At 39.6% G+C, this 144,179-nt stretch overlaps 6 protein-coding genes, 1 long non-coding RNA gene and 2 pseudogenes across 10 annotated transcripts in view; 5 read left to right on the top strand and 4 right to left on the bottom strand.

Annotated features, from left to right (window-relative positions):
• Positions 1-10,157, top strand: part of LOC145497731 (uncharacterized) — a 63,247-nt gene extending 53,090 nt beyond the window's left edge. For 2 of the 3 annotated variants that reach the window (XM_081477573.1, XM_081477572.1), the window contains exon 3: positions 5,659-10,157. In XM_081477573.1, the coding sequence (XP_081333699.1) occupies positions 5,659-10,028 (4,370 nt within the window). In that variant the 3' untranslated portion in view covers positions 10,029-10,157. Of the gene's footprint in view, positions 1-1,284; positions 2,050-5,658 lie in introns of those variants that run through there. The other variant, XM_081477571.1, reaches the window with a different exon arrangement.
• An 8,117-nt stretch (positions 10,158-18,274) lies between these two features.
• LOC145497728 (uncharacterized) lies at positions 18,275-40,780 on the top strand. 2 transcript variants are annotated; one of them, XM_081477565.1, is made up of 22 exons: positions 18,275-20,034; positions 25,620-25,720; positions 25,992-26,078; positions 26,855-26,931; positions 29,742-29,904; positions 29,992-30,101; positions 30,613-30,703; positions 31,168-31,419; positions 31,820-31,896; positions 32,284-32,394; positions 32,681-32,795; positions 32,971-34,078; positions 34,528-34,593; positions 34,780-34,852; positions 34,975-35,014; positions 35,128-35,286; positions 36,489-36,581; positions 37,059-37,150; positions 37,476-37,632; positions 37,758-38,691; positions 38,858-38,971; positions 39,473-40,780. In XM_081477565.1, exons 1-22 carry the CDS (start codon positions 19,728-19,730, stop codon positions 39,556-39,558), a joined length of 4,413 nt encoding a protein of 1,470 aa, XP_081333691.1. In that variant the 5' UTR covers positions 18,275-19,727; the 3' UTR covers positions 39,559-40,780. The 2 variants fall into 2 exon arrangements, with proteins under 2 accessions (XP_081333691.1, XP_081333690.1); XM_081477564.1 differs by having other exon boundaries at positions 29,742-30,101.
• A 3,273-nt stretch (positions 40,781-44,053) lies between these two features.
• Positions 44,054-46,501, bottom strand: LOC145497392 (uncharacterized). Its single transcript, XM_081477205.1, has one exon. It carries the CDS (start codon positions 45,602-45,604, stop codon positions 44,054-44,056), a length of 1,551 nt encoding a protein of 516 aa, XP_081333331.1. The 5' UTR covers positions 45,605-46,501.
• Positions 46,502-48,707: 2,206 nt separating this feature from the next.
• LOC145497394 (uncharacterized) lies at positions 48,708-54,771 on the bottom strand. Its single transcript, XM_081477206.1, has 2 exons — positions 54,760-54,771; positions 48,708-54,336 (listed from the first exon to the last, which is right to left on the bottom strand). Exons 1-2 carry the CDS (start codon positions 54,769-54,771, stop codon positions 50,002-50,004), a joined length of 4,347 nt encoding a protein of 1,448 aa, XP_081333332.1. The 3' UTR covers positions 48,708-50,001.
• A 12,139-nt stretch (positions 54,772-66,910) lies between these two features.
• LOC145497238 (uncharacterized) lies at positions 66,911-68,061 on the bottom strand. Its single transcript, XR_014050667.1, has 2 exons — positions 67,361-68,061; positions 66,911-67,223 (listed from the first exon to the last, which is right to left on the bottom strand). It is a non-coding gene; the product is annotated as an uncharacterized LOC145497238 (long non-coding RNA).
• Positions 68,062-75,835: 7,774 nt separating this feature from the next.
• LOC145497395 (histamine H2 receptor-like) lies at positions 75,836-77,024 on the top strand (annotated as a pseudogene).
• A 17,031-nt stretch (positions 77,025-94,055) lies between these two features.
• On the top strand, positions 94,056-95,683 carry LOC145498088 (uncharacterized; annotated as a pseudogene).
• A 40,084-nt stretch (positions 95,684-135,767) lies between these two features.
• On the top strand, positions 135,768-140,177 carry LOC145497434 (cysteine repeat modular protein A-like). The gene is made up of 5 exons (XM_081477237.1): positions 135,768-135,943; positions 136,430-136,555; positions 136,886-138,445; positions 139,222-139,613; positions 140,152-140,177. Exons 1-4 carry the CDS (start codon positions 135,775-135,777, stop codon positions 139,605-139,607), a joined length of 2,241 nt encoding a protein of 746 aa, XP_081333363.1. The 5' UTR covers positions 135,768-135,774; the 3' UTR covers positions 139,608-139,613; positions 140,152-140,177.
• A 3,934-nt stretch (positions 140,178-144,111) lies between these two features.
• Positions 144,112-144,179, bottom strand: part of LOC145497396 (beta-2 adrenergic receptor-like) — a 5,236-nt gene continuing 5,168 nt past the window's right edge. The window contains exon 3 of the mRNA XM_081477207.1: positions 144,112-144,179. This exon is cut by the window's right edge and continues 1,169 nt beyond it. The gene's annotated coding sequence lies outside the window, so the exon portion shown is untranslated.

The raw sequence follows: 144,179 nt of genomic DNA on the forward strand, positions 1-144,179 counted from the left end.
TCCCTATATTCGGTACAATTCTACTTTCACGTAGAACCAGTACTTTTACATCATGCGGTAGTTTCACAATTTTTCAGTGACGAGTAATCGGCTTAATAGCATAACGATGTTGCTATGGTAATCAATACACTACACATGTACATCAATGGAAACCTATAAACATGACCTAGTTTTGTTGAAGTTTACTGCGCTAGTGCTCTAAAGCTACTGAGGAGTGTTACCGCGATGCACACGAGCCCAGAGTTTTAATCTCAGATTTATGCAAGATTGTGGCCCGGTTTGGTCAAGCCCGACTAAGCTAACCCAAGAATAGAGAAAATTTTTATTTGAGTTTTGTAACTTTAATTTTCGGTGAGGGTTTCTGTTTCTATTGTTTCTCCTTTATTTCTGAGTCTGAATTATCTAAAACTTTACAAGACATAAGCTAGTAGCAAAAAATATTTTTGTACAAAAAAAATTAATACTTCGATGAACTTTTAATCCTGGGTTAGCGCTAACCGGCTTTCGAACAACCCCGTGGCCCTTAAGAAGATTAACACCGCCGGAGGGCGAGTGTCATTGCAGATCGGACGACATCATATTCAAGAGACTTGGCAAACAGGGGCTCAAGCAACACTCATGCACAATATATAATTGTTAAAGAACAGTTTCCTTTTCAACGAATTATCATATTTTCCTTAGCCGAAGGTGTAACGTTCGAAACTTCATTTTTCTGTTTCGAATTTGTCACATGCCATTTTATCTATATTATTAAGTCTCAAAGCGTTTCATTCGACCCTTCGACATGGTACTAATATTTCTTTCATTTCGAATTAAGCTGCCTACCAAACAGTGAAGAAGCTTGAATCTAGAAAAATCAAGGAATATTCTAATGACTAGATGACACGTGCTTGCGTGTCAATGTGCATTTTAATACATACAGTCGAAGCTGTCGTAAGCGACCACCTCGGAAATTCGAATGAGCTCTCGCAAGTAACCGCGGTGTAAAACAATGGAGGGTGGTCGCTTACGGGAGCTTAAGAAACCCATTAATAATTCGCAGAAGAAACTAATGTTTAATGAGTGTCTTTATATCTGATATAGACACGGGTAAACGTTACATTTATTTTTTTAGACCAAAATAACCATTACCGCAGTGTGCAGTTTCATTAACGTTTTGATTTACATGTAAGCTTAAAAGACTCTGAGCGGTCGCTTACAAGAGTTAAAAAAAAAAAAAGAAAAGTCCAGTTAGTAATCGCAAAATGGTCGTGGTCGCTTACGGCAGCGGTCGGTTACGAGAGCTTTTCACTGCAAAGTCACAGTTCAAACGGGTTTCACAAAGGTGGTTGTAACTAGAACTGGTCGCTTAAGAGAATGGTCGCAAGGAGAGCTTTCCCATTTCCGAATTATATTAGCGATATCTTTACTGAGTAAACGCTTCGTCATGGTTATTAACCTGATGTTGATCCCTTATTTTACTTTCAGTAGCATGTGATGATTCACGAAAATGGAAACTTTACTATACTGCAAAGACCTAACTGTGCAAGTGACTATTGCTATAAAATTGATTACTAGACAAAAAGCAAATGTTTTCTTTAGAACCCTGTCATGCCCTATACCTGTAACCAACACTTTTGTCATCGGTGAAGGTTTCATGTAAAGCAACCTGACTGCCAAGCTGCCCGGCGCAAAACCAAAATTTTGCATTGAAACTGAAAGATTCGGCAAAACCAAACATTCAGTGATGTCCCGTCAGCCTTTTATAGAATAGAGTATGACAATAATTATTGAACAGGGATTGGTGAAGAAATTTCTTCCGAGCTTATGAATATCATTATTTCAATTATTTAGACTGACTGCTCATCCCCTTGAAACATTTCGGTAGCTCTTTCATCTCCACAAGGTTTCTTAACTCTAACCACAGAAGAAGACAAGTTTAATGTAACGACGTAAACGGGAAAACATTCGAGCTGATTGCTCCGCGTTCCTTGAAGCATTTGACGATGGCTTGTTGGTGGACCTGCACTGTACTTCTTCTGGGTTTGATGCTGTCAATCCGCAAATCAGGTAATTAAAATATTTGTTGTATAGCAGCGTACAGTGTACGTATCCTACAACTATTTTCGCTGAAAAGTTTCTTTAAGGCGGCAACGTAAGAACGTTGTTGTCTGGTGGTTATGACCAAATACTAGTAAGAGACGTATTTACGATTTTTAACGTGATCAGCTCCTCTCAAGGCGTGGTTTATAAAACAATAATCTGGAGTGGTGCTTCAAGTTCTAATTCTGTCGGTACAATAATGTTTTATCCAAATTTTGAAGTTTTCGTGATATTTCAATTTGCGTGTCTCTGATATACTGGGTCTTGCAGGTATAATTTTGTTTGTAACAAAAAACCGAAACAACGCTAGCTTCCTTAGTCATGGGGAACGGTGTGAGCAGATAGCATTTGAGCGCAAAATTAATATACCAGTGATCGATTGGCTATTTCTTGTTTTTGATTTTTTAAATATTTAAAATAGACCGCACTGATCTTGTAATATTTCTCTTAAAAACAAAGAAATAACAAAACCTCCTATGGAGCGGTCAGTTTTCAATTGATTCGCGAAAGCATACTATGATCAGGCAATTACTCTGGGTTTGGTTTAGGTTTTATTGCCGTTAGAGACTGGTTGAGTAGTCTAACTGGTAAGTAATTGGTTTGATTTTGGTTTTACGATAGTCAATTAAAAACCTCTATATAATGTAAAAATTCAAGAGAGTACTACATCAAAGCATATATTATAATACGACTATGCTTTCCAAGGGTGTGGCAATTGAACATGTACCGTGTCTATATGTTAACCCACAGTATTCTTAGACCAAATCAATCTTAGTTATTTCACACGCTTTCGTGCTGTCACTATAAAATTAAAGCAAAGACAAGATGGAACTTTTAAAATGACACTTCTTTAGGTTTTCATGTTATTAATGTTGAAAGCGAAATTTTCAACAAATCGGCAGAAGCCCCGAGCTTCCCTCTTTTTCCATGTTTCCTCCAGGCGAAGTTTTGCCCAGTTTACTCAGCGAAACCAATCACTGCGATTTAACGAATAAAGTTCACTCTATTGAATTTCCGATAAAAGTGAAAGTTACCGGTTGGCGGAGACAAGAGTTTTGGTTCAGTACATAGAGGATATTACACGGTGGGGAGAAGATATGAATTTTACATTCGAGTGGCGAGAAAAATATCTCACGGGTGAACGCTTTCGTGCTGTCACCACAAAATTAAAGCAAAGAAAAGGTGGAACTTTGAAAATGATACTTCTTTAGGTTTTAGGTTAGGGTTTTTTAGGTTTAGGTTTTAGGTTACGTTAGGTTTAGGTTTTTTCTTAGGAGGCAGTGTAGCCAGGTGGTTTAGGGCGCTGGTGTTGTAATCCGGAGGTCCCGGGTTCAAGGCCTCCGCCCTGCCACTTGCGGAAATTGTTTCGCGGTAGTCCCGAGTTCAAATCCACGGTCACGCTTTGTGAATAGCCAGCTGATCTGCCTCCTACCAGTTGGGATTTTTAACTATGTTACGTTTATTTGAAATATCTGTTTCCTTTGTTTCAGTGGCATGCCTGTAAACTAGCTAAGCTTAGTGCTTGTACAGCTAGGTGCATGACCACTATAAATAAGATTTACATTACATTCCATGTCATGTTATTAATGTTAAAAGCGAAATCTTCAACGAATCAGCAGAAGCCCCGAGCTTCCCTCCTTTTCCCTGTTTCCTCCAGGCGAAGTTTTGCCCAGTTTACTCAGCGAACCAATCACTGCGATTTAACGAATAAAGTTCACTTTATTCAACTTCCGCTAAAAGCGAAAATTACCGGTCGGCGGAGACGAGTTTTGGGTCAATACATAGAGGATATTACACGGTGGGGAGAAGATATGAATTTTATATTCGAGTGGCAAGAAAAATATCTCACAGGTGAAAGCTTTCGTGCTGTCACATCAAAATTAAAGCAAAGACAAGATGGAACTTTTAAAATGATACTTCTTTAGGTTTTCATGTTTTTAATGTTGAAACCGAAATTTTCAATAAATCGGCAGAAGGCCCGAGCTTTCCTCCTTTTCCATGTTTCTTCTAGGCGAAGTTTTGCCCAGGTTATTCAGCGAAACCAATCACTGCGATTTAAAGAATAAAGTTCACTCTATTCAACTTCCGCTAAAAGCGAAAGTTACCAGTTGGCGGAGACAAGAGTTTTGGGTCAGTACATAAAGGATATTACACGGTGGCGAGAAGATATGAATTTTATATTCGAGTGGCAAGAAAAATATCTCACGGGTGAGCGCAGCGAACGAGTGAGATATTGTTCTTGCCACGAAAACATAAAATTCATATCTTCCTCTTCCGAAAATTTTCAAAGATAACCGAACGTTGCCGAAGGTCACCGAAGATTGCCGAAGACTTTCGAGGAAGACTCGAAGATGTTTCGACGCTACACTAACAAATTTAAGTACAATTTAAGAGGCAAGCTTGATATCAGTGAAATCATCGATATCTTCACTAGTGAGGATATAGAAAATATGCCACTCGAGTCCCGGATGTGGTTTCGCATGAATTTTACGAGTGGTGTATTTTCCAGTAAAACACTCCTGTCTATATAATAAATCCAGGTAGTCGCATACACCCGGTAGTCGGTGGAGTTTCTTTTTCTCGCTAACAAGAAATAGTATTACCCCAAATGCTCCCAAAACATGTCGCAAAAAGCTAAATCATAAATTTGCACTAAGGCCTTAAATCAATCTCATTCTATATCGTGGAGAAGTAAGTGGAAAACTCAATAAACACATCAAGCCCGTTCTCTGAAGTCAACTAGATGTTAGCGAGACTGAGGCAAGTAGAAGTTCGGCCGGCAACAAATCGGAATCAATATCCATGCCAGATAAAATGAAACACTCGAAAAATAGCTGATCGTTTTGAAAATCCTTGTGAAAGTGCATAACCCTATGACTGACGAAGTCGCTGCGGCGATCTTGAGACTGGGGCAAACAGCAATAAAGACAGGGTTTGCCACATCAATGCACCAACTAGAAGTTACCGTAACACAGTAACTGTTGCAAGTTTGGTTATAAATTGGCGTAATATCAGAGTTCTGACATATTCAAAACACCTGTTTAAGAATTTTCCGTGTTCAGTAGACAGATATAAATGTGTTAGAAAGCTTATATTCGCGCCTCCTTTCTGTAGGTTTCCATTAAGATTCTGCTTCACCTGTTGACCTTCCATTAACTTCATGTTTGGCGTGTCTGCCCCCCTCTCAAAACAACCGCCGCGACCATGAAACATCCTACGTGTAACAATTCATGATCAACATGCACGAACTTCATTTTGTTAGCTTTTACGCCATCCGATTAATTAAGCACTGTTTCCTCCAAAACTGCAGTGGTGTGTGATCTGTCCTCTGACATAATAATACTAACGTGAAAATATAATGGATGATAAATTAATGACAAGTTCTTTGAAAGATTACCAAGGTGCCTTTGTTGTGCTTTTTTATTTATTAAAACAGATAGAAAGGTAAGAAATTATAACCTGTGAGAGCACGTATCGATTAGTTTTAACCCAACCACGTGCACTAGCTGAGATACTGACCAGTCAGCGGTGACTAATTTTGTTTCCTTATTTTCTTTAAACATTGCCAAATCTCAGACTCAAATGATGCCAAACTCAAGAGCGTTTATGTATCACTTTATGGAAACGACTCCAAAAGTTGCGGCTCTCAGAGTCAACCATGTCAGTCGATTGCACAAGCCGTTTGTCAGGTCCAAGCAGGCGGACAAATCTACCTTGACGGAAAAGGAACCGTTCAGCGTCCATACAACTGTTCAAGCAGTCTTCCGGATAGTTCTGGTATCATCATTAGCAAGAATCTGACTATGAAAGCCTTCTACTCGACCCCTAATGTCTTCTGTGTGGAAGGATTTCATTTCCAGAAGACAAATGGTGAACAGCAGGCATTAAGGCTTGAGTTGTCAGGGATCGCTTTTTGGACAACACCTCTTACCTTTGAAGACTGGCATCAGGTTAAAATTATCAACTGTTCTTTTTATAACACCCCTAGAGCTTTGAGCATTCAAATACACAACACCATGGCTTTCCGGCTGGATATTGAAGGATTTTCATCCTTTCACAATAATTCGCAATGTATCAAACTCCTTTTACTGGAATATATCGGAAACAAAAGCCGCTTGATTTCCATTAATATCAGTAACACACATTTCGAACAAAATGGACTTTATGGCGTACAGAGATCTGAAAGAGGAATTATGAAGATAGCATCCAGCGATCACAAAACTTTAAAACAAGTAGATGTTCACGTTTTCTGTGAGAAGGTCAAGTGCGCTAAAAACCAAGGTCCTTTCGTACACCTCAACGTTTCAACAGCTATTACAAATGAGACATACAAAGATCTTGAGCTAAGCTTTAACAAGTTACCTTCCCGGAAAAACTCATTGGATAAGAAACCAAAACTTGCTGTGAACAGTCTGTGTTTCTCAAATGCAAGAAAAACTCGAGCAAAGTTTGTTAAGCTGAAGTGCCGTAACTATCGGTCCGTCCAGTGCATTAAAACTCAGTCTGACGAAGCAGATGTAGATGTTCAGGACGCCTTTTTCCACAAGCAGTCTACAATGAAAACAGCTGGCTCATGCATATCTATCGAGGCTAATATCCGTGCTTCGTTAAGAATTTTAAACTCTATGTTTAAAGAAAATGAAGCTGACGCCGGCGGATCCCTCTTTGTCGATAGCCCTGATGGTTTCTTATACGTCAACCTTACAAACGTTACATTCACCAGATGTAGAGCAAAGAAGTACGGATGTGCAGTAACAATTGGAAAACCCTCCTGGCGTGGACATCATAATCAATCAAGTCCGCAGAAACTACATTTGACCTTCCGAAATGTAACCATTGAGCGATGGAAAGGTAAATATTTCAAATGCACAGCTGTCCATGTTTTGCTAAAAAGTGGAAACGTTACAGTAGAAGAGTCCAAGTTTCATAAGAAAACGCGAACGACAGTCGAAGGCGCTTTACGTGTGGTTACCACTGGAGGTGAAAGTAATATATCCGTTTCCAAATGCACTTTTAAAGACGAAGCTGTAAAAGCGAGGAAAGGGTTCATTGTCGAGGTAGTTGCTGGGAACGGTAATGCAGGCATCGTAACGATAGCAGACAGTTTCATAATAAACAATGCAAGTGCAAAGAAAAAGGTGGCTCTGTTTATAAGTCCCAAATACCGCATTAGACTGGTTAACATCACATTGATCGCGTTTCGTTGCGGATTTCGTGGAGTATCATCATCTCCTGCAAATACCTCATTTCTAGTCGATATCTCCATTGATAACTGCAATTTTATTAATAATGTGTATGATGTAAAATTGGCAATCTATGATCCAACATTTGCCAAAGTGCTTGTCAAAAACACTCTTTTCACCAGCAGTAGCAGTGAAACAGTGAAAAACAGTAGTGAAACATATGCCTTTGGTCTCCTTATTCCACCACTTAAACACAACATTTCTTCAAGGGCCGTCATCGAGCTTGATAACAATACATTCCACTCCAGACCCTCGAGTTATTTGGTTCTTTTCTTCGAAGGAGATAAAAACGTGACAATCAAACGTACGATATTTCGTAACTGCATCAATGCCCACCGATATAAGTGGTCTCACAGCAACCGGAGTGGGATTTTTTACAAGACTGCTACTGGAGCTATTTCAATTTTAACAAACCCAGACAAACCTCGGATTTTGGGTTGTATTCTCTCAGATTCCTCCAAGGAGATTTACCCATCATGGACATACGACAGTCGTGTGGTATTTGAAGATAGCATCTTTGTGGAAAATGTGGGGTTGGATTCTGGAGCAGTTTACGTCAGTAACGGTTTCACGACATTTCGAAGATGCACCTTTCGCAACAACTTTGGCATTCGAACTGGACATATCTATTCCGCCTATGGAACTGGACAAGTAGATTTTGAAGATTGCTCATTCGCCACAACAAATAACGGAATGACAATTTCTAAACTCTCTACATTCAATAAACCCACCTTCCTATATTCCGATAGCGGAGGTCCTATAAAGCTTAGAAATACATCTATGATCTCGATGGATTCAGAGAGAAATTCCTTTCCCATGCTTGATATATCCAGTGGAGGATACGTCGGCATAGACGAAACATCGAAGTTGCAGTGTAGCGAAGGACAACAGCTTCTATTAGAAAATGCAACACACATCGTATACACGGAGAAAAACGGCAGCTTATGTCCATTGAATGTCACAGTTCTAAAGTATTCTTGCACATCCTGCCCCGCTGGTTATTACAGCCTCCAAAAAGGCACATCACGAGGTTTAGATGTAGCTGCTGCTGTTGAGTGTCTGCCATGTCCGTTTGGAGCCAAATGTATTCAAAGTAACATAGCTGCGAAACCAAACTTCTGGGGCTACCAAGATTCAAACTTTCCACCAGCGCTGCAATTTATTGCTTGTCCAGAACATTACTGCCCTTCTAAAGATTCACAACATTACAACAGTTGTCAAGGTAACAGAAATGGCACCCTCTGTGGACAATGTGCGGAAGGGTTCAGCGAAACTCTGTTCTCAGCTGAGTGCCGAAAATCTGCAAAATGCAACAAATATACTGTATGGATCCTGACAATATTACTAACAGTTACATTGGTACTTTATCTTTTAATAAAGCCTCCAATCCTAAGTTTCCTTGGAACCCAGATCTTATGGTTTAACAGAAGGGTAGTGAATCAGTCAAGAGATGACTTGGGCGTCGTTGAGGATCCGCCAGAGCATTTAGACAGTGGATATATAAAAATTACCTTTTATTTCTACCAAGTTGCTGAGCTCCTGATGGTCGGATCTATAGAAGAATGCTTTCAGAAGATACCGTTTATGTACTTCTTGATTGCTGCTTTTAATTTCCAGGTTCGAACCCTCAACAAAGGAATCGGATGCCCTTTTGTAGGGTTAACTGCGGTCACAAAGCAATTGTTACTCTCTGGTACTGTGTTCTTGGCAATGTCTGAAGTTGTCATCATTTATGGCGTCCATTCTGTGATAAACATAATAAGAAGAAAAGAGAAACCAGCCCTCATCCATTACATGGCGGTTATCATGGAAGTATTGCTGCTGGGATATGAACGACTGGCAGAAACGTCTCTTACGCTAATGCACTGTGTTTCGATTGGACCTGGAAAGCGGCTTTTCATTGATGCAAATGTCCCATGCATGCAGTGGTGGCAGTATCTCCTTCTGGCCTATATCATAGTTTTTGTGATTCCTTTCATCGTTGTTCTTTACTGGGGATCGTCCAAGCTCTACAGGGTTTCTGTTACTGCAACTGAGTTTCTTGCTGCGTGCATGATTCCATTGCCATTTCTTATCTACTGGTTTGTTATAGCAATTTTGAAAAGGAGAAACGAAAATTCCACGAATGCACAAGTTGTCAACAAAGATGTTTTGGAAATACTTCATGGTCCTTTCCGTGAACCACAGGTTGATGATAAAGGAACACTCTACTGGGAGAGTGTGCTGATTGGTCGAAGATTTGTTCTCCTTGCTTGCCAAGCGTTCATAACAAACTTGATGTTGCGTATGGTTTCCATGGTCAGCGCATGCTTCCTGATGACCATTCATCATGTTATAAAGAATCCATATCGTGATCCACTGGCCAACAAAGCTGAAACACTGTCCCTCGCTGCTTTGTCTATCATTGCCGTAATCAATTTGGTAAAAGCAACCTTCATCTCATATGGTGTCGCTCTTGATGGCCCAGACATACCTTATTTGGAAACCCTGGAGTGGTTTGAGGTGTGCACCTTAACATTTGCCCCAGCATTGGTGTCTCTGTTGGTCACTTTCGCCATTTTGTCGCAGCTCGCAAGGCTCGTGGTATTTCTAGTCAAGAAATGTTATTGCACCTGGCGGCAGTTTCGTTCTCATCGATGGATCATACACCAACTGAGGGAACCTCTTTTGGATAATGCTGAGCAGAACAGTGAGGACAATTAAGACATATATATGTAAATTTTTGCCTGTTGATTTATGCTGGGTAACTGAACATGTTTGTTTTGATCCCACAAGAACTCTTACTGAAGACTGTCCAGAAATTAGGGCATACAAAATAAAGCGCAATGTAGAAAACTGTCTTAGTAAATAACTTCGATTGAAACTCAAAGTATATTAAATCTTAATCAGTCTCTTTTCTTGCCACTGAGCATGTAACGGACAGAGGAATATAGCCTTATTCCTGGCTAGAGCCCACCTTCCCACTATAGTCGTAAAGGGATGGATGATAAAACAGTGTGAGCTGATAATTGATTTGCTTAATATTAGAATAATAAAATATAATATGAGACAAGAGTAATTTGATTCTAAATTCAATTTGCGACAAACGTTTATTTGCTATCGTGAAGAAAATTGTTCTTATTGTGATTAAAATTCTGGAAATTGTTGAAAATGTCTAGTAGTATTCTTATGTTTCTTCACTTGTAGTTCGAGATTTTATTGGAGTTTTTCGAGAGTGTAAACTTATTGACTAAAGCATTTGACTCAAAGTCTCCTTTGCAACCTTTACCTGGCTCGTGTTCTCATGAGAGCTTCGCATGGCAAACCAAATAAGACAAGTAAAGGCTGCAGTTGAGACCATAAGGTAGTCTATTCTGTACTATCTCTTCTAGGACCATATGCCGACAAGATATAGTGTTAACAACCCACAGGGTCAAGCACTCGTCTTACACGTGTAGTTCAAATTAAAGTAAATAGGTTCTTACAAATTAATATCAGAGGTCAGAGATCTTTGAAGGCCGGGTACCGAGGGGCCGGGAACGACCACATGAAAAGGTCTGGGACTAGATGCGCTCGTTGTCTCGGTTAGGGGTATAACTGAAGGATTCTGGTCTCACTTGGGTGTCCATGACGAAACGCAACTATTTTTAGCTGTCAAAGTATATTTTAGGATGCCCTCCTAGAAATAATATTAGAAGAAGACTAAAAGAAACTGTCTTATTTCCGTTATAGTCTCTGCCGGTCTCTCGAGTCCGTTCTACTAGCGCGGGCTCCTTCCTTGAAGAGCGGGTGGTAATCGAGGCCGCGCACAATTGAAGTCACGACATTTTAACCGCCCGGTGCGATTCAGACAAACAAACCATTGCATGGGCTACTTCTTTGAGAGCGATGTATGGAACAACGGCGTTCGTGAGCTCTTCAAAGCGATACTCAGCGATTAATTTCGCAATTTCGATGGCCTCTCTAGCTCAAAATGTTAGAGAAAACCCACAACATGCACCTTGGAATAATAATAATAATAATAATAATAATAATAATAATAATAATACAGAGTCTGAAGGGGAGAGGCAAAGTATGATGGGCTGTTTATGAATACACTCCTTACGTCCATGGCAGAAAAAAATACTATCATTGTATCCGACCTTCAGGTGTATCACTCACAAGAACGCCAGCAAGCCAGCAGAGAAATACCATAAAGAAATACCGTAGATCCGATCCAATTCGTTGCCTTCTCGTGATGAAACTGGCCCGCTTGCCTTCGCATAGAAGACATGAAACAGTTATCCCTCGCTTTTTATGTTACACTGACGTGTCGCGCAAACATATCTCGTATGAAATATATGCAGTTGAGGTCTGCTCACAGTCACAGATTTGTTTATGTGGTTGGATAAATGTCTCTATTAAAATCTGGTTGTTCAAATTGCACAGTACACCTAATTCGGCTCTGCATTTTGAATTTTTGTATGTCGTCCTGTTCTGTGGTATTCGTTTGAGTGGACAGTTCGGGTTGTCAAATTTGGGAATTTCTGGCAATAAGTCAGCTAATAAGTCTTTTCTTCAAGATCAGGATAAACAGGTGATACGTTTCTTCGTATTACGTTTCCCTGTGAAGTATTCTGATCGCGTAGTAGCAACCGGCCGCCGCGCTAAAAGTTCTCGACTTCCAATTCCTGAGGGTTTTGGGATCTGTCGGACTTTGTAACTGACCCTCGTGTAGTAGGCTCTTTTCTGAACACCATTACCCACGGCAGCAGTGTTTGCTTCCTAACATTATTTATGTATGAGGTATATGTATGTGTGAAGTTTTAACGATCATTTTAATTTTACGTAGTTTTATTTCTACACGGTTTTCGCCCAGTCTGTTCTGCCAAGAGAACATGCTTGATTTCTTTTTTGCGTTCTGCTTCAGGAAAGACCATTTCACCTACGTAGGCTAATGGACCCCTTTATGCCACATATGGAAGAGGGTATAATGCACGCTTGAGGCGTAGAAAATTTGTTTAACGATGCTCGAGCAGAACGCCGCTTAGGTGGTGTTTAGCAGTTTTCCTAAGCTTCAAAATGCCTCTGTCACAGTGATTTCGGTATCCCTGAGTTTTGGGTACCCCCGTACCCAAATCCCTAGTGTTTTGGGTATCCCCAGTGGGGATACCCAAAACACTGAAAGCTTAAGACTGGGACAAGTGAAATCATCCACAAGTGTGCTCAAAACCCAATTATCTTCTTACTAAACTTTGTCTCAATAAATTAAAGTGTTATTTTACTTGATATAAAGACGACACGTCGCTGAAAATAGTCGCAATTTAGAACAGACTGTCTGATCCGAGTCCGCAGTATAACGACATGCAAAACCGAATTCGCGCGCCAAAGTGCCTTGTATGAACATGCGCTTGGTGCCTATCGATAACCCTTGAAATGCCGTTATTTTAAACACGAAAGGCACATTCTAAACCTCGTATAGTTCGGCAATTAAATTTAATCAATATGCGAACGAACACACTGAGATACGGCCGTCACGCAATATGCACACTAGTCTCAAGCTGTGACTGACCTCAGTGTATGCTGCCTGTCTGAAATAAATTTTGTCTTAGACTTGTTTATTTATCGCTCTTTCCTTGACCATCCCTCCCATTAGATTTTGCCGGCGAACAGTTCTCTATGCCATTTAACGAGGTTTTTTTTCCTTTGTTTTGGGAAGAAATCCAAAATAAGTATAAATAAAGTGGACAAGGCTTAAATCTTTGGACAGGGGAAACAAGTAAAAGTAGGATACCCAAATTCCTAGTGATTTGGGTATCCCCTTCTGAAGTGTTGGCTTGCAATCATTTCTTTATTCAGGGTAGCCAAATCGACCGAAGATAGAAAGGCAAAGCAAACTTGCAAAGTCGAACGTCAATCAAGAGAGAAAAGGACTCGAAATGCTAAATTGTAAGGGATACCCAAATCCCTAGTGATATGGGTATCCCCTTCTGGAGTGTTTGTTTGTCCTCGTTTCTTTAATTCAGGGTAGCCAAATGAACCGAAGATCAAAAGGAAAAGAAACCTTACAAAGACGAAATTCATTTAAGGGAGAAAAAGACTAGAAATGCTAAATTGTAAGGGATACCCAAATCCCTAGTGATATGGGTATCCCTTCCTAGAGTGTTTGTTTGTTATCGTTTCTTTAATTTAGGTAGCCAAATCCACCGAAGATTAAAAAGGCAGAGCAAACTTCCAAAGACAAACGGCGTAGAAGGGGGGAAAAGAAAATAGAAATGCGAAAAATTAAGGGATACCCAAATCCCTAGTGATATGGGTATCCCCTCCTAGAGCGTTTATTTGTTATTGTTTCTTTAATTCAGGGTAGCCAAATCGACCGGAGATAAAAAAAAAAACAAAGCAAACTTGCAAAGACGAAAGTCATCCCGATGAGGAAAGGACTAGAAATGCTGAAATGTAAGGGATACCCAAATCCCTAGTGATATGGGTATCCCCTCCCAGTGTGTTTATTTGTCATTGTTTCTTTAATTCAGGGTAGCCAAATGAACCGAGGACGAAGAGGAAAACAAAACTTACAAAGACGAAATTCATTCAAGGGAGGAAAGAACTATAAATGCCTAAATGTAGGGGATACCCAAATCTCTAGTGATATGGGTATCCCCGTCCAATATGACTAGATGTTATCCTTTCTTTAGTTCGAATTGAGGGTAGCCAAATCGACCGAATATACCATTCACCATTCAACTCGGAAAGGACTGAGATGGGCTCCTTTTGAAATAAAAGTGACAAAAAGAAATTCATGCCTTAAAGTAGACCGAGAGTGTCCCCGGAGGTCTTTAGTAAAATTGTTGATTTTTGACTGAAGAAAAATTTACGGGATACAAAATATTTAGTCCAAACATTAACGCGATATTTGCATGGTAAAGTATCCAGTTCATCTTGAATGCTGAATGCATAAACGAGCCAGTAAAACATTACAATCAACGATTATGTCAAGATGATCCCTCTAAACAAAATTTGTTACACCTTTTTTCGAAAGTTTTCCTGAATGTTCCCTACGAAGCACTGTGTCGAAAATTACAATAATGTAGGATAGGTTACCGTGTTTGCAAAAGAGATAAGCTGGACCAATATTACTCTATTTATCCTAAATCACGTGCGATATGTCATCGGTTCACGTTACACTTCGCGGTAGCTGTACGCAAAGCTTTGTAATAAAGAAGTTGAAAAAAAATTGACAGTTAGAACGTCTATTTTTCTGGTCTCGAGCATATGTAATAATGTAATATATATCCGATGGAAAAAACTACACAATTTTAAACTGCATCCACTCAAAACGTTCCTCGAGTCTTTATTCTCATTAGTTAGTCGTTAGTTCGTCGAGGCGTTATTGCATTTTTTGTGCACTTCTAGCTATGCCTTTTTTTCCCTTCCAAACAATCTTTTCTACAATTTTTCAAGTTAAAAGGAATAATTTTTACACCAAATTATATAATAGGAAAATGGTCACCATAATCATTTAAGAGAAAACCTGTGCTTATTTTGTTGTCCAGCTAAGGAAATCTCTTGATTTTGTGTATGTTCACGCGCTCGTGTTCGCGCGCTAGTGACGAAAAAATCGTGCGCAGTAGGGATGCGCAATATAAGGAATCCCCTTAACGAACTCTTCGCGGTGTTTTGTTGTCATGTGTATGGGAAAGTGGCTGTTGTTTATGGTAAATTGTTTTTACCATCCTTGTTTTTTGGGACAGATGGCCCAGAGCGTATGTGGAAATTGTGAATCTCCATTCAGCAAGGTAAGTAAACCTAAAATGCAATGAAAATGAGGAAAGTATCCTTACTCTCCTTTATCTGTAATAGAAGCCGACCATCTCGACTTGGCCTCGAGAAGGACGACATACATTATTACGACGAAGAAACGATATTTCGTGCTTCTCTTAAATCAAATCTGTATGTATGTTAGCGGCCACAAAGGGAAACGCGTAATCTGATTGGCTTATGACAGCGGCCGTCTAACAATCGATAGAAAAATGAAAGGGAAAATGGGGTTTGAACTTCGTATTTTCTTGCAGTTTGCACATCAAAATATTGATTTGCTTTATAGATTGGTCAATGAGTTATGCTAAAAGAACTAAACAGTTCTCCCTGGTATCCTACCGACTTTGATTAGACAGATGCCATGGAATATGGTGTGACTGACGAATCACGAAACTTTTGCATTCCTTTCAGATAAGCCAGTCAAAGCTGGGGAGCCTAATAATATGTAACGTTCTAAAATGTGATGAGATCATTGATCGTTGCCGGTAGGGAAAAAAAATTACCCCTTACACAAAATAATAGGAAATTTCTCATTTCGCACACTTTACGCGTTCTGATCAGTTTAGATTTATTTTAAAGATAACAATATTGTTTTTTCATTGTATTACTTCAATAACCGAAACACTCAAATTGAAGAAAAGGTGGGTCCTGACTCACGTAATACGGTGGAAAAAAATCAGACGGTGCTGAAGGAATCTGTCAGTCCGTTGGTAAAGAACGAAGAAGAAAAAGAAAAAGAAGAAGAAGGAATGAAATTGCGACGCAGATCCAAGATTAAGGTCAGTGTTCTTTTCTTTCCACCTGTCAGTTTTTTGTACTTCGTCTTTTCAGTAGTTTAATTTACTGTCAATTTTTGTTATATTGGTTTTAAGAGAGAAAATACAAGTCGTCGGAATGGTTAATGGCACACCATCTAAAACCGAAGCATGCGCAGTAAAAACTAGGGTAAGCTAGTATCATGGTGAACTGTGCACTAGCACTAGCAGTAGCACAAGCGATCTATCTATTTATCCATCCATCCACCCTTCCGTCCGTCCGTCCGTCTGTCTGTCTGTCTGTCTGGCTGGCTGGCTGGCTTTCTGTGTGTCTAACCCAGTAAACTGTATTTCGACGTGCAAGGGCCTTACTATACTTTTCTTAACTTTTTCTTCGAAAACAGTGAATCGGAAAATGAAGCAGCAGCGCAGAAGGAAGCCAAGGAAATGATCGACGAGGTAGAAAAACAGGGCGTGCTTAAAACGATCATCAAGAAAGCTTGTGAAATAAGCGAAGAAGCGCTCGCAGACCTTGGTCGAGGCGGTAAAAGAGGCTATTTAGCTTTCCGTGAGCTTACCACAGAAAAAGAAGGCGACAATCAAGGCGTTGCAAGCTTTCGACAAAGCTTAAATGCACGATTGCAAGCCTCAGAAACCTTGTCAAGTGCCTTGGAAGAACAATTAGCTCGTCGCTTCCCGAAGCACTTGAGATCGGACAGAGAGACAGTTGCTGGCCCAGCGGTGAAAATGATCGCCCACCGTATGACATACGTAACCGGTGAAATACTGCGTCGGTTTAAAAAGTGATTTTTTTTTCTCCTTCTTGTGAACTCAATTTTGACTATGGGTTTGCCGAGACTCCAATCTGGTAGTACGTACCCAACTGTCTCTATACTGCAGAGGACACAAAGATTCCATAATATCATTAGTAAAAACGGTTGAAGAAATTACCGTATTCAGGCAATATTATGAGGTAAAACTAGAAATTTCCTATCCTTACCCATAACATGTCACTGGAAATATGGGTATGATCGGTCGACTAAGGATACCTTAATAATAATAATAATAATAATAATAATAATAATAATTATACATTTATATAGCGCTAATACTATGAAATATTCAAAAGCTCTTTACATATAAAAAGAAGCTCACAAACTAAAACAAAGATCTATAAAAAGGATAAAATGTGCTGGAAATACAACAATATAAAACGGCTCATGCAACAAAAATTATAAACAGTCATAGGCGATTTTAAAAAGATATGTTTTCAATCTTTTTTAAAAATGTCCAAAGACGAGCTTGATCGTATGGCCAAGGGCATACGACCATTTCATTTTTCATCAGGGCATACGACATGTCATTTCTCCTACTTTCCCTAACATTATAAAGCCTAGTTTCAACATTGCCTACTAGATTATATTTTCTTTGTTTTATTATTATAGTCAACCTAACAGTTGGTTATTTCCCTTTACCCCTATTATATTCTCATAGGCCGCGTCTAAAAAACAAGATAATTATATTAGATGGAGTGTGTAACAAACTGCTGATTTGTAAAGCTGTATTCTCGTTTGGAATGTTCTCGGTAGAGAGCCATGTATTGGACGGGGATACCAGTATCACTAAAGATTTACATATACCAAATATTCAGCTTTCCCTTACATTTTAACATTTCCAATCATTTCCTCGTTGAATGGTGAAGTCTTTGTAAATTTCCTTTGCCTTTTTATCTTCGGTCGATTTGGCTACCCTGAATTCAAAAAACGATAACAAACAAACATATTGTAAGGGGATACCCAAATCGCTAGGGATTTGGGTATCCCTTACTTTTTAGCATTTCTAGTCTTTTCCCTACTGGAATGACCTTTGTCTTTGTAAGTTTACTTTGCCTTTTAATGTTCGGTTCATTTGGCTATACCATGGATTAAAGAAACGATAACAAACAAACACTCTGGAAGGGAATGCACATATCACTAGGGATTTGGGTATCCCTTACAGTTTAGTATTTCGATCTAGTCCTTTCCTCGTTGGAATGACTTTGGTCTTTGTAAGTTTTCTTTTCCTTTTAATCTTCGGTGGATTTCCATACCCTGAATTAAAAGAAAAAAAAAAAAAGAACAAACAAACACTCCAGAAGGGGATACCCATATCACTAGGGATTTGGGTATCCCTTACGTTTTAGCATTTCTAGTCCTTTCCACATTGGAATGACTTTCGTCTTTGCAGGTTTGCTTTTCCTTTTTAACTTTGGTCGATTTGGCTACCCTGAATTAAAGAAACAATAACAAATAAACATATTGGAAGGGGATACCCATATCACTAGGGATTTGGGTATCCCTTACGTTTTAGCATTTCTAGTCCTTTCCACGTTGGAATGACTTTCGTCTTCGCAAGTTTGCTTTGCTTTTTTATCTTCGGTCGATTTGGCTACCCTGAATTAAAGAAACGATAAGAAATAAACATATTGCAAGGGGATACCCATATCACTAGGGATTTGGGTATCCCTTACGTTTTAGCATTTCTAGACCTTTCCTCATTGGAATGACTTTCGTATTCGCAAGTTTTCTTTGCTTTTTTATCTTCTGTTGATTTGGCTACCCTGAATTAAAGAAATGATAAGAAATAAACATATTGCAAGGGGATACCCATATCACTAGGGATTTGGGTATCCCTTAATTTTTCGCATTTCTTGTCCTTTCTCCCCTTCAAGGCCTTTCGCCTTTGAAAATTTGCTTTGCCTTTTTAATCTTCGGTCGATTTGGCTGCCTGAAGTAAAGAAACGATAACAAACAAACACCCTAGAAAGGGATACCCATATCACTAGGGATTTGGGTATCCCTTACAGTTCAGCATTTTGATCTAGTCCTTTCCTCATTAGAATTAATTTCGTCTTTGTAAGTTTGCTTTGCCTTTTAGATTTGGCTACCCTAAATTAAAGAAACAATAAGAAGCAGGCACATTGCAAAGGAAAGTAATAGGAGAGATAATCAAGGAAAGAGCGATAAATAAACAAGTCTGAGACAAAGTTTATTTCAGACAGGCAACATACACAGAGGTCAGTCACAGCTTGAGAACGGCATGTTGCGTGACGGCCGTATCTCAGTGTGCCCGCTCGCATATTGATTTTATTCAATGGCCGAACTATCCGAGGTTTAGAATGCGCCTTTCTTGTTTAAAATGACGTGCATTTCAAGGATTATCGATAGGCACTAAGGGCATACTCATACAAGGAGCTTTGGCGCGTGAATACGGTTTTGTATGTCGTTATAAATGCGGACTAGGATCGGACAGTCTGTTATAAATTGCGACTATTTTCAGCGACGTTATGTGTTTATATCAAGATTAAGAAAGCTTTTATTTATTGAGACAAAGCTTCGTAAGAATATAAATGGTTTTTGAGCAGAATTATGCATGATTTCACTTGCCCCAGTCTGTGGTATTTAACACTTTCAGTGTTTTGGGTATCTCTACTGGGGATACCCAAAACACCAGGGATTTGGCTACGGGGGTACCCAAAACACGGGGATAGCCAAATCACTGTGACACCTTATTCTGCGTGCCCGGCATAACATTTGCTCTTCCAGGAGCCTGGGAACGATGTCTTTATTTTGCCGCGCCTTTTCGGTCGGTTGGTAGAAATCTGGAGCTAGCCAAGATGTTGTCGTTCCCAGTTCTTATCGTTCCATCGAATGACGGTTACAAAATGGCGGACGAAGTGTATTTTGAATAGAGTTCAAATTCTCCTGGCGATTGCAAGGGAAAAATACGTTGGAGCAACTTCAGTGCTTAACTTTACCTATGGCACGAGTGACATTGTACATAAGCTTCACACCTTAGACCAGTTTACCGCTTTTTTATCGGTTGGAATGCAATGGCTGCTTCGAATACAACAGATAAGCTTATAACGAAACCGTCCCTAACTGCTTCTGTCACTTTACCGGTGGAAACGACATCAACCGGAACCAGCAACGAGGGAGGTGGAGACGTCCGAGGAGGACGCAATAACTCCTCAGCTTATCCATATCGTTTGGGCTCCGATATTCCCAACATCCCTAACATACCTTCGCCTTTGTTACGACCGCCAAAAATCGGACAGAAGCCGACTGATGTTACTGTGACTGCGGAATCGAACGCTCATTTTCCGTTTTCTTCTGCTTCTGTTACAACTGACGGTGTTGGTAAGTATAATGCAGTCTGTTTAATCGTTTGCGCGATATATCGATGAGTTCTTGTCGGACAAGTACATGTATGTCGCAAACTTTAACGTATATACACTTTGACAAGCGCGTACATGCCTGAGGTTGCAGGTTGAGACTATTTTTAGAGCTATTACACATGGCTTACCTGGTATGGCGTCTCGTTCAGGCAGCGTAGTAAAGAGTCTGTTGCTAGAATTGTTAGGCCAGTTCCAAACGCCGCTCCATTCATGCGCCAAACCTAACTGATGAGTTAAATACGGCAGAAGAGCGGCATTTGAATCAGTTTGAATCAGGCAGGCTGGGTTTGGTGCGGCAAACAACATTAAATTCGGCAGGGTATGTCACATGCGACGTTGGAGCGGCAGCTGATTCATACGGCGTTCTCCTCATGTGTCGAACCTAATGCATACAGCTATAAATTACTGTAAGGTATTTTTCATAGAACAGGACTTGTGATTGGCTCAAAATTGAGTGGCAAGACCAGTCATGCATGAAGCTCAAAGTCGTCGCTAAAAATAAAGACAACAAAATACCAGTATGTCTTCGATTTATGAGAAACGGGACTGTATAAGCGAGTTCCTTTAACGCAAATTCAGTTTTTGCTTTTCCTGCATGATAATAGCCCAGCTTATGAGATTTCCCTTTAACAAGTCGAATTACCCAAGAGAAAACCTGTCTAATTGCAAACCCTGAACCTTGAGTTTGAATTTGCTTCCCTAAATATTGCTATAACAGCGAAATTTTAGTCAGCTTTTCTGTTTGGACAGAGTTCTTGAATTCAGAACACATATTTTCTCGTCGAAAATTGTTACCACTGGCTTCCCGAATTAAGTTCAATGCAAGTACGCTGTCTGAACCAGCAGTTGCTCCGAAGTCACTCTAAAGTCGTACTTTATCAAGTTTGGTTCGGCACATGAGTAGAGTGGCGTTTGGACCGGGCCTTAGTCTAGTTTTGGTCAGGTTTTTACTTTAATTGCATTAATAATTATTTCCTCTGTTTGGGTGATGGTATAATTTGCCACTTCTTGGCATTGATTTGGTCATAACAATATGAGCTTAATCAATAGCTGTTATTACAGTTGAGCCCACGTTTCAGCGGTATTACTTTCAGTGCGCGCGAAAGCAAGGCTTTCGGGTCAAATGAAAACACCTCAACAAAGAATCATCCGTTCTTTTGACCTGTGGACTGTTCTCTTCGTTTGTGTTTGTGGATCTGGTCGTTCATCTAGCCTGATTCTGTCGTGAAAAGCATGGTAAGGCACTGCATTGCTTATGGATGTGTTAACAGAAGTAACAAGCCCGAATGTTCAAAACTGTCGTGGCATTCTTTACCTGTAAACAATGCTAAGCTTCTTCGAACTTGGTTGCTTAAAATGAAGAGAAAAGACCCTCCTGTGTCGAAAAATTCTTACCTCTGCAGTGAGCACTTTTCTGAAGATTGTTTTATGTGGTGTGTGGGAGGAAAAAGGTATCTGAAAAGTGGATCTGTTCCTAAAAGATTCAGTTTTTCACCGGAGGAAAAGTCAAGGCGGAAAGCTCCTGTTTATCACTCCGCTGCACGTGAGACAACAAAGCACCAAGTCAAAGATGAAGTTATACTGAACTCTCAGTCTAACCCTGTCAATAATTTAGTTGAATTAGAATCTGTTAATATGCCATGTCAAGAATGTGTATTTCCTAGTATCACTGCTGATAAAGCTGAGGTGGTTAAAAGCAAAGAAGAGCTTTCAATGGAGCAGCTTAAAGAAAAGGAAGAAGAAGTGAAGCGCTTAAATGAATGTTTAGAGGTTCAGAGGAAGGAACTCCAAGAAGAACTTATTGAAAAATGAAACAACTTGAACTAGGACGAGAGCTTAGGAAAGAGTTGGAAAGCATGTTCCAACAAAGTCTCTTTAACATTGATAACATTAAGAGTAATTCAAAGTTGTTGAAATTCTATACTGGGTTTCAAAACTATGGAGTTTTCAGCATAGCTCTTAGCTTTTTAGGTAGGGATGCAGCCTCTAAACTTGTGTACAGCAACACTGAACAAAATGATGCTCAAAAAAGAGAGAAGGCAGGCCCAAGAAGGACCTTGTCAGTGGAGGAGGAATTTTTCCTTGTATTATATCGTTACAAAGTTGGTCTACTTGAGGAGGATTTAGCTCCAAGTAACTAATATTGTCACTTGGACAAAGCTTATGTACTACAGATTCAAAGAATTAGATATTTTCCCTGACAGACAAATAATTGAGTTACACAAGCCTGCATGCTTCAAAAACAAGTACAAGGGAACAACAGTAATCATTGATGCAGCTGAAATGTACATAGAAAAACCTAGTAACCCAGAAGCACAACAGCTCACATTTTCAACTTACAAGAACACTAATACCCTCAAGGCATTGGTCGGTATTACTCCAAGTGGCAGTGTTTGTTTTTATTTCAGATCTCTATGGTGGCTGTATTTCTGATAAGGAAATAACCAGTAAATCTGGTTTTATTGACAAATTACAGCGAGGAGATGAGGTCATGGCAGATCGGGGGTTCAATATTCAAGAAGTGTTAGCCTCGAAAGGTGTCAAGGTGAATGTTCCTCCCTTCATGAATCAGTCAGGACAGTTTACAGAACAGGAAATGCTGGCAACCCGAAGGATTGCAACCCTCAGAATTCCTGTCAAATGTGCAATTTAATGTATAAAGAACTACCATATTTTAGACTTCATTCCAACAACTCTATGCAAGAGTGGCCTTATTGACATGATTTTCTTTGTGTGTGCAATGTTCACTAATTTTTTGCCACCTCTTGTAAAGTAAAAGTCTGCCTTTAGATAGTTTTTCCTCTATTATATCTAGTGCCCTAGGGTTTGGTTCAGGCCTCTAGGCCCTTGGTGAGGTATCTTATTAGAAGAGGACTTTGTAGAGTTAAGAAGCTTACAAGCACAGTTGCATTGCATGTTTCATAAATAGATTGTTGCAATTAACATATTTACTTAAAAAAGTACCTTCCTTGATTAAGATGTGACAAATGAGCTCTGCCTTCAAATATGTAATAGTAAAATACAGAATAACTGCGTTGAACACATGGGACAAGGCTACATGCTACATGTCATTGTTTTCAGTCACACGAGATCCTCTTTTTGTTAGCATTAACCTAAGCTACCAGTTCCAGTAGGGAAGGGGTGGGGTGAAAGGGGTGTGCCCTCAAGTCTTGTGTTGGCAGATTTTCAGCTTATTTACACATCACCATGATCAGTGGACAACTACATGTATTTTTCTCTTCTTCACTTCAGTTATATCAAATAATAACAAAACACGTCTTTACTCTTTTCCTAACATAACAGGTTTACATTGCATTTTTGCATTTTTTTTCAGTTTAAGTATTACTGTATTACTGTATACAATAACAACTCTCAGTGGAGTACAATCTTGAAAAAGCTGCATCTCTGGGATGTTACAAAACTAGATCCTGACTGGAGCCTGCATAGGTGATCTCACCAGCTTGCTCTCTGGAATTGATCATGGTAACATTGAGCTTGTACTTTATATGGATCACATCTCCATTTTCAGTAGTGGCAACTTCGATATTTTGTACATGACCATGTCTGAATAATCCAAATGCCTTACTATTTAAATTTAAATTCTTATAGTCTTTATTGCCTTCATTATCTCCTGATTTTCTCTTAATAAAGTGATTCATCATGTTCTCAATTGTGAACGGTGGAAATTCAGCCCTCTGGATGGAACATCAGTTTGCAGCCTGTGGGAACTCGTGTAGAGTGTTCGGAGAACTCGTGCTCGATGAGGAAACAACTTTATTTTTCGCATCAGATGCAAAGTGTTTCCAACTTTCAGTCACAACTCTACAAAAAAGAAAACGTTATATACGTTTGAGAGGGCAAAAAACTGTTATTCTTGCACAAAAGTAGGGCAGGAAGAACGATCTTACATCCCACTGCTCACCTGTGCATTAGTTCACGTTTGTAGGCGTCACTCGAAGCACTGCCATCTTTTGCTGTTTCTACATGGTATGAAAGCCACGATCTCAGCCTAAGCTTTGTCAAATGACGAGGACAGTTTCCGCTGAGTAATTGTAGCCTCTCTTCTTGTGAGAAAAATGCAAAATCCAGAGAGGAACCAATAATTATTATTATTTTTCTCGAAGTTTTCTCATAAGGCGGTTGTATTCTCTTGGAATGTTGACCCGAAAGCCTTGCTTTCGCGCACTCTGCAACTAATACCACTATACCGTGGGCTCAAGTGTAATAGCTATTACCTTTAACGTTTGGAGACCAGAAAAGAATTCTTTACTCTGTTATGATCCTAAAATTTTAATTCTACCTTTTTAAAAAGATTTTGTAAATACCACTTAGTTTAATAATAGTGTTAGTTTAATTGTCCACTGTTCAGTACATGATTATTAGGACAGTGTTTCTGCACTGTAACTGCTTACTTTCTTATCCTCTTCACCTCTCTCCTTGATATTGTATTAACACAAATTTCTTTCACAAAGGGCCGGGTCGCACTAGAGCGAATTCAAATATTTTACAATTTTTGGGGAGGAAAAAAAATTGGGAAAAAGTTCCAAATTTTGGCAGTGCTCACATTAGACCAACATGTTGGAACCAAAATGTTCCTGATTGAAATATACGTCATAAGATCTATATTTCTCAATTAACTCTTCCCAGATTTTTCTTTACGCTGCATGTTCTTGACTCTCCCCTCTTCAGCAACTCGTGATTTTCGGCCCATTAATGGGACGTGCAGTTTTGCTGGGCTTGCGCATTTGTGTTGTTGCTTGCGCCACTTGCAATCGAAGAAGATTGTCTAGCTGAAGCCATCTCTTCAAATTGCTGCCAGTAACCGTATCCAGGGTGCAAGTCACAAGAATTTGAATAAACACACCGCTCATATTCCTCGTTTGCATTGAAATAACTGTAAAAAGCGTCAGATGGACCAGGTAAAAAGAGATATTGCCCTGCCATCGCACACACCAAACTGGACTACATGAAGCTGTCAAAGTTATTTTCTCGCCATAATTTTATCCGGACATGTTTTAAAAAATATGATAGTTTAATGGTTAAAAAACAAAACTGTTTGCTTTGCCAAAACTTGGAAACCTCCGAGGCAGCACTTCGGCTTCTTTGAAGATTGGCGAAATTTTGGCAGTCCGCAAAAATTTGGCAAGTTTTTGAAACTGAGGGTCGCACTCATTTTATGCTACTTGTTTACAGATTTAGTACTTGTACAAACAAAATTGGCTCTGGTGCAACGCGGGCCTAAGTAGACACACCATAATGTATCCGCAAGCCATTTCCTGACTATTCCTTCTCTCAATCATGGCTTGAAAAAAATTGATTCCCAGCTTGCCCTTTGGACAATTAGGTCTCAAATTTTGCTTCCCCTGGGCAAAGTCTTAGTTTATTATTTTTTTAATTTAGTTGGCAGGTGACTTGCCCTTTTCCATCAGGCAAGTGAGAATGAAAAGTTACTTGTCCAACAGGAAAATCTACTTGTCCCAGACGACCAGACAGTCCTTTTTTCAAGCCATGTCAATTTTTTTGTTTTTCTCCCTTTGTTTTAACCAGCTACTCAAAGGCTGGCCAATCCTGCTGGAATTGAAAGAGCACCAGAAGACCTTGACAGCGTGATAAGAAATCAAGTCGGCCGACAAGTGGATAAAGTGTTTGTATGTCATGAAGGAATGTCAACATCCAATTACCTTAAACTTACAGATATTTTTGTAGTTTCAATCATTTTATTTCAGAAATAGAAAACATGTTCTGTGTTTCTATCAAGTTTTAGGTTAAATCTACTAGTGTTCTATCATGAATGCCATTCTCTGATTGGCTGCGCTATTCACTATCTAATCTGTTTTTTATTATTGTAATTTAAACTCCATGAAGTTTATTTGTATCACACAAATGATTTTCTCTATCCATTCATCTCATACATTGTAGTCTGGTGCTATCAAAGACCTTCGAGGACACCTGATATCAAAGGCCAGTGAGGTTGACCAACTCAGAGTCGATCTTGAAAACATGGAAGTAAGTTAATTTTGACTAAAGGGTTGACAATGACCAGGCCAAGCAGTACACATGGTCTGGAAAAATGTAATACAATAGTCAACACAATACAATACAAGACCTTCTATCAGTGGGAACTGTTGGACTTCCTTGCATTAAATGTATATTCATCAACAATTTTAGCTATTTGTAGGTGCTTCTGAAATTGGATAATTACTACATACATGTATATATACATGCACAACATGGTTGCAATGGAAGTCATGAAAGACTGTCATTGGGCCATATTTTGAGTCACCTGTTACCTTGATCTTAAGCTTCACAGGGCTCAAAAAAACCTTGAATTCCAGCTTGCCCTTGGGACAAGTAGCACTCAAAATTTACTAACCCTGGGCAAATCTTAGTTTGCGCTTTTAATGATTTTGTTTGCAGACGACTTGCCTGGGCCCTTACCCATGGCGCAAGTGAGAATGAAAAGTTACTTGCCCAGGAAAATCTACTTGTCTTGGACAACGGGAGGGCACTTTTTTTCGAGCCCTACCTCATCAGTAACAAACTTGTTGTTCTGTTGGTGAATTTTACCAACAACAGGCAACAAGTTCACCTGTAATGACAAGGACCCATCTACATTTTGTAGCATACTCAGCTATAACAGTGTAATGGGTGACAGCCCTTAATGACAGCCCAGCAGCTCATGTGAGAAAACCCTGGACTTCAAGAGTATGCAAGTTAGTTCTCAGTATGTTCTGTGATATATAACACTACTGAAAACACTGATGTTATTCTCATGTTAACAGCACAAGGAAAAAGATCTCTTTTCTGGCATTTCACAACAAACCGATTTCCATGCCAGGACTAAACCCTCTGGTAACTAGTAAGTTCATACAGTCATTAGATACTGTACAGCGTGTGCTGTTAATAATTAGCAGAATGTATATTGAGTACAAATTATTAGCAGCTATGTTGAGAAATGTTTTCGCACAAAAGTATGAAACCATAAAAGCATGCATGGCCATGTAGATCTAGGAACCTCTGCTATGGGTAGTAGTGGTTTTTATTTCATCATTGAAGCTCGCAGTTTCTGTGTTTCAGCTTGATAGGTGAAAATAGCATTAGTACATGCTTTCATCTTTCCTTTCCTTTCAGCTGAAGCACTGTGAACTCAACTCTGATCTAACAACAGTGAACTAACACTACCCATAATGCATTGTACCTTTCAGCATTATTTCATACCTCGTAAACATGTATGTCTTGTTGTTTCCTTTTTTCAGGACAGCTTTGGTCAGCAAAGCTGTACATGTATATGGGCAATTCCACATGAGTGGTGTCAGAATCCAGACTTTGAAAAGCCGTTGCACATGAAATTATACCCTGTTCTACATTATGGACAGGTTAAAGTACACAGAAAAGTAAATTTCAGTTCCCTTGTGACATGTTATCAGGGGGGGGGGGGGGGTCCCCAAAGCAAGTATTTGTTTTTTACAGCAAACAACAGGCAAGAATTAAATTTTTTCACTTGCTGTATCAAACTTGGAAAATATAAGGGACACTTGTATCAGAAAAAGTCCCTCACTGGAGTTAATACATGAGTGATATAAAATTCACCCTGAACTTTTTTAAAAAGTAGATGTACATAAAAAAAATAAGTTTTGTCACCGACATAATGTCCGCAATGCTTTAACAATCTTTTTTCTTTTCCAAAATAACAACCAGAAAGATTTTAAAACCATTCTTGTTGCACAGCTAGATATCCAATAGAAACACTTTGGTAAAAAGAAATCTCTGATAAACAACAACATTTTCAAAATAATGGCAGCAAAACATTGTTCTGGATGTTACATCGTGGACGTTACACTACTTGAAGTTAAGTAAAAACATTTTGAAATGGTTCTTAAAAGCTATTCCATTACACCACAAGACCATATGTCCTTCTAGATTTGCTCTAGTTTGCCTAACAAACATTTTGACAAAGACAGCAGCTTTCAAGTGGGTTGTTAACTATTCTGAAATTTCAACAATAGAGGAGGTTCTGCCATTCTGATGAACATAGTCATTTTTAACAATTCTTATACCCTTTTATGTATCCTATTACTTTCAAGAGTTTTTTTCCACAGAAATGTTTGAAAAGAGGACCCTTTTGTTTCCTTTGTCTAGGCCAATAATAAATAGTTGTGCCAACTCTGTAAAGAAACCTTGAATTGAACAAAACTGCCATTTTTTTCTATTCTCTGACAAAATAAGTTATTATTCTGGTGACCAACGTAAGTTTCCAGGCCCAGAATGCCAAAAGCAGGCTCAAATGCAGGTTATACTTGATGTAAAAAGCATGTTGTGTCCCCCAAACTGTGCTGTGATATTTCAGGTTACCCTTGCAAAATTGTGAATGTCAGTTCAAATGAAATCAGCCTTGTTGGGTCACACAACCACTAAACTGCATATATTTTGAACAGTTCATTCAAAACCCCCTGATACTTCACAGGAAAATTGTGGTTGTTTTTTATGTAACGTCCGCAACAGTGTTTTTTCGCTCTATATCTCTCATTAACAATTAGAACCGTAGCCCTTGCAGGCTACGGGTCAATAGCCCATGAGGCGAAGCCGAATGGGCTATTGACCTGTGGCCCTTGAGGGCGAAGGGTCTAATTGTTTTAGTATCACCCAACTACTTGGACAGAAAAGGCAACAATAATGTTAGCAAATGCAAGTTGAAGAAATATTTATTTGGGAATGAAACGAAAGAAAGTGTCATGCTCAATCGCGCCAGTTTCGCTACTCGAGGACTATTACTAATAGTCCTCTAGTAGCGTAGCCAATTAAAATGCAGGATTTGCATTAGTCCACTCGTTGGGTGATACTAATAGAAATTAGTCAACTGGAAAAATTGTGCAGCCCAATTGACATGTCAGTAGGCACAAACATGTTCATAAATGGAAAACTGGACAACTCCTTTTTATACTCTGTCTGTGCTAAATTAAAGTTTCAAAATTGAGTCTGAATGTAATCTCCGTGATAGTGGAATTGCCCATGTGTACATGTACAGTCCACTCTCATTAGTAGGGACACCTGCTAGGCTGTCAATTGGTGTCCATAGTAGTGAGAGTCCGCAAGAGCAGGGTGCAATAAAAATGACAATATTCATTTATAAAGTGTCACTGATACATGTACTGCTATACTCTTAATTCCAGTTGCGTATAATGTGTAGTAAATATTTACTCCAGTTCATAATATGGGTCAAAATAGTGTACAAACTAGTAATAATTATTACTACAAGACTGCAGAATAATTATGTCATTCAAGTTGTTCATTGTAACAAGAGAAAAACAAAAAACAAGTGTCCAAAATTCTGCAATAGTGGGAGACTGTATTAGGGGGAGTCATTTCTGTACATTTTACTGTAGCGTCAACTGGGGATGTAGCTTCTGTTCATAATAGTGGGTGTCCATATTAGCAGGGTGATCACAAGGTGAGAGTTGAGCTGTAAGTACAAAAAAAGTGAATGAACCCCTTGAACTGAACTGTGCCATACTTGAGAACACTCTTTGATACTTGTCTGGCACCCTCAGGAGCTCTTAACCTCCCTGCTCCTCAAAAGGGCTACGTTGTACACACAGTATACTGTCTGCTGTCTAATCCACTAAAGGAAATTAAGTGACACAGTGATGACTCTGTAATTTCTCACCTCAGTCCCAGTATTAGCTCCACTTATGGTGGTGGACCTCTTCGAACTGGAGGTTTGGGTACCAGGACTGTTGGGTACCCGGTTTCAGGATTTGGAAACATTGGAACAGAGTTTGGTCTTCGAGAATCCAATGCTCAGATGGAGGATTTGAAAAGAAAGTTAAAAATGGTAATTATGTCAGTGGGATTCTTATTTTTGAAAGGCATGATATCTCAAACTCTAAATTTAGCAATTTCCACATGTATCTCCTTACAGACCACAGAGCTTTGCGCAAAGCAAGATGCATATTACAGAGAGGTGGTCAGTGAGTTAGAAAATCGCTTGAAAGAAACTGTGGCAGGAAGGGATCACGTTCTTGCCCTCAGGTAAAAAAATGTTCATTGTAAAAAGAAAATATTACATTATATTACATTACATGTGAGTTTGTCTTCAAACCTTTGTGGCCAAAACTGAAAAAGATGCGAGGAATTTGAAGCTCAATGAAGTGATGATTTCACCAAATGTGAAATTCCTTTATTGTGCTATTATTTTTGAAATGTAATTGATTTTAAAAAAATGATTTAATCAGATCACATTATGTTTGTAAATGAGAAGTCATTGCCATCTGAGATACATAACAGACATGCAATTTTCGTGACTTAGCCGGCATGACAGCCATTCTTCCTCTGGAATAAATTGTATAATGTACGCAAAAACCAACGCAGCTGCGAAAATGTCTGCTGAGGCATGACACGACTTTCAAGCCCGGCCTTTATGATAAAGGCCGGGCTTGAAAGATCGAAAGGAATCTACATATAATTCAGTAAATTGGTCTTTTGTTAAAAGTAATACATTTAACCTCCTTTGTTGCTTTTATGAAATGTATCTATTGTTCAGAGAAAACGAAGCCGCGGGTCAATTACAGTTAATTCATCAACTGGAAGCTGGACTGAGAAAACAACAACAGATCATAGATGCAAAGGACAAGGTGTGTTCAGCAGTGGTACACTTTATTGCTCAATGAAAATTGACAGTCTCGTTTCTTCTGAGACCTGCATTTTGTTATGAGGCGGGTTTTTGCAAGTCCTGTTAAGAAACATCAGTCATGTACGTGTAGGTGCGTTTTTAATGACTGTTTCGTTGTTGGGGACTTGATTCATAGAGTACGAGTGTGCCACTCATTCTTCGCAAGATCAGTTAAAAGTGATTTTCACGTGCGTTCACATGCTGGCTCACTCGAATAGCCTGGGAGGAGGCTCACGTTGGAGCACAAGCGCGCGCGGCGTAGCCCTTAGCGCGAAGCCGCGCGACGCCTCTTCACCAGACTCCTTCCCGCCGGATCGCTTTGCTCTTCGCCGCTCACGTGCGTGACTCAAAGGTGAGCCGAACGCTGAAATGCTATACACTGTACATAACCTTCAATAAAATGAACTTTTTCTTGCTTTATTTCAGGACTTAAATTCCATGGAATCCAGTGTGAGCGAACTCGAAAAAGACTTAGCTGGTCACAAGTCTTTCTTTGACAAAATAAAGCGCATATCACTCGAGGAGGAAAAGAGAAGATTTCGTTCAGGCTTAGTAACTAGTGCACTGGAGAGCAATGTTTCTGTGACTCAGATCGGTGACGCGCTTATTGAAATCCTCCAAAAGTGTCTTTTTGAGGATGATAACGAGAAGAAGACACTACAGTCAAAGCTGGATGGGGTAAAGAGCTGGTTGCGTAATGTTTTGTAACTTACAGTGATTGTATACACCTAGATATTACATGGTATGTATGTGTTCATCAAGGAAGCTAACATGAACAAAGAACCTGAACAATAGGCATTTCCGAGTTCGCTTGTGCCTCTGTTTTAAAACTAGTGCTCGTGCAAAACCTGTCACATGGAAATGAGTTTGATTTGCCTGGAAATGAACCTTTAGGGGTAAGAATAGTTTCGCACGAAGACTCGTTTTGACACGGAGACAAAAGGCTGCTCGCTTTCAAATAATAAGGACCTCCTTTCATAGTTTAGATTTGCCCATGACAGCTTAAAAGACTTCCATATCAGTCTGAAACAATCTTTCAATTTGGCATTTTACCTTCAATATTTTGTGCTTGTGGCAGGTTGAGGCAGGGCTCAAGAGCAGTAGAGAACAAACGGATAAGAAACAAGACGAAATGCAGAGAGAATTCAAGGCGAAGTAAGAGAATGTTCCATTCATTTGATCTGAAACGGATAAGACAAGTGAAAATAATTGAGGGGTGGACCTAGAGGGTGCTAAAAAAGACAAAAAGAAAACAGGAGGAAGGAGTTAAAAAACGAAAGAAAATTGTCGGGTAGGCTATATAGTATTCAGATACCAAATTTATTGGTTTATGATCTGAACCCAGGAGTAACAATAGGGTAAGGTACATTTATATTTAGTTCTGAATAGAATTAACAGTTCCTTTCAGAACTTTTATCACCGGGGCAATCACTCTTTACGGACATTTTTTTCATAAAGGTGATCCGAGTGTAATTTAATGTGGAATTGAATTTTAAGTTAAGACATATACCTTCTCATTGATTTTTCTACTACTAACTTTAGGATCTCAAAGTTGGAGGAGGAGCATGGCCAAGCGTTAGAATCTTCAGCTAACAAGATAACGCTTGTTAAAAAAGAGCTGGAGACTTTACAACAAGAAACAGACAAACTCAGGTCCGTGGCGTTTCTGTCGACTCACACATTGTTATTCGCTCAGTGCTTATAACTAAATTAATATATATTTTTTTTTACATTAAAATTCACCTTGCCTAGGTGTAGACTATATTGTACATACAGACACGATTATTCACTGCAGAAATTAAAGTGCTTTCGTTATCGTGTCCCACAATGTTAACCAACCGCTATTTTCCGCGACTACGCGCCGGTGGGAAATACTTCATGCCCTGTCGACCTTTCCTTCTTTCATTTTTGCTATCATTTCTAATGTGTTATTACTCAGAGAACAACACCAAACAGAAGTGTCCGCTATGGAAGACAAAGTGAAATGGCTTGAGCTAGAGCTTGAAAAGTCCAAAAAATCAAGCGACGAAAGCACGGAGCAATTTCAAACTAAGGTGGGTACCCTTTTATCTTGTTTCTCAGCGGTTTCAGTCACATGAAAACAGATAACTGGCATATTTGTATTCTTGTCTGTTGCTGGATCATTCAGACGCTTTCAATCCAGCATGATACTATATTTTAACTTTAATCCTTGCCAGAATTATAGTGGTTCTTTTATTTTTCGTTTAGTCCAAAGAACTGGAACTTTCTGTTCGTGAATTGACAGCCGAACTTCAAGTCGTAAAAGACGAGAAACAAAACTTACTCGCTCGAGTTTCACAGGAACAAGCAAACGTTATTGCGCTGAACGACAAACTCATTGCAGTGGAAAAACTTCGACAAGTAGCAGAGAAAAAGAACGAAGAACTAAGCAAAGAGTTGACTATTCTTCAGGAAAAGTGCAGCGAAGAAGCGAACAATTTAAGAGCCAGTGTCGCAGAGAAGGAAATGTTAGTGAAAGACATACGCGAAGAGAGTGCGCGACTGAGGGAAATTGAAGTGGAAAAGGCGCTTAATCAGGAAAGAGAGAGAGCAAACGCTCGGCTCGATGGCATTTTAAACGAGCTTACTAAGTCAAATCAAAATATTTCAACCTTGACAGCGGATTTAGAAAATAAAAGACTCGAATTAGCCAAAGAACAAGAGGAAAACGTCAAACTGAAGAACGATTTAGAACTGAGAACTAAAGAAATGAATGTTGTAAGAGAAGAGAAAATTCGTTTAGCTGAGGAACTTGAGAAAACACACAGCGGTGTTTCCAATTTGCACAGGCAAGTCGAAGAATTAACAAAATCCTTAGAATTAAAATCAAAAGGCTTGCTAGAGGCTGAAAATTGTGTTGAAAAACTTCAGACTCAACTCAATGAAAGGGAGAGGACAATAGCGAACTTTCAAGCGCAGGAGACTAATCTGGCAGAAATTCTGGAGAGGAATAGCCAAACGGGTGATTCGCTTCAACGGGAGAGAGAACAGTTAATACGAACGTTGGAAGAAAGAATCGGCGAGGTGGAGGAAATGAAAAGTCATCGCGAAATATTGGCCAAGAAATTGAGAGCCAAGGATAAGCGAGTCAAGGCGTTGGAAGAAGAGAAAAACTCCGTGTCAAACAGTTTGCAAATCAAACAAGAAGAATTAGACGCCATGATGGAGGAACGAAGTAACATCATGGCGGAGCTAAAGCTGCGGCAAATTGAGGTGACGAAGTTGAAGGACGAGAATGGCTCGTTGAGTTCTCTGGTTGAAGGAAAACACGGAGAACGCGAGAAAGAGATCAGTAAATTGCTCTCTCGACTAAAAGGTATATAATCAGTAATACTTTCTCAAATACCCTTGCCGTCACCAGCATTATGGTACCTACAGGCAGCCAGAGATAAAATACATCATTCTTAAACAAACTCAATATTCTCGAGTCATAATCCTAGTCTCTTTACATTTGACTGGTAGGAGCTTTAGATATTTTATTTCGTATACTTGTCATTGAGTAAAAATCAAAAGAGAGTAACAAGCGGAAGTTGTCCTTTTCTCTGCTTGCTCTATCGCTTCCTTCCCGAGGATCTTTAAGAGAAAAGTAAGAACTATTCGCGGTCTTCCGTTTTTGCTTCCTGGTTTATCTCCTGTGATATCTTTTTTCGATGTTGTTGTTGTTTGCATATTTACTTTCATTGGCATTTCCTGGATTTGGAGAAAATTCTGTATGTCAACATTTCACTGCCTTTCTGCAAATGTATTTCTCCTTTGGTTTACAAGGTTCGGAACAAGATTTAGCTTTGACGCGAAAATTACTGAAGACAAAGGGCGACATGAGTGGCAAAGGTATGTCATCTGCATAAGTCGCAGCTTAATATTACTGGGCGCTCTCTCTTTGGGCTTCATGTAGAACAACTCATTATCATTATAGTATTGTTTGCTATAGCCAACTTTGCAGCAATATCGGCACTTTTTAGACTATGACATTTGCCTAAAGCTAAAGACTCTTATAATATTGTACTTACATTGCAGCTGTTCGAGTGGCTGGAGCCATGCAACAGGAAGTGACCGCGAAGCGTGGAGAATTGGACGCCTTACAAAACAAGTAAGTTGCCATTGATATAATCATATTATCAGCCAGACTTACGAGTGTTATTTTACATGTACGTTATTCTGTCACACGCTTGATTGCTTGCAAAAAATGTCGTGTTATTATCTTTTTTAAAGAATCCATTGGTTGACAGAAAGCCTAAATACAGCTTCCAAGGTAGGAAACAATTTTATTGAAGACTGGTAGCGGTGGATGCCATAAATGATATGCTCTCCCGTTGGGCGATAACTCAACTTTTAGTTCTCTCACTGGTTTCTCTGTTGCTTTAGGACGCACGCTATTACGAGAGGAGAAGCAGCGAATTGTCGGGAACGGTTAAACAACTGACGGTTGAGCGAGACCAGCTGGAGTTCGAGCTGCGAACGATCCGAGAACAGAATGATGAATACAAAAAGCAGATTAACCACATGGAGCAAGCGCTTGAAAAGGTGCGATAATAAACGAATGAATGGCTATGGACACCCATGTTCGTAATTTATAATTACTTCTGAATTCCAGTAGATGGACGCCTTCCATAAATAGACAATTAGTGATGTTCCCTGCCAAAAAGTCTGCAGACGAGCCAAGCGGCCCATCAGGCCGGCACTTAACTGCGGCTTCAGTAGCATGAAGCAACTGGGAGTATTTTTTCTCTCCCCCCCCCCCCCCACCCCTGGATGGGACGCTAGTCCATCTCAGGGCTATCCCCAGCATTTAATTCGCCAGGACCGATTTGTGCACGTCAGAATAGAGTGTCTTCCTAAAGAACACAACACAACAAAATATCCCCTGCCAGAGCTCGAACCCAGAGCGCTCAATCCGGAGTGGAGCGTGCTACCCATGAGGCCAACGCCCCTCCCACGGTCCCAGCTACATAGTAGAATAGTTACAGCGAAACTTGTATTAAGCGGACCCCACATTAAGCGAACACCCTCTATTAAGTGGACACCAGCTCGAGTCCCAAACTTTTCTTCCTACATTCACCGTGAAATAAACCTGCATTTAGCGGACACCAATATCAAGCCATTTCGTTGCACAAAACCTGCAATAAGCGGACACTTCAAGAGCTTTCTACTTCTGAAAGCTCACCTCAGACTCCTTTAACATGGTTCAGCGATATTTTTTAAGCTAGATAGATTATTCCAGATTGATTCATTGACTGACTGGACATTGTGCTATGAGAAGTCTTCGATCTTACACTGTGTTACACTGAGTTACAAAAGGATTAATAATTAATTATTATTGCACAATATATTAGAACCTGCTCAGAGCGGACAGCCTGTATTAAGCGGAGCCTAGTGAGGGTCCCAAGGGGGTCCGTTGAATACATGTTTGATTGTATATTTAACCTGCCATAAGCGAACACATTCTAGAACTAAGGGAGTTCGGTTCCGACAAGTTCCACTGTCTTCTACCTTTCAAACAGATGGATAATGAGTAATGGATAGCAACATCGCACATTCAATTGCACATCATAGGGTTGTGAAATGGTCAGGGGAAGAAAATTTCTTCAAGGACAGGGAAAAGTCAGGGAATTTCATTTTGAGTTGGGGAAAATTGACATTTTGAAGAAGTCAAGTAAAACTTTATATTTCCAAAGTCGTTTGGAAATATAGACTTCTTTATATAATATACGTCTTTCTTTTCGAAGGCTGCTCTCAAACACGCCGACTCGCAAGGTGTGATCGAGAAGATGGAACAAGAGATGGCCAGGCTAAAACTGAAGCACTCGCTCGAAGTTAAGGTACGCCACGAAGTGCGAATTGGACCGAAGCAATTTCTTCAGTATTCTAGTAGAATTCTACAGTACCTGTAATTTTAGCCAGTGTAAGCTGGATTCAGATTTCACGTTACCTAGCGTTGCATGCGGGATAAATGGCAATCTCGTTCCCAGAGCTCGCGCGTTTTCGGTCAACGGAGACCGAACGCACGACGCTCTGTGCTAATAAAAAGCCAAAACCAGAAAATCCTGGTTCCGGTTGATTTTCAACCGATTTTCGTTCAAGTCAAATAACGGCTTCTAAAGACGCGTACTGAGAGTAACCGCTGTGTCTAATGATGGCTCATCTTCCGATTTCTCCCAGGGGTCTCAATTTGTTGGTCCTAATTAAAAAGAACGCGGCCTTGGGAACGAGATTGGTAAAATGGGATCTGGGAGCTTTTATATCGAAACACACTTTACAGCATGTAATTGAAATCATTGATTGGTTTGTTATTCAAGGAACTTGAGCGGACTTCAAAGGCTCCTCTTTCACTCAGGCCAGAAGCTGCATCGCTGGTTGAGCTTTTGACAAAACTGAACACTGGATTTCGGTATGGATCTTGCACGTATTTGTTCTGTGACCAGGAAGTGAAGTCTAGTTTTAATTCATTGCCGACTGCAATAGCCAAACGTTGTTTGGATCATTGCACAACAGTTCTCGTCACGCAATACTCTGAAAGATGCAAACTGCTGGAGGGTGCCAAAAAATAATTAAAACAATATTATTAATAATACTTATTATTATTCAGGGTGTGATCGTCACGTGGATTTCGCGTGGGCAACGTTTCCACCGTTAGAACAATCTGGGGAAAAAATGCGATTTCCCAATAACTTCTGTTCTTGATTTATCTTGTGTTATTTATTTGTTACCTCTAGATGGCCTCCGATGGCGACTCAAGCGAATTTCAGCAATGTTATGTTCCCTCAAAAGAGCGCTTTGCCACAGTCGGTTCTACCTCTTTCCCAAGGCTCACAGCCCGAAGTGGCGGAGTTGGAGACTGGGCAGGTAACGCAAGGTGGACAGTCCAGGGAGGTAAGGATTCTGTTGCTGGGTTAGTTTCTGTCGTGACTATTGGCGGGACTATGCGTTTAGTGAATAAAGATTTGTAGTAAATCGTTTTGTGCCCGTAAATTCTTATCTGCGTTTTAAATCTACAGGCAAGTGAAGCTTCTTCAAGAAAGAACGACGAAGTTACAGAGGACCTGAAGACGTTACTACATGAAGTACGAAGCCTGATCACAAGTTTTCAAGCTCATGTCTCTCAAAATGGGACCCCTGGCAAGACTCCGACTACTGCGTTTGCGTCCCACGGGCCTCCTACTGAGCGAGCACTGTTGGATGATGGTCCTGTACACCCTGAAGAACCGGAATCTAGGACAAAGGGTCGGAGAAACATCGCTTCTGAGGTCGACCCTGGAAAGGAAAATTGTGATCCAATGACTAAAGGCAAAAGACAAGGCGATGAACGGTCTGAGAGAAAGCATCGAAATACAGCCCAAAACGAGCGAATCCTGCGCCCTAAACCTGTTGTTTCTAGTGACTACAAACGTGAATTTGACAGAGAAGAAGCCGCTTCGTCAACAGATTTAAATTCGAGATTAAGCACCAGTTACGAACTCGACGACGTCAGCGAGGATGTTAATGACTTTGCCCTTCCGCTGCACAGTTCATCTCCGAAGAAAGACAGTGCTGCCAGCAGCGACGTACTTAGTGAACATTCACAAATATTTCACAGGCCACCTTCACCACTGTCTTTATCGATTCAAAGCGATAACTCTGATGTCACGTCGCTTTTAATCGACCAGTCAACGTCTACTGCAGACACTGTAATTTTACGGGAAGTCTTGAACACGGCTCGTTCTTGGAATCCGACGTCAAATGCTTCCTCGGTAACCAGTAGTCAACCGAGTTCAAGTCAAATGTCTGACACTGTGTCTTCATCAAAGAAACACTCGCGCCCAGTTCCCCAGAACGTGAAAGTCACAAAACGAGGTAGCGATACGAATTCTGCGCGGGATTCATACGGTCACAGAAAACAAGAAGACCTGACTTCAAGGAAACTAGATCTAGATGAGAGAGCTTTTGGAGCCGGTAATAGTCTGTTTGCCTACATCACTCCACCCTTCCTTACCCGTCTATTTTTTTTTTTTTTTTTTTTTTTTTGATCTTTTTTCGTTTCTTTTATTCGTAATTCTTTTCTCCTGTTTTGTAGTTTTTGCTGACGTTTACATTCTTGACAATGTACCTTTCGTTCCAGTATCAGCGCCCATAAAGACAAATCCATCAGCAAACGAACCAGCTTACAGACGCGCAGAGATGATCTTGCATTCTCTTGCACAAACTGGACAGCAACTCACCAAGAAAAACAGAGGTATGCATGCCTTGTACATAGCCACATTTTCATGTTCAACTCTTAATATACACCATGAGGTTGAGAATGGTTCTGTCCCATGCAATAATCAGATAGGGATATTGTTCTCTGTTCATAGGGTTACATCACCATGCATTTATGGGAAAATTCGAAGATAAGCTAGGAGAAGGCATTCATTTATGGGAAAATTAGGCCGTGGCGAAGAACAAGTTTTATAACAAATTGATGGAATATGCAAGACGCATAAGGGCGAGCACGAGATGTTCCTTGGTTTAGACTTGATGAATTATAAATGAGTTTCAAAAAAACCTCTTCCATAATCTAAATTTATTGAAAAAAAAAAAAACAATGTGCTCTTTTTGTTAGTATTCCACCAGTTAAATTTTTAATTTTTTGTGCTTGTCTTATTTTGGTTGTTGTTATTATTTGGCTTTCTTTTTTGTATCTGCTTCCATGCACCCTATGTATGATGGCATTGACATTTCATGTTTTTTTCCCTAGAAATCGAAAACTTGTTGAAAGAACAAGACAGAAGGATCAAAAAGTGCCGCAAAAATGAGGACAACATACATGCATTGCTGTCATGAATACTACAACATGAACGTTGGGACTTTGGTGATGCCATAAGCGTGCGAGGAAGGTCTATTGGAGTAACGGTGGAGTGAGGGAGCTCCTACCCCCCAGCCCCTACTCGAGCTCCTACCCCTCCACTCCACCCCTCCTTCAACAGAGCTTGCTCGAATGCTATGATCCCCTCTGTTTTCAAATTTTACAATTGTTCTTCCCCATACGAGAGGACGACATAAATTGCATGTTTTGCTGTTTTTAAAACTGCGACGTAGGTAAAAGACATGGAACTTGTCACTCGGTTTTGACTGTTCGTTGCATATTTATTTAACAATTATAAAATTTCCAGAGAGAAGAGTGAATAAAACCCTGAATGCCGTTATTATAAAAAAAAAGATGTATGCGGATATATTGCCATTTATACTTCCCTCCTTGTTATCCTTGATGCCTCTATCAAGGTCTTTCTTTTGCCCTGTTTTCCATCAATAATTGTCTCAATCCTATGTGTCACCTGGTGGTCATATAAGGTCACTAAAATCATTTGTAGTTGAGATAATAGGACTGTCAAAAGCACACAAACGACTGCCTGACACCTTTAAAATATTCCCTTAGATTTAATCGGCTGGTTCACACTCTTCACAATTTTAAACTTTCTATTTCCACTGCGACGTAGGAATAGCTTAATATTCTCTTGATATCTAATTTTTCTTGAAAACACCCTTCCGTAAAAGTCTCCAGTAACTGACATATACGGTGGCCTACAACTGTCACGGCAAAAAGAATAACCTCACGACAAAAGAAATAACTTCACGGCAAAAAGAATAACCTCACGGCAAAACAAGAAGACTCGCGGCAAAAGTAAAAGTCTCACGGCAAAACAAAAAGACTCACGGTAAAGGAAATAACCTCACGGCAACCTCACCGTGAGTTTTTTTGTCCTGTATCTATTTGCCGTGAGTCTTTTACTTTTGCCGTGAAGTTATTTTTTTTGCCGTGAGGTTATTCTTTTTGCCGTGAGGTTATACTTTTTGCCGTGAGGTTATTTCTTTTTGCCGTGAGGTTATTCTTTTTGCCGTGAAGTTATTTCTTTTGCCGTGAATCTTCTACTTTCGCCGTGAGGTTATTGCTTTTGCCGTGACAGTTGTGGGCCACTGTAGACATATGACACTGTTAATCTGCACACTAAGCTAATGTTCTTTCTAGTGAGGCTTTAAACTACTGTATTTAGGGAAGTCTGTTCTCCGTTTTCGCTCATCTATAAGCCATCGGGCCTTGCGAGACTATTTGATCCTTGTAGTGGAACCATGTGAGTCAGCCATCTTGTACTCTCTCAGATTAAAGCTTAATAAACGTTGCTGGCCTTGAGGACTATAACATGGTGTCAGAAGTGGGATGGCATCATCAGGGATAGAGAATATTCCGCTGTTGAACTATATATAATAAGACGGGTGATGAGGTGTGATGTAACGACTTCACTAAATATAGCAATTTAAGGCCTCGCTCGAACAAGAACACTAGATAAGCCATGCTTCTGAAGGACAACAATCAACGCTAAACTACTGTGTGTTTCATAGCTTTGTGCTATATGCACTCAGAACATATATATTTCTTTCAGTTTGTAAAGTTCCAATACCTACATTAATTTTCTAAACCTTTTGGATCAGAAATACAAGTTTATTCTCTCGTGTCACTGGTACATTATGAAGTTAAGCATCCTGCAATCTAAATATACCTCGAAATCTAACGAGAGCAAGCCAAAGTAAAAAAATGAGATGCAACTGTTCTAATTGGATAGTAAGGAAAAACTGAAATAGTTGTTTTTAGGAGTGATTAACAATTGATTGTAGGAAAAGAGCAGTGGTTTCTTAGTTGTTTCGCCTTGATAGTTGTGTAAAAACAAGACGGGAGGATAGCTAGGTTCTGTCCCCAGCCCTTTTATAGCGGTAGTTTTGTGTTTAAAATTTGACATCACTGTTCTACACACCAATATTCAAAAGTGGTCTCCGTTGCTCCATGGCCCATTCCGAGTTACGAAACTGAAACAATTGCTTGATCAAAAACACCACCAACCGAGCCAACTGAGACAGAATCGCGAAGATAACTAAAACGGTCACTAACGCAGGGACAAAGGCCAAGCTAATCACTTCAAACCATTCCAGGATTTCCAGGAAAAATCGGTAAGGCCCGTCAGTAGTGATACCAAATGCGAGGAGGGTCGCTTTTGTCAGATTTATAACGGCAATCATAGTTACTCAGAGACAGCGTTTCAGCTTTGTTGGCCATGGGTTCACGATATGGATTCTTCATAACATGATGAATGGTCATCAGTAAACATGCTGCAGCCATAGAAACCATTCGCGACATCGGACATGTTACGAACGATTGGCACGTGAGGAGAGTTAGTCTTCGACCAATTAACACACTCTCCCAGTGTAGTGTTCCCTTATCTTCATTGCTTGGCGGTCGAAAAGGACCATGGAGTACTTCAAGGACATCTTTATTCACACTCTGCGCCGTGGTGGTTTCTTGCCCTTTGAGCTGCAGTATCTTCTTAAAAAACCAGATGACGAGGAATGGTAATGGAAGCATGCAAGCAGCTAGGAATTCACCTGCATTAATAGAAGCCTTGTAAAGTTTGGAGGATCCGCAGTAGAGAACAATGACGAAGGGAACCACAAAAACAACAATGTAAGCGAAAAGAAAGTACTGCCACCATTGCATACATGGAACATTTGCATCAATGAATAGCCGCTTTTGGGATTCAATAGAGACACAGTTCATTAGCTTTAGCGACGTCTCTGCCAACCGTTCGTAACCTAGCAACAATACTTCCATGACAACGGCCATGTAATGGATAAGGGCTGGCTTTTGTTTTCGCCTTAACATGTTGATGAGAGAATGGACATAATAGATAAGAACAACATCAGCCATTGTGACGAAAACTGTACCTGAAAGAAAAAATTGTTTTGTAACAGCCGTCAGTCCTACAAAAGGGCAACTAATTCCTTTGTTAATGGTGCGAACTTGGAAATTAAAAGCTGCTATCACTGTACGAATAATCGGCATTTTTTCAAGAAGGCTTTCAATAGAACCGACCATCAGTATTTCGGCAGCTTGGTAGAAATAAAATGTAATTTTGATGTAGCCGCTGTCTGAGTTTTGATCGCTTCGGCCCAAGTCATCTTGATGATTTTCTTCTTTTCCTCTAGGCCGTAATATCTGATTCCCAAGAAAAACCAGGATTGGAGGTTTCAACAGTAGGTAGAGAGCCAGTCCAGTTGTTAACAAAATCATCAAAATCCAAAACCAATAGTTATTGCATTCCTCATTCATACGGCACTCTGTTGAAAAGAGACTTTCACTGTAGCCTAGAGTACATTTACCACACAGAGTGCCACTTCTGTTTCCCTGACAATTGTTGTAACCTATCTCTGAAGTTGATTTTTGGCAGTAATGTTCTGGGCAAGCAATGAATCTCAGGGATGGTGGGTCGCTGGATATTGGATAACCCCAAAAGTTTGGTTTAGCATCTATGTTCCTTTGAATACAACTGGCACCAAAAGGACATTGTAGACAAGTTACTGTGTCGTTTACAATCAAGCCATATGATACTCCTTTTTGAATACTATAAAAGCCCTGAGAACACAGTTGGCAAGAGTACTTCAGAACGGTTACATTTATTATGCAAACGCTGTTGTTTTGTTCTGTATATACAAAATGTGTCGTATTATCCAACAAAAGCTGGCTTCCGATAGGACACTGAATGGTCGAACTATTGTCCATGTATACGTAGCCTCCATTGGAAATGTCTAGAACTGGATAGGAATTCCTTTGGGCAGCAAATGACACCATAGCTGTATTTTTCAGACTTATAGGTCCCCCGCTTTCCGACCTCAAGAACGTCGATTTGTGAAGTGTTATATTGCTCATTGCCATGTTTACTTTTGTTGAAGAGAATATGCAACCTTTGAAATCCACTTGCCCAGTTCCATATGCAGAATAAACATGTCCGGAATTCTCCTTAGCAAAATTATTTCGAAAATTGCATCTCTCAAAAGTAGTGTAGGCATTACGTATGTATACAGCACCAGTGATTAACCCTCCGTTGCCCTCAAATATGGTATCTTCAAATTTCACGTGAGCTTAATATTGCCAAATCGGGTGAGTGTCTCTCTTTGATCCAGGTTTAACGCATCCTGGACTCAGCGTTTTATCAGAAATTGAGACGACTGATATAGCGCCCGCTGATATATCGGAAACACTGTAGGGACTATTATCAGTCCAACCGAATCGGTCCAAACAGACACTATTCAGAAACGAAGATCTTTTTACGTGTAACGACTTTAGACCTCGAAATAGCAAATTTATCGTATTGCATGGTTTCGAATCAAATGTTACGTTATCCAGTTCTATGACAGCATTCGAAAATGTGGGTATTTTCGACTGTAAATAGATAAGAAGACCACATGATTCGGGTATGATCTGTCTGCTGCTGAAGATGGTGTTCTTAATTGCTCATTCCACATGACTTGGATCGGATGAATTTACCACCATGTCACGGAAATTTTTGAGGAAGGTGCAGTTATAGATTGATACGTTTAAAGGGTAGACTTCAGAATATGCAGCTGGCATCGAGCCGTTTATAAAGAGTGCGTAATGATGTGAAGTTATTACAATATTTGTCAGATTAATATGGAATTCCGAAGATGCAAATATCGCATCAGACGTATTGCCACATTTTTCTTGACCAGATATAACACTTTTCACCATGGTTAATGTCCCCGCTGTTGGATAAAGAGAGAAACATTTAACAACGTTGCTTTGCACGAAGTTGTGAAGAAATTTGCAGCCAGAAATAGTGACGTTGACAAGGCCACCTGTATTTGTTGCCGTCAGAACGCCAGTTATAGATTGGGTGTTGTTTTTCAACGAAGAATCCTTGATGATTACTTCGCCATTAAATAACATAAGCATGATAACGTCGCATTTACCGTACAGGCCAAAGCAGTTATGCATTCTGATTTCCCTGAAGGTAAGTTTTGCGATATTGACTACAACCAAAATAGCACATCCGGCCACATTCCATTCTGAGGCACATTCAGTGAAATTAACATTCGTGATGTTTAGACTGAGGCTTCCGTTCTTACTATGAGCAAACAAAGCTCCACCACCCTTAGCTATGTTCCTGCTAAACGTGCTGTTGAATATGACTACAAATGCGTGTGCTGCCGAGTTGAAAAATATCGCCCCCCCGCTATCGTTTGGAAGACGCTGACCAACGAATGACGAGTTGCGAATTTCCACTTGGGCTTCCTCAGAATGAGTCTTTATACATCGTAATAAATGGTTGTGAGAACATCTTACGTTGCTGAACTTAACACGCGTTTTTCTTGTATTAGAATTGTACAAACTGTTCACCACGTGTTGTGTTCTTCTACCAGTGGATGTCTTGACCAAATCAGAAAGAGTGTTGTTGAACAATCTGACATCATTATATACCTCGCTTGTCACCGCTGATGGCAGATCAAGATTCATAAAGTAGCCAACGTTATTGACAGATGTGGTGTTCAAGCAAGATATTTGGACATGCACGCTGGTTGGCTGCGTGTTGAGCGACTGGATTGTCACTACACCTCTTGAAAACCACCGTTTCTGCATTCCGTTTTCCATAAACTTTGTCTCGCTGATATTTACGGCCACAAAGTGATCTTGGTCTTGAGCATTGTTAATCAATACAATTTCCACGCATGAAATGTTGTTCTTAACGAAAGAAGATCGCTGGATATTCAGCTGCATTCTTACATTGTTTCTTATTTGAACATACAAAGCAATGGCCGTGTCTTGAAAAGAACAATTAGAAATTGTTATCGTTTCACAATCCTGAAACATCAATGGCGTTTGGCGGAAGGCAATACTAGATAAAGCAATGGCCAGTACCCCACTCATAATAGTTGACTTCTTTATAAAATGAAAACCCTTGAAGCATGATATATGTGGCAAGGCTCTCCAACCCTCCATTATCAAACTTTTCTGGACAGCAGTTCCCGGATGTTGCTCATGCGCCATTTCAAGGCTACATCGATAAGGTGTCCGCTCGGTCCCAGTGCCATCGAGGTAAATGCGTCCTCCCCAGGCCACCTGACGGATTGCTCTAGCAATGGACCTACATGGCTGTATGTCTGTACCACAGCTCTGGGAATCGTTTCCGTTCAGGGACACAAAGACATCATTTAAGTTAATGTATTGAGCAGCTAAAATGAAAGTAATGAAACGCTGTTAATTCAATTAACTTCCCTTTTAGTTTTACTAAAGGATTTGAGGGACTAGCCACTGAGCTTCGCGATTCATTCGACATTAACACAGAATTGTATATTCTGACTACGTTAACACGAGACATTCAATGCGAATAGTTTATTGAGGATGCGTCAGTCATTCATCTGATTTAGATGTATTCCCGTCTTATAACATAATCTGTTTCCTTGCATATCACAACTGTAATGCTTCTAACAATTAGAACCTGGCTGCGCCAGATAAGAAAAACCTTTAAAAAAACCAGCCATTAGATGTGGCCAAAAAATATGTGTAAGAGTGTTCCTCATCTAATGCAGCAGCACGAGACCCCGAGGAAAGGGTACAAAATCAATGACCTAATCTCTATGAGCTAATCTATGAACTAATCTAGAATGACCTAAATCTTTCGCCAAAGGCTAAATAGTCCCTAAACGTTCCATGACACCCCGCGAGCCTCTCCATCGTGCCGTAAGAATAACAATTTCTGGCTAATTCGTCCCTCAACCATCATAAATCACATTTTTCTTGTATAGTTCATTTATAATACACCGTAGTTCCGAGACGTTGGTATTAGACCTGTTTAAAGCAAATTCAAGTTTCACTGATTTCGAGTTTTTCTTTTATCCTTGCCATGGAAATAGCGATTATTCTTTGAAGTTTTGTTATGCAAAAAAATCAGTCTAATTCCGATACCTAGTGTAATTGGCATTCCAATTCAATAAAAGGAATGCTGATAAGAGCTGGTTGAAAATGTTAGGTTTGGTCCAAAAGAACAATTGCATCGACACACCTTTTAATTATTCGTTCCTGAAGAGATTTTCGAACATGGGAAATAAACAGTATAAATTTTAATTTTTTGAATGGGTGTAACATCTTTAAACTTATGAAGTGTTATGTATTTTTCCATTCAGAATTATGAATTCTCCGTTTGGGTGGGTTCATGTTGGAAGATAAAATTAGCAAAGCAATGTATTTCATTTGATGATTTTCTTTCCTCTTATTTCCTGTTTACTTGATTCTGAAAACTGAAATTTCCCTCGACAAATTTACACCGAAATAATCTTCTCTTATAAAATTCATCATTAGATCATGGGTGAGATATCAGAGCGATTGGTATTGTTTGAAGGTTTTCTACAACTTCGATAAGATTAATAACGACCGGAAATCCAGCCAAGATCACCTTAATTACAGCGAGCCCAGTTTAAGTTCTTAAACAAATCACACCTCAATCTAGTTTCGATGAAACAACAGGAAATCCCATCACTTCACCTGTTTATTAGACCGTGTCACTATAAAATAATTTACGGGGTCTTTTGTTGTAACTATCTTATTTCTTGATATCCGCAAATGTGAAATGGAAAATCGTCTTGACCAACTTGACCCAATATTTATCGCTAAACATATCTATATTTGTTGATAAGCATATATTTCATCTAAACATGTTAATAGGAGGTCATTATCTTTATAGTAATGAAATGGTCTTTGCTACGAATTCTAAATTTAATGCAACCGATTCGGCGACAACCTCTGAGCTAGAAAGAAAATTACCTTAAGCTGGGATATCGTTTGAAAGGGTAATGACATAGCTCTTCCATCAAATTAGCATGTTCATAAACATTTCATTATAAATTTCTCACTCAATTACCTGCACAAATACGTAGTAAGGCCAAGACCAGAGTCGCCACAGCAAGACGAAGAATATCCATGTTAACGATTGATTTAGTGATACTGCACTATTTAAACATGTCCGCAAATCTTCTGTCGATGTTACGAAACGGATGGAGTTGAACAACAGGTTCGAAACCAGGACAGTGTACTGGACCACTCGCAAGCTGTCTAGCTGTCATGTTGCTGACGGTTTGAAACCGAAATGATCTGAACTTAGTTCGTGTCTTGAAATGCGTTATTTAGGCATGAGTGATACAATAACACACTATGCTCGCTATTAAGTCAATCAGATAATACGTTCTGAAAACCATTGATTGCAATATGCTGCTATACAAATCTGCCGATTAGTAACTGAATTTAGCAAATCGTGAGCGATTTTTTCCTCGCATGTTGTAAGGGTGAGTCAATTAGAACGTTTTAATGGCCTTTTAAGAAAACGCCAAGTGTGTTCTACATGAAAAATTTCGGTTTTTCTCTTAAGTCATCTTAACGAGATATTTTACCCAATTACGGCACACTATAGTCACTATGGCTCTGCGTTTCATAAATTATTTTTAATCTCTTCAGTCTCTATTTTGTTTTTGGTGATTAAAGCTTGAACTTAATCTTTATTTATTGTGTATCTATTTATTAGTAGTTTCCTTGATCACTGGCAAATCGTCCACTGGAAGGTTTTTCCATATTATCATGAATTCAAATGAAATTATAAAAGCATAGCACTTTTGTAGGAATCGGGAGACAAATCTATGAACGCCTTTTTATACCCAATGTAGCGAAAAATATGCAGCTAGAAATAGAGAACTTTATTTTACTAACTGTAAAGTTAACCTCGGAAATGTTTAGAGTTTATGTTCTACTTTTCCAATAGGCAAACAAAGCCCCACCACCTTAAGCGTATATTCCTGCGAAAACTGCAATTGAATATAACCGTAGCCATAAAAAAAATTCTCGATCGTGTTTGGTTCTCTGTGTGTATTTCTCACGTAATCGGCTCGTGATCCGTGGGTGTCCAATTACAGGCATCCATTTACAAATTTTTGCAATTGGATACCTGTAATTGGATACCTACGCCATTCGCACGTCAATTACGTCCGTTTCAATGGATTCCTTCTCGATGTTTTATCCAGTTTTTTAACACCTATGGAAATCGCTACTGACTTTCTTTTCGCTCAAAAGAAGTTCTCAGAAGACTCTTTTAATTTCGAGATTTGTCAAAGATACGATTAATTAGTGATTATTGAACCTCGTGTCAGTCAAGTCAGCCTCGCGCTGCTCGCTTGTCCGATTTTGAAATCACTAGCCAGATTATTCCCTGGATTGTACTCCACCTGTGTCCAGTTACTATCACTAATTACAGAACCATGTGCTGTCGAGTAAAAACAACTCCCCCTGATTTCTACTTGGTCCTCGTCAGCGTGAATTCTTATATATCGCAATGATTGGTCGTTAATTCTTAAGAAGGTTTTGAGTTTTCATTTTTATGCTAATCTCTTATTGCTTAAGCTTTTCAAATTTAGTCATTCACAGCGGTTATCAATCACACGCGACCTTCAGCGCAAAAACGTCTTGACAAAACCTGAGTTTTGGTGGACGTCAATCATCTCCGTTTCCTTGCCGACTGTATGCAAAATTTACCACAAAAAAAGTCTGAAACCTTGCAGCGGTCCACTCGTAAAAATTATCATTTTACTTTCGGTATGTACGGCTTGCTCACTCAATACATCGGCATTAAATATAAGGTCGCGAGTGATTGATAACCGCGTGTGATTGATAACCGCTGCAACGAGAACAATAAATAATGTCAATCGAAAGCACTGAGAAAACAGAAAAAAACTCGTTTAAAAAAATCACTCCACCCAGTGATTAGCTTTTTACAAAACAGTCCATCGAGCCCAGTGCCAAACAAAGTAGAAGTTGCCTCCTTTAACAATCTATGTTAACCTCTCTCTTTTTTTCTTTTTTTTTTTTTCATTTTGATTTTTACTGGCTGCGGGTGTAAATTTTTAGTGCTGTTTATCTTGGGTTGTTCAGGTATAACTGCAGATTTAGTAAATTGATTTGATAATACATCTTCAGCTGGAGTTCTAGCATTTGCCAAACTAGTACTCAGTATTCGTTGTCATAAAAACAGACAGTGCCAATATTTCATGCGTTTATTTCCATACTCATTTATCCTTCTTAGTTTTTTATTACTTTAAGATAGAAAATGACATGGAAAGATCTCTTTGAGAGCCTTTTTTGTCAGGCCATCCAAGAGACTAACTGAGGCAACTCCAACGTCTAGCTTGAGTTCGCGACCTGAAACACAGTGCTCCATACGTTACGGGTAGTCTAGCTTATCCTTGTCATTCTAGAGTTCAGCCATGCTCGTTTCCCTTTTTTCCTTAACGCTGTGATACCTCTTCGGCGGTTATCCACTTAAGTAACTATTGCTTCGAGGATTCCTTCAACCTTAAGCTAACTTTGTTCACTACAAATAATTATTTGGTGTGGCGCCACTGCTTTTAACGTCTAACTATTAGTGGCCTCAGTTCTTCTGTTGTCCACAAGGATGTACAAGCCATCTGTAGACAGCAACGAGTATGCATTGCCAATAACACCATTAATCGAAATAGCTGAGACAAAATGGCTAAAACCGCACAAAGGGAAAGCAACATTGGAAGAAATGTCAAGGCCAAGATCTGAACCCAGTCCATAGCATGTATGTAAGACTTGCTCGGTCCTTCTGGGGTTGTCCCAAACGAAACGAGAGTTGCCTTTGTTAGATTTATTAATGCGATCATCACTAAAAGCAGAAGAGAAACTGTTTCAGTACCGTTGGCGATTGGATCGCGGTATGGATTCTTCCAGACGTGGTGGAGTAGCATGAGGACGCAAGCAAACGTCATCACAACCCTGCACAACATTGCATCGTCAAATAACGCGTGGCATGCAAGAAGAATGAAACGTCGGCCAATTAAGATGCTCTCCCAGTATAGAGTTCCTTTATCTTCACCGTTTGGTGGACGAAATGGACCGATTAGTACTTCAAGCACGTGCTGGTTCACAAGCTGCACACTTGCGATTGTTGTACCACGTTGCTCTCTGTTTATCAGCACACATTTTATTAACCAGTAAATTAAAAATGGCAACGGTAAAATGCAAGCACAGAGAAACTCTGTCGCCGAAATCGATGCTCTGTAAACCTTAGAAGAGCCAAAATATAGGACGAAAATAAAGGGGACCACGAAAACTGCGGTATAAGCCAATAGTGTGTATTGCCACCATTGCCAGCATATAACGTTTCCATCGAAGAAAAGACGCTTCTCTTCAGGGCCAATAGGAACGCAATCCATGAGTTTAAACGATGTTTCTACCAATCGCTCATATCCAAACAACATTACTTCGATGATTACAGCTATGTAACGTTCTGGAGACGGTATTGCTTTATTCCTTGCGATGTTGAAACACAAATGCATGAAGTAGATTATTACAACATCGGCCATTGTGGCAAAAACTGTTCCAGACAGCAACAACTCTTTTGTAACTACTGTAAGCCCAGCAAAAGGGCATCTCATTCTTTCTTTGAACGCATGAATTCGAAAATTAAAACTTGCTACCATGGCAGGAATAAACGGTATTTTATGGACCAAGTCGTCTGTTGAGCCAACTGTCAATAACTCTGCAACTTGATAGAAATAGAACGCAATCTTAAGATAGCCGCTGTCAAAGTGTTCTTCAACTTGACCCAAGTCCTGGCCGACTTGATGCTGATCTTTTCTTTTACACCATAATATTTGCCTTCCAAGAAATTTCAGGACTGGTGGTTTGGTTAAAAGATAAATAGCAAATCCAGTTATTGCGAAAAACGTTAAGATCCACAACCACTTATCGCTGCACTTATCGGGTGGAAGGCATTCAGTAGAAAGCAGGGACTCACTATAACCCGGAGCACAGGCTCCGCAGAGGATACCAGTTCGTTTCCCCTGACAACTGTTATAGTCTTTGGAACCAGAGGTTGGACTTTGACAATAATCGTCGGGACAGGCAATAAAATGAAGTGACTGTGGGTGTTCCGAAGTCTGTTGGCCCCAGAAATTTGGTTTTGCAGCTATGTTACTATGAATGCAAGTGGCTCCAAATGGACATGGTAAACACTGAACGGAGCCATTAAGAGTTAAACCACGCATGCTCCCTCTTTGGAGGCTGTAGTAACCTGGAGAGCACGACTTGCATGAAAATTTCAAACTCGTAACATTAATCTTGCAAAAATTGTTCTTCTGTCCCTCCTCAGCAAGCGAGAAGTGTGTTGTATTTTCAAGCAAAAGTTGACTTCCTTTACTGCATTGAATAGTTGTATTGTCATCCACTTCAACATATCCCCCACTGGAAATATCAAATACAGGATACGAACCCCTTTTAGTGGCAATGAAACGCATCGATGTATTTTGAAATTTCATGGGCCCTCCACTTTCGGAATACAAGAAGGTGGCTTTATTAAAAGTAGTATTGTGCAATATCGTCACATTTGGTTTTGTCGTGGAGAATGAACAATCTTTGAAATGAAATTGACCAGTTCCATATGCGGAGTAGACATGACCAGTTTGTTCAATGCCGAAATTATCTTGAAAAGCGCATCTTTCAAACTTTGTGTAACCGTTACTGATGTATACGCCACCGGCGACCAATCCTGCGTTCTCCTGAAATATAGTATCCTCGATAAGAACATGACTGCGGTACGTCCACAAAGGATGGATGTTCTTTTTGACGTCAGGGCGAACACAGCCTGATTGCAGTAATTTATCAGGGTTGGTTAGAATTGATAGCGCGCCGGTAGCTGTCTCGTAGAAAGATCCGTTGGCAGACAATGACCACTTTTCTCGGTAAAAACAAATGCAATTTCTAAATATCGAACGCCGAATCGACAAGGTTTTATTACCTCGGAAGAAAAGAGCAAAACTGCTCGATGGTCTGCGGTCAAAAGTATTGTTTTCCAGTTCTATAAATGCATCAGACGAATTGGCATTTCTTAATGGTGGAATGTGCAAACGTATTGCGTAGCTTTTTTCTCTGATTTCATTGCTGGTGAAAATTGTGTTCTTGATCATCAGCTGGATCGACGTGGGATCATGGAAAGTCAATAACATGTCATAAATATTATTTATCAAAGTGCAATTAAAAACAGCGATATTAAATGGAAAAGCTTCATGTCTCCAGCGTCCTCCAAGTGATTTTAGTCCGTAACGAAAATTGGTCACTGTAATGTTCTCTATTTTAATTTGATAGTGAGGATTAATCGTCAAGGCGGCTTTTTGCTTATTTTTATAGTTAGCAATCAAATTGTCCACAAGAGTTGCGTTTCCCACGTTTGCATTTGTAGCTGATATTGATATAGTGCTTCCCACATTATCTGTAAAGGACGATCTTGAAATAGTTACATTTGCCTCACTTTCTGCAGTTTCGGAAAATACATGCAGGGCGCCACTCGTCTTACGCAAATTGTTCACCCACTTAGACTCCTTTATTTCCACTTTTCCACTATTAAATCGAATGAAGACAGTAACGCATCTGTGAAAATGACCGTGACAGTTGCTAAATATTACTTTGCGCATTGTAAAATTCAACTTGGATGGACAGGACGAGTTGCCATGCTTAGGGGGTTTTCCAACTGATATTGCGCACCCACGACCGCTCTTGATTGCGCTGCACCCTGTAAAATTGGAGTAGCTGAAGTTTATATTTAAAGTTCCATGGGGACTATTGGCAAATACAGCACCACCCTCGCTTGCCTTGTTGTTGGTGAAATTGGTGTTCAAAACTTTCAACGAAGCATTAAGTTTTACCTCTAGACGTAAGGAAGCACCTGCTTCTCTCGTCAAATTATGTCCGACGAAGGTAGATTCTCGAATGTCGACATCAGCTTTGTCAGACTGAATTCCAATGCATCGGAGCATAGCGTTTTGCACACATTGAAAGCTGATGAACTTTGCATGCGTTTCTTTAGTAACTGAGCGATACAAGCTGTTTACGACGAGGAAGTCTGACATTTTGCCTGAGGAAAGCATCGTATTGTGTTTGAGATAAACGTCTTTGTACATCTCATCCGTGACTGCTTTTGATACATTGAGAGTTATGAAAGGGCCACGATTCCTCTTGCAAGAGACTTTCTCGAAGAAGGTATGAATATGCGTGTCGTTGGAAACCGTTTCGCCTTTAGATGTTATCACCACCACTCCTCCATCAATTGGCTGTCTGTCAAGTACTCCGTTTTCCACAAATTTGGTGTCGAAGACTCTCATCGCGACATCAAGACTCTGGCTTGTATTTTTACTTAGTAACAGGAGTTTAATGCAGAATGGGCTATTATAAAAGAACATCGAGCTTTGAATATCAATCTGACAACTTCTCCTTTTTTGAATTTGCATGTCAAAAGCCGTTGATGCGTTTTGGAAAGTGCAGTTGGATACCTTCACATGAAGGCAATCGTCAAATGTCAGAGGTGTTTGCCGAAATACTATCCGTAATAATTCAATCTGCAGCTCATCATGGGAATTTCGAAAGCGAATGCCATCATCACAAGAAACATGAGGAGTGTGGTACAAGCCTGCCATTGTTAAAGTTTTGTTTACAGTAATACCCGGATGATTGTCGCCAACACAGCCATAGGGATGTTGTTCGGTGCCTGTTCCGTTCAAGAGGATCCTTCCTCCCCAATTCACATGAATAACTGCTTGATCTATTGATTGGCATGGGTCATGGCGAGAGCCGCAACTTGCAGAGTCATTTCCGAACTTGGAAACGTAAACGTCTTGAAGAAATGATAATGCCTGGGTGTCTAAGGAATTAAAATAATTAAAAACCTCTTACTTGATGCCTGGCTTCCATCTCAACTTAATTTCATGTCTCACTCCTACGAAATGAAAACTCTTCATCTGACATATTTATTCAGCCCTTCGCATAAGGCTTGAAGTCTATTCAAATTAGTTTGTCGTCTTATGCTCCTCTCCTTTTAGGTTTCAAGAGTAAACACTTTCGATTCCTTCTAAGAAACTTTCAATTAAGAAGCGGTATTACATCAAAATGAATAGAGAATAATGTATGGGCGCGCGTAGATATGGAATTTCTCTACGAGTGTTCAACTCGTGAGATACAAAGTTGAACATGCGAAGAGAAATTCCATATCTACAAGCAGCCATGCATTATTCTGTTTATTATACAATAACCCAAGTTATTGTCGCATTTTGATTGGTTCTCGCCTATGATCTATTAGAGGAGAGACGTACGATTGACGTCATTATTACAAAGTTTTTCCCTCTGTTTTAAAATGCCGGAAAGTTTTGAGAATTTAGGTAATATTTTACGTGACCTGGCAAAAGATAAGGTACAAAAGAGTCTTGTCGAGGCATTGAACAGGTAAGAGAAGGAGGAAGAAGAACGATAAGGCCGAATTTTTTTTTAGAAAATGACTCAGAAGAAATACTTGAGCAGTCTCAGTCGGCAGTCGAGCGAGACTAAACCAAGCACAAAATTGGTCTTGGTAAGCCGAAAACACAACCACAGAGGACACAAATTTCCACCGTCACTAAAGCTCCTTTCATTCAAAACTCGAATTGAATGGCCTCCAGATTGACCGTCACCGCAAGTTTTCCGAACGTATTTTTCAACTCCTGCAATATTCAAGGCAACGTCCAAGCTTTTTGGCTCACAGGGCTGTTCTGATGACAAAAACTGACTTGACTTTTCCAGCATTTTCTTTAAGGTTTGTAGATTTCGCAGCTCAATTCTGCTTTCACTGTAAGTCTTCATTCCACGAGAAGCGACGCTCGAGTCAAGTTTGACAGTGGCGCGATTTTCCTAGACCAATCACAATTCTTTGCTACGCATAGCAACCAATGAGACTGCTTCATTTTGTATAGACAATAGATTACGTCAAATGGCTTTTTTCGTGTTCGCCAAAGTGGGCAAAGGCCGGCTTTCGAGTTATGTTGAAAGATTTTGAATTAAAAAATCTTTATCCGTAGTAGTTTGTTTCGTTATTATATAAAACAAACAGATTCCATGTTACCGTGCGTTTGTTTACTAATAGATCACAGAAGACGTCAAAATGTGGTAAGAACATCAGTGACACAGTGGGCTATCCCCTCGTGTGCCACTTTTTTGTTCCTACCACATTCTGAGGTCATCTGTGATCTATTACTGAACCGACGCACGGCAACACGGAATCTATTTGTTAATTATATAAACATACTAATGACGACTTTTTAGACGATTTCCGAAGGTTTCCGAACTCTTTCCGAAAAGTTGTCCGAAAGCCAGACAAACGTTTCCGAAAATTTCCGAAAATTTCCGAAGATTACCGAAGATTTTCGAGGGAGATCCCAAGATGTTTCGATCATAGAGCAACACATTTAAGTAAAGTTTAAGGGATTTATTGTGTAACTATAGCAATGGTGATTTTCACGTGTTAAGATATGTTTTCGCGCGAAAGTTCACCTGGTATTTCACTGGTGTTTGTGTAACTAGTAGTGAGTGCGTTCGGGTATTGGTAGGTTTGGTATGTTAAAAAACCAAAAATTCTAGGAAGAGCATTTTGTGCCTGAGCTGTTAGGTAGGCGTGAAATTGGCTTCCTTCCAGCAGGAGCGAAAACAAATAAATTGATCGCAAAGCACGTGCATACGAGAGGGTTTGTTCTCGTTTATACATGTATTATGTAATACTAGTTACGACCGGTCAGTGCAAAACATGGACTGCAGTTGGTAGGCCGCATTTAGTTCGCAGACCGTGTTCTATACCCAGTCCGTAGATGCTTAGCCCGCGTTTTATACCAAATGCCCAGTCCGTAGTCCGCAGTCCGCAGTCCATATTTTATATACTGACCATGTAAATCGGCACAAACGATGCCTATTCCGTCGGTGTACGAGACGACGTGCTTTTATTACCAAAACTAGAACAATTGTTATGTTTACGCACGTGACTTTGAATCGCCTTGGCTTTGGGGAAACAGCTACAGGGCATTTTCACTTCCGGAACACTGAAACGGAGGACATGTTGGTGTACCAAAGCAATCCTGTGGGAGTTGAACTCTTTTCCTATGTAAACACTTTCGTTGGGTTTATGTTACATAATCTGCGCACAGAAATCTAGGCCAGTGAAATGAAACTACACAATTCCCTCTTTAATTTATTCAGCAGAAAGTAGCGTTGGTTTTGGTCGAAGAAAAGAGGGTACACAACACGCAGCCAAACTACAGCTTTCTGTTCGTACGAGAAGTCGCACACATTTCGTGAAGGCATGTCTGCAAAAGTTTTTAAATGCCATTAACACTGACGTCACACTTTAAATAAACAACTTATCCGCTACAGTCCATAATAAGCTGCCTCGACACTCGAAAGTCCGTAATTTTGCACAACAGATCAAGAAAGCACATGGACGAACATGGAGATGATGTCATTCGCCCCTGAAGAATTTTTTTCAGGGGAGCCAAATTGGTGTCCACAGAAAGATACATACACGGAAACTCGAATTTTGCCGCATTACTCGATTAGAACTTCGCTCTCGCGAACGCAAAAATGGCATTTTTACATGGTAAAGCAGGCAGACGTCTTTGCAGACTATGTGCGCTATTTTAAAATGCTAAAAGAAAGTAACAGGAAGCTTAAGTTCTTGAGACGAATCGGAAATATAAACTCACTAAATTTGATCGAATGAAACGAATCTTTTAAGTTGTACTTTGGCAGAACTCCTTTCTGACTTAACCAGAATTCAAATTTTAAAAGTCTTTTTATTTCCAGTACTGCGTTCAGATGAAAACACGACCACTTCAGTTGTGTTGATCGTAAGAGATGCATATCATCAAAAATTATTATAATTCATTTGACTTGTTGTCTATTTTCAGTATGTTGCATGTTTAATCTATAACCCAACTTATATTGCCTTGTTCATTTTCTGTTATGTTTCTTGACTTGAACATGAACCGTTTTATTCTTTCGATACTTCCTGCAGGTGATTGCCAAGTCCTTAAGAATGATTTTCTGAGAGTGTCGAGAATCGGAAGACAGTCACGAAAAATCGATTTTTCTTTTATTTCGCCAAAACAAACCTTTGGGTTAACTTATTCATGGAAAAATAGTTTAAAGTTCCAACGATTTAATTTACGGCCAAAATTTAAGAAAGTTCGAAATTTGCATATAATGGCGGTTTTCGCGGCTTAAAATGTTCAGAATTTCACGTTTCTTTACGAAAACAGCGGGAGCGTAAAAACAATCCTATGAAAACGAAACTTGGCACAAATATTATTTCATTCTTATACTTTAAAATCGTGTAATAAGTTTCTTGAAGTTTTGTTTGTAGCTTTGTAACGAAGGGTATTTGTACAGCCGCCATTTGTGTCTCTTGGCAAGGAGCAAATAAAGGCCAACTTTGACTAGTATAAATGGCCTCTGGTATATATCATTTGGTCAAAATATCTACATTTTAGGAAACCTTGGTTATTGTTTTTTTCACCCGAAAAGTTATAGCTCTGGGAATTAAAATGTTCTCCGTCAGTAAAATAACATGTTACGGCATGTAAGCGAGTTCAAATTTATGCAAATCACAAGGTTATTCTTTGGAAGTCAACGGTTTAAAACAGGAAACAACGACTCACCTTTACTTACGTTCCTTCTGCTGCTATAGAAAAGATTTTAACTTCCCAGTGTCCTTGTGAGCTGTTCTGTAAAATATTTTCAGTAAAACAGCGAGCATAACGGGCCATAAAATTCGACAAGGTCGACAATGTTTATATTTGAGATGAGACTGAGTGGCACAAACAGTCCTGGCTGTTTTCATCGTCTTGCTCAGTCGAGAGTCCTTTAAAAATATGATAGAATATACACTTCAAACCGTAGCAAATTAGTTTCTCATATCCATATGCCTCATGTCGACTAATGAGTACATAACTCAGTTTCCGTACATTGACTGAACAACTCGACTGGCCACTGAGGTCAGGAGGTCACCTGGTATGTCATTATGTTACTTTTCCCCGGTTTCACATTACACGCGTAACGCCGTATTGAACGTCACGGTATTTAGTTGAATTCCGGTATTCAAAATCTCTTTAAAGACATTTCGATTTAAAAAGAAAATTGAAAAAGCAACATTTTGAGATAATTGTTAGCTTCTAAGATATCGTTCATAGATGCATGATACCCTGACATAATTTCAACACTGGATTGATCTCTTTGATGTCAACGTGATTCATAGCGGAGCTCCGGCGGCCCGAAGGGCCGCCAAGCGGAGCCCTATACCCATATAGGGAAGAAAAGGAAACCCATGAATTGATTTTCTCATGGTATCATGGCTAGCGGTATTGCTCGTGGGCGCGTACGCACGACGGCGACGACGACGGAGTCGCGCAAGATGGCGGCCATACTCCAGCTAATAGGTTGACAGAGACATGCACCCTCGGTTTGTAGCGGGAGAATGCCATTTTTCTTGGCGGGATTTTTAAAGAAAAACGATAGCGGAGGTTGATCTAATATTTTTAAGACAGGGTTGCACTGAAGCAAAAAACAGAAAGCAAGAATTAACAGGCAAAGAAGTAGCGAAGAAGATTGCGAAAAAGACTGAGCGGGCCAGCGCTGGGGAAGGAGGCGAGACAGTACTGAACAATGCCGTGAATTATAGCTAGTCAAGGGCTAGAGAAAGGAGGTGAAATAATACCGAACAATGCCGTGAACCAAAGCTAACGAGGGCTATAGAAGGAAGGCGAAAGTACCCGACAAATTGATTCAGAAGACTGCCGAACTCCCCATGGCCAAGTTCAAAATTCGCGCGAACGTGATGCTGTGCAGCCGTGCAAGAAAATTCAAAAGTCACCTGATTTGGTCAGGTGATGAACAAGAGAAATCAAACGTGCCCGAGTGTTTTAGGGAAATTACAAAACAGTAAAAGTAGCGGAAAGAAGTGGTTGGTTCGTTGATCTATCGAAAATATAACTTCAGTTCAGTCTTCACAACTTTTGCTGCAAGTTTCTGCCCGGAAGATTTACACTGGCCGAACTGAATTGCCAACTTGCGGTAAGTGACTTTTGTTGTTGCGTTTGCTATGAAAATTAACAAGTTGCCTCGGCGATATAAGCTTATTTTCAATTGGAATCCATTGAAAGTCTTCCTTATTTGAAGCCATGCTGTAAGAGATTTTAAAAATTGCATCGTTTTAATTTCGCTCGTCTCTAAACAATAACACGTGGGTCGCTTTGGAGGTTGCTGTAAGTTGTAAACAAATTAAGTTTTCTGTCGATTTTCGTCGTCAACTTAAGCTTATAACCTCACGTCTAAAAATAAGCTTAACCAAAACCGTATTTGTAAACACGGCCGGGCGAGTTTTGAAGTTTTCTCTGAGTTAGTTAGCACTGCCGCTTCGTAGACTGCTAAAATTTCTTCTTCTCTTGTTGAAAACTAAGGAAGGTCTACAAACCATTTTAAGCCGAAGCGAACAGGATTTGCTAAATTTAATTTTGTTCCTATGTGAATATTTGCATATTGTGATTACAAAGTATGGAGAGTTCCTCGTTTTGTTAGTTCAATTTATTCGGTTTGGCGAAATGCTTTTGTGAATTCCGAGTTTAATTTGGTTGAAGACTGGTAAAGCTACTGCCAATAAAATGACTGCAAAGCTAAATTAAGCCGTCGGCAAAAATACAGACTCTCAGTAATATTCGAATTTAAGCGTGAATAATTTTTAAACTTTAACACCGCAAGCTTAAACGAATTTTCTTTATCCTCTCTTTTATTCGGTCACCTTTCATTGAGAAGGGATTTGCTGTTGATACTCGAGCTCAGATGTAGTGATATGCATCTTGTGTTTATAATGTAGATTTCCTCGTTTTATTTTGTTGTCTGTCCAATTAGTTCGGTTTGGTGAAATGCTTATATGGTCCAAAATGTCGAGTAGACGATTATGCATGGCAATCCTGTCTGCAAATAAAGCTCTGCTTTGATTTTGATTGGCTATTTCATTTTATTTGTGCCATTGCTTTTGGTTGGGGGTACATGGACCCTATTTTCTTAATAAGAGGTTATTTCCCAATGCGGTATTTACACTTAATATGGAAATGTTCCTAAAAAGTGAGATGGTACTAATTAACTCGGTAAATTGAACAGTGTAATAGAAGTTCTTGCCCTGACCATTTCTCGGTAATAAGAAGAACTTTTACAATCATACATATATACACAATTTAGTTGGAGAGAACATTGATCTGCTATTTCCACTCTCTCTCTCTCTCTGCTCTCTTCTTCACACTAATTTTTTATTAACTAACTTATTAAATGAATGTCACTGACTGTTTTCTTTGTTGTACATGCACACTTTTTTGCTCGTCGAAGAAAGTTTCAGTTTTTTCCTGGCTGTACAGTTTCCTTTCTCCTGTCCTGTACCAATTCGATTGTGATATAACTTTGTGAATTCTCAATTCTCCTTAAATTTTATCTCATCAGGTTGATAGAATGCACTCTCAGAATGTTCCATCATTGTCTTCAGTCGTTACAATTTTCCGGAAAAAAGCAATAGTTTTCTTAATTTCCTTTTACTTTGTGTTAGGACTTTTTAGCATGCCTGTAATTGGCCCAAGTAAAGAATTACATTCGGTTTAGTGTTGAGTATTTTAAATTGTTATGAATTAGGCATTTCTTTTTATTTTTTATTTTTTATATTTTTTATTTTAGTCACATGCAATGTTTTATGATTTTACTCAGGTATACCATGTAAATGTATTAATAATGCACTGGAATTGGCCAATCAGAGTGTGCATTATATCGGTTTTAAACACAAACCATATGTAATAAATGACTTGTATGTAAATTATATTTTTATTACAGAGAACTGGACAGGGCAAGAATTTCTTTTGTGAATTTATATATTAATTCCTCTCAGTGCTGTCAAAATGTCTCAGGAACCTTCATTTCTGATAATCTATTATTTTCCACCATACCTACAGCACAGAAGCTCACCAAATCCTAACTGATAACTAACATGTGTGTATCTCTAGCCTTTGCTGTGTGCTACATGTATGTTCTGTTATCCTGCCTTAACTGCTAGAAACAATTTTGACAGAGCTGTTGCAACAGTTTCACTTAAATTGAATTCCAGCAACAGTGCTACATGTAGCAGTGTTATTGAGTATGAAGTTTATGGAGGATTTTAAATTTTTATTTTTTTATGATTACAGACGACAACAAAATATACACGTGTGTACATAACCTGATGCTGGTGTTGGTTACGAACCGTAGTTCATAATGGTCATCCTATTACAGGGAAGGGAGAAAAGTTCAGAGAGTTTAGAACATTTCTTCCCCCAGCACACCTTCTGTCTATAGGTGCAATAATTGAGAGGTTATACATATATACGAAGAGTAATGTAAAGTTACTGTATAAACTTAGCATTAAAATCTGACATTTCAACGCCTCCTTTGCTAAAATTAGTCACGATTTAATTATTATCACTCCCTGTGAATTCATAGAGATTTCAGAGGCAAATTATCACCTAATGTGGAAGTCCTGTCTTCAAGTGAGGGACACAAAAGAGTTACAATGAGAGTAAAAAGAATTGTGAATGTTGATATGGTGTACATTGTACATCATGTAAAGGTATTTGGTGAGTGCCAAAGGCATAACATTTCATGTATTGCTTTTTCAGGACAAAATATATAACGTTTTAAAAGGTGTGATCAGAAAAATAATGAGTACATTGTCCAGGCAGCACCAGTTTATGGACGGCATATGCAGACAGTGAGAGGAACTGTAAACACTACCACGTAAGTTAGTTTTATGCTTATGACTTCTTGTTCTTGGATTTTGTGTCATTTCATCACAAGAATAGGTAATGAAAGATGCAATAGTTGTTGCAATATATTTTTGAAGGAAAACTTATAAGTCTGCCTACGCTGGATAACAGCCATGTGTAAACTGAATGTGAAGCAAACACTCTGTTAAAGATGGGGCAACCCTAAAACCCAGAAACTGGAATCCGGAATCTGGAACCAAAAACCGGAATCCAGAAACTGGAACCGGAATCCGCAAATCAAAGAAAATAAGTTCTTCAAATACACGAAAATTGTTTTGCTTAGCTTTTCGACTGTAAAAAGTAAGCTGCCAAGTGAAAAGAACCTCAAACTTAACCTTTTTTGAAACAAAAATTCCCTGTCAGTTGAAATCGTGCAACCGTTATTTTTAGTGAGGGCTATGATTATGAGAATCTCAGTAAAGTGCGTCTTAATTTTATTCCAAGCACCTCGCGAGTGTCTAAAATAAGCTTGCTGGTAATTGCCATTTTGTGTAATAAGTGATCTTCAATTTACCGGGAGTATAAGTTTATCCTTTATGTCTAGTAGATACTGAACAAGATAGAAAATGTCATAGAGAACAGGATATCCATCAGTGGCAGCCCCCTGTACATTGACGGTCACGCCCCCCTCTTTCGAAGTCCAAGGGCTAACCCATCTGGTCTAAATATGAAATTTGATTTTTCCAACAGATACGAGACCAATTCCAGATTAACACAATTTCCACACTGATACTGTGACAAATCAGCCTTTCATATTCTTGGCGGCCATCATATTAAAACAATTTGTAGAAATGTTGCACACTTACTTCCGTCTGCTTCTCACTTGCTAACAGATCAGACCACATGTTGTTAAAAGATGCTAAAAGACTGCCAGAAACTCACTGCAATAGCCTATAATAGCTTGTTGTTAATGTGCTGCTCACCAGTCTTCTCAGAGCAATTTGATCTAGACAAGAAGCAGGCTCTCACCAGGGCCAGCTTGAACAAAAGATGGGTAACTTAGCCTATGAGCAGGCTCTCATGTTTGGGCTGGGGGCGTGAGTGGCAAAGCCGCATGAAGGCTCTTGGTGACATGCCAATGCAGAAAAACACTAGACACCTATTTAGCCTGCTCAGACACTAGAGACAGATACTAGAGCCTGCTCGCTGGTTATGAGTAACTCTATCCACCCAAAAAATCAGTAACCCTGACTGGATAGTGATGTACCCAATGGATAGCTTTATGCAGCTTTTGAACAACCGGGCCAGATATATAGCTAAGGGTTGTTCAGAACTAGTCAATAATTTTTTTAGCAATTAAAGTCTGTGGCTGAAGTAAAGCCAAGAAAATAAATAACAACAAAATAATTTTTGCTCACATTTATTTATTAGACATTGCTGAAGTGAATTATTTCTATCATCATTCATAATATCTGGATTTCAGATTCTGGTTTTTGGTTCCGGATTCCGGATTCCAGATTCTGGATTCTGGATTTCGGTTTCCAAATTCAGTGTTTTAGGGTTGCCCCAGATGATGTATGTGCACATGTTAATCTTGAATAATCTGAAATTTCAGAGAGTTTAAAAATATCATGTCATATCTGTGATGGTTCTGAGGTGGAGGGCTGTTACATGTACATGTAAATGTCTCATGCACGATTTTTCACTCATTATGATTCAGGTGCAAATAGTTTCTGTATCTGTTGATGTGCAACAATCTACACCAATATTTCAACCTAATAATGTACAGTGTATATTAATTAACCAAATTATGCTGTTTTTAGTTGACCAGTGCTACTACATAGTAATGTGAAGTTGAAGGGCACAAATTTAAAAACACGCCCAGTGTCAACTTGTCAAATATATGAACTGGTCAGACAGTGTAGATTAAAAATTCTCTGAAAGGTAAGATGTTTCTTAAACATTATTTTGTAATTAATGATTTCTCAGACATTGTTTTCTTCAAGAAAAGATTCATACCCCACATGGAGGTTTTTTCTCTATTAGAGCTCTTGATTCCTGATACTTTAATGTGGAATTTCTAAAGACTGGCCATGAATGGGTGTTGGGTGTGAATATCTTCTGGAACTGCACATTCATTCATTGAGTAAGCAAGAACATCAGTATTTATCCTGACAAACTCTGATTTTCTTCTGGAAGCTGAACTCATATACAGTTGTACAGTTATATGTACAACCAAACAGCCTGGATGATCCTGTGATTGGGACTGTGCACATTGTTGTAACCCTCAATGTTCCAGTTTCTTGTTTGAAGCAAATTGCATTTGCTCTTGAAAGCAAGTGGCGAAGTTCATAACAGTTATGTAAGTTTGCTTTGTATTTCAGGGCAGAGCCTGCCACAGTGAAAGTTGGAGTACCAACCCCTAGCATTTGATTCACTACTAACACTCAGTAAACAACTAACAATGAAGTACACTGTATATCAAAGAAAGGAATTACATGCCTGTTCCTGTCAGTCAATATATGAACAGTTTAAAGATGGGGAGCCTGTATTAAAACATCAAAGATTTTCAAAGCAACCATGTTCTGGTGAGATATTTCTGAGGAAATATAAATTTAAGGTCCTTATGATTGCTTATAGGCAAGGATTTTTATTGTAAACAATATCTTACTGAGTGTATTTTTCTTGTGTACTAATTGTTGTAGAACAAAGACATCACTGTTATGACAGAGATATTAATTTGTGAAAAGTTCTATAAACAAATGCATCTGGGAGCAAATCAATTTATCATGGATGCAGCTTCTGAGAGATCCCCAATATTAATGGAACATACACTGTTCATACATGTAAAAGAGTTCAGTAATTCATTACTTATGATTGTAATGCTTTGTTTGGTTTCTCTGGATTTACAGACAACTTGATGGGATTATAGATTCTGCACCAAGTTCATTGAATAAACTGACTTGGAGGTTCAGTTCTGCAACCCATCCTGTTTGTAGTAATATCATAGCTGCAACATTGTGACAGATACACTGCATTACAGTATTAAGAAACACATATTAACTAATTATTTTTAAGTTCCTTTTAAATTAATCAGTTTTTCTTAGAGATAATTTACTCATGGTTGAAATAATTGGCTTTTTGGCTTTAAAATGATATTTACTGAGCTTTTAAATCAATTTTGTGATAATCTGCATTGGACATGGCATAAATTGATATTTTGCCAACACGAAATGGAGAACTGGGTCTTAAGCAAAGTTGCAGGATTAGCATTTTTGTAGAAAGAAAGGGTTGAGAAATTTGTGACATTCTACAGACAGCCTTGCCATTCGCAATGTCCGATAAGGTTAATTTGTTCCATTCTGTTGTAGAAATAGTGTTCTCTAATTTATAAATTATTTCAATCTGTTGTTTAAATGATTGCCTTATAACCCCATGTCTGGCTTGGTGCATGTAGGATATTGATGTATTTTTTAGCCATTTTGCTGTAAATTATCTTAATTGATGTGTCAATCAAACATATCTTGGAAATGCTGGGCTCTTCTGACAAATGTACCTATGCCTGATAACCTTGGAGTGCATTTGGTTGTGTAGTGCAGACAAAATACATGTACATAATAACTTCCTCTTAGCTTACTGATAATTCTTGGTATAATTTAATCATAGCAAAATTAATTAATGGAACCCAATAACAGCTCTTGTAGTCCACAATGCCAGTCGAGAAAAAGAACAAATCACATTGAAATTGAATAATAAAATTATAATGAGAAGCCTATGCAAGTATTCATGATCAGCAAAAAAAAAATATCGTAAGTACCATTCATGCGAGGGTGATTTTGCTTATTGCAAACCCTTCCAGCAGGAGGAGACTCCATACAATAGTGAAGATGGCTAAATGTAACTTTGGGGACAAGTTAGAAAACAAAACTTTCCAACTTTTCAGATATGTATACTGTTTTGGTATTTTTGTGAGATTTTATTTGGTAGAGATTCAGGGACTGAGTATATTGTAACCACTGCATTTCAATCAGTCCCCACAACAAACAAATGTGTAAACTTCTTTTGTGTGGGAGTCCCCATGTTAACTAAGGAAGAATATAATGATTAATAACAATGCCTTGTCTTTCTGAATAAGGTACGAAAGAACAAGAAATGCCACCAAAAAGCAGAGAAGACAGTTCTGTTCTGTGATCAAGCTTTTTGGTGGCTTCCAAGAAATCCTCGAAATCATGGCTCTATATTTCATAATCACACCATCTTACACCTTGATCTGCGGATGTAATACTAGTTGCGGCTGAAACTATTAAATCATTCGCAATTTACCTCATACATGTTGGATTATTTTCATTAGTAACAACATTCCGAAAAATAACTGAGGAGCTCCGCTTTTAGGCTGGCCTAAATCTATATATTAGTTTTGCGCTTAGTAACATTTGGCACACATCTAAACGTGCGCAAAGATAAATACTCAAAAATAAGAAACCGTTTATCTGCAAGAAAAGCTGGGCCGCCGAAGATAATAATGTTTTAAATTCTGCATTTTTTTTTCGAGTAACGCAAGCTACCTGCTTTCAGTAACGCTTCGTGTCGCTTAGCAAAAGTGACAAACTTACTCTATGAAAATAAAGGCTTAGTTACATTTGTTTCATTCTTTTATTTTTCTAATCTGAAATTTCTGTTATATAGGCTTAAGATTTTCTTTCCAAATTTACCATTCAATTTCCTATCCCGGCCATATTTGAAGACATTCCTTCTCATTTGATTACTGTAAAACTTTACAATCACATATCTTGAGGAGGTTCAATATTTGCCTGTGTCGTTGAAGGCGTCAAAAAGTGTCAGGCATTTATTATTTACTTGTTGAAGCACAGGCAGCCCAAGCTCTCTCTATGAACCACACGAGCAACACAATATGGCATCGAATTATAAGGGTTTATATGGGATTTTCTACAAGATATCCATGGAGGTAGTTAAAAGTGAAAATTCTCAATAAAAATGGCTTACCTTATTCCATACGTGTGTTGTTTGCTCTTGGTGTGGTTATTTTACCGATTGAACTTGATCTAAGCGACTTTTTTGAATTCCGGTTTTCCCTTCATAATGAGAGGACAAGGCGAAACACCTTAGTTGGGACAGCCTGCCGAACGAAGTTAAAAATCCCAGGCTAAAACGTACCCACGGCCACAAATCCACCGCAGAATTCAAGGGCAAAGGTTGATCTTCCATTTCAATTCTCTAGCCACCCAATCGCAACCCTGCGAGCGACGCCAGGCGGCTCTTCATGTCCCCAGTGAAACGATAAAACGATGGAAGAGCTCCGTGTCCGTTTGATCCGCGACATAACAACCGTTGAAATCGGCTTGGTAACTTCGTCATGTTGGCAAACGAAGACTCGCGGGGGTACTAGACCACAATTTGTCAACCAAACTTCTTGTAACACCCAGGCTCCTCTCAGGTCGAATTTACAATGCAAAATAACAATCATACAGACCGATTTCGCAAAATGGCTTCAAAACCAAAGAAACGTAAGATCAACGGCGAAAGCTCTGTAGAAACTGAGGATTTTTGAAGTGGAAATCATGGTAAGTTTGTGTTGCTCGTGTAGTTCATAGAGAGAGCTTGGGCTGCCTGTGGTTGAAGTTGTACTCTTAATGGTTTTAAGTTGCGCTTGTTAATGCAAATCAAACAAGTTCACTTCCTTATAAAGTTATTGCGATATCTGTCAAGAGCAGCATGACATTTTGTGTGAAAAATTAAACAAACACTTAATACATGATCCTCAGTGACAGCTGCACAGAGTTAATCCGTTTTAATGGTAATATGGCTGAAGTACGTCCAGGTAGATTCTTTTAAGGCGAACAGGCTTGGGTGGCACTTCAAAATCCTTTTTCCGTTCCTACTCAATACAAATGCAGATTGTATTCTGTTTTCGGGAGTATTAGCCGTCACGAGCGACTTTTGAAATTACTTTTCTTGCGAGTGGGGTGGGGGTGGATTAGCGCTACTTCTAAAACCTAATCATAACAGCAAAATTGAGCGTCATAAGGGACTAAAATGACTAAAACACAGAAACACAGGCTGTGCCGTTTTAGTTGGCAAAGGCTGGTGATATCCGAGCAGCGAGAACAAAGCTTATTTTTTTCGCGTGAGATTCGCGTATTCAGCTCGTTCCTTTCGTGCCTCTAAATAACGCATTCACTGCCAAGGGCATTATTTATCTCCACTTATTAGTCCGTGTTACTGACGATGTCTGGAGATCTGACCCGCATAGTGGCTGCTTTAAAAACCACAGGCGGTGGTGCTCTCCAGTAAGATCATTTGCCTCCTTTGACTCACATTCGATATTTTTTGCTATAAGCCCCTGTAGACCATGCTGAATTTTCAAAATCAGGTCGTTTTCTACACGCTTTATCTCTGAAACGAATACGGTGACACCCATTTATTTTTGCATTTCTGACACAAGTAACTCATCATCTGACTGCCGTAAAAATTAAGAAAAAATCTATCCTGGAAAATTTTCGCGCGAGCGCCTTAAATACGGCGTTGCGCGTGTAATATGAAACCGGGGAAAAGTAACATCATGACATATCAGGTAACCTCCTGACCTCAGAGGTCAGTCGAGTTGTTCATTCAATGTACGGGGACTGATTTATTTACTCATTAGTCGACATGAGGCATATGGATATGAGAAACTAGCTTGCTACGGTTTGAAGCGTATATTCTATCATATTTTTAAAGGACTCTCGACTGAGCAAGACGATGAAAACAGCCAGGACTGTGTGTGCCACTCAGTCTCATCTCAAATATAAACATTGTCGACCTTGTCGAATTTTATGGCCGTTTAGGCTCGCTGCTTTACTGAAAATATTTTACAGAACAGCTCACAAGGACACTGGGAAGTTAAAATCTTTTCTATAGCAGCAGGAGGAACGTAAGTAACGGTGAGTCGTTGTTTCCTGTTTTAAACCGTTGACTTCCAAAGAATAACCTTGTGATTTGCATAAATTTGAACTCGCTTATATGCCGTAACATTTTATTTTACCGACGGAGAACATGTTAATTCCCAGAGCTATAACTTTTCGGGTGAAACAAACAATTAACCAAGGTTTCCTAAAATGTAGATATTTTGACCAAATGATATATACCAGAGGCCATTTATACTAGTCAAAGTTGGCCTTTATTTGCTCCTTACCAAGAGACACAAATGGCGGCTGTACAAAATACCCTTCGTTACAAAGCTGCAAACAAAACTTCAAGAAACTTATTACACGATTTTAAAGTATAAGAATGAAATAATATTTGTGCCAAGTTTCGTTTTCATAGGATTGTTTTTACGCTCCCGCTGTTTTCGTAAAGAAGCGTGAAATTCTGAACATTTTAAGCCGCGAAAACCGCCATTATATGCAAATTTCGAACTTTCTTAAATTTTGGCCGTAAAATAAATCGTTGGAACTTTAAACTATTTTACCATGAATAAGTTAACCCAAAGGTATGTTTTGGCAAAATAAACGAAAAATCGATTTTTCGTGACTGTCTTCCGATTCTCGACACTCTCAGAAAATCACTCTTAAACTTTTGCAATGAGTTAAGCGTCCATGACCTCCACTTAAGTCGGCACGGAAAACGAATATTGCAACGTTGGATAAATCAAAATAGAAAATAAATTCCAGTATTTATCGCTAAACAAATGTTTGGTACAACACGGATTCTATACAGCAGACTGCCATATCGGTGGCAACCTCCGAAATCGTAAGAAAATAGCCTCAAAGCTGAGTTATCGATTTAAAAGATTTCGCATACTTTCCACTCAGTTAACAATTTTACAAACATTCTGTAAACTTCTGTCTAATTCACCTGCACAGATTCGCAGTAGGGCCAAGAGCAGAGTCGCCCCAGCAAGATGAACATCTGCCATGTTAAAAATTCCCTGAAATGTTTTCAAGTCTTCTGTTGATTTGCAAACAGGTATCAAGATTCGAAACGAATAGCTCTGGAGACGAAAAACTGGTTCGAAACCAGAAGGAAGCACGGCACCAACGCACAAGCTGTCAAGTTGCTGACGTTTTGAAACCGAAAGGGTCTGGACTTAGTTCGTGTCAAAATTGCATTATTAAATAGCGTGAATGACACAAGACTATGGCTACTGTTGCGTCTACGACATCGTTCATTCCTAAAGCATTGTCATACTGACAAATCTGCTGCTCGCATTGCTTAACAGTGAATTTGGTACATCTCAAGCGATTTTGTTCCCCCATTATTAAAGGGAGACTCAATTAGAACGTTTAAATGACCTGTCTGTCTCGTATGAAAAAATTCAGTTTCTATCTTATATCGTCTAAACTCAGACGTCACCTATGGTTATTAATATGCTAACCAGAGAAAACAATGTCTGCTGAAACAAAGAGCTTCTATGTTTCAGTCTGGAAATTTTGGTGTTTCCAAACGCATATCTTCCCTATATCATATTGAAATACCGGTTCCAGTTTTAAGGGCACCTTTAGTTCTTCTTTAACTATATTTATTGTGTCTTGTTTTATAAACAGCTTTGTTACACGCTTCAATTACAATTTCTCTAAATACTATTTATAGGCAAAATAAATTTCCAGTCGCACCTTTTCCGAGCTTTAAACCTTAGGTCTGGTCTACCCGTGCAATTTTTATGTGACAATTTTCACGGGGCAATTCTTGTATTTGCTCGTGTAGACGAGGGAAATTGGCCAAGCTGGCGCGTCAGCGTTTATGTGACAAATAAAAGTTGCCACATGTGCAAAATTGCTCGCGTAGACGACCCGTCACATAAAATGTGGCAAATATGTTCGTTAAAAGAATAAAACTACGACGTTTCGAAGTCATCTTGACTCAATTATCAAGTAGAGGTGTTAGCTGTAGATTCGAGATTTCGAGATCTTGCGACTTGTGAAGACTGGTTGTAAGATCGAGGAAAAGGTTAAGATACAGGAAGAGAAACCTGCTTTAATCAACCATGAATGCGTTGTTTACAATTTCAAATGTGATTCGTGCGATGCGGATTATATTGCGCCATCCTCATCAACGCATAGAAGAGCATAAAGCCTCGGTCATTGGCAAGCATATGAAAGAAGTGCGCGGTGTAGCGTTCACTGACCTAGCGGAAATGTTTTCCGTTCTTAAGAAATGCCGAGGAAAACTGGGCTGCCTTATTCAAGAAATGCTATTTATTCGTGAACGGAAACCGAAGTTAAGGTCATTCCACTGAAATAGAACCTGCACTGAGATTTTTGTGAAACTTTGCCTATTGATTGTTTACATTACAGGAACTTAAATTTTGAAATAAAACTGAGGGGTCCCCATGTTCGTTCAGGAGCAACAGCACCTTGTTTATACCCATATAAATCCTTATAATAGCACCATGATTGTACTCACGATTGCTTGCTAAATTCACGTTTCCGACGATTGCATTTAGTTCTACACTGAGAATTGGTCCATGTTTATTTTACACAGAGAAATTTATTACTCAATGCAAAACAACAGAAAAAAATGATAGGTCACCATACTCGCTTGCAAGAAAATGACGATTTACCTCTATGGCGAGGTCCAGCTGTAAAGAAAAAGCTGCCATTTTTTAATGCGCGCGCGCTAATCACGCGTGAAATTATGCGCGGTAGGGATGCGCACTGCAATACGGTGGAATAACCTTAAACATGCAGTCAGATTCAATACGTGCAAAAGTATTTATTTAAGGACGGTGCCTACTTTTGTTAATGCGCAGACGTTCTGCGCATCACGCAAGGCATGGTTTAAGCCCCGCGCGCGCGCTGGGTTGACATGACGCAATCAACTACGCTACCAAGTACACGACTAAATTGAAAGCAAAATTTTCCTACTGTGACCAAATCAAGTTTAATGAACCTGTACTTAAACCAGGAACACCAGAACAGCAGCATATCGCTAACCACTAACTGTTAACGTCTTCTAGCTGAAAAAATAGCTGTTATCCGTCGAAAATTATACTGAAATCCAATTGTAAACATGTACCTGCAGATGGCGTAGTGCGCGCACAAAACAAGTGCGAGATGTGCAAATGTTGTACTTACGGGGGAGGTGACAGGAAAAAATGTAACGGGCACCGCAAAAAGTTTCAAAAAGGATCAATAACTTTAAAAAACGCGTGGTTAGCCCTATATTTTATGTTATGAAATAAAAGTGGCAAGCCTATTCAGCACGTGATTAGTTTCAGGTTGTGAGCAAAAGATATTTAGACTATATTTTAGCTGAAACAGAGGAAGGCTGTGAGAGACGCTAAAAGTGCTGTTGCAACGATTTTGTTATCAAAAACATACCAAGATTGATTTTTTATGTCACCATTTACCATGTAGTTTTCAGATCTTTATAAATGTGTTTGCTTTTCTGTATGTAAAGGCGAATTCTAAAGAGAGCTGTGAAGAAATATCCTCTCCTTCTATTTTCAGAAAAATGCTGATGTCAGCATTTTTGTTGAGATTCAAGGCTAATTATCTCAAAAAAATGCGTGGTTACTCCCTTTTTTCTTTGTAGATTCCAATAGCCCTTGCAAAGAACTACTTTTTCCGCGTGGTCCTAACCTGACGCAGAAGCGTTTATATTTAGTAGCCACCATCCTTAAACATATACCACAAGCACTGTCACGTCAAACACCAATGACAACGAAACACTTCTTATTCTAATATACTCTATCACCTTTATTTGTATTTAATCTCGAAACTACAGCTAACACCTCTACTTGATAATGGAGTCAAGATGACTTCGAAACGTCGTAGTTCTATTCTTTTAATATTCATTATCAAATGTATTTCGAAATGATCTCTTATTAAATATATTCGTAAGCACCATATTTTTCGGGGGTGACTAAGCAGCCCTGCCTTATCTCTGCGTGTCTCTACTGTCGAAAGTCTTTACTTGCGTACTCAACTTTGAATTCCTGACAAATATTTCGTGTGCCATTTACACAATCAATTATATTTGTCACATAAAAATTGCTCGTGTAAACCATGCTCTGCTGCATGCTTCGGTAAGTCAACCTACAGGTTTTCTGGCTCAAAGATTTGTGAATCTCTACCCCTCAAAATTAAGCCTTTTCCCAACAACATCTTTAAGAAAGAGTGCACATGCCACCTATTGAATAATCAAACTTGATTTTGCTGCAGTCATGTTTTATTTTGCTTTTTGTTTATACCATTATATAGTATGTGTGAATGTAGTGTATGTATGTTGTAATTTAGTGTATGTAGATCTATATGTAGCTTAGCGGAATTAACTTTTTTGTTGCCATTTACTTGACCATGGTGGTGGCTAACCAAAAAGCTTTTGCTACTTTGGCCACCGTTCACATTATAAATTTTATTACCTTACGGATTGACATTTCTTAACGCTTTTTTACTATTTTGAGACATCAAAATTCTTGAATAACATCAAACTTGCTAGCTTTTATCGACACTGACGCTATAAAATGTATCTAAAATGCCCTTATATAGTGTAAATAAAAGAATTGAATTGGATAGGAAAATTCGTCTATTTGCGGAAGATAATTTGATCACAGCCTTACTGATCATGCCCGTGTTTGTAGCAGCTGTTTCTCTGAATAGAAAGAGATAGTTTTCATTAAAATGAAATTTTGATTATAAAAATTTCCTTTCCACTCAAGACATCAACTGTTTGGTTCTCTTTTTCTACTGTACAAAGGACCAGATCACATATCAATATAAGGAGATACAATTGGTAAAACTGAATCTGATTACATAGCAGCTGTATTATTGTTGCAGCGCCCTTATCGACAGTGATGCTTTGAAACTGCCAAAGTCAATAACCAATCCGAGTGGCAAACGGCTTTATATTTTCCACCATCTGTTATGGCTCAAATCTCTTCCACATCTTCGGTAAAGTCCGCCAGTCTTCCCGCCTAAAGTTCCAGTGCTCATCGCATGATATATATCCTATGCTAGTTGAGCGAACAGTGAATCGCGATAATCACAAAACGTTTAAAATGAATGAAGTTAAGCTATGTGATATCTTAGCAATAAAGAATTCTCTACCGAGAAAGTTCTGCATCAGTTTTCTCTTTTATTAGACTGAATTATTTTAAGGTAAATTAAACTTTTGGGCATGGAAATCCAATAAAAAATCACCAACCCCAAAGACGCCACCGACTCTTTGATAATCACCGCTCCTGTTTGATTGCAAAGGAAAACACATGCTGCACCAGTTATAAGGCTGGTATTGTCAGATAAGAGTACTGAGCTCAATCTCCATCGGCGCCAGTATCAACTGCATAACTGTTTCTACAGGGAATATTGCTAGCGCAACTGTAGTTGTCTTTTATTAAAACTATCGAATCATTCATTACCTTGGCGTGGCAGAGGGGAATGAAAATTAAATGAAAACCAATAAATTAAAATATATACATTTAGGCCAGCCTAAAAGCGTAGCTCCTGGGCCGGGCTGTTCAAAGCCTGATTAAGCTAACCCAGAAAAAGGTAGAATTTTCATTTGAGCTTTGAAACTTTGCGCTGAGGTTTCTGTATATTGTTTGGCATTCTGTTTTGAGTTTTAATAATCACCATATACACAAAACAAAACAGCAAAAAACATTTGTATAGAAGAAAAAGTTATAATTCGATTAACTTTTAATCCTGGGTTAGCGTAAACCGACTTCCGAACAATCCTGCCCTGTGTCCAACAAGCTAACCCAATATGAGCCCGCGATCCAATCTAGAACCAGCACTTGATCAGCGATAAACTTCAAAAAAACATGTGACCTCGAGGAGCTGTAAACTTGAGCCCGCGATATGGTCACGTGATACTGGTCAGCGGATACCTTGTTTTGACAGGTGTCAATTGATCATATCGTGGATGTCCAATACCAAGGAAGTGCACGGTAAACCAAGGCTGCATGTCTCTGTCAACCTATTATTTGGAGTATGGCCGCCATGTTGGGCAACTCCGTCGTCGTCGTCGTGCGTACGGGCCCACGAGCAATACCGCTAGCCATGATAACCATGAGAAAATCAACTCATGGGTTTCCTTTTCTTTCCTGTATGAGTATGGGGCTCCGCTTGGCGGCCCTTCTGGCCGCCGGAGCTCCGCTATAAGTGCAACCTTTATTGTGTGTTTGCGTATTTGAGTTTTGCTGTCTGAAATTTGTTATGACAAGACTGATATCTCATCAAAGGTGGATTGAGGTCGTACGGCTTCTCCCTAAGATTATTGTCTATAGATACATATATAAAAAAATTAAATTAAAAATCACAAAATGAAGCCGCATTAATAATTTTAACTGTTTAGGGGTTGCCACTAGTTTCTAGCTAAAGCGCAAAGGCGAAAGTCTTGATGTGTTACGCTGGCGATAAATGATAGATAAAGGACTAGGCTTTTGTTGATACTCGCTACAACATGAAAAAGAAAGTTATTATATATAATGAATTAGTAATGACCATGTCACAAATAAACCTTGTCTTGGAAAAGATCATTTGTTATGTTTGGAATACAACATACAACATTCTAAATAATTTTTTTCGAAGTTTGCATTATCCTATTTTGACGTAAACAATTTTTCCAATTCGCTGATGCTTTGCATGGGGTGAATTCTTTTAGTACGTAAATGAATATGTTAAGGACATAATAATCTGAATTATCCTATGTGGACTAGCAATTTTTCCAATTCGTGAAACTTTGCATGGGTTGAATTTGTTTAGAACGTTTTAGATGAACACATAACTCTTTAAATATGCAATTAAGGTACACGGCTAGCAACGGTCTCATCTTCAAATTCTTCGCCAATTGAAATTTGGAACAGGACAAATGCGACATCCTCCCCTTCTGTAAAGATGGCTGAAGCACTTGAAAGGAAAAGGAACCTCGAAGAATCTCTCTGGAACAGAGAAACATGGTTAATTGTCGTAGAATCGTCTGTCGTCGCCGTCATCATAACTGCAGCATTAATTGGAAGCATCGTTCTCTGCTTGGCAATGTTCAAATTTCGTTCACTCTGTAATAAAACGCAAAATTACCACATCATTGCATTAGCAGCTTCAGACTTGCCTTTTACACTACTTTGTGTTACCTTGGACTTGGCTGTAGTGATTCTAGGGAGATGGCCATTTGGTGAGACGATCTGTCAGATACAAGGCAGCTTAACATATTGCTATTCAAGCTTTTCGCTTTTGAACATGACACTAATAGCCCTAAATCGTTACGTGAAAATGGTTAGACCGGCGAACATTTATCAGAAGATATACACTAAAAATAACGCTCTGCTATCGATAGCTGCTTGTGGAATTTTCTCTGGAGTCTTTATTATTCCATTTTTTGCGCAGCGGTTTTGTTTTCATCCTGGTGTTTCGGCCTGCCTCGTCTGCAAGAACGAAACTACACAAGAACGGGCTCTTCTTCTCAGTTCTTAGTCAATTTTAATTGCCATAACATATCCTGTTATGGTATTCTGCTACTACAAAGTGTTTCGCAAAGTTCGCGCTCATTTTGCTCAAATTGCGGACAGCACTCTTCACGTGGACACAATGAGATCGTACAAGGAAGAAGTCAAAATCACCAAAATTCTTTTCGCCATTTTAGGGGCGTTTCTGGTTTGTTGGACTCCTGCTTTTACCTTCGAGATTTTGGGTACCCTTCGAGGAGATTACAAACTACAGCGTCAAGTGTACCTCATTATGTTTTACACTGGTGCAGCAAATTGCGCTATTAATCCTGTGATCTACGGTTTGATGCAGAAACACTTCCGAGACTCTTACAGAAAAGTTTTAAAATGTAAAACCTGAACAGTGTGGGGAAGTAGAAGCGGTATATATGAGGATCTTGAGGGATAACAAGGAGTCAAATTATGTATAATTGAATTGCCTAATTGTACCATGTTCTAGCTGAATAGACCACTTGGTTATATGTGAGGTGATAACCGCTGATTTAGCGAGATTGCAGAACCGGTGTAATGCGATGCAGGCCGTGTCGGAACATTAGAGTGAGATTTTGGGGAGACAAATTAATTATATATCATTGTAGTGTTGTTTGAAGATTTGGTTATTGAATGCTACATGACTGATTAAGAATTAAGTTTGTTTTGTAGTGGGGTCAACTGACCGCCCGGTCATCAGGGTTGTGTCGCGCTTATGCTCTGCCTACCTTTCAAATAACAGAGCACGCTATTCTGACGTCACCTTATTAACTTGGTTCCTTCGCGAGTATTTCGAAGTTGTCTTTAATCTCACTTTCGTCGAAAGAAATGCTGGTTGTTTCGTTTTTGCGATTTAGCTACTTTTTCTGATCACAATTCACTTTGTGTTCCGGATGATTGACAAGTCATTCAAAAGCACTGACCCGTTTCTGAAGTTTCTGCCGACAATTTCCGAGTACCAGATTGAACTTATCTGAAAAATTCTCAACACCCTGTGTACATGTACCAGGTGAAACATTAACTATATCAGTATTTTCCGACAATAGTTCAGATACGTAGTAATTATGAAAGCAACTTAAACCACGCGAAGAAATAAATGGTTTGAAATGAAGCATCTACTTCTCTGAGTGTGATCATCTTTGTATCAATAGGACATGCACCACAAAAAAAAAATGAAATTTCATAACTCAATTTTCTTTGAAAGAGAAATTTTTTTGCTAATTCTGACAAGAAGAGCCTAGCCTATCACAGATCAGTTATTAAAGTAAAATAAACCCCCACCTGCCCCTTTGTGTCAAGAATAATGAAGATTGACCGAAGAACTTTCAAAGGTGGCACAACCAAGTACTTTACCTAGCTGCCCATTACCGCGGCAGCATAGCTCCTAAATAAATAAAGTCATAGAAGAAAAAAGTTATTTTTGACTAAATTCTTTTTCCTCGCAAAACAAGCTAATGTTATCTACCTTGAGATGCGCTATTCAGTTTTTACTTTTTGGCAAATCATCAGTTAAAATGTAATATAAATGAAGAATCGTTCTCAAATCGAATTACTCAGAAAATAAATTTTCTGAGTTCCCCAACGGGAGTCGAACTCATGATCTTCCAGAAAAACCGGTCGGGCACTCTAACCACAGAGCTATGGAGGACTCATGGCGAGCAAGGTCGTAAACTATAAAAAATAATATGTCACCATCTGTCCATTGAGAAGAAGACCTCTCAGCAAAATCACTTTCAGACCGTATTTACTTACAAAATTTTCCCTCTGAAATAGTATGTAACTAACTACCCTCCAAGGTCAGAGGGTGACTCACATTGTTTTAAAAAGAATTGTACAAGAATTATAGACAAGAAACATCATGTAAAAATATATTCCGCGGGTCTACTTAAAAATTCATAATTAGGCTCGCAGCCGGCTGTTTGTATCGGTCACTCGGGTGAAGAAGTGCATTTAATTGTTTCTTTGTTCCTCTCGAATAACATATTCAATTCCTACCAGAATTTTCAAACGCGGCCTGCAAGCTGCTCTCGCTGAACACAATGGTTGAAGCACCCTTTAACAAATAATTTCTGGGGTTTTTGTACTGGCTTAGTTGGTGAACAAAGTGAGAACAGCTTTACGAATTGAAGGTAAGAGGAAAAAGCTTTTTAAATGACTAGAACATTTGCGTTGGAAATAATGGTTAAGTTCATTTTTTAAAAGCGAAGTGACAAGATAACATTTTGTTATACGTCAAGTTTGATTAATTCACTGTAAATCAATGTTTTAGATCAGGAGGCTCACTCGGTTGAGTTGTTATAACAAGGTGTGTAGGTCCGGCTTGTCCTCCATTATGTGTCATTCTTCTCAGATCCAAAGTGTCCTTCGAAATCCCTTCATAGCTGAGATTTGTCAGTCAAATTTGTCAAACACGAGGTACCGTATTTCACCACATATCATGCATATCCAAAACATCGAGGAAAGGGATGAAAAGATGACTCGTAGCTCAGCATTTTCGACGAGGTTTCAGATGTTTGCAAATATGGTGAAAAAATATATTTGACATCCCTTGCCAATCGACACAAATACCCATCAGATATCCAAACACCGTCACAGTTATGATTTCCTTTCATTTCAACGAGTTTGAGAAAGTGTAAATAATAGCCAGTTGTCAGCGATCCGTATCCGTAATGTGAAGATATAATCTACAAATGTTCTACTCTATCGCAGCACTCCGAATACTAGTGAAATGTATCGAGTAAGACACGAGTCGATAATCCTCAAGATAAATTGTCAATGTTATGGATGGCTGAGAATTGATCAAAAATGCTAACTGATAGCTGAGAAATCATCTAAAATCTAAGTGATAACTTCGATTTCAGCAGCCTCATCCATACCCTAAATAGTGAGACTTAACTTTTGAGCCTACACAAAGTGGATTTATCTTATTGTCTTCTCCTTCCTCAGAAAGGAGGGTTCCTTTCAAAAGGCCAACCACGCGATGACAATACTTTTTTTGCTGCTAGCCTTAATCTTGAATAAAAAGGACAGCGCCCTTGCCATAAAAGGTGAGCAAAATGGAAATACTTGTTTACTATGACTGAGTGAATTTTTGCAGGATGATCTTTAAAGATAGCAACATAGCCTGCAGTGCAAAGCAAGGCACTTTGTAGAGACCCTTCACCCCTTGAAAGGTTTGACTAGCTGAACATTCTGATCAGTCCCTTAAGAGGAGTTCCCCCGCCACAGATTGGTCCCAGTCAAATGAGACGAATGTAGACCATTGAATAGTCGACGCCAGTGTTGAGATGTTGTGTGTCCAAGGGGTCTCCAAAGTGTCTAAGGTGTCCGTGTGTTACATTTTTTTATTGGAAAGAAAACATAAAATATACATAACTCATTTCTTAACAGAATGTGGCTCAGTGGTAGACAATGTCCTTTCAAGTCCTGACTATCCAAACAACTATCCAAGCAATATGGATTGTAATTACGTAGTTCCTATTGCAAATGGGATGGCGATGAAAATTGACTTTCATTATTTCAACGTCGGGTATCTTTCATCCTGCAGGTGAGGAATGATAAAACTATATCAATACAATTCTGGACATGCGGAATACATAGTTTTGATAAAAAATAATGTTGGACATTTTTCTGTAGAAAACTGGCACACGAGCTAAATTGTAATCTCACACAGGATTGAAAAAACGCATTTTAAAATTTTGGCTACGGAGCGGCTGGAAAAGTAAACATTAATACATTACTAGTGTAAAGAACTTGGAACGAATGATTCTGTACATGACCGACAACAGGAATGTTACGTTTCGTTATTATATTTTTATTTACTTTGCAAACCAATCTACCTCTTCTGTGATGGTATATTTCAAAGCATATCGTAGAGACGATATATTGTTTTTATTTTGTCCCCGGATTAACAATTTTTTTTTGAGGTGTCGCAAATATTTTTTTTTTCCTTTTATTTTTAGGGATGACTATTTGAAGATAAGTAACGACAAAGACCAAACACTTGGATTGTTCTGTCGTGACAGGACTGGAAAAGCTGTTCTAGTTACTGGAGTTTCTGCAATCATAAAATTCCGTTCAGACTTCTTTCTGGAAAAAAAGGGATTTCAGTTATTTTTTACTTCTGTTCCAATAGGTAGGGAATATGAGAGCACATAAAAATCCTCCTTCGGGCATTTAAGTAGGGTAGCTTAGCTCAATGTCGTAATACTGTTTTCCGCCCTTATTAGACTTACAATTCACTGTTTACTATTTATTATATGGCTTGTGTTTGTAGGCGATATAGCGCGCGCTCTGATTGGTTAATTGTCACTGAATTGTAGGGCATTATTCTCCCGTAATGCCCACGGGCCGATTACGGATTATGCAAATTAGGAAGAGCCCGGCTCGGAAAATTCAAGCGGATTGAAACGATGAAAGCCGATTAAAAACAGTAAGAGAGGTAAATTTAATTCCGAGTAGCTAAAAGTTTAGGGATTTTTCCTTACTAAAATTTATATAGAAGTCGTTTTTGACTTACCGGTAACCTTGGCGAGCACTAGTGAAAAGCAATCAAAGTTTGCCGAGTGTTGAGTAAAGCTAAAATCGCTAAGTGAAAAACACCATCGGCAGATGTGTCACGTATCCTGAGCAGAAAACCACGAAGAAACTTATAAGTTATCATCTTAGTCACAATAATTACCGAAATATTGAACTCCGTTTCAGTTCTCATCAAATAGATTCCCTCGCTTCAACACAAGAGAGTGAAAATCAGCTTCCAGGATCATCAGATGTAAACAATCGGGCGGTTTCTGTCGGTAACAGTATTTCTGATACCTGCAGGAAGTTTTAGACGCTCACAAGGCTTGAAAAGTTCATTCATAAGTCCAGAATGAAGAAGGCCAAGATATGTTGTCGAAAGCGAATGCGAAGATCGAGTTATTCTGAACAGTGCATTCTGAAGCATTAGTATTTTCTTTCACCGAAAGACCGTTGGTTTGGACCATTTTGAAGCACTTTCTGTCTTTTCTATATGCGTTGACCACAAAAGTTGGAAAAACTCCCTCATCAAGTTGTGGCTCCACGATACTAAAATACCTTTTTGAGGGCTGTGACAATCATTTTTCCAGTAAAGAATTACAGTAGTGAAGTTCACTGACTGTGTAGCTTTGCCCTGGGTTTGAGACGATGAATGAATCGGTAAACGCGCGCATCGCCGGATGTAAATTGACGACTTCCGCTCGAATAATTTTTTTTTTCTTCAATTCGTGAGCCATATAATAAACAACTTAATAACCTCGACCGTTCGGTCGTTACGGAAAAATATCAAACCTCGGCCTACCGTATTGACCTCGCTGTCGCTCGGTCAATACGGCAAGACCTCAGTTTGAGATTTTCCCGTAACGACCTCACTCTCGGTTATTAAGTAGTTAGTAATACATCCATGAGAAACCGTGTTCAGTCCGGAATATCCCGATAAATTAGGACGGTCATGACGTCATGAAGCTATTGTTAGTAGGGAAAATGGTGGACCTTATACGCGGACAAAGAAAATATGTTGTTTCCAGTCTCGCATAGAGTCTGGCCAGCATTATCCAGGACTTTTTGCGACCAAACGTTGAGAAGGAGAATAAGCGGCCATTTTGGTAGTGGGAGAACGTTGACTGTCTTCTAATCATTGAGTTTTTTTGGTATCAAGCGACGATGTTGACGCGATTTTGTGGCCAAATATTAAGGTTAGTAAAGAGTACGCGTTATTTTCTAGTATTCACGTATTTTTCATTGAGCTGTGTATATTTTTTACTGGTTCCAGTGTTGCTAAAGTTTCATCATGCCAAATTACACGGTTGTAAACAACGCCGATATTTTGTAAACTCTCTTTGAATATGAGGCGTTACAAGTGTACCTGAACCGCTGTTGTTGTAGCCTTGAGTAATGCATCGTTCCTTCATTTTTATGACAGTTCTTTTCAATTTCTCTCTCTTAAGTACATGGAAGGACATACTCGACTGCTCGAGGCACTTTGCCGAATTTTTTGGGAAAAAACAAAGGGAAAAGAGAGGAAAGACGTCGCTAAGTATGCGGACGAAATTAAACTAATTTGGGAGGTCTCTGTTTTGGTAGTGATTCACCGAATGTGCACCTCAGTTTTATCACTGGAGAGCCAGCAGCCTGTTGAAAACCACCTACAGCACAGAAGTGGCAGCAAAACAGACAGGCCGGGGGTAGTGCAGTGATTCCCTGAAAATGGACGCTATCAGTATCCCAAGGAATGGCACAAAGGGTAGAGAGATTGTTTGTGCTCATTTACCAGACGTTGAGGGCCATGCAAACATGTAAGTTAAGGTTTGTAGGGGGCATTGTACTCTTTTTTTTTTGGCCATTTTTTAAAAACTATACACACTGCAGCTGTTCCTAGTAGATGATTATTCTTTTCACGTCCCAATGAAGCTTGAATGTACCCAAAAGTAATGTTTTTGCAAAATAATTTTTATGAACACAAAGACTGAAAAAGTACAAGAGTTTGGAATGTAGCGTCAAGTGTTGAACATTACTAATTGTGAAACTAATGCAAAACATTAATTGATTGTGAACAGGAAACCTATCAGTTTGGTTAGGAATATGTAATAAAAAATAGAAAACATAAGAGTTATATCAGACCACTTGAGGGCAATCTCTTCTTTAGTGAGGCTAATGTGGTAACTACCTTCAAAATAAATTCATATGTTAAAACGAAAAATACATTTGTAATAATATTGACATCTGTAAGCAATGTAATAATCCTCTACGTGCTTGTGATCTGTTTCAGGTACTGCATTCTGCTAAGAGGTAAATTCAAGGTTGAGAGTACCTAAAGAGTGAATAAAATAAAATAAATTTTACTTTCAAGACTGAATTTGCCTTGCATACTTTAAATAAATATATAATAAAACCTTGGGGCATGTGGATGGATTGTGAATGCTCCCTTGTCAACCTGTCCAGGAATTATATTTTGATATTTTTGGGTAAATAACTTTTGAAAGACAGCAATTATATGTAAGTTTTCATAATTTAAATGTGGAAATCAGACATGATATCTTCTAGCACAGCAACAAGTAGATACAAGAAATATTTGAAATAAATACCAAAATGGAGAAATTTCAGATTTACAAAGTAACAGAATTTTTGACTATCCATGCATCTGACAACACTAAAATTCTGGATACATTTTTCTAGTTTAGTTTATTTTGTATAACAGAACAAGAATTTCTCACTTGTATGCGTTATTGAAAATTCTGTTTTAATAATGATTTCATTTCCTCGATTTAGCCAAAAAAACGTATAACATTTTGGACATTTTACAATTTTTCTTTGCTGGCATATAAGAACACGCGCGTGCTGTCAGTTTCAGCCCGATAATCCCTAGATAAGAGGAAAGCCTCAATTCCCATATCGATCATTTCTGTGTGTAGGCGCCAGAATTTGTGACATTTGTTCATGCTTCTTGCTTCGTGTTTGGTGTTAAGTTTTGCGTAATTAGTTTCTTTTGTTTTGTGCCCTTTTTGTATATGTTATGTTCATTTGCATACTCTATAAGTTCGGTTTGCGTGTAATTTATTTCAGTTAGTAGCGTCATTGGGTACTACGAGCGTCTCTGGTTTTCGGTTCGTCTTTGGTTTTTCATATTCGTCTTGTAAGTTTCTTCGTTTATTTCGCTTTGCCGCTTTTCTGCATTCTTCATGTTCGGTCGTTGTTAGTTATTTTATGTTCATTCCCGCGTTTGTAATTTTGTTATTTTCAGTTACCGTGTTTCGATCATTGGGGAAATAAATTTCTATGTAACGGAAGATCCGAAACGAGTCAAAAGCGTGTGCGACTTTATTCGTAAAAGACGAATCGGGTTTGTATTTATGGTCTATCATGATGTCTTCCGACGCTGCGGATGTTAATTTGTCCGATTCTGCAGGGAAGAGCGGTCAACCTGTTCAACGCACAAGTACACGTATTCGTAAACCTAACTCTTCTTTGGATCACGAAGGAGTGTCACTTGAACGAATTCGAGAACTAAGAAAGAAGAGAGGAGGAGTGTTATCTTCTTTGTCTGCTAAACGGAGAGAGATTGACAACCTTCTAACCGATGAAAGCAATTTGGAAGCAGTGAAAATAAAGCTGCCGGAAATTACGTCGTTGTTTCGCAAGTTTGCTGAAGCCCAGCACGCGTATCATGCGGCTTTGACTGACGAAGGTCAAAGGCAAGAATCAGAGGTCTATTTCGCTGAAATCGAAAGCAGTTTGGATTTCTTCTGTCGAACGGTAAACGATTGGTTACGGGTTACGGAAACGAATCTTCAGGATAACCTGGTAACGCCTGACGACAGTGCCTCTCAAGTTGGAATTGGTCTACGAAACAAGCCTAAACCCTCTGAGTGTGATCTAGGTCAAGCAGGCTCTCCAAAACAAGCTCTATATCAGCTGCAAGAGCCAAAGAGGCAGCCCGCATCGCCGAACTTCGAGCCGAGGTACTTGCTTTAAATCAGCGCCATTCTCTTCAGGAGACGGAGCTACTCCTCAAACGTCAAGAGTACGAGCTTCAGCTGAAGAAAGATGAGCTGAAACTCAATACGGAATACGCTAAGGCTCTGGCTAGAGAGGAAGCTTATGCCCAAGCAGAAGCAGGAAACTTTGTTCCAAACATAGCGCCGGCCTCTAACACTCGTGTTGATGTTCCAGATGTGTCCTCCAACACCAAGGTCACGTGGACCGATGACATTAAAAGTTCACAGATTGTGCCTTCTGGAAAAAACGAGCAAGGATCAGTTATAGCAAGTGTCAATTTGGCGGCTATCGACCAGACATGTGTTGCAAGCGGTTCAAGCTCGGGCTCCGAGAAATCTGGACTGAGCGACATGGCTTATGATATTCTCGCACAACAGAATCGCGTCATGAAAGAGTTTGTGAGCCAACAACAAAGAAACTCGCTCCCCAGGAGACGTGTACCCGTGTTTACTGGCAACCCGCTGGATTATTGTACCTTCATTCGTACCTTTGAAACTGTGATCGAGACTAGAGAGTCCGATTATGCCGGAAGACTCTATTACCTAGAACAGCATACGGCTGGCAGACCCCAGGAGTTAGTGCGCAGCTGTCTCTACATGAACGCTGAAGCAGGCTACCTAAAGGCAAGGAAGCTTTTGGAGAGTAAATTCGGTCAGAAGCATAAAATTGCAATGGCTCATGTGGATAAAGTGACGAATGGTCCTGCTATTAAGGCCGAAGACGCCGAAGCTCTAGAAGGTTTCGCCACTTTGCTGGCCAGTTGTACGAACACTCGTAAAGCTATTGGTTACTCCAGCAAGTTTGAAAGCCCGGATTGTATGCGGAAGATTATCGAGCGACTTCCTCTGAAACTGCAAGCTAGTTGGCGTGACAACGCTGACAAAATCCTCAACACCGAAGGGAGAGACATTTGTGTTGATGACATTTCTCTGTTTGTTGAGCAGAAGGCGCGTGCTTTGTCCAATCCAGTCTTTGGAAAACTCCCTTTCTTGGAAAAGGAAAAGAAGAATAACAGGGACAGGGGCCTGAGATCTAAATCTGAGAAGCGTGGTGACAAGCAAATTGCCCTCGTTACCATTACTGACAAGAAGCCCCCCAGTACATCCAGTCGTGATTCCTCCAAATCACCTAACCCTTCGCAGAAGAAGTGCCCCTTTTGCAATGCAGATCATACTCTCGCTGAATGTTCCAGTTTCGCCAAAGTGCCCGATGCTGATCAGCCACTGTGTTGCCTCCAAGTACCCCGGAAGTTGTTGTTGGAGTCAGAACACAACAAGACTCTGTTGGAACTGAGTGTGGAGAAGGCAGACCTCAATCTTTGAACAGCCAGTCGAACACTGTCCAGAACACGAACCAGAGCACTGGTGATCACTTCTGTGGCTTAACCACGATGGAAAGTTCCCCCGTTACTGCCTTGCCTATAGTGGCTGCAAAGGTTAAAGTTAAAGGCAGTCCTCTGTGCATCGAAACTTATGCGTTACTCGACAATGGTTCCAATTCCACCTTTTGTTCAGCTAGCCTGATGGAGCGCCTGATGGTCGTCGGCAAGAAGACGAGACTAAAGCTAACCACCATGGATAGTAGTAAAGATGTAGACACTGCTCTCGTTAACGACCTGGTGGTATCTGATCTAGACGAAAATGTTGCCATCCTCCTGCCTGACGTACTTTCCAGACCAGCTATGCCCGTAGGTAGGGACGAAATCCCAAAGCAAGAGGGTGTTGAGCGATGGTCGCACCTTCAAGGCCATGTGTACTTATCCGATCTGAATTCCGGAGTGGATTTATTGATTGGAGCCGATGTTCCTGAAGCCTTGCAGCCGAGAGAAATAATCCCTGCTGCTGATGGAGGCCCATATGCAACCAGAGTTGACCTCGGCTGGGTCATTAATGGTCCAACTGGGAGAAAGCAGAAGTATGTACCTTGCTCTAGTTTCTTCATTACGTCTAAGAAAACTCATCCTATGTGTGCAGCTTGTACTGATCTCGTGGATGCACCTTACTCCGATGGTCTAAGTATGTCAAGGGATGACCTCAAGTTTATGAACATTGTAGAGGACTCGGTTGTGCAGTGTGCAGATGATCATTACCAGGTTTCACTACCGTTAAGGAACCGCAACGTGAAATTGCCAGTAAATAGGAGTCAAGCTGAACGAAGTGCCTCTTACCTCAAACGCAAGCTTTCCAGTGATACGAAACTTCGTGAGGACTATGTTGCTTTCCTTGAGGAGGTTATCAGTGAGGGTTATGCAGAGAAGGTACCCCAGAACGTTCTGAATAGATCGGATGGTAAGGTGTGGTTTATTCCACACCACGGTGTCTACCATCATAAGAAGCCGGATAAAATACGCCTGGTTTTCAACTGTTCCGTACAGTTTCATGGGACGTCCCTAAACAACGAGCTGTTCCAAGGACCAGACCTGACCAACAGTCTAGTTGGTGTGCTAATTCGTTTTCGCCAGGATCCAGTTGCAGTAATGGGTGACGTTCAATCAATGTTTCACCAGGTGCGCGTTCCGAAAGAAGATAGAGATCTCTTGCGATTCCTTTGGTGGCCCAAAGGTGACTTCACCAAGAAGCTGGAAGAGTACCGATTGACTGTTCATCTTTTCGGCGCAGTTTCATCGCCGAGTTGTGCCAATTTCGCCATGCGACGGAATGCGGAAGACCACAAGCACGAATTCTCACCCGACGTGGCTAATACGATCCTAAGGAATTTCTATGTTGACGATTGCCTGAAGTCCTTATCGTCGAGTTCTGCAGCAGTCAAGCAATGTGGCTGATCTACGTAAACTTGTGCTGATTGGCGGATTCAATTTGACCAAATGGGCGAGCAATGATCGACAAGTCTTAGAGTCCATTCCACCGGAAGAAAGAGCCAAGGACGTGAAGGAGCTTAATCTTGAATGCGATACGCCTCCCACAGAGAGAGCTTTGGGCGTGTCATGGTTTGTCGAGACGGATGCGTTCGGTTTTAAAGTGAACATCAAGGAGAAACCTTGTACCAGACGTGGGATTCTCTCGGTCGTTAGTTCAGTCTACGATCCGCTCGGCATGGCTGCACCTTTCGTTCTCCCAGCAAAGCTTCTCCTTCAGGACTTATGCAGAAAAGGCCTCGGTTGGGATGATGAGATTCCGTGTTTTCACTTATCTCGTTGGCAGACGTGGCTTGCTGATCTGCCGAAGCTTTCTCAGCTCTCAGTCAACAGATGTGTTAAGGGTGCCGATCTAGGAGAAATAGTAACCACTGAAATTCATCACTTCTGCGATGCTTCCCAGTGCGCTTATGGAGCTGTCTCATATCTTAGGGAAGTCAATTCAGATGGTCAGGCTCATTGCTCCTTTCTGGTTGGTAAATCCCGCCTCGCCCCTTTGAAGCAAATGAGTATTCCAAGATTGGAATTAGCAGCCGCGACTGTGTCAGTTCGTTTAAACAAGTTGTTGAAGAATGAGCTGGAAATTCCAATAGATAAAATCACCTTCTGGACTGACAGCATGACTGTCCTGCGGTACATTGCGAATGAGTTCAAACGCTTCCACACTTACGTCGCTAACCGGGTTGCTATCATTAGAGGAGACTCGAGTCCTTCACAATGGAGATACATAGAATCCAAGTCCAATCCAGCCGACGATGCCTCACGAGGAACTTCTGCAAATGCATTCATTCGAAATGACCGTTGGATAAAGGGACCGGATTTCCTTTTAAAGCCTCCTTCCGAATGGGTTAACCTACCAAAACACAGTACAGAGCTGTCTGGTGATGACCCGGAGGTGAAACGAGAGTCAAAATCCTTTGTTGTCGGTGCGCGTCCGAGTGAGATTCAGTCCAATGTCATTTCTATGGTCCAGCGGTTCTCATCCTGGCTCAAGTTATTGAAGTTCATCGCGCTTTGTCGTCGGCGCCAAAAGAGATTTATTACCAGGAAACGAAAGTCTACGCAAGACACCTCTGACAGAAGCTCCCAGATAGCCAGTTTGGAACCTTTGACCTGTTCAGAGATAAATGATGCAGAGAGAGAAGTAATCATGTTTGATCAGAGTCGTGCCTTCGCAGAAGAGAGAAGAGCCATCGAGAAAGGGAACTGTGTGAAGAAGTCAAGCAAAATTGGACCCGATTTTGGTGAACGGTCTTCTTCGTGTCGGTGGACGTCTAAGCAGAGCACCTCTGCATGATGACTCGAAGCACCAGATAATTATTGCCAAAGATTCTCCTCTTGCCCGGCTTCTGATCCAGCACTTTCACCAGAAGAGTGGTCACTCTGGCAGAGGATATGTTCTGTTCCTCTCTAGAGAAAGATTTTGGCTCATCCGTGCCAATCTTACCGTGCGAAGTGTACTTACATCCTGCTTTGGTTGCAGACGGCGTCAGGGCGCTGTTGGAGAGCAAAAGATGGCCGATTTGCCACGCCCTCGAGTGACCCCAGATCAACCCCCCTTCACTTGTGTGGGAATAGACTATTTTGGTCCCTTTCTTGTTCGTCAAAAGAGAAGTATGGTTAAACACTATGGAGCTATCTTTACTTGTTTGGCTGTCAGAGCTGTTTACCTGAAGATTTCATATACGTTGGACACAGATTCCTTCATCCTGGCACTTAGACGCTTCATTGCCCGAAGAGGTCAAGTGAAAGGGATACGTTCGGACAATGGAACAAATTTCACAGGGGCTGAAAAGGAGCTACGAGTCATGATTGAAGGCTGGAACCAAGCCAAGATCCACGAAGAGCTCTTACAGAAAGGCATCCAATGGTACTTCAATCCACCGGCGGCCTCGCGTCATGGCGGCGCTTGGGAAAGAATGATAAGATCCACTCGAAAGATCCTGGGAAGCCTAGTTAAAGAGCAAACGCTCGACGATGAGAGCCTTCAAACTCTAATGTGTGAAGCCGAGAGCATCATCAATGGCAGACCTTTAACTGCAGTCTCTGATGACCCGAAAGATTTGGAGTCCTTAACACCGAATCATCTATTGTTATTACGTCAGGAAGCTTCTCTTCCACCAGGTGTCTTCGAAAGAAATCAGTTGTATTCAAGGCGGAGGTGGCTGCAAGTTCAATATTTGGCTAACGTCATCTGGTATAGATGGAAAAGAGAGTACCTTCCGTTGTTGCAGGAGCGCCAAAAGTGGTTACGCCCAAGGAGAAATCTCTCAGTAGGAGACACCGTTATTATTGTGGATGAGCGGTCGCCTAGGAATTTATGGCCGATTGGTCGAGTCAGTGAGGTTTACCCTGATAGCAGCGGTTTCGTTCGACGTGTCAAGGTCATAACAAAGAAGTCGACGCTGGAACGTCCAGTCAGCAAACTTTGTTTGTTGGAGCAAGTTTACAGCAACTTTGGAGACTTTGACTTGGAAACGCCCTATCAGGAAGCTGTGCCTACAAGAGTCAATTGAACAGCTTGGAGCGAAAGTTCCGTGACTGTTGTTGTTTTGCGTGACTGCTAAAGATCGTGTGACTTGCCTTCAAGGGAAACACTCGAAAAGACGTTTCATAGCAGTATTTTTGTTGATATTTTAAGGCGTCTAGACTTTAAGTGACTACCGCTTTGCGTTTTAATTACTTAAGTAATTCTGGGCCTGTTTGTTTCGTTGGTAAATACACGGTTTACACTTTCGTATTTAAGGGGCCGGAATGAAGGCGCCAGAATTTGTGACATTTGTTCATGCTTCTTGCTTCGTGTTTGCGTAATTAGTTTCTTTTGTTTTGTGCCCTTTTTGTATATGTTATGTTCATTTGCATACTCTATAAGTTCGGTTTGCGTGTAATTTATTTCAGTTAGTAGCGTCATTGGGTACTACGAGCGTCTCTGGTTTTCGGTTCGTCTTTGGTTTTTCACATTCGTCTTGTAAGTTTCTTCGTTTATTTCGCTTTGCCGCTTTTCTGCATTCTTCATGTTCGGTCGTTGTTAGTTATTTTATGTTCATTCCCTCGTTTATAATTTTGTTATTTTCAGTTACCGTGTTTCGATCATTGGGGAAATAAATTTCTATGTAACGGAAGATCCGAAACGAGTCAAAAGCGTGTGCGACTTTACTGTGATTAGAAAAATGTAGAATAAAGATGCTTACCGATTGTACAGTCTCTTTCCAAAGAATGATAACTGCAGCTCGTCAAACTTGGCCCGCATTGCGTTCCGAAGTGCTTCCTTCAGTTCGAGGATAATCATTATCTGGGCAGAAAGGTCTGGGTGTCTGGAAAACCCGAATAGCGAATAGCGAATAGTCGCGAATAGCGAATAGTACGAATAGTGGCGAATAGTGGCGAATAGTGGCGAATAGTGGCGAATAGTGGCGAATAGTGGCGAATAGTGGCGAATAGTCGCGAATAGTGACGAAATGACGGAAATTTGGTACCCAGTACTACCTGGTCAACCTCGCTGCAACGAGGGATGGGATTTTCCCGCCAAAAAGCAGAGATGCTTATCAGTAACTAATATGTCGGCGAAGTCGGGGAAGGACAGCTTGAGCTCAGAGAAAAAAAGGTAATAAAACTGAAATTCTGTTGCTTATTTGGATAATTAACGCAACGGTTATCACAGCAGCTGCTTTGTGTCTTTAATCACAGACCAGTTGCCTCACATTTTTATGTAATTCCTTGTTACAGAACGTGTTTCGCCGGTTCGGATACTAGCTCAGATGAGGATGATGAAATGCGACTATCTAAAGTTTATGTTCGGGCGACATCGTGCGAGGAGATATAATCATGGGCTTGATTTATCAATGAAAGTGATTTATATTTTTACATTTTGACTTTTGTTCTGCTTTAGAGTGTTTGTAAAAGCATGCACGAAACTCTCTTTCGACGACAGGTGAGCATATAATTTGCTTTGATTACAAGATTGTTCTGTACGAGGCGGTGAATTTTGTAGAGCCAACTCAATTATGCTTTTAGAATTTTAGATTTGAGTTAATGCTTTCGAAATTTGTGTTCAATAATATTCCTTTCCTGGTGTTGACATTTTGGGTGGATTGCGTGTTTTCCCATAGCATAACATGTAAGATTCCTAATAAATTAAATCAAATCATTCGAACTTTGATGTTAGTGATAGTAAATTGAGAAACATCGCCGGTTTATGTAAGCTGCAACTGGTTTTATCGTGTTACTTTCATGACAAGAGCGCGTTAGATTCAGAGCCATTTCCCTAGTACCTTTCTCCACTTTTCAGTGCATCAAACGAGATAATGGCATTATTGTAATTGGCTTTATGAGAGCCTGAGGGATAAAGAAATAAAACGACCATAGAGAATGGAGTGACGCAGTAGACAACCCGCGGGGGTATTACACAGTCCAGGAAAGATAGAATGCAACTGTTGTGTAGAATTTATTTATGTAACTGAGGACGTTGTTATTTTGGCGATGCTAAAACAAGCCTGTGATGAGAGTCTCACCGAGGCTGGACGGGCCGAGAAGAAACTGGGTGAGAGTGAAGTGGCCGAGGGGGAATGGGGCGAGGATGTGAGCGTCTCCCTCCCCTCCTTTCTTCTCTTCTTTTCTCCCATACTAGACTAAAGGGCGTGTTTGCAAGCTATGCTAAAACTGACTGAATTGAATCCCGCCCTTCTTCCTCTTAAAATCCTCGCCAGGACAGATTGCAAGGGATGGTGCTTTTTTTTTCAAAGTGGGGGGGGGGGGCGGGTAGGATGGGGGTAGGGGGAGTGTTATGCTGCACTGCATCTAGGGCATCCACGCCTATTTCGCATATGTAGTGAGCATGGTGGACGAAGCAAGCCTATAAAATATTAGCATAGATGATTTAAATTACATGCATAAACATAAATCACGTTATTGTAGTCTTTCTGCTAAGCAGAAATAATGTCTTTAAGACGCGGTGTGGGTAAGGAGTTGCAAGGGAGGATGAAGTCACCGGAGCCCCTTCTCCTCCCCTACCATCACCCATAAATTACAAGCCCGGATAAAGCTTCGTGAAATTTAGGTGGCAATAAGAAGATATGCTTAGAATTGCATTTGATTTTGAGGAGATGCTGTACAAAATTATCTGCTGCATTTGTTTATTCCCCACCCCCCTCAAGAGGTAGGCTTGGTTCAGTATGCAAGGGCACAACAGAGGGGAATAATTTAAGGAGCCATGATTTTTCAACCAAAACCTGCATCTTGATTGTTGCAGGTTTAAAAGTCTGAATGAGTAATTATATTAAACAATTAGATTATGAGCTCAAGATTTCTATCGCGCGATGGTTGACGAGGGCAGCCGAGTCAACTATCACGCATAGAAATCGAGAGCGAATAGTCTTATTGTTTTAGTTTAAATCTACTAGTCGTTCAAATTTTATCAGAATCCTCTTCGGACAGTTCGAAAACGCAAAGAAGCGGCCGTCAGTTTGTTTAGAAGCCTACACTGTTACGCTACTATCTACAACAGAATAGATAGTGAGTGGAGTAGCCAATCAGCGAACGGCATTCGTGATAGAACGCTAGTAGATCTAAATTTTACTAAAAAGCTAGGGGTAGTGTGAACGACTAATAGTAGGTGAACATTTGTTAATGTTTCAGTTTTTATTGGCAAATTTGTGATACTATTAGCGTTGTTTTAAGATGGCTATAAATCAGAAGAAAGTTTTCAACCGTCTCAAAATTTTTCTTATGTGCTTTGCTTTCAGCGCGTCTCTTTTCCAAGACGACCCCCCGATAGAAGGTATTACCTATTTCCACAACACGCCACGTAATGATATTATTTTATTGGCTTTCGCAACTCCACAACTCGCAAAATACTCGTTTCCATATTTTATCAAGTCTTTGTTGTTGTTGCTGTGTTTTTTGCTTAACTTACTCTGTTCCGCTAGCAACACGGGTACTCTAGGGTGAAAGACAAACACAAGACAATAGAGCCTAAGAGAAATAACAGCTAAGGGCCAAATTTGAACTAACGCATACTTGCAGTACCAGTTTGTCTATATTACCCACTACACGATTGTTAGCATGTGGGGTGCCAAGGAAGAAACGTGGCTTAAATTTTCAAGAGTAATTTTCCGTTGTCGTAATGAAACGTTCCTGATCTAGGCTGTTTCTGACTCTCGAAGCTAACAACCGGCTACATGAATTGTACAGGATTTTTCATTTTAATTCAGTTTTATTAGAACTCAGAGAAGCCATGTTTGGTGGGGTTATCGTTCGTAGTAGAAACGTTATAGAATTAGTCGCGCACCGGCAAATTCGATAGAAAGATTGGCGTGGCACCTATCAAATATTCCTGGCACGATATTAGCCCAAATTGGGGACAATGTAATCCAGTAATTACTACAACTTTTATCCTTGGCAGAACCCGAGCCAACCTTTCTACATGATGACACCAAATGGCCAATATTTGAGAGCAGAATCAGCGCCTACCCACACGTGGAGGCCTTGAAGATTCTTCTGAGGCAATCATCGATGTCAAAGGAGCAACTGTGTTTCTCCGTGCCATTTAAATGTAGAAACAACTACACATTTCTGGTAGATACGTCATCCTTGAAAGATGAGAAAGATTTGATATCTGCAGATGGCAATGGGAAGTGGCTGTGAGGTGGACGTACATACCGCTACTTTGAAGTGCACTGTTTAGAAGGCGACATAAAAGCTAAGTATCTTCCAAAAAAGGTTCATGCTATTACAACGTACACCCTGAAACGCACGTACTGGAGAGCAGAAACTATTTCAGGCTCATGGTTTCGTCGTGTAGTCACCAAGATAGAGGACGATTCCCTCGAGTTCCCAGTGGCAATTTTGCAGTACTTCTTCGAAAACGGCGAAGAAGAGGAGCTAAAACTTGCGCCCCATGGAAACAAAAAAGATGATAGCCAACCATACTTCAGAACAGCATCTTGCGCGATGAAAGATATGTCAGAGAGATCAAAGCTCCAGAAACCGAAGAAAGTAGAACACGACATGTGGAAAGAACAAGGAGGTATTGCTTGGGTAGAAAACACAAGTGAAGCTCCAAGCAATAGACAGCAGATCTATGACGTTAAACGTCGCAATGCTGCAGCCTCCCACTGTTCAATAGATGGCGTAACATCTGGAAGTGAGGTGTATGACATCATTGCCATTTTCAACGAACATCAGCGACGAAAAGACAAGGGTTTCATCAGGGATTACAAGTTGGCTCCATTTGGTGTTGTTCTCGCTTCAGAGAAACAGCTGCATGACATTGTTCGATTCTGCACGAATCCTGACCAAATTAGCATACTTGGAGTAGATTCCACTTTCAATATTGGTAAGGAGGAAAGCGAGGAAAGCGGACGATACTGGAAACCGCACGTCACCTTTGTTCATTGGTCCAGCACTGATCCATGCAAAGAAAGATGAATACACTTACCAATATTTTTTCTCAACCCTGGTAGCTTTGGAAGAGCAGCTGAAGAATGTACTTTTCTTTGGCACAGACGGAGAACAGGCAATCATCAACGCCGCCACCAAGAACTTTGAGTATGCTACTGGATTGCGTTGTTTCCTGCATGCCATAGACAACATAAAACGTTACCTTCGGGGAAATGATTTGCAGGCTATTGAGAAAGATGTCATAGCTGATATCTTTGGGAAGCGCGAAGGCCGAGGTTATCAGATGGGCTTGGCTGATTCCACAGATGATGAAGACTTCGACCTGAAACTTGGGCAACACTTGAAATGTCAGTAACCAACTCAGCAACTAAAGCTATCTTTCCAGAGTGGTTCAAGAAGAATTACGCAGATGTTGTTAAGAAATCCATGCTAGCTTCAACCAGACGATGCGCAGGCCTGGGAGGACAGCCAACTTCTTGGTACACGAACAACGATCCCGAATCCATCCATCACAAAGTGAAAGATGACAAGCGAAATCAAAAGAAGAATATGACTATTCCAGACTTCATCTTGCACCTTGAACAAGAGGTTGTCATGCAGTACCATCAGGAAGAATTAGCAGTTATCAGAAGAGGAGAGTATCGCTTGCGCGAACAGTACAAATTCCTAGAAATCGAGGAAGACGTTTGGTTTGCCATGTCTGGAGAAAGACGACAACGCCAGTTGGAACGTCTAAGACGTACTGCTGTAACTGCCCTTTCAGTATCATTTCAGGCAGAAAATGATGACCAAACCCCTTTCGGAGGTGACTGGGGGCTTCAACGATGTGGCAAGCATGGGAAGAGTCACTACAAACGATGTCAACCCCAGTGCAGAAACATTACCAGCAAAGATTAGCATTCCTCCTGGAGCAGCTAACATTATTTCAATCCCTTTCAGTGTTGCCACCAGAATGTGGCAGAAGGCAGAGCATTTATTACCTAGACCTGGGTCCATTGGAAAACCCATTGGCGCATATTTCAGTGACAGCAACGCCCATCTCGTTGCTAGCGAGAGCAAGCCATCCCAGCCCCACTTTGTTTATGTGCATGACACTGGGCGTGTGACATGCGAGCAGTGTCCGTCCTTCAATGACTGGAAACTGTGCAAGCACACCATAGCAGCATCACGAGCCAGAGCTAAACGGAAGCTCAAAAATTCGCCAGGTCCGGTTGCTATGGGGTGATGTCATTTATCTGTTAGGTTGCTGTCATCGCAAGACTTTTGCGGTTCTATTGTGGTTAGCGATAATTGCTTTCAGTGAGCGTAATTGTGTACAAAAGTAACCTGGTTATTTTCAGATATGATCTGGCCACATAATTGATATTTTATAATAAATTTTCATAACGCGGGAATATTGCGCGGTCAGATATGAAAAAAAAAGACTTCGACTTCGAATGAACCCGTCATCGGTTGTTGAAAACGGACACAAAACGAGATGTGCCTCTGAGTTAGAAGATATGGTGTCTCTCTGACGCATTTGTGCGAAATTGAGCCAGTTTCTAATCGAGTTTACCTTGAGGAATTAAAGAAGGCGCGTGGGTTTTCTTTTCACGGGAAGGGAAACAAAGGAGCTGCCCTGACTATACATTTGGATTGGTTTTCGCTTAAACCATAAAACAGCTGTTGAAAACCAAACGAAACCGCCAGCCACGATTGATTTATACATGAATTCATTCACCCAAGAACGACGGAGAGAACCAGAAAGTGTTTTCAGCTTGCGTTGCCCGTGACCAACCTCCCAGAGCATCGAATCAAGACGACAGCTTCAAAACTCAACAAGTCAAACGTACCAAGTTAAGTCTTCCGATTAATATTTTATTTATATCATAACTTACACCCATTGTCATGCTATTAGATTGTATGGGGACTAGATAGCTACTAAAATGTTAAATCACTATTTTCATCCGTGGGTTAGACCCTACACTGAAGTCCATGGTACACCAGTTTTCTGAAAGACGAATCCAGATATATAGTAAAATCACCATGTAGCCACATATTATAAATCCGCTCTGGTTTTCCCACGCAAACGTCCTCGCAGTTTTTCTACGTTACCGAGTGCTACAGGATATTTTACAAAAACCACATAATTTTTCAGTAATGCGTGACACTATAGGAAACAAAAACAACAACAAAATCGTCATTTTTCCCTCGGTCGTTCATATCATACGAACATGTGACATATTCTTTTCTGGTTCATCCAAGCTGAAGTCCATGCAATACAGTTGCTGAGTACTTCGGGATATGTAAAAAAATCGTCATAGTTATTTTTCCGTCGTGCGTGACATTATAGGAAAATGTTACATATCCTTTTCTGGTTCACCCAGGCTGAAGTCCATGCAATACAGTTGCTGAGAGCTTCGGGATATGTAACGAAATCGTGATGTTGATTTTTCCGTCGTACGTGACATTATAGGAATCTGTTACTTATCCTTTTCTGGTTCACCCAGGTTGAAGTCCATGCAATACAGTTGCTGACTACTTCGGGATATGTAACAAAATATATCGTCATAGTTATTTTTCCGTCGTGCGTGACATTATAGGAAAATGTTACATATCCTTTTCTGGTTCACCCAGGCTGAAGTCCATGCAATACGGTTGCTGAGTGCTTCGGGATATGTAACAAAATCGTCATAGTGATTTTTCCGTCGTACGTGACATTATAGGAACAAGTTACATATCCTTTCTGGTTCATCCAGGCTGAAGTCCATGCACTACAGTTGCTGACTACTTCGGGATATGTAACAAAATCGCCATAGTTATTTTTCCGTTGTGCGTAAAATTATAGGAACATGTTACATATCCTTTCTGGTTCATCCAGGCTGAAGTCCATGCAATACCGTTGCTGAGTACTTCGGGATATGTAACAAAATCGCCATAGTTATTTTTCCGTCGTGCGTGACATTATAGGAACATGTTACATATCCTTTCTGGTTCATCCAGGCTGAAGTCCATGCAATACAGTTGCTGAGTGCTTCGGGATATGTAACAAAATCGTGATAGTGATTTTTCCGTCGTGCTGTTTCTAGAATCGCTCGGCATTTCTCGTAAAGAATTACATCATGTACTCGAGATTTCTATCGCTCTTGAGAGCTTTGACATAATTTTTGAGATAATTTCCTGACTGCCCATAACATTAATTGATCTTGAAAGTGTCGGTGCACATGATCTTCGAATGCGAATACTAGAAAATTCAGATTATTTTTGGAATCGCTAAGCAACAAACATGTATACAGAGAATACCCTAAACAGGTTTCAATCAGGCTTTGCGCGGAAAATCTGAGAACATTTCTGACTCTCGGGCATTTCTAGGCTGCTGGGCATAGTCACTTCGCTTACTGAATAACAGTGATAACTGCGATTAGCGAAAACGTTTCATCTATACGTGCTCCGTAGCTTTACAAGAGTAAGAAATGTATCAAAAAGTCTAAGTTTTAAACTGGCGTTTGCGCCCCAACCTAGAAAACACATTGTTTCAACGTTATTTTTTCTTTTAATCCAAATTCTTCACGTCAGTCGCGCGATTTCCCGAATCGCCGACTATTAAAATGTTTTGTATCTTTCTGACACGATGGAATTGTCTTACAGTAAATATAATTTCACACTTTAGGATTATGACACATTCGTGCAAAACTTGACGCGTTTTGTGGAACATAAACGATCACCGACAGGGATATGATTACACTGGAATGTTGTAAGCCACTGGATATCCCGTGGAGATGTAGGACTAAAAGTTCTACATCTCCACGGGATCCCAGGTCTGTTTTTTGGTTGCTAAGAACGTCCGGCTCGTTATGCGCTGAAAAGATGGGAAGGTTACAGAATGTTCTCCAATGGCGACGGTCTAACGGCACACCAAATTTAGATAAAGCTGTAAGGGCTTCATGGCCAAAAAGCGTCGGAAACAAGCCCAAATCATCTCAGCCGAAACGTTCCCGTAAACCACAAGAAGCTGTTACAGAAATTCATGATGTGGGCGAGTCAAGCGCAAGGGGTGCGGGTAACCAGTCGCCATGGAGGGCAGGAAGATACCCACTGGAGATCACGTTTTGGAAGGACTCCCGTGCAAAGAAATGCGTTGGATGTCATAGTCTTTTTGAGGATCCTGCACATGATTTAATTCTTCGTCGCTGTGAAAAGGATTAGATAGTAGGATCATCAAAGTCCAAGATCACCCCAGTTGCGCAACCACGTGCATATCACGTGGACTTGGACTGCATTAAGCGCCGACATCCTGATTTTGGTTCAACATCATCTTGTATAAACCTAGTGGTGTCATCCTCTTCTGTCGCGAAATTAACCAGTGACCAATTGCAGTATGTCCAATCTGTACTTGGAGTCAGTGTTAAAAGTTAAACTCCACCATCACCAAGTTAGTCACTGCTCCAAGCCGCAGTGATAGTGAGTCCATTTGCGCAGAGTTGTGTTTTATTTTTTGGTTTAGGCTAAAACAAAAGTAACAAATAAAATTAGGGGACGTCCAAGTGAAATGGGTGGGGATGGTCGTCAGAAAATTAGGACCAATTAAGCCCTTAAAGGAGCTCAATCTAAGCTGGCTTAAGCCCTGTTTGGCACCTAAAGAGAAGGCTTTTAGATTATAAAAGCATTGTTTTAAATCTCCTTTTTTATTTCTCTGCGTATAACCAAGAAATATAACTTCATGGAGACCCAAATGCGTAATGTTTAGCCACCCACCCCTTTAACCTGGCCCCAAAGGAGAGGACGAGCATCCCCTGCCTATTTCAGATGGGAGTCACCTCCAGAGAAATTTGTGTTCATTTTATAGTGCTAGTCAGTCACAATACCTTCGAGTTATGGGATAAGGATCTTAAGAATTTTAGGATTTGAGGGTTTAGGATTTATCCGAAAGTGGATATTTTGTCCCTTCACCGTCACGATGGACTACCGTTTAGATTACTTATGTTGAAATTTTAACTTTTAGAACGATAAACTGTTCAAATTTTGAAAGAAAAATGTAAAGAAGAGCCTCGGGGTGATACCGACGAGTAGTTGATGAGGTTAGAGTAGTAATTGTTATTCAAATTGAGTAATAATGCTACTGATTATTCAGGGTTTTTTTTTAATGCTTCTGTTGAAAGCGTATAAGCAGCAGCTCAAGTAAAAGTCAGTTCCTGCATGTTACTATCATATTGTAAACTCTTGTATTTCGGCACCGAAGTAACAAGTAAATACCCCAGAGAACTGGACAAAAACTGTTGCATGCCATATCACGACCACTTATTGTGTATGAAACTCTGTTGCTATGTCAGCAATACTTCATATTGACAAAGTAAAAATGTGTTCACTAAGAGTAGCCTTTCACATTGATGAGGGATAACGTCTAATTGCACATCAACTTACCACGTACTACCAGTTAAGTGCTATCTATTTCTGTTTTTAATGTCCTCGGCTGATAAATTTACTGTTAGCATGTACAACGGACAAAAATTGAGCCTTCATTTGACTTCGGTAGGCGTGGAATGAGAAGTCTTGTTTAACTTAAACTTATTGGCACAAGCGTCTCAGTCTCTGATCAAGCTACACACTAGTTCTGAATGTTGAAAAAACATGACACGAATAACTTTCGGTACAAATTTGAGACCCATGTTTTTAACAGTTTTACGTGAAGTGGGTTTCACATATACCTCTCCCTTGTAATACTCTGTAATCTGAGCGAATGGTAATTGTCTGGCTGATGTTAAGAGGACATTACGAACCTAGTCGGTCGAAAACCAGCCTCTTAGCCTTAATACTTTACGGAATAGGAAAACACAACTCAAGTAAAATATGCATGAGAAATCCAGCGATCAAAATACTACACTCGACTCGAACACTAACTAAAATGAATCGAAGATAGCTTATTATAATCTGAAACAATTTTTTCGCCAAAAATTATAATAACAGCTACAAACTATACTGTAACAACTGCATAGATGATGAAATTCAAACGACTATTTGCCTTGGAAACAATATATACTAAATATATACTAAAGCAGTGACTATCGACGACTATTCGCCACTATTCGCGACTATTAGCCACTATTGGCCACTATTGGCCACTATTCGCCTCTATTCGCCACTATTCGCCACTATTCGCCACTATTCGCCACTATTCGCCACTATTCGCCACTATTCGCCACTATTCGCCACTATTCGCCACTATTCGCCACTATTCGCCACTATTCGCCACTATTCGCCACTATTCGCCACTATTCGCCACTATTCGCACTATTCGTACTATTCGCTATTCGCTATTCGCGACTATTCGCTATTCGCTATTCGGGTTTTCCAGACACCCTAGAAACACCTTTTGTCCAGATAAGCGTCTGTGCTTTTTAGCGGGAAAATCCCGTCCTACGTTGCTGCGAGGTGGACTGCGAGATACTGGGTACCTTATTTGCTACGATTTGCCACTAATTTGCCACTATTTGCCACTATTCGCCACTATTCGAGACTGTGTGCCACTATTCGCACTATTCGAGACTATTCGTACTATTCGCTATTCGCTATTCGGGACTATTCGCTGTTCGCTATTCGCGACTATTCGCTATTCGCTATTCGGGTTTTCCAGACACCCGAATTGTCTGTGATATGGAAGGCGAACACAAACTTTCCTTTTGTTTTATAATTTGGACAGTATTAACTCAATTCGAGATAAATATATACCTCCTGAAGGTCCGCATTCATGGCATTGGAAAGTATTCGCGACTCTCTTTGTCCGCCATCTTGAATCTTTTAGTTTGTTGTGAAACACAACACTCCAACCAAAACACGCATTCTCATTGGTTGAAACGTGAGTTTCGTGACATCGCAGATGTCCTGCTATATCGGGATATTCCGGACTGGTGTTTTACCACATATTTAAACATTAAGACGCAAGTTGAAATACGACGCGCAGCAAGGTATTTTTGAGGGTCTACAGAGCTTAATACATTTTAATGAAACTAAAGGAGACTACAGGGGGCTTTGAAAATCGTCAAAAATCTATGATAATTAAGATCAAATGATCACATATCCATCATAGTTTCCATGTCTTAAAGTTGATGAGTTAGTACTTGGAGATCGGATTAAACTACGCGTTAAATAATCATGTTACAGGTGTGGAAGAACATCGTGTAAAAAATTTTGTTTACTTTTCATTTTGATGTTCTTAGTTGTAAATTGTGAAGAACGAATATAGAGTTATACCACAGACAGTGTTAACACTAATTCTAGTTTTCACGTTGTCGATTCCTACTTTTATCTTAACAGGAAATGGCACACAATCCGCAGTTGGTATGTACTATTCATATCCTTTTCCGATGCTTGAACTTTTAAATTTTAACATCCAAATGTAAATGTACCTTTTCCGATGGCAATGGAAGCGGATGGTAACGGCACCGAGCCATTGTTAAAGCTGGCTACAAATTCATGTAAGCTAAGACATCAAGCGTCTAATTCCCTTTGATAGGTAAAAATTTCCTCACGATTCTAATTTAAGTTTTTGCCCTTGTTGAAATAACGCAGGATAGTATTTTTTGTTACGCTCAATTCAAAGTCAGTTGCAAATTCCAGGCAAGGTAATAGTCTCTATGGTTCAAAAAAGTATCTAATTAAGCTAAACTAAGACACGTACAGAGGGTGCCTATAAAATGACAAAATGTATTTTGTTTTGACATTAGACTGTGGTACAGTGGTTAACAACTCATTGAAAAGTCCTGGTTATCCAAAGAATTATCCTCAAAACATGCACTGCGTTTATTCAGTTGATATTCCTCAAGGCATGGAAATGAAAATTGACCTCAACGATTTTGAAATGGAGGACACTCCATCCTGCTTGTAAGTCAATGTCAAATTTGTTTCCCAGATAGTGGAGTTGGAATGGACATAGAAAGCATCGTGCGCGGAAGAGATTGGAGGTTTATTTCCTTGTTTGTGTAATTGTTGGTTTGTTTATTTGTTTGTTTGCTTGTTCCTTAGTAAGTCATGTAGTGTGTGTGAGGCATAACGTATACTTTTCCCTCTTAGATGTGATTATTTGAAAATAACAAATGAAAAGAACAAAACTTTTGAAGTGTACTGTGGTGTGAAGACTGGCCACCACGTTTATGTGTCTGGTCACGTGGCAGTGTTGACATTTCACTCAGACTATAGTTTTCAAAGAAGGGGATTTTTGGTATTGTTCACCACTGTTCCAATCGGTGAGTACAAGTGCAATATGTGGGATGTCATTTTTCAGTGTTTTGGTCAAAGAAAGTAAGTATCAAACCTCATCCGTCCCGTCTTTTCGATCACACTTCAACCTAAATTAACTCTCCTTGAATTTCTAATTCGGATTTTTGTTTTGATTTTACAGCATTACCCGAGATAACATCACCCCCTCCCGTTGTACGCTCGTTATTATCCTTCAGACTAACATGCTCAGCCAATGGAAGTCGTCCTATATACACGGCCTTAATAAGGAAATCTGTCACTCTGATTAACACCACAAACACAGCAGTAATCAAGTTATATGAGCAAGGTAACTACACTTGCGTAGCTACCAACAAGCATGGGACTGACGTCAGGAACTTCTTTGTCATCTTCAGCTGTAAGGCATTTTGGAAAGAGAACAATTTTGTTTCAGTCCCGTCATATAATGAGTTGTTTTTGACTGACATTTTAAACTGAGTAGAAGGACTTGCACAAAACAGCTAAGGGTTTTTATTGAGACGTGAAAATTCCGCTTTCATATCTTAAGTAGATAGATATAGAATGACTAAATGTACTTTTGATAATTTAACTGTTGGATGGACTTAGCTAAATGAAGCTACTTGGGATCAATACTGTAAAGTTAGTTAAGATGTTTACATAAAAAGTGAAAATATGCCAACACAAACACATATTAATGAAATTGCTTTGCAGAATCAAGTGAAATGTATTTGTATTGAAGGGAAGTGAAGTGAAAGACTTTATTTAATGAGGGTGACCCGTGACAGTAACTTAAGTTATTGAGCTAAAACTAAGATATAAGGGACTATGTAGTGGACAGTGAGATAACAACTGAATGTTGCATAAACCAAAGTATAAACTTTTAAAATGAAGTAAAAACATTAAAACTCATGTCAGGCAATATGTGACTTGCAGACAACAGTGGATGTCCGAATGTAAATGCTTCTGTTAATATTAATCTGGGAGGTTTAATATAATATGGTTTACTCATATAATATAATATAATATAATATAATATAATATAATATAATATAATATAATATAATAATAAACAATTAGATTATGAGCTCGAGATTTCTATCGCGTGATGGTTGAAGAGGGCGCAGCCCTCTTCAACTATCACGCGATAGAAATCGAGAGCGAATAATCTAATTGTTTTAGTATAAATCTACTAGCCGTTCAGAGCTTTATCTAAATCCTCTTCACAGACACTTCGAAAACGCCAGTAAGTGGCCGTCATTTTGTTAACAAGGGCACACTGCTAGGCTACTCACTATCTAATGTATCCCAGATTAATAAAAATAACTGAGATACTACGCACGCTCTGATTGGCCTGATTCCTAAAGCTATGTTCTGCTGTACCGGGAAACCACGGTTCCCGATCTGTGGCAGCTCCACGCGGGAATTAGAGAACTCGGAACTCTGGCGATAACATAAGTAATAAAAAGTTTTGCCTTTCACTGGCTGAGATATCAATAAAACGAATATCTTCTCATTCAAGATAGAAATTTGCAAGGAAAAAAAGGACCAGAGGTTGGCCGCCATACAAAGTTTTCTCTGGTTTTTCCACGGCAAAAATTTTACGCCGATTCCGGTTACGCTTGAGATTAAAATTATGGAAGTTTTAAACCCTTTTTTCGGTGCTTTCCATGGTCTGTGGAGGACAAAGTCAGCTGGGCTTGACTGATCAATTTGGGTTGTCAAAAAAGCAGGGAAAATATTTCTTTCTATCAGAAATTCTGAGTTTAAATTCAATGCATGCATGCATAACACGATAAATGAATTTGATTTCCATAAGCTTAGCTTTCAAGCAATAGTTTTCATTTAGCAAAATACAGAAAAACACGGACTTCATCGCCTTCAACATAAGTAAATAAATTCTTAAAAATATTGAAGATCCGATACCATGATTCATTATAAAAGAGGTAAAAAACGTTCTCTGGTAAAATTGTTTAAAATTGTGAGCTTTAAACAGCCAGGCTGCTGTCTCGGACAGCAGACTTCTTCATTCTTAGGCCTATTTCATCATTTCATTTTTGTCCGTCGAAGACAGCAGACGGGCTGTTGAAAGCTCACAATTTTAAACAATTTTATCAGCTGAGAACGTTTTTTACCTCTTTTATAAATAAATTCTGAGTAAATTTTGGCAGCAGCGTTTCTGTAACTGACCTTTATTCCATTCGCAAAACTTTGGAAAGTTATCGCTAAACACTGTGTTGAATCACGTCGCCAAGCACATAAACTTTGGACTACTTGCACATTTTTTGTACAGCCTTTTACTTTCGTGATGACCGATTCCACGTACGAATCCCTGCATTTCCCCGTCAGAATACTTGTGAGTTAATCAATATTCTTTTTGCCTTTCACCCATAACCCTTTCCTTTCCTTTTTTAAAAGCTTTCTTAGCGTGAAATGTTTTCGTCGCTTTGCTCTGCGGATTTCGTGCCCGGCGGGGAATCTGTGCTTTCATTCTTTCAGTCGCTGTGATTGGTTTGTCGCGTCATCTCATTTGATGAGAATAGGCAACTTGATCACAAAAGTACAATAAATTTTCCTCTTATTGACAGGCTTTTTCCATAGTTTTCCACTCGAAAAGCCTGTAAATCACTGGCCTAACGGCTCGTGATTTACAAGCTTTTCTCGTGTTCTCCCAACATCCCGCGTGGTTTATTGCGCCGGTATAGAAAGAGTGGTCTATTGCTTAAATAGATAGCGAGTAGCGTGGCCAATCAGAGAACGGCATTTGTAATAGAACGCTGGTAGATTTATACCAAAATATAATATAATATGGTTTACTTAGCAACTTTATTTCATTTCAATTCTTTAGTGGCTGAAATCAGGTATAGTTGAGATCATTTAGCGCTCATCATGTGCTCTGCTGTTAGCAAATCACATGCACTTTTTTTGTTGTTTTCAAATTGGCGAGCAATTATTTAATTTCTTTACTGAATTTCTTTTTGTCAGATTGTGGCCCTTTTTGCTTTTCTTCTTGGAATCAAGAGTGGGAAAATTATCTTCAATGTTCAAATACTGAGAGCCCAGTTGAAGAACTTATTAAATGCACGCCGACATTCACCAACATGATGTAAGATAATATGACGTAAGATTATTAAGAGCTACGTCACGGTTTGCGCATCGCAAAACGTTAGCATAAATTTCTCCAGTTCATCGTTCATAGTTTCCTTTACTATTATCTTTTTTTTTTTCTGTTTTTCTTGTTTTTTTGTTTTTTTGTTTTTTTTGTTTTTTTGTTTTTTTTGTTTTTTGTTTTTTTTCTACCTTAGTTAACTACTACTTTCAGGTTTCCTTCTATTTAACAATTAGATTATGTGCTCGCGATTTCTATGAGGTGATAGTTGATGAGGCTACAGGCCGAATCAACTATCGCCTCATAGAAATCGAGAGCGAATTTCAAGCCCGAGGTCACAGTTTTTCGCTATACGGACCGACCCTAAGCCGGACAATAACATGTTTATCTTTTTTTCCTGCGGTAAATTGGCTTACAGGTGAGTTTGCCTACGCAACTTTGTCATTGAATTGGTTTACGCGCCGTCTACAAAAAAATCTAACGAGCGAACGAGCGAGTAACTCAGATACTAGACAAAGAAAGATGTATTAAAGAACAGATTTATTTCGAACTACTTTATGTTAGTTGCATTTAGTTCACCAGATAAGTTCTCCAAAAGTGTTTTTCCGGTGTGAAATTTTGTGCAAAGTTTTAAGTTGTACTACAAAATCGATTTCTGTCAGTCGTTGCGAATCACTCGAAATCAGACTTTTCTACCGTAAATTGAGTAGCAGATAGCGAGGAAATTCGTTAAGTGCATTCCACAGAAATTCTCTCAAATACAGCAACGATCAGTGAGGTAAAGTTGACCGAAATTGACTAATTTTTTGCTTAAAATTGTACAGAGAGACACATACGGGGTTACGCGCCATTACTGCGCCGAGCTACAAACAGCCAAACAAACTTTCACAACTTCAAACAACTCAATTGAATTTACTCACAGTGACTTTCCTTGCCATTTAAAGGTAAATAGGGATAAACTTGCGTTGATTAATCGTCTCTGGAATTATAAAAAGGGCAAAAGATTGACGATTACCGCTAATTCGTTCACGAAAATAGATCAACACGACGGATTCCGCCAGCTGTGGCGGTCCGGATGAGAAAATTCCGCCCGCTCCAGGAACCAATCAGATTGCAGGATTTTTTGAATTCGCCCGCTCACGAGCTGAGGAAAAGATAAAATCTTGTATGTGGCCAAAATAACTCAAAATACCGTGACTGAGCTCCTTTAGGCTGACGCCAAAAAGAGTCTTTACCTATTAAAGTGCAGTGTCATCACTTTGATTAAATATGTGACTAAATTTAAAATCAATCAATTAATTTGAATGAGTAATATGTAGCCAATTCAGAATATATAGCCGAGGGTTAAGACGATCTCCTAACTGAGGACTCTTAAAAATCAAAGGAGACCTATGGCCAAACTCGTGGATTAGGTAATCTAGAGATGAAACATATTGGTGAACTTGCAATTACTGGTGTATTATTAAATGCTGTTAAAACAAGGCGGGTTTGTACCATGCAAGGTCGCACTTAACTCACAAAGCGTAGGCTTTTTTCGTTGGCTTTCTTTTGCACACATATCACAAAGACATACGTCCAGAATAGCTAGGGTGGCAAAATTGCAGCAAAACATGGCGTGGAAAAGGCTAAGGGTTCTTGGGTCACAGAGGACACTCCTGCCCAACAAATCATAGAGTACTCTCCCCCCTCCCCCCCTCCCCTTTCCCTCACACCCAGATCTTGATGTTGATCTGCCTGCTGGAAAAATTTGCATGTATTCAAGTCGTACGAGTTCACAAACGTTTTTCATTGCATTTCATTCAAGGTTATAGGTAAGGTTTCTTATGAGACAGCACTTCTTTTCCAATGTGGAAGCGCTTTTCTCTATATATATTGCACTTAAAATACATCAAAATAAGTAGACTCTTTTGCAAGCATTTTCAGTGTTGATCCGACAAATCTGTCGACCATAAATATGTGTTCCAACAATAATAATAACAGCTTCGTTGAAATGTCAATGTATTTAGTATTAACTAATAATTGGGGACAAGCTCACAGGGGGGTTCTTTCCCTTTGTTATCTTTTCAAGCAGGAAACAAAAGTGTAGACAAAAGACAGGGTAAAAATCATTTAAGCTTATCAAAATCAAGTATTTGGGAGTTTCTTTCCAAGTTTATGTGCATTTCACATCCCACTTAGAGTTCAGATCAATGTACCAAAATAAACAAGACAAGTATAGAGAACACAACTTTAATCTAAACTTAACTCGATGCCGGTTGAACATGGACAACTCAACATGAAAAACTTAAGCGTCTAAACTGCAAAGCGGTGAACGAAGGTCCTGCTTGATTGAACGTTGGATCTCACAGCAGATCTAATCAGCCAAAATTGAAAAGTAAAAGATAATACGTCTCTACTGCAAGGTTGACACAACGTCGTAGAGTTAAAACAATATTTCGGCTGGCCTCAGGTTTAGATGTTACTAAATTATAAAAATGAAATTACAATATTTTACAATGGTTCCGATGTTTCTCTTGTATACAATAGCTGTTTCGTTCATTAAAAGTTGTTCGTTTCGCTCATATAAGCTCATTAAGGTCGAAGAATAAGACACATTCTCATCAAAGCTTACCACATTAGCTTTTCAGGTCACTTTCCAGCAAACAAATGCACATCTCCTAGTCATTTTGAACGCCTGGACGACTCAAATGCTCCTGAAATTCAGCCTTCAAGTTGGCCATAGTACTAATTCGAACATTCGAAGTCAACTCCACTTCAATTTAGCGAAACACCTAATATTAATGGTCATGTTAAAGCTACAAAATCATCAATATTCGGGCTGGTACGATGCACGCATTGAGTAGTAGGCTCGCACTGACTGCACGGTTACTATTCCCATATGGCGTCGGGCTCGGTTACTATTCCAATATGGCGTCGGGCGCGGTTACTATTCCAAAATGGCGCCGGACTCGGGCGCTCTCGTTCGGGCCGACTAATTACGAGGAGTGTCTACACCTGAGTGAGTGAGTGAGTATGGTATGGTATGGTATGGTATGGTATGGTATGGTGTGGTGTGGTGTGGTGTGGTGTGGTGTGGTGTGGTGTGGTGTGGTGTGGTGTGGTGTGGTGTGGTGTGGTGTGGTGTGGTGTGGTGTGGTGTGGTGTGGTGTGGTGTGGTGTGGTGTGGTGTGGTGTGGTGTGGTGTGGTGTGGTGTGGTGTGGTGTGGTGTGGTGTGGTGTGGTGTGGTGTGGTGTGGTGTGGTGTGGTGTGGTGTGGTGTGGTGTGGTGTGGTGTGGTGTGGTGTGGTGTGGTGTGGTGTGGTGTGGTGTGGTGTGGTGTGGTGTGGTGTGGTGTGGTGTGGTGTGGTGTGGTGTGGTGTGGTGTGGTGTGGTGTGGTGTGGTGTGGTGTGGTGTGGTGTGGTGTGGTGTGGTGTGGTGTGGTGTGGTGTGGTGTGGTGTGGTGTGGTGTGGTGTGGTGTGGTGTGGTGTGGTGTGGTGTGGTGTGGTGTGGTGTGGTGTGGTGTGGTGTGGTGTGGTGTGGTGTGGTGTGGTGTGGTGTGGTGTGGTGTGGTGTGGTGTGGTGTGGTGTGGTGTGGTGTGGTGTGGTGTGGTGTGGTGTGGTGTGGTGTGGTGTGGTGTGGTGTGGTGTGGTGTGGTGTGGTGTGGTGTGGTGTGGTGTGGTGTGGTGTGGTGTGGTGTGGTGTGGTGTGGTGTGGTGTGGTGTGGTGTGGTGTGGTGTGGTGTGGTGTGGTGTGGTGTGGTGTGGTGTGGTGTGGTGTGGTGTGGTGTGGTGTGGTGTGGTGTGGTGTGGTGTGGTGTGGTGTGGTGTGGTGTGGTGTGGTGTGGTGTGGTGTGGTGTGGTGTGGTGTGGTGTGGTGTGGTGTGGTGTGGTGTGGTGTGGTGTGGTGTGGTGTGGTGTGGTGTGGTGTGGTGTGGTGTGGTGTGGTGTGGTGTGGTGTGGTGTGGTGTGGTGTGGTGTGGTGTGGTGTGGTGTGGTGTGGTGTGGTGTGGTGTGGTGTGGTGTGGTGTGGTGTGGTGTGGTGTGGTGTGGTGTGGTGTGGTGTGGTGTGGTGTGGTGTGGTGTGGTGTGGTGTGGTGTGGTGTGGTGTGGTGTGGTGTGGTGTGGTGTGGTGTGGTGTGGTGTGGTGTGGTGTGGTGTGGTGTGGTGTGGTGTGGTGTGGTGTGGTGTGGTGTGGTGTGGTGTGGTGTGGTGTGGTGTGGTGTGGTGTGGTATGGTATGGTATGGTATGGTATGGTATATCTTTATTGCGCCTTACTCTCCAAAGGGAGGTATTGGTCTGTTTACAATAAAGGTTTAACATTAACTAGTACAATAAGAAATAACATTGACTTGATTCTTCTATAATTCAAATAAAATTAAATAAAAATTATAATGCTCATTTCGTTTGTAAGTTGAGAATCTCTTTTCTTTTTTTTAAACATTAAGTTGATATATTTACCTATTATTTTTGATGTAACTCTATTGTCAGCTCTAAGTAAGTACTTAGTTCTCTCGTTATCGCTCAGATTTGCGTAAAGTGCATCTTTGTTTGAAATGTGAGAATGGAGCTCAATTCTTATGGTAGCGTGAGTGAGTGAGTGAGTGAGTGAGTGACACATTTGCATATCGGAGTCCCCGCAACAAACACGTTTCTACCCTTCGCGTATCCACGAGTTTAAAAATTATTGACTAAAGTTCTATTTTTCGTTCTCCAGACCAAAGAAGCCATGGTCTTCCATAAATGGCGTCCATCAAATCCCTTATATCTACTTGCAATTGTTTGAAAATAATCTGTTTTATCCTATTAAACTTCTCCACAGAGCTTTCACTCGGAACGCTATTACGTCGTTGCGCTATGGGATTTTTAACAACTTCACTGAACTAAAAAGGCTGTGAGTAAAATAAGAGGATCCCGCTTGTTATCACTGCGTGAACACCTTTTCAATTATGCCTTTACCTCTGCAACAAAGGCGGTAACGCCCACTCACCCCTGCCCCCGCCCCCCATCCCCCTTTTTACATCCCCGCCGAAAATTTGACAAAGTTTTTTCGTTATTTTGCTACTTTTTTGCTATTTCATTTTAAAATTTAAAGTTTTACATTTGGCGCCAACGCTCTTAACTGACTGCTTTGGTCGTGCATTTTTGCATCATTAATACAGGGATTTGTCTCGGAACGCCATTTCGTCCCTACCTGAAGGCGTTTTTAACAACCTGAAAATTCTAATTCATCTGTAAGTAAATGAAGCAGCGCAATTACTATACTTTTTCAGGTTTTAATCTCTGCATCCAGCATAAGACTAACTCTTAGTATATTAAAACCTTGAGAAAAACAAAACCAGAATTAGTTGAATTCAAATTCTGCAATTTGCGATTGTTACTTCGGAAGAAATCAAAGCCAGGACTTAAAGAATAACAAAGAATGTGGTTTTATGATTTAATTAACAAATGGTAAACGCCATAGCGTGTACTATTGAGTTATGGATGCACGCGGGAGGTTGCTAAGCACGAAAGAAGCGTAAGAGTCGCACGAGGCGATAGCCGAGTGCGACTCTAGCTTCTTGAGTGCTTAGCAAACCTCCCAAGTGCATCCATAACTCAATAGTGCACGCTATGGCGCTTACCATTTGTTTTATAACATAACATTGAGACATTGGAACAACAGAAGTCCTTTTACTGAGCTACATCACAAAAAAATGTTCGTGTAGTCTTACATGACAAGAGAAAACAAGCGCGCGAAAATTCATTCATGACAACCGACTGCACACCAGTAACTCGATAAAGTTTCATCTTCAGACAACTGTGAAGACAGTTTCGCATTTCTGGGAGAAGGACGTCGGCCATTACTTTGGAAACAATGTCTGTTAAAAGATTTGCTTTGCAAACATTGGCACACACGTCAGCAGCGTACACCCATGGGCAAATAGTAGACGCTAAATTAACCAATCAGAGCGCGCGCTTTGCTTTAGTTATGTTATAAATTATCTTTCAACGTTTTCTATGTTAAGGAACGTGACTAGTAAACACAAAGGTCTTTTAGCCTTAGCGCGCGCGTTAAGTGTTAACCATGCCTTGCATGATGCATAGAACGTGTGCACACTAACCGTAGGTACCTTCTTAATATATAATTCTGAACCTTTCATACATACACAGGGATTTATCTTTCAACGCTATAACTTCTCTTCCTGACGGTGTATTCAACAATCTTAAATCCCTAACAATACTGTAAGTCTCGCGAAGCTCCACAAATGCAATCGTTTTAGACTAAACGTTGTTCGCCCAGTATACGTCAGTACTTATTTCCGTCACCCGTCAGAACTCTACGGCGAGAGATTCGTTCAGTAGAACTGAATCCAAACTTTTGTGATCAACGAAAAGGTGAAATACTCAACAAAGTAAGGCACATATCCAGTACTGTTTAAACCTGTGACCAAAACACTTTGAAACCATTGCTCTCTATTACATAACCTGCTGTAGAAGATTGTAGACGCGTAATGGCTTAAATCATAGTTACGAACAAAACATTGAAATGGGTTGAGCCATCAGATAAAAATTCTCCATCATCGGTTAATAAGCATTTAATGACTGTCCCCAAGGCAAACAGTGAGTTTTGTTTCCCCGAGAACATTGAGGGTCGAGGGGAAACAAAACTCACTGTTTCCCGAGGGGAGAGTCATAAAGTCTTTTGTTATTCCTCCCGACTCAAAGATAAAAAAAAAAGCGAAAAAATGATTTGCTTGACGCCTACGGTGGCTGTACTTGCAGTACGAGGGGCAGTCAAGCCGAGCTGTCCTACCAAAACGACACGATAACAGTCTTTTTCTCCGCAGCTAAAGAAATAAAAACAATACTTAAGTTGCTTTACCTTCTTCTAATGCTTAACTCGAGAATTCTGGGATTGATTTGACTAGGAATAGCATATTTTGCTGTAGATGACAGAACTATTGTCCTACCTGGCGAGTGGCGACAGCCACCGAAGAGCGAGTTGCCAAACGCGGGCGACCCATATTTGGCACCAAATTAAAAGCTTGACGACAAAAACTTTCAAATTTCCCCTTTGTTAATCTGATGTGTTTTTGCCGAATTATAGATCCCTTTTCTTGAATAACGAATGCCTTCTCTAGTGAGAAACGTTGCCCGACTTCAATGGCTTTTTGAATTCAGGCCGACTGGCACATAAATTTGCCGCTGTTTCAAGGTGCACGACCTGATCACGTGCGAGTCGAAGGTTCAAGTTGTTGTTTCACTAGGGAGTTAGTAAGTTTTGCTCGCCCTAGGGAGCTTGTAAGTTTTGACCCATGGCGCGTGACACGTTCTCCTCCAATCGGAAAACGTATTTGAGTTGGGAGGAGTAACAAAATTATTTCTCTTTGTATTCAAACATTTAAAGAAGACGACACACAGTTTAAATTTGCAAGGCATGTTTCGAACACTCAGTATCCATCTTCAGTTAAAGGATGTTTACAAGTGAGTGACTATATGTAAGGCAGATAACAAGTAGGTGTTGATTACAAATTGTAGAATAATAGTTACAAATAAGTGAAAAAAGGTACATAATACTTAGGGGATACAACGGAGTGGGAGAATAAAAAGGTGCGAGTACAAATCTGTGAAAAAAAAGCTGAATACAGATAGTAATTAAAGTAAGAGTGTTAAATAACATGTTTGAGTCGTTTATTCAATGGGGGTCGTTCCCATTCAATATGAAGGGCTTCTTTGATCTTAAGTTGGTAATTGGTATATATAGTCACTCACTTGTAGACATCCTTTAACTGAAGATGGATACTGAGTCTCCGAGACATGTCTTGCAAATTTAAACGACGTGTCGTCTTCTTTAAATCACGGTTTGATTTCAATCTTACTGCTACCAAAATTTGGCAATATTCTATTGGTATTGTTTAACCTTGTCATTTGTTCGCAAATGCTTTCTTGATATGTGAGTAATAGTACTTTGTTGTAATTTTAATTAGTTTTTCATAAAATGTATTCTGAAAACCCTACTGGGGAGAGACTAACCGAATCCTACTGTGTTGCATTGCATTGATGTAAACACTCATTGTCGCGGTAACATCAGTAACCGTGGACATCTATTTGTCGCATGGAGATGTAATGAATTGACGTTTCTCATACTCTTTCTCCTGAGAGGGAAGATAGCCTCAATAATCATTTAAAATGTGTTACACTGTATTTTTGGATTTGTTTTACAGAGAATTGACTTCCAATGCTCTTACGTCCCTACCGGATGGAGTGTTCGATAGCCAGAAGTATTTGGGATATCTGTAAGTAAAACGCACAGCACCCACTGTTCGTACAGGTGTGAGCATTGTGCATTGGGAGAGAATTCGTTTGGCTGCAACAAAAAAGATGTGGGCACTTCATTTCGTGCGTTCTTTCTTATTAACAACAAGGTACAGTCTTGACAATAAGAGTCTTTTCACCAACGAAGATGATTTCTGTTTTTTCCTGTGGGAGCCATGGTTGGCTTACAGTGAATGCATTGCATTACAGAGATGATGTTAGACAACGGCCTTAAGTAATCACCTGGCTTCTCGCGACTGACCTTGTGTAAAGCGTAAATCATACTTGCAAAAAAAAAAAATAGCCTATTCTGCGTTGAGGAAGAAAACCTCCTTCTTGTTTTCTTCGATTGCCATCACCTCACTACCACTGTGTCGCGTCATTCTCAATCTCATCCTCGCCCTCATCCTGACCTCATCCATATCCTCACCCTCTTCCTCACTACTACCATAGTGTTAACTCTCACCGTTATTACCATCTTGGGGATAGGGTGAAAGTGAGAATTATAGTAAACCCTCCCCTCTCTGCCTCCTTCTGTAGTGGGACAGTTTGTGACTGTTACGTCACGTAGCTTTTAGTCTCGTAACCGATCGAAACCGGTCAGAGAACAGAACACATGTTGTCGAAGCTAAGTTGCTTACTCCTTGCTCGTGTTGAATAAAGTCAAGAGTGTTGTGTCACTTCAACGTCCCTTGAACTACGGGCCGGCCAATCTACAATATAATTCATCTTGATCCGTGTCCATCGCCATCTCTCACCCAACCCTTACCCTCAACCAACCTTGCCTCATCCTCTCTCAATCCTGTTTTTACCTTCATTCTTCTCTTTCGTTTTTGTCCGCATCCTCAAATAGTCCCTTTTTTTAATAGGGACTTGTCTGGAAACGCAATTACATCCATTCGGTATGGCGTGTTTAATACGCTGGCCAGTCTTGATGAACAGCTGTAAGTGAAATTTAGCTGTGGTTCAATAATTCTAAACTTTATTTGTACTGTGAAGATTTCTTCACCAATGCAATTGCTCCCATGACTCTCTCACCCACTGCATGATTCCTTTCCACAGAGGAATTTCTTCAAACGCCATCACGTTTTTACCCGATGGGGTCTTCGAAAACCTGACAAAATTGATCTGGCTGTAAGTAAGATCGATGTTAACCGACACACTCCCTTGTTTAGTATAGGAGAGTAATCAATGATCATGAATATTACGCGAAGTTCGTGCAATTCTCTTTTTAATAATGTATTCCAAGAATATTTTTGTTCTCTTTGGTGTTGTCATTCAGGTCTAACCTTTAGAGACTTATACACATTTCGCCGATAAAAGTAAAATATAAAACTTTAAGGTAAACAGCTGTTAAAATTATGAGTCTAAACGTTTTCGATCTGTTCGATCATCATCAGAGTGATGATGATGATCAAACAGATCGAAAACCTTTAGACTTATAATTCAACAGCTTTTTACCTTAAAGTTTTATATTCTTTAGAGACTTATTCAGAAGAGTAAGCTTTTAGATATTTTTCGTCTTTGTGTCGGGTCTACTTTAAAAGTCTTCGTGATTCTCATCGAGTCAACCTCCCAAATTTTCCTAAGTCGTTGGATTGCCTTTCGCAGCGTTTTCTTGCTTTTAAATCGAAAGATTATTGAAGAGTCAATAACACTTGCTTTTTCTGAATATTTTCTCGTGTTTAGGCATTCGTCTTTTTAAATTATAACAAGCAAATTCAGTATATAAAGGAAAAATGTTAATACCATTATGTTACGAATCATTTTAACAGTGATTTCTCTGTAAACGCAATCGAGTTTCTTCCTGAAGGGGTGTTTAACAGCCTGAAAGAGTTGACGTGGCTGTAAGTTCAGCTTTTATAGCTTAAGAAAGCGAATTTATAAGTCTTTGGTTAGCACTTTGGTTAGCAGAACTTCTGACATTTTTAAAATCGTTGTATTAATCATTATGATATCATTTTTATAGTAACTTTTCTTCGAACGCTATTACCTTTCTACCTGAGAGAGTGTTTAATAACCTCCCAAAGCTGATAGTACTGTAAGTGCACCAATTATACTGCAACAAGCACATAAGAATAATATTTTTTTATTTAGCATGATCAGCTATCGTCGCACCATGGAACGCATAAGGTCATATATTGCTACATATAAGTTTACTTTATTCCGTTCAACTCAGTCGATCAGTAGATAATAATATCAGCTTGTTTACTCTTCAAGGCTGTCTAAAACCTTAATTTGCATGCAGCATTATAGTCTTGCTACATGCTTTTTCACACTCTAAGGTCGAAAACGTCCGCCTTTTAATTGTACATATATTTAAATTTTTACAATTGTAAATGTTGCATTGAAACAATGTTGTATTTCAATAACTTTAATCATGCTCTAACCTATTTTTTAGTGACTTTTCTTCAAACTCTATTTCATCTTTACATGAGGAGGTTTTCAGCAATCAGCCAAACCTGGAATCCCTGTAAGTTTTAAGATTTCCATTCTTAAGTATCGAAAAGTAATTGGTTTTGCAACGCTACGCTACACGATTGCCTTAAAAAACTCGTGCCACCTTTTCACCCAATCCGAAGTAAAACCAAAACCAATCATGAGTCGCTCACGTTTTCCCTCGTTTGGCGTCAGCTACGGGTACTTACTTCGAGTTTTGATTGGTTCACTGGATTGTCTGCGTCTTTGTGACTAGGCAGAGTGGTTACTACGACACTCAATTGAGTCCCCTTTAACAATGGAGAAACAGATTAAAAAACAGCTAGCAACTGTTATTGCATTTAGGTATGAAAAAGGTTGAAGACTGAGTAAAATCTCGATTAACAGTCAACTGCTTCATGTAACAAAACAAAATTATCTGTTCGGCAGGTACCTTTCTTCCAACAATATTAAATTTCTGCCCAATGGACTGTTCGCCAATTTGATTCATCTAGGATGGCTGTAAGCGATAAATAATATTTGCAATCAAAAATTATCATTGTTATCAATCTAACCTGTCACGTGACCTTTACACTTGACAGGATTCTGAAAAAAGACTAGCGTAAGAGATATTTGTACACCACGTGAAATGTGTTTTATTAATTAAAAAGATGTTGCATGCCTTTGATGAAGGTTGCATTATATTTTGCATTTATTTTTTGCATTGTACGTCCAATAATGCCGTTGAAATTATTCCACAGAATTGTTTCTTCAAACAACATTTCATTTCTAACGGACGGAGTGTTCGCTATTGTGAAATATTTGACAAATCTGTAAGAGATTTAGAAGTTGTTCTTAAATTTCGTTAAAATGCTGTGGGTTCGAGGCATCTATCGATTGGTATTTGGCAAGAAACAAAGCCCCTCGCCAAGTATCGAAATCGATCGAACTGATAACAAGCATTCTAATGCATGGTAATAACAACACCAACAAGTTTTTTGTTTGGTTCTGCAAACAAAGAGCACGTTTTGCACAAAATAGTCTTTCACGTGTCTTATTTTCTCTCATAAATTAAAAGAGTAAGTTCCTTTACAATAATCATTGTTCATTGAAGTCCCGGCTCACCACCACTTGTGTCGTAGACTTCCGAAAAACGCCATGGATTTCTTGGCTAGTTTTCCTTGTCGAGCCCGTTTGCAAGAATATTTCAAGAATGATCCTTGTTCAAAAAGAAATAAAACTTGATTTAGTGGTGGATACCCTTAACATAAAGTAGTCGTTAAAGCTAATTTGCCAACGTTTTTGTTTTAGTTTTTTCAAAGGAGCTTTAGGAATAATAAAGAAAAAGACGTCCAGGCACTGCAAGATCTCGTCTCGATCGGTGGATCGGCGACATCTGCGCAACCAATCAGATTGCGAGTTCCCTGATAGCCAGCTACTGGGCTATTTTTAATAATTTCAAACATTCCATGGATAAAACTGATGTTTAATGATTCATAGACATTGAATGATTGATTTTAATATTAAGATATTTAATGAACTCATTCACAGGCCAGCAATGGATATTCCTATGAAATTTACCATTCTTGATTCGATCACAGCATTTGTTTTTAATTTGAAGACCCTTTTTTTTCTTATTCCGTAAGAGTAAATCCCATTCAATGATCAGGGATATGCCCGTTAAATGCTCTGTGTTCAGGAAGTGGCTCTTAATTTATTGTGTCCATCTTCTTCACTCTTAGGTTTAACGTCAATGCCATTGTGCATCATAGCATCATAACCTTGACAAACCTTAAACAAGGGCTTCAAAATCACCAAACAACTTGAAGAAATTGGCGTTTGATGTGATTTGCAAATACACCCTTCTAATTTTAACTTGTATTCTGAGCACAAATTATGATAATGACGAAGATCGTCAGCATATTACTCACTTAAAATTAGAATGTATTTTGATTTATCGTTTTGTGTGTGTTCCTAACCTTTACAGAAATCTGGATTCTAACTCTATTCGCAGTATTGACGAGGATGCATTTTCCAGGCTTGAAATTTTAATTTTTCTGTAAGTTTAACGCCACTGTTGAAACGGTTTGCTATTATAGATCGATAAGCATTAACCGTTTCAAAGAAAAACCTCCATTACGTTGTCCAGGGAATTCACATGCAAGTAATACAGCTGAGGATTGGTCAACATTTCAACTCTCTGCTGAAAAACTGCCGCGTTTCTTAAATTTGTATATTTTTGTCACAATTTTCGGTTAGATGTGTTTATATTTATAACTAAATAATTATTATCGAGCTTGGTGGATAGTTGGATAGCATGATAATTGTTAACAATTCCATGTAAGTATCTTTTTTATTACTTTGTTGTTACTTATTTAATTTTATCTCTTTTATTTTAGTCATGCATTTTATACATGAGCCTCTGGCTCGGATACTGAGGACAACCTCAATCCCACGCAAAGACTTTAATAAATTGATTGATTGATTGACTGACTGACTGACTGATTGATGATTAATTGATTGATTGATTGATTGCTTGATTGATTGCTTGATTGATTGATTGATTGATTGATTGATTGATTGATTGATTGAACGTTTAGATCTAAGATTTACAATAACTACTTAATTATCATCGAGACTGTCATAATATTCAATCACTGATGGTATGTGGATCTCGGCTGATCCCCTTGGCGATGAGTTGTTTCTAATATAATCATCGGCTTCACTCCAAAACTATGGGTTCACAAAGAGAAACGACTCTTATTCCAATCAATTACAGCATAAATCAAAGCACACTGAGCTACCGGCCTACTTACATGGAATTTGAATAAGTTTTTTCACCGTATCTGTGGTTTCTAATATCTGCACTTTCTGTTTAATAATTTTGCAGAAATCTATCCTCAAACTACATTCAACAGCTTCCCTCTAAAGTATTCCAACATCTGCAAAGACTTTTTCTCCTGTAAGAGAAGCAACGGTGAATTTGAAGCTTGCACGTAGATAAATAAATACAGTCGGACAATTTATTACGTGCAAAGATGCGGGAGCCTTTTTATGAGGGTAACCGTATTGTATCATTTTTAGGTGCAGATAAGACCAAATAACCTTTGTTGTCCGGGTCCGACATGTAAAGCGGCGAAGAGCGTCGAAGTAACACAAGGACGGCCTTCGATACACAACGAGCTTAATAACAACGGCGAACGTCACTAGTCATTAGCACAACAAACGATGTCGACCTTTCATCTTGAATTACAACCTTGTAGCAAGCCGTAATAACCTGCGAAACGTATAACAAAAGTGAGACTCGAAATAGAAACTATCAGGAGCCACAATCGGGGACGGAGACCGTAAGCCCGCCATTTCTAGTATTGGGGCTGTCCCTATGATATGGGACAATTCTTCTATTTTTAGAAAAAATGGCGCCATCCCGTGCGGCACACGCGCGTACATGCTGCGAGGATTTTTGCGGATGTAGCGCGGGGAAATGGCGTCCGAAATTCTTGAAATGTTTGATGCTTTTGGTCCACAATTCAATTCTTTCATGAGGGGGACATGGGGATTTGCGGTGTTGCGGTGTTGATGGTTTTTTAATGCGGTGACGCGGTGAATCAAATCTACACTTGCGGGGTTGCGGTGATCTCAAACCCAGGGCGGAAAAAAGGCCGGGCGGTGAAACGGGCAGTCCGCTCTTGGTCCAATGTGTGATGCGGAAAAAGACTGACACGAGCGCTCCTTCCGCGCTTCCGGTGAGATTAATGGCTGCCAAAAATCTCCTCTCGACGAATCGGAAATCAACTTTTCTTTCTTTATTTTTGAGCCACCAGTGCTGTATTTTCAAAAGCCTTTTTGATGCTTTAGACCCAAAAGTCAATACGTTTATGTCTGTTGTAATGATGTTTAAGTAGTTTCGTCGTAGACTACCCAAATTTGAGTGAAGTAATACAGTGTCGAATGCAGGTATGTCCCGCTTATCGTGACCAAGCCGTGATCCGCTGCTTCTTTTAGGAGTACTCCACATTTCTCCACTCTAAATTTTACATATGTTGAAGATCGATACCTTTTACATAACATAGTAAAAAACCAGCTGAATATATTTGGATATAGCAGCGTTTCAGAACTTCAAAGTTTCCCTCCTCTTGTCACACGTTTGCAAGGATTTCGCCATAGAGTCTATCGCAAACGAAAAGTAATAAAATTTCGCTTGTTTGAGTTTCGTCTGAATTGCAAGCAACACGTGATGCCTCACCAAGGCATAAGAACTTTCGTCTGTAAACAATGTTCAGTTTTGTTTGTGTAAAAATCCAATTAATCGCTGGTTGTCGATGAAAAGGAGCGCCTGGCGATCCGTGCCGGTTTTGTAGTTCAACATGACAGATTGACTTCAATTACGCCGTTTCGTGTAAAAACGTAAATCGAACTCAAACAATATCTCTAGCTTTATATATGTTTAAGACTGATTTGATACATATTTGAGAAGTTTAGCTGGAAATGTGGGAAGACAGCAGAGATATTAAATCAGCAAAATTATGGTAGCACTTTTCAGTCAACCCGAATAACAATTTCATTTTGTTGTTTGAGTTCTCAAAACTCCTTGTTTTCTTCATTTTCGCAGTATAAAATTTCACTATGAAGAAACCGTGATCTTAGTAACCTTTTAGCGTTGGCAAAAATTATCGCATCATCTCAGCACAAAAGATGGCGAAAAAAATACTTTGACAAGATTTCATATTGAGAAATTAAGGGCCCATTAACCGATTCATGCGCGTACTCGCGCGCGTTGCTAAGGAGGTGAAATTTCACTTCCGGTCACCTACGTCAGCCTGAGCACGGGAAATAAAAACAACTCAAAAACTTGCAAATTCGCATACATTGGTAACAACGTTGGTAACATAGCTATGCATTCCTTTTTCGAAATCATGCTTTTTTCAGAAAATTACGAATTTTTCAATATTTTGAAACGCTGTCAAAATCTGACCTTTTAGAAATGAAACAAGATTGATGCATAGCGTAATGAGGATTTAAATTAAAATATTAAATCAATGAAAAAAATCCAGAGAAAGTAATTTGCCTGGGAGCCTTTGCATTTTTTCTGTATTAGTCACATAACCATGGACGTGGCCTGATGACGTCATCACTAGTGTTACTGATCATGAAAAAGTTGAAACATATGAAATAACTCTGAATCAACCAAAAATGAGGAGGTTAGATAAGACTAAATTTTCCTTAACGGCTTCAAAAGATCGGTTAATGGGCCCTTAAAAACACCGACTCGGACTTGAAAGTGCACGCGCCACATTATGCAAATTAGCTACTCGTAAGCGTTGGACTTTCCTGATCGCCACAAGCAGAAACAATAATCGATCGAAAACAGGTTTTGGTTATGATTAGACATTATTCTGATTGTTCTAAGAAACGCAAAAATTAACCAGTGATACCAGAGTAAAGAATTTCGTAACGTTTATTCAGAAGAAATGCAAAAGATTACGCGTACAACTAGCGCGAGCATATCTTACAGCGCGAAATATGAAGTCCTGTTTTCCGGCAACCTGAAAAACTCACCTTTGCCCATTGCCTCAGAACAAAAATGCACTAAAAACCTTCCTTCTTCATATAGAAGGGAGTTTCGTAGAATTTCTTTAGAAATCTAAGTTCCAGTGTAAGTAAGCGGAGTCTGCTCGTTTTAGTAGGCCCCAGTCTACTGCATCACACCTTTTTGCTCGGACCCGCTCGTTTCACCGCCCTACATATAAGCGCCCTGCTCAAACCCTACGGTGTGCGATGTTTGTGTTTTTCACGCTGCGGTGTTCGGTGAAATGAAATTTTTTTGCGGTGCTGGGTGTTTTGATTTACCTGTCTCAAACCTAAACTTGACCTAAATGTAGCATGTAAACTTCGTTAATCCATGCTAATTTATGACAAACACGTACCATTGAGGTTAATAATTTGTAACAAAATACTGACCATCACTTTCTAGTCAATGTTCAATATACTTCGGCTGCCAATCCGAAGCTGTTTTCAGTTATACGTAACTTGGCAAGTAACTCGACCTCTGCCACCCGGAGCTCAGTGTTCGGCAGACACGTGGAGGAGCGAGGACACAAACAATCCTGGAAATTCTGGAAACGCCAAGGCCGAATATAATGTACTATTGACTGTGCAGCTTTTTCCCACGAAAAAAGTAAAAGGCGGCGAAGAATACCGGCCACAAAGTATATTTAGAGTCGTGCCGGCAGGGAAGAAAGAAGGCTTTCTAAGCTAAGGAAGCTTTGTAACTTACACACGTTTACGATTCGGCTTCGTCTAGAGGTCATTCTGATACCGGTCTGTACCCGCTCCAAGTTCCTGCGACTTTCTTGACCTTCTATTTTTTCAAACGATCATCGATATCGAACGCAAACGCAGCTAGCTCCGGAAAGCAATGCTTTCAGTCGAAATAGGGCTTCAGTCAGTGGGTTTATACACCAAGAAAAGTGAGCGAAGTAGAAGAAGAGAGGGATCTGGGGTAAAGGCCATCTCTCGAGGCTCCTCTCTTTTTTCTTCGTCCGCTTCCTAGCTTCGCGCAAGGTTTCTTCGCAAGAGAAAGAAAACGGATTTACAGGCATCAGCAGTATCGACATATGCGCAATGAAAAGCGTTGTGATGTGCTTATTCTGTGGAAAACTGTTGAGGTATAAAAGTATTATTTTAAGTGTAGACTCGAACCATGGCGCTAAAAATACGTGTTGCGGTGACGGTGTTTCGTTGACTTTTCTTGCGGTGATGCGGTGTTGCGGTGTTCAGAACCCTTCCCCCCCCCCCCCCACCCATGTCCCCCTCTTTCATGTCTGTTGGAATTTTGCTTCAGTATTTTTGTCGTAAGCTGCTCCAGTTTGAGTGAAGTAAGACAGTGCCGAATTTAGTTATGTACCGCTTTATGATATATATCACTGACCAAGTTGTGTTCCGCTACTTCTTTTACAAGAGCTCCACATTACTCCACTTTAAGTTTCACATATGTTGAAGATTAACAGCTTTTCCAAAACACAGCAAACAACTAGTTGGATATATTTGGATATAGCAGCGTTTCAGGACTTCAAAGTTTCCCTCCTCTTGCCACACGCTTGCGAGGATTTCACCAGAGTCTATCTCGACCGAACAGTAATTCGCCTGAATTATAAGCAACGCTTGATGTTTTATCAAGGCCCAATAAGTGACAATAAAGTTTATGTCTGTAGATGCAGCTCAGTTTTGTTTGTGTAAAAATCCAATAAATTGACTGTTGTCGATGAAAAAGAGCGCCCGCCGATGAGTGCTTTGCCAGTCAGTAAAATTGACATGACAAATTGGACTTCCCCAAATTCGTGTGAAAACGTACATCAAACTCATGTATCTCTAGTTTTTAAATATGTTTAAGGTTGATAAATGTTTGAGAACATATTAAAAGCTTAGCTGAAAATATGTGAATACAGCAGAAATAATCAGCTTTCTTTAATCAACTCGAATAGTCACGGTACGCGAATAAAGATTTCGATTTTGTTGGTTGAATTATCAAAACTCCTTGTCTATTTTATTTTCGCAGTGTAAAATTTCACTATGTTAAAGAAACACACATGATGTTAGTAGCCTTTTGGCGTTGGTGAAAATTGTTGCAGCATCTCGGCACAAAAGACAACGAAAGAAATCTTTGTCAAGATTTGTTGACGATTGAAAACACCGACTCGGACTTGAAAGTGCACGCGCTGCACTATGCAAATGAGCTACTTGTACGCGTCAGACTTTCCTTTCAAAAACTTTTGCAAACTCGCCAAACAAACAGAAACAATAAGAGACTATCAAAACAGGGTTTGGCTATGATTAAGTGTTAACTCGATACCAGAGTAAGGAGTTTTCTTACATAACTTTTCTTTATAGAACAAGCGCAAAAGCTTACGCGTACAATTAGCGCGAACATTCATTCACAGCGCGAAATGGAAGTCATGTTTTCGACCCTTTTCCATTAGCTCAGAGCATAAAAACTACATATAAGAGCCCTGGTTCTTATTCCCTGCCTTATTCCCTGCCATCGCTGTGAAAAATCTGCAAGAGAATCTCGCAACTCGGAGCATTTGATCACGCAACGTGACAACATCCACGCGAGAGCCCCCGACATGTACTTGGATCCGCGCGGATATATGACGTCAGGATGGCGCAATTTGTTCTAAAAATAGAAAAATTGTCCCATATCATAGTTGCTCGCAGACCCCAAGACTTACTGTCTCCGTCCCCGATTATGGTTCCTGAAACTATTTAACAACTTACCATATGATGAATAATCTCGTTCCCAGATCTCTTGTGGACGAAGCCGAAGGCGAGATCTGGCCAAGTAAGAAAATTTCTTTTTCTTGATTGGCTGCTCAATTTGACTCCCGTCCAACCCCTTCTTTGAACATTTACGCGGTTTTCCGCGGCAAACTTGAATGGGTCAATGTTACAACTAAGGGGCAGTCAGGGGAATTTGCAACATTTGACAAAAACTTGTGCCGTCTTTGCGGCAACACAACAAATACCAACCAGAGGTTCATGATTTTTTCGGATTACAGAAAAACCGTAAAATTACAGCGCTTGATAAGCGATTTTACAAAAGTGAGAGTACAGGAGGACGATTGTTTTCCTAAGCACCTGTGCAGGAACTGTTACCGAACACTGTTAAATCTGCGAGACAAGCTGCTTCCATTTCAAACGAGATGTGCTCTAACGCAGATAAATCTTGGGAAAGGAGAAGAGAAAGTAGAGCGGACTCGGAGCTCACCAAAATCAAGCCCTTTTACCTCGCCTTGTTGTGCGCAAAGGCAAAAAAAGAGTCGCATTAACAGGCAAAATTCGTCCAGGAAAGCGTTATTCCATGATGAAAAAGAAAGTCAAGTTCCCTCTCAACTACAAGTGACAAAATCGGGCCAGTTAAGAAAGAAGTAAACTGTGCTTTTTGCGTTGATCAGAGTTATTTCAGTTTTCAATTAGCAGAAATATCAGCCCAGCGATCAATGGTGGAAACAACCCCGCAGCTTTCTTCAAACTCAAGTTTTAGGCTAGAAACTTCCGTGATTGGTGAAAGAGAAAAGTAGATAAGAAAAGACGAGAGGAGGAAAGATTTGGAATTAATTTACAATTCGGGATTGAACAACCCAGAGGTAAGTTTTACGGATTTCCTTTCTTTCGCGCGATCCATCTGTTTGTTTGTGGTCATGAAAATTTGACGAATATCTGGCGAACGCAGTGCGGAAAACAATTGAAATATACATTTGCTTGAGCTTATCCTATTAAAAGAGTTTCCAATAGATCATTTAGGCCGTTAGATATGTAAAAAATGTCAGAAACTGTCCATGGAACTTCGTAAATTCTGCGTAAATTGCCAAAGACGTTTGTTATGTTCAGCTCACGTAATTTCATCTTGCATGTCTCCCTCCGGCGAACTCACTCAAAAAGCTGTTTGAACATTGCTTTTTGTATGAGAGAAATACAAGAGAAGTGCTTCTGGAGTATTATTTTTGGAACTGGTCAATATTTACTTTGCTATAACCAAGATAACTGTAGAAAAATTTGGATTTTCGTAAGTATGCTGTTTCCTGAGAGGTCCGCATTGTGTTTACGTTCCGCTTCGATTTTTTTCAGTCGAAAAAAGAGGCAAGCAACAAACCTGTTGAGACAATCAACGTCAAACTACTCAATGTGGCTGTTTCGTCGAGGCTACCAAGTGTAAACGCTTCATCTGTTTGGCTCATTCCAGAAGTGAGGAACTACCTGAAGCGATTACACTTGGAAGAAAGCCTTGAAGAATGCGAGAATACAGAAAAATACCCACTGAAAATTATTTTCTAGAGTATATTGCAGCAACGAGATATGTATTACTTGTAGAAAGCAATTATGGTTATGTGTTTGACCCCACCTTAGGACAATATGCCTGTACATGTAGACGTAATATGTATTAAATCGCATATTGTCCACATCAAGATCAAAACACTAAAACTGAAACAAAAAGTCACAGTCTATACTTTTACTCTATTAATTCAATACAATAGAATTAACAACTGCTTTAACATCTTTACATATTGAGTATTTCAGACCAGAGAGAGGCGAGGTGCAACAAAAGTTTCATCCTCATCATTTTATTTAGTAATGCAGGCTACAAAGATTAGCAGCCAGTGAGGCTGATGTGGACCTACAATTAACTAATAAAATCTGAAATAATAAACAAAATAATTTATAAAATTTCTACATAACTCAAAATGACTGAATGGCAATTACTCACGAATCCACTGCAGTGAGCTTCGTCAGCCACAGCACAGACTACGTTTTTTTGATAAACATCAGATAACAACATTTCTCCACATTTCTTACTACTGATAAGTACTTCCGGATGGGCGAACACGATGCTAACACGTCCGCACAACACATTTTCCACAGAATCACCTTGGACTTCGATCCCTGTCTCTTTGTCCGCTTGGTGACAAGAATTGCAACCGAGCAATACCATACCACAAAAAGTTAAACATACTCGGCAGAAGTTGATATATTAAAGACTTCCCATATCCTGTTGGCAGGACGGCTAACACATCTCTCTTTTGCTGTACCACTGCTCTCAAAGCCTCTAGTTGTTTAGTTTTTAACTTTAAATCAGGCGTTCCGCGTTCAGTTAAGGAAAACTTCAATGTGCCACGGTCAAATTCAATATTTGACATGTCCGCCATGTCCATGAGCAACGTCCACAGCGACGAGCAAGGATGTTGCTAACAATATTTACTGGCTAACTTTAAACCGCAAAACAAACTCTAATTCTCTACCTGGCCCTAAGCTAACATAAAAATACTGCAACATTGCTTAACCTCTAAATTCTACGCGCCTGAGTCAGTCTTCTGAGTCTTTCTGTTCCGCCATTTCGGCAATTTATTTTGGGCATGCGCTCTTGCCTCGCCTGTCACATTCCTGACAAGCGATCACGTGGTGCAAATCGGATTTGGCCAGATCTCGCCTTCGGCTTCGTCCACAAGAGATCTGGGAACGAGATTATATGATGAAAAGACGGCATATGCGAGAGAAATCACAATTTTAGCGTGCCCTACACGAGCGCTTCCCCACGTGCGATTGAAAGGTGAACAAGCTACTAAAGCATTATGGTCTTACGTAATCTCTATTAGAGAGTTTAAGAAACCAGGACGCGACGCCAAGGACAACGTCGATTAAAAAATGTGTTAATATTTCACCTAAGAATCTCCCAATACTCTTAAGTCATTTTCCTTTGTTTCTTATTGTCAAAACCATCACGAAATTGAAACTCGCACAGGGCGAAACATTAAAAAAAAATTAGCCGTTGTCAAGTTCACGTTCTCTGTACAACGCAGAATTGTTGTTTTGTAAAGGACAGCAAAGAAATGTACTAGGAATTATAACACACGTGCACAGCCAATGTTTTGATCATTAAACCTTTTGTTTAGCGACGTTACCGTTGCCGTTGCCATCGTGGTTTTCTTAAACTCCCTATTGAAAAATCTGGAACCGTGTTGAGGAATAGCCTCAACATTTGTTGAGTGTAGAAAAATGGTTTCCGCAAGGAGAGATTTGACTGTGTTTTCCGGCCAAAAGCAAACATTTTTGTGTTTGCTGAGTAGCACGCAAATTATAAATTGTGTAACTCTGACGAACACTGACTGATCGTGAATAAATCAACTTTGATGGAGGTAAGAAACCCTTCATCGAAGTTTCGCTTCGTTTTCTTGTTGTTATTGTTGTTGTTGTTGTTGTTGTTGATGATGATGATGATGATGATGATGATGTTGGCTTTTTTCTGAACAACTACAGGAAATTCGTTTTTTAAGAGGATGATAAAATTAATATTAGAGCCAACTAAGCGAGCGTTGACGCCAATGCAACAGTGAAGTCAATCACTAATCCCAATCTTTTTTTATCTACAGAGATCTTTCTTACAACGAAATACAATACCTGCAAAAGGAACTGTTTTGTTGTATGCCATCGTTACAATCTTTGTAAGTCTGTAGCAAGAACTAGTTTATTGCTTAAGAATCTCTATTTTACATTACTATATGGCTGTGTCTCACAAGGACTGACAACTACCGAATTCACGAATTTGATTGGCTGAACTCGATATTGACCGAGGTCTAGATTTTCCGGGTCTAGACCAGTTACATTTTGCTGTGAAAAAATTGCACACTAAAGTACAAAAATGTTGACCATTTTCTTCCAAAAATATTTATTTATGGAAGTGCCAAAAAGGCTGATGAGAAACAAGTAAAGCGGACGAGCAAACTTTTGCAGATTTAAGTTCAGCTTATCGCCTTTCGCAAATGAGCAAAATGTCAGCTAGTACAAGTTACATTAAACGAATTGATTTTTTTCTTGTTTGCCATATAACAAACATCTTATTAACCGCGTTTAATGGGTATGTATGGGAGAATATTGACCTCGATCGTGTGTACAGACGTCACTGCGTTCGGTCTGTACTCACGACCTCGGTCAAGATTCTCTCTTAACATGCGGCACAACGACGTTATAGACTTTCTCACGGGGTTTGCCACGTGAGGGTAGGAGGCAACAGGTAATGCAGTAGCCCTGATGGGATCTTTCACTATTTTATTCAGTAGGCACTAGACTTTCACCTTTTCACTGAGTTATGGACAGGAACTGCATCAAATAAATCTTTTTTTTTTTTACTGTGCACTGAAAATGTCAATGTTTTGATCATTAAACCTTTTGTTTAGCGACGTTACCGTTGCCGTTGCCATCGTGGTTTTCTTAAACTCCCTATTGAAAAATCTGGAACCGTGTTGAGGAATAGCTTCAACATTTGTTGAGTGTAGAAAAATGGTTTCCGCAAGGAGAGATTTGACTGTGTTTTCCGGCCAAAAGCAAACATTTTTGTGTTTGCTGAGTAGCACGCAAATTATAAATTGTGTAACTCTGACGAACACTGACTGATCGTGAATAAATCAACTTTGATGGAGGTAAGAAACCCTTCATCGAAGTTTCGCTTCGTTTTCTTGTTGTTATTGTTGTTGTTGTTGTTGTTGTTGATGATGATGATGATGATGATGATGATGTTGGCTTTTTTCTGAACAACTACAGGAAATTCGTTTTTTAAGAGGATGATAAAATTAATATTAGAGCCAACTAAGCGAGCGTTGACGCCAATGCAACAGTGAAGTCAATCACTAATCCCAATCTTTTTTTATCTACAGAGATCTTTCTTACAACGAAATACAATACCTGCAAAAGGAACTGTTTTGTTGTATGCCATCGTTACAATCTTTGTAAGTCTGTAGCAAGAACTAGTTTATTGCTTAAGAATCTCTATTTTACATTACTATATGGCTGTGTCTCACAAGGACTGACAACTACCGAATTCACGAATTTGATTGGCTGAACTCGATATTGACCGAGGTCTAGATTTTCCGGGTCTAGACCAGTTACATTTTGCTGTGAAAAAATTGCACACTAAAGTACAAAAATGTTGACCATTTTCTTCCAAAAATATTTATTTATGGAAGTGCCAAAAAGGTTGATGAGAAACAAGTAAAGCGGACGAGCAAACTTTTGTAGATTTAAGTTCAGCTTATCGCCTTTCGCAAATGAGCAAAATGTCAGCTAGTACAAGTTACATTAAACGAATTGATTTTTTTCTTGTTTGCCATATAACAAACATCTTATTAACCGCGTTTAATGGGTATGTATGGGAGAATATTGACCTCGATCGTGTGTACAGACGTCACTGCGTTCGGTCTGTACTCACGACCTCGGTCAAGATTCTCTCCTAACATGCGGCACAACGACGTTATAGACTTTCTCACGGGGTTTGCCACGTGAGGGTAGGAGGCAACAGGTTATGCAGTAGCCCTGATGGGATCTTTCACTATTTTATTCAGTAGGCACTAGACTTTCACTTTTTTACTGAGTTATGGACAGGAACTGCATCAAATAAATCTTTTTTTTTTTTTTTTTTTTACTGTGCACTGAAAATTTCCAGTTTGTCTTATTTCCTACTTGATTTTGTTTCCGTACCAGACACTTGGCTTCGAATAAGATTCACAACCTTAGCGCGAATTTGTTCTCCGGTCTTAACAGTTTAGAAGTGCTGTAAGTATAAACGGCTTATTTTTAATCTTTATTAAGACAAACGGAAAACTTTGTGGTTTATTATGAGGAAAAAGAAAAAAAAAACAAGGAATCCTATACAGTACAGTTTTAAACGGTCATTAGTCTCTTGCAATTTGGAAAGTAATACGCTTATTTCTGTCTGCCGCAGATATCTTTCTTATAACAGAATTCAATACCTACCAAATGGATTGTTTGGAGCAGGCTTGCAGCTACTGTAGCTATCATTACTTTAACAGTTTAATACAGAGATTTAGCCGAGCCTAAAAGCAGAGCTCCTGGGCCGTTTAAGCTATCCTAGAATAAGCGAGAATTTTGATTTGAGTTTTTAACTTTGCAGTGAGGTTTTCTCTATATTTTTTGGCCTTCTGTCTTGAGCTTGAATAATCTCAAACTACACAAAACAAAAGCAGTTAAAAACATTTGTAGACAAGTTAAATTTATACTTTGGGTAACTTTTAATCCTGGGTTGGAGCTTCTAACAACCCGGCCCTGTTTACAACAAGTTAACCTGACATGAGCCCGCGATCTAACTTAGTGGTCAACTTTAAAAAAAATACGTGACCGCAATAAGCTCTAAACTTGAGCCCGCGATATGATCACCTGATACTAGTCAGCGAATACCTTAATTTGACAACTGTCAATTGACCGTAACAGGGATTCCAGTACCAAAGAAGGACTCTGTAAACCTATTAGCTGGAGTATGGCCGACATCTTGCGCGACTCCGCCGCCGTCGTCGTCGTCGTCGTCGTCGTCGTCGTCGTGCGTACGCGTCCACGAGCAATACCGCTAGCCATGATAACCGTCCATGAGAAATAAGTTCATGGGTTTCCTTTTCTTTCCTATATGAGTATGGGGCTCCGCTACGACACCAACCACAAATTGAATTACTTATATGGAATAAGATGAAACACTTTTAAAAACAATTCAAATCAAAAACAAGTTAAAAGATTCTCTGTAAATCAATTTTCCTTTTATTGATTTATTTTTAGCAGATTAAAGAATAAAGTTCTTTTGTACTTATCAAGATGTATTTACATATATTACTAAAAACTTTTTAACAAAGTTGCATTTGGAACCCAAGATTTAAAATTCTTTCTTAACTCTTAGTACCTCGCATAACTGTCATTTCAATACCTTTCTAATCGCTTGATTCATTGATTGCTAGAACTTTGCATAATAACATGATAAACTGGATATCAAATGAGACCTTTGCCGTCGGTCGGGACACTGACTATCTGTACGTATTAGTCCTAGTTGGGTGTACATGAAATGCGTAAAATTGCTGCCGTATGTACATAATGCCGTATACTCACGTCTGATGTTAAACAAAACAGAAGAGAAAGAAAGTTGGGAGAAAAAGAAAAGGAATATTCTTTGTGAAAACAAGTTCTTTTAAAAATGTAAGCCATAATAAATTACCAAGAAATCTTCAAGAGTGATGGTGTGAGATCATTCAGGACAGTGCCCGAACTTCGTCGTGCAATAAACAAATGAAACAACATTATAACAAATAGCATAAAGAAATGCTAAAGCTGAAAGTTAATGGTTATGTTCCAGGTAGAATAAATGACAGGTTGGGTAATACCTAGGCACATATTCTATTTTCGTTAATTTTTAGGTTTCTAAGTGCGAATAGATTGATGAATATTCCGTATCGAGCTTTCTATTATCAGACTAAGATTATGTAAGTATCAAGGGACAGTGCGAGGTCAGTGAACATTCCAATTTAGTATAAGTCAATTCAAAAGTCTGATTATGACGCTATATTCACCGCACCCGTGGTGAACATACCATTTAAAAGCTTCGTACTGCGCCATTGCACATTTGCGGCAAGTAAACATGTGGATTACTGATTCTAAAGGCACGACTCCTAGTCTAGGTTGTGCAAAGTTTTAAGAATTGTGGGAAAAGCTATCCCCAAGGCCTTTGGACCAAAAGAGTGTAAGATTGAAACTTACAGATTCACACAGTTCAAAGATAGAACACCAACAAAAAGTCATTATACCAAGACATAGCAAGAATAATTTACAAAATGTGTAGGATGAGCAAAACGAAAGAATTTGTTATCCACGGTTGATGCGTGACACCTGTGTAATCGTTCAAAAGAAAATAAAAAAAAAATGATAACGTAGAAGTATTTAAAAGGGTCATCTTGTAAAAAATCACAAACGTGTCGGGCATAGACCTTCTTCAGTGTGAAAAATACCAAAATTGATAACGATAAAGGGAAGAACAGCAATAAGCTTGTAAGCTACATTTTCATAAAGGGAAGCGCGACGGCTCAATTATTAATCCCTGTATTAATGCCTTAACTGAGCTATTCATTCAATTATTGTTTTAGAAAAGGTACCAGATTCCCTAAATTAGATGATATGGCGCCCCGAAAAGCACTCATAACAGGAAAATACTTGCAATTATATGGAATGTCATGCAGAACATTTGAAAATCGTCAACAAAGGTTTCGTAGATCGATAGCCATCTTCGACAAATCGTTTGTCACAATTTTGATAAGTTTACCACTGGTAAGAAAGACCGCGATACCTAAATTAGCTAGGTTGTTCGGGTTACTATTTATCTCTTTGTTAATTTTTGTTTAAGAATGGTATCGGATAATCCTATAACTACAATCGATCCGGATGCATTTAGGAAGTCTTCCTACTTTCCACTGCAGGTGTAAGTTGATCCCCCTAATGGAATATGTTATTGGACCAGGTCTAGATATATGAGTAGAAATACCTAACATTGGCAAAAATAAGTTAATTTTTTGACAGCTGACTTTTCAGAAACCCACTCCATGGAAACGAAGGTCAAAATCGCTTCATTTTTCGTGATCTTAATTTTATTTTCTTCCCAAGAGACGCAGCCTTGATATCTCTATTCATTTTCCTTGCTTTACGTGAACGCTAAAATAAACTGTCCATAAATAGATTATTAAACACAGCAGGAAACTAAATAACTGTTTGTTTTGCTCTTTACAAAAGGTATTTGCTCAGGACGAAGCTAAAGATATTGAGCTCAGACTCCTTCGCCAACTTCGGTGGTCTTAGTTTGAAAATGTAACTCAAAGTGTACTAACATTGATTTAGTACTAACAGAATATATCCGCTATAGGCATTGAAAGAACGGATCCATGGCGGCGACGTCTGTACAAAAAAGATCTGATGGTCGATACACTTCTGAGGGGGAACGTTGGGAATTGGTATTGCGGTATTGGACAATTTTTAATGGGACGTTTCGGTATTTACAGACAGGCGCCCTTTCAGTCTGTTTTTGCACGCGGCTTCTAACATGGGCAACTTAAAAGATGAAATTAAATTCTCTCATGTAGTTGTTCTATAAAATGGCCTTAGTCCTTATGACTTATCAATAATTCATATGTAAGCCAGTACCTGGTGCCCCTGGACAGAACGTTAGTAGATTTATACTTATTAAAACTTGATAGAAACTCAGGACTAGCAAGAGCTGCTGACGTAATGATTGTGCGAGCAAAGAGAATTTACCTTTTGATGATCAAAGAAGACAAGTTGTTTTCTTTTTTCACTTTTGTTATCTTTGTTTTTCTGAGTGAAAGTTTGGGAGAATCGAAAAAGCAGTGGAAATACTTTCCTGTCGGCTCATGTTCCCACAGCATTTGTCGTTCTCCCAAACGTCCACTCGTACATGTATTTCTACAAATCGATACAAACATGGAACATGTTTTTGACCTCTTAAATACACAAACATTATCAAACTAGTCTTTATGTTTGTTCTCAGGTTTATCAGAAGTAGAATGGTTGGAACATTGAAATACGGCACGGATTTCAGCGTTATATATCTGTTAGTACCTTAAAAATTCAGTGACCCTTTTTGCAGTGAGACCATGTGCGCTGTATACATCGTGATGGAGTAAGCTACATTTTTGTTAGACATGCGCATGTTGAGACAAATTCCCGCTCCATTTCTCTGAACACCTGGTGATTAATCTATATGGCCACTAAGTAGACAACGTTGAGAGTTTCACAACTTCAATCTTCATGCCAGTGTAAAGCTGTAGTGTAAATTTCTCTATATGTATCGACTTTTCCTACATGGATTACCCAGCTTAGATATCAAATGAGTGAACTGACCAATAGATCGAGATTTAACACAGGTAATTACGTTTAATTTGTTCTAGAAATTCTCTTGGCTCCGACGCAGAAGATGTTAAACTAAAGACGAACATGAACAAAATGGTAAAGCTAGCAATTATTTCAGCTTTATTGGCCTCAGGATTCAGACAAATTCCTACTAATGACACGGAGTATGACACCCTTCTCAAGCCATGTCCAGTGGGGACATTTTCCAACGCTTCCACTAAAGGAAAGAATGGATGCACACCTTGTCCTCCAGGTATCTTGCTCGCTTCTTTGCAGCCAGTGTCTTGGTTAACATCAAAATTGTAATTTTGCAGTGGCGGATCCAAACCTTGAGCTAAGGAGAGGGGAGGGGCGCTTTTGTTTTGCTTGCCCTGCCGGCTTTTCTTCCTTCTGTGATTTCTTCTTTTTTTTACCCAAAATAAGGGGGGAGCCGGACCCCCGAGGCCCCTCCCCTAGATCCGCCACTGTTTTCTAACTATGTAGATGACTGAATTTATGAAAACCGTGTTAAAGACTTTCACCAAAATAGCCATATGCACTTTGATTTAACAACTCCAAAAGGCCTTAAAATTACTCCAAGCGATGAAAAAAAAAGAAATAGAGAGAGGAGAGCAAGAAAAGGAAGATAAGAGAGCGAAGGAAAAAAACAACTGACATTAATTTTAATTTTCATATCGTTTACGTTGGAGATCCAAACAATATATTTAATTATGTATTCAATATTTAATTCCTTATCCAGGAGGTTTCTACTCTGATACCTTCGGCTATGTTGCCGAAAGCTGCATGAAATGTCCGAACGGTTCTTTTGTTGCATATGATAAAGCACCAGGAAAACAAACTCAAGATTGCAAGGCTTGTCCCGAAGGTAAACAATGGCGACAATTAATTGTTTTTATTTCGCGATGTCAAGTTTTCTCATTCGTCTAAAAAAAAGAAAGCATAAGCTGTAGCCACAGCTATTATTAGCCCTGAAGGAGCGGAAAATAGGTAGTTTTATTTCAAGCGAAACATAACATAACATAGCTAAGTTGAAAAGTTTGACTTCTGTTTCGGTACTTAGTTCATACACTTAAAAACCTGACGAGAGAAAAAAGAAACAATTTTACACTTTGATCGGAACTTGCTGTTTCCCGTCTATTTCAAACGAAACTGGAATGCTGGAAAAAGGCATAATAAATCTGTCTCTTTCTCACAGGGACAGAGACTGATTTCTTTGCTGGACACCGTGCTTGTAGGTGCTTGGAAGGATTTTATCGAACACATCTGTTCAAAGAATGTCATAAATGTGGGCTAGGACTGAAATGCAATCATGAATATGTTACTTTGAAACCTGGATATTGGTGGAAATGGAGGAACGAGACACAGAGAAACCGCTATCGTGTTTTTCGTGCAAATCTGTTGGCCACGTTACCGGCATTGGATGCTTTAAGCGTACAATTTCCTTACTCGATACCAACGCCTTATAGATGCCCAATAGAGGGATCTTGTACAGGTGGTTTAGATTCCCCTTGTGAAATTGGTTACAAGGGTCCTCTATGTGCCGTCTGCATCTCAGGATACTTTAAGCAATTGCAAACGTGCAAACAGTGCCCATCAAAAAAGTTGATGCTCGGACAGTTGTCCATAATTGCCGCCATTTTGTTCATAATCTTTATCTTTTTAGTGTGGACGAGCAAAAGGAAGGCCAAGAAAGACCAAAAATACTCTCTAATGGACATGTTTCTATCCAAACTTAAGATCGTGATTGGCTTCTATCAGGTCACTTACGGGTTACTAGAAGCGTTCTCGTACATAATATGGCCAGATTCCCTGGAAGTCATTGGCAAATATTCGGGAATACTCCAGATGGATGTACTTCAAATAGCACCCATTCAGTGCCTTTTTCCCGGATTGCACGTGGACGCCTTTGGAAACTTGTTTGCGACGATGGCCATAAATGCCGTTGTCATTGGTTTTTCTGGTGTTGCTTACAGAGTACGAAAAGCGATCATCTTAAGGACTAAACGCCTGGACGACGAAATGAAGTCAAGAGAAATCTCAGAGACAAAAGCGCTTGTTTTCAGAAACTTATTTTTCTTCCTGTACGTGACGTATCTGAACACTTGCTACAAGACAGCCAATGTCCTGCCATTTGTTTGTCGGACACTTTGTCGGGATGACAAAGAACAGATATGTAACAAGTATCTGAGAGCCGATTACAGCATACAATGTGATATTCCAAAGTACAAAAAGATGGTTATCACAGCGTACATCTCTTGTGCTTATGTGATTGCACTTCCTGTCGCTTCCTTTGTCGCCCTTTGGAGGCAACGAAGAGTTATATTTTCCACAAGATACGCCAAAGCGTCTCGGCATCCAGAATCTAGCACAGAAATGACTACAGGATTGCGTTTTCTCTTTGAAAACTATAAACCAGCCTCGTGGTACTGGGAACTGGTTGAAATGTCCCGAAAAGTCATCCTTACATCTGGTTTGATTCTTGTGGGGCAAGAGAGCAGGTCCTACATTGGATTGGCATGGGTTATGGCGGGGATATACGGCATGCTTTTCTCCTGGGTCAGACCCGTAGGAGATACGACCGAGAACAGATTAATGACGGTGTCCCTAGCCGTTACTGTTGTCAACCTGGGTATCGGAGCCGTGAGTAGAATTCCATCAGAAAACCTAGCAATCTCAAGTGACCCGTACGTGGATGCAACCCTTTTCAAGATATTGGTTATTCTGGCAAATACCTTGGTTATCGGTCTTGTCGTCGGTAATATATTATTTTCCTACTAATTAGGCTGTTTGATTGATGCAAGCTCTCTTATTGGGTGTTTGATCCGCAATTATCGAGAGCAGAATTTAATTTCTTTAGTAGCCACCGCATATTTTGGTGGGTTTCGACTGCTATTCTAGCGATTCGCCGGCTGCATTTACGCAATGTACCAAAGCAGAAACCAAAAAGCAAAGGGTTATCATTGCAGGTCAGGTCACTAAACAAAAACACTTTTAAAGAACTGGTTGGAGTAAACTATCACATCAGAGTGTTTACATTACATTTTGATGAAAATTCTCAACATCGCAGTCTTAAATTGTTTTCAAGCGCTGGTCAGTCTGATCTAACTAACTGTAATGAACAACTCAATCCCGTATGCGTCTGTCCCTCGCGTTCTCGGCATTTGGCTCTGCAACCTGCGTTTGAAACGTTTCGTTCAAAATGATTCTAAGATCACTGTTGCTACTATCTTATTCAACAAACGCCAGCATCAATAAATATATAGGGGGATTTCGAGGGATTTAAGTCGCGGTGGTGGTCGATCGCCATACTGTTAAAATCTGAGGTCCCTGCAAGTTTTCAGTTGAACCTTGAAGAGCTAAGCACTGTCTATTTTTGCAATAATATGTCCTCTGTTTCGTGCTTGCTTTCAGCTCATGAAGCCTTGAATCCGGAACGCATCCAGCTAATTAAAAACCAAACGAGCTAATTTCTGTCTGTTTTTGTTTCTCGCGTATTGCAAAAAAATATTTAACATTCCTTCTATCTTTCAGTTCAATACGCCTTAAACCTATATAACAACCTCCTTGAATGGCGAAAAAATCCGCGGTGGTCATTTTCTTGCTGTTTGGTCTTGCTTCTTCCTCTCAAAGACTTGCAGGAAGATTTTGGTAGTTTAGATGTAACGAATGTCCTGACAAGCCAGTTACAGTCAGGAGATCTTGACGTGCCAACCATTCTCGCTGGCGCGAAACAAACTGGGGCTATCGATATCACTCTTAAAGAAAAGGGTCAAGGTGACAATAGCACAGAGGAGGCACACGGCAGCTCCCACGTGGAGCACAGAAACAAGCACTGTCAGCAAGGGACACAAACAGAACTGCTGTCTCTTTCGATTGCTCATACAATGGCACATAGGCAGACTAAGAAGGCACTGTAAATACTAGTGAGTATAAAGCACGGACGGGCAATGTAGATAATTATCACCTGCACGGACATGTATTGTGGATAATTATCAACTTCACCAGATTGTAACTGATATATAGAACCAAGAGATTATGATCCTGATAGAACAGAGCGGATTCGGGACTTCTTTTAATTAACTAAAACAATATTTTTTTATTTCATTTCTAATGTTCTCCACTGCCTATATCTGGAAAAATCTAACATTAGAAATGCGACACTGAACGATCGTCTGAATTTAAACTGTGTACGTTTACTAATAGCCTGTATTCAGAAATCCTAGCCAAGAAGGTCCGTAAGACAGTACGTGACTGCTAGAACCACGGCGAGCCGATCTTGACCCTAAAAACTACGAACACTGAGCAGAGTTTACCAGTTTGAATCATTTCAGAAACTATTTTACGGATATTTTTTTCGACTTTCTCAGGAAGCCATCTTGGATTTTACGATAACGATTTAAATACCGTATATACGTTTAACTCTAAAAAGATCTTCTCTATTTGATTTCTTATTTTTTTCAGGCCTCCTTCCTCGATATCAGATTGGGATTTTAGAACAAAGAAAGAAGTGATCAGTGCTGTATAAAATGCTGTGGTCGTAGTTTCGCTCTTGAGGATCATTTAGATTATCATCTCTATAAATAATTTATATTTTACTGTTTAGTTAAACTTCCAAAGCAAAACAAATATTGCTAAACTTTAATGGAGCAAATCCTACAATTTGATTAGCTGAGTAACCAGCAATGTATCAGCCGTCAGAGTTGCTTGAAATGCAGCGGCAATTCTAAACATGGCGTCGACCTTTTTTTTCCCCTCGATTTTCTAATTTGTGAAGTAACGGAAAGAAATTAGAAACAATACCAGAACAACTAAGACACACATTGACACGATGTAGAGAGCTTGTTCTGAGGTGAATGAATGGATTTGTATACGCAGTTTACAGGTTCGCCACCATATTGGATTCTTAGTCGTCGAAGACATCAGTGAAATGGCTGTTTTCTTCTTTTTAAATCTAAACTTTAATTAATTTCTGCTTATGCTTCGAACTCAAGATTTCTATGGAGTGATATTTGATAAGACCGCAGTGCAGTGCGGGATAAAGGTAAATGGCTCTTTCCCCAGGGAGTAGGGGAAGAGAAACTTCCGGGAGAGAAATCCTGACAAAGTGCTACTACAAAACCGATAAAACATTTCACGCAGGTGTTGTCGTTTCTTGGGAGATAAATTGCGAAAAAAGCTCTAAAAACGTCTAGAAAGGTCAGACTAATATGGAATGGTAATGATGATAATTATTGTATTCCGAGTTTTGTTTTTGTTTTTTGTTTTGTTTTGTTTTGTTTTTTATCCACTTTGTTACTTATAAGCATATATATTAGGTGCGATCAGAAGCTTTTCACTACAAGGCGGTAAACTTCTGGTACGATGTAATGTTACATAAGCGTTCTTACAAAAACGGAAAGATAGTTTCAGCAGATCTTGTGGGGCTTGAGTCTCAATAAAAACTTCCGAAAGTTAGCATGAAGACAGAATGGTATATATTCATGTCAATAAATGTGCATAGGAAAACTCCTAATGGTAACTGTTTACTGCACAAGGTAAATTTTATCAAAGGATTTGCTATCCTCAAGATTTCCACTGTGGTTTACTCAACAAAATGCAACACAAACACACACGTCAACGAACTTTTAGATGCATCAAAAAGTACCCGGCTAAAAAACATAATATCGTTAAAATATCACTGCGGTGTCTCTATCTTTTGGTCAGCACCTAAATTAAATATCAGTCCCTCCTCATTTGCCCACGCTGTGTTCACGACTTTTTCAAATCCCCCACCAGTTGATAGGGGATTTCTTGTATTTCCTGGTGAGCATTCTCGAATTTTGCTTTCATTACTTTGGTTTTTACTCTCAGTACAGTGGACGTCAACTTCTCGCTTTTCTCTATCTGGTTTTCCCGGTCTTGCCCATCGCGCTAACCGCTTCCACTGGATGTACTTTCTTTCTAGATGAAGATGGCTGTTGTTTTCGGGACTTCTTATTTAAGCCACATTTCTTAGAAGTACTTAACTGTTGGGTTTGCTCTCCTTTTTCTTGGCATGAATTTCTCACGTGACGGTTCGACGCACGAGCTTTATCGCTTTTTAGGCCTTTCTCTTCTTTGTATCCCCTGACACAGCCGACTTCATGATCAGCCTCGGGGTCGTCAATAGACGAAATCACCCTTCTATTCCTTCTTTCCTTTGAATGCTTCTGCCTTGTTTGGTTTCCATGTTTTTCAACTTCCCACACGTCCCCGCCTTTAACTATTTCGCTATTCGTGTATCTTACCATAGGCCTACTCTGGCACCTTAAGTCGCCGTAACTTAAGGCGACTTTGGGCGATTTAAGGCGACTTCAGGCGACTTAAGGAAAATTGACAGAAAAAACATTGCGACTTTAAGCGATTTAAGGCGATTTTAGGCGATTTTAGGCGACTTAAGGCGACTTAAGGCGACTTGAGGAGACTTTATTTTACTTGAGTAAAACAAATTTAAACTTAGCAACAGTCTCTCCATATATCTCTTGCAATAAACCAACATTGTACCAATACTGGTACATAATTAAGTCACCACAGTCTCAAATATCCAAGGCCGGGTTGTTCAAGGCTTGATTAAACTAACCCAGGATTAGAGAGAATTTTGATTACTTTCATTTTTGTAACTTTTCGTTCCAGTTTTCTGTTTATGTTGTTTGTCTTTCAGTTTTGAGTTTGATTCATTTTAAAACTACACAACCATAAGCAGTGAAAGATATTTCTATACAAAAAAAATATATTACCTGGGTTAGCACTAACCGGCTTTCGAACAACGCGGGCCAGATTTCAAACCATTAAAAAAAAATACTATTAAGGAAAGAATTACCACAACACTGAACAGTTACTACTACAGTATAAGAATAATAATAACAATAAACAACAGCAAGGTAGCATGAATATTAGTGAAGATATCACAATAAAAAAAATCAAACAAAACTAATAAAAATATATTCACAGTGACAAAAATTTTGAATTTAAGATATCTTGATTTAATGTGAAATGTTTGTATATTTTCCATGAATTATGCAAACAACAGGGAAATTAACATTAATTTAGCTCATTTACATGCCTTTGATTTACAATGCTTCCCGAATTATAAAAATGGTTATCTTGGTAGACTTATCTGCCATTTTTGGCATCTCCACTGTCAATTTCAGTCCTTTTCAGGGACCCAATCGATTTGATGCTCTCCTGCCTTAGTCAGGCAAAATATTCCAATACCATAATGAGTGCCGTATGCTAAGTTCCTTCGTAAGAACACGCCCTGTCAAATTTCAACAACTACTTGTCAGGCTTCAGAAAACTTTGATGACCCTGGCAGTTTATACAGCAAATCAAATCTTTTTAGAAGGTTTTGTTAATCAAACCACAAGGAAATACAACTTCCAAACTTTTACTAGTTTCCACCTGACACATTACAAATGCCCAGAACGACATTTTCACAACAAAATACTAAAAATTGATACATCGATACCAGACACACTGGCCTCCGCCATTTTGATTCTCCCAGTAACCCTTGCGCCGCTAACTGGTTTCCATGCTCCAAAGAGACGAGACATCTGTGCCACGAAAATTCGAATTTTCTTGCTAAGTCTTCGGGTGATTTCAAATCACCCCATAATAAATTACTGTATTTAAATTTCGGAGAGTATTGGTTTGGCGATTTGTTTTCTGTCTTGTTTTTTAAAACGTCTGTCGAAGTAATCATACTCGCGTGAGCGCGAGTAGCTCACGTGAGCTCGCGTACATTTTAGTCACGGGACCAAACTAAGTCACGTGCTCCAAACAGTCGCCTGGCGGCCATGTTTACTCAGAGTTGATCACACAGAATTTTCTGTACCTTAGCTTTCGATAGTAACAGTAGCGCAGTCCACGTGAAGTGTATAAGATGTTGTGAATACCTGGCTTCGTCAAATGTACGAAAAGGATAGATAAACATTATGCTGCAAGTTGGTTCGTCCAATTACGAAATTCAAACGTTTACAGTTGGTCGAATGTGGAAGCAAAATGCAAATAATGATTTTTGCTGGAGAAGTGGCCCACTTTTGTCACTCTTTTACACTGGGTAAGTAAAGTGTTTAAAGTGTAGACTCAGTTCGGTTCAATTGACTTTGGATGACCATATTTTTACTGCTCAGTGTAAAAGTGACTAGAAAGAATTGAGCCTTAACCCAGAAATATCTTTCTGTTTTTTTTCTTTTCATCTTGATGATCTGGAACACCTCTCACTGTTGTTGTTTATTAATTATACACTGTAGGTCTTCGGAAGATTTGATTCAGTAATATCGTACAAAAATTAATAAGCTTAAATGAAATTATTGCACTATAGTCATTTGTTATATCTCTAGCCATATTTAATATATTTCCTGATGATAACACAGAGTGTCATCTCTTTTATTAACTCTTTTACAATGAAATACAAGAAAAAAAATAAAACTTAATAGAAATAAAAAGCCATCTGTGAGAGAGTATACATC

The sequence above is a fragment of the Orbicella franksi genome, chromosome 9, assembly GCF_964199315.1.
Source record: "Orbicella franksi chromosome 9, jaOrbFran1.1, whole genome shotgun sequence".
NCBI lineage: Eukaryota > Metazoa > Cnidaria > Anthozoa > Scleractinia > Merulinidae > Orbicella > Orbicella franksi.

Bases quoted from the DNA above. Each gene is read 5' to 3' on its own strand.
- LOC145497434 (XM_081477237.1), top strand. From the start codon at position 135,775: ATGAACAAAATGGTAAAGCTAGCAATTATTTCAGCTTTATTGGCCTCA. The intron at 136,556-136,885 runs GTAAACAATGGC...TCTTTCTCACAG, and splicing joins TTGCAAGGCTTGTCCCGAAG to GGACAGAGACTGATTTCTTT. The intron at 138,446-139,221 runs GTAATATATTAT...TCTATCTTTCAG, and splicing joins GGTTATCGGTCTTGTCGTCG to TTCAATACGCCTTAAACCTA.
- LOC145497728 (XM_081477564.1), top strand. From the start codon at position 19,728: ATGGCTGCTTCGAATACAACAGATAAGCTTATAACGAAACCGTCCCTA. The intron at 34,594-34,779 runs GTATGTCATCTG...CTTACATTGCAG, and splicing joins GGGCGACATGAGTGGCAAAG to CTGTTCGAGTGGCTGGAGCC. The intron at 37,151-37,475 runs GTATGGATCTTG...TGTTACCTCTAG, and splicing joins AAACTGAACACTGGATTTCG to ATGGCCTCCGATGGCGACTC.
- LOC145497392 (XM_081477205.1), bottom strand. From the start codon at position 45,604: ATGGCGCATGAGCAACATCCGGGAACTGCTGTCCAGAAAAGTTTGATA.